Here is a 144179-nt window from a genome sequence, read left to right on the forward strand (position 1 = left end):
AATACAGCCAAAATAAACACGTAAGTGCATATATCTGTAATCTCTATCAAAAATATTCGGCAGTCATCTGTTTACTTCAGATCGATTTCTCTTTCTCTCTGTATAATATAAACGGCCAGAATATGCCTGTAGGTGCATGTAACTGCCAAATATTTCGTTGATGATTAGTTGCTCGCAAATTTTCATACTTACAAATATTTGGCAATCATTTCTTCAGCTCTGATGGATCTCTTTTTCCCTCTATACAATAAAAACGTCCAGAACGCGCTTGCAAAGGCATATATAACTGCCGGATATTTTGTTGCTTATTAGTTGCTCGCGAATTTTACAATAAAAAATATTCTATAATAATGGAAGCGTTACACAAGGTTCTTAAGGGGCTAACGAGTGCAGAAGCCGCTCTTTTGAGCATATTAACAGAAATACCGTATACTTCCGACGTTTTAGAAATGATACTAGCATAGTGGTTATTGAGTTGGTCCGCTGTGAAGAACTAGAAGGGTGAAGCCGTTACAGAAGAGGAGAATCCCATGCTTCTAACGACAGCCCATCTAGCTCTTAGATCCAGTACAGAATACAGTATCGAGCCGATTCCGCACTTTGCTGCGAATCAAGAAAAAGTTTTGAATTCGTCGATCGATCCGGTTTGACGAACCGATTTATAGGTTTTGTCGCGTTCTTTCATAAGATCACGAATGCTCTCGTCGACCCACGGTTTTCTTTTAGAGGTAAAAATAACTGTTTTGAGTGGCCCGAGTGAATCGTAGGAAGACACCGCCGCCGCGTTAAGGTCGCCCACAATAGCGTCGACATAGAGCATTGATTACAGAATTCTTCGGTCAGAGGAAAAATGCGCGACATGCTGGTATTAATCATGTCAGTCAGTTTTTTTAGTATTTTAGTTTTCTTTGATGTCGCAGCAGGCTGGTTGAATTTGTAAACAAGCTCGATGCAATCGTGTCTTGCTATAAATGGTGCTTCGGATTTAGAGTAGTTAAGTACTGCCATCTGTGACTTCTTGATGAAAATATCCAGCAAGTGCCCGCCGGGACAGTCTCAATGCGAGAATGGTGTATAGCGTCGGACGGTACTACATAAAGCGATCTGCTGTCTACTCACTCATGGAGAGATTTTGCACATTGGTGATGATGATGTTGTTATAGAAAGGAAGAAAATTGGAGAGTGTCAAAAAAGTGGTGTGAATAGGCTGGTCCGGACCGACAGTAAATAATGGAGAATAATAAAGAATTGCAGCGACTTTTTATTACAATGATCAAGAACTCGGAAGTGTTAGAGTACAGTGAGTCCGAACTTTCGAGAATGCGCACTTCATAACAGTCTCTAACATACACTCCGACGCCTCTACCTTGTTTTACAACTTTATCTAACCTGAAGAAAATATAACGGCGAATGTTCACTATTGAGTCAAGGTCAATAGTTTCAAGATCATCTTGAATGGGTAAGAAACGTTTCGGTGATCGCGATAAAGTCGTAGTAAGCAACTTCGCATTGATGCGTAATTACATTGAAGTACGTTTTGAGACGATTCGCATAATTATGTGATAAATTAAGATCGCGTCTGATACCTGTGGACGGTCCGTTAAGTGAACAGCCTGGCATCTGGTGCGATTTATAGGGCTAACAATAATAATCTGACAGAGCTGTGTAAGCACAGTCGCGTCGGAGATCAGGATTGACCGGAAATCACGCGCTTGCAGCATACACATATTATTATCGTAAACATACGCACTATAATAATTAATACAATGTTTAGCTGCGAGAGCTTTTCACCAAAGCTCGAAGACCAGTTCTGGCACAGCTCTTTGATGTAGATCGGGGCGTCGCCTCCCGCTCCAAACAGCTGCTGGCTCTTGAGTGACGATAGTTTATTTTTTTTTTTTTTGGAAATTACTAGGTCCCGTGTGGCCAGAGAAACCATCCTGGCAGCAACCGTGCGGTATTTACGCGGCGCTCCGTACGTTTGTAACAAATTTCCGCGTTTTTTAGACCTAAAAAGCGGCCCTAAAGTGGCCTTTTTTTTAATAGCCTGAAAAGAGCGAGCAAAAAATTCTTAAAAATGATTAAATCATGTAGTAACACGTATATAAATATAAGTATATGCATCATATATAGAACTAAATACTTTAAGGAACCTTGTCAAAAATAAGTCACCTTAGTTTAGCTTACAGGCACAAAAAACGCAGAAGTCAATACGTGCGTTACAAAAACTATGGTGTGCACCAAGGCCTATCTAGGCTTTTTGAGAGGTCAAAAAGCCTGCTTATGCACACGAGGGTGTGAATATTGCGGTACTCGTCTGCGGCTCGTGAACGCCTTTGCCTTAGGCTCGGGCTGCTCGCTTCGACTCGTACTGCAATCTCCACACTCAGTCTAAAAAAGTCTACTTTACGCTCTTGGTACACAATATACTATTTATCGGCTTTTTGGGAAAGCATTGGTTTTTATGTATTTGCATTATTAATTCACCTTTTATGATAAAATTGAAAAATTTTGTTTTTCTATGTCGTTTCAACAAGAGAGTGGTTACCGTGATAAAAAATTGTTGTAAGCTCCTGTTGACTCGTACAAATAAACACGAAAAAATAGGGTGTGCACGAAGGACTAAGTAGGTTTTTTCCCTAGTGTGGTTGCAGTACCCGTCTTCGGCTCGCAAACGCACTCACCTTCGGCTCGTGCTTGCTCGTCTCGTGTTGTACTGCAGAATACACTTGGTCTACAAAGCCCACTTCACGCCCTTAGTACACAATAGACTATTCTTACCTGCTCACAAAATTTGTTGTGAACTACAATTTTTGTGTCTTTGTGCCACATTATAGAAATTTAGAAAAATTCCGCATTCTAGTCGTGAAAAGTGTAAAAATCCATTCAGGGGTTATAAAAACTATGGTGTGCACCGACAACCAAGCACGCTTTTTAGTGTGCTTGGCTGTCGGTGCACACCAGTAAGTGTAGAATTTGCAGTACGAGTCGAAGGCGGGGTAGCACGAGCCGAAGGCCACTTTACGCTTATGGTACTTACCCCCACTATCTACGCTATCACTAACATCTACACGAACGAAATTACACTTGGTATTTACCCCGCCCCCTCGCCCGACTTATTTACACTCTTACAAACATCTATAATATTAAAATTAGAAATTAAACACTTGTAAACGCATATAAATAAAAAAAAACACTTACAACTTTAAAATATACACTATTTTTATTTTAAGGAGTGGCTAAGCTTGAAGCAAGTAAACACGTGTTTAATATTTCTCATCTTTTCTCAAAACCTTTCGAGCTACCGGCAACAATCTTAAGTCTGCGTTCGAAGACAAAAATTGTTAAGGTATTTTTGTTCGACGCGACTGTATTGAATGCAGACAGAGCAAATTTTTAAGTACTTTTTCCGTGACACTGTTTTTTTTTTGGTTTTGTTATGTTTCAACATTTTAAATCGACTACACGATATTCTCAAATGTGGTAGTTTGTGGCTTTTCATGAAAAATGGGGACTGGGTTACCTAATGTTAGAGTTTGAAAACAGAAGTGACAAATATATCTGAGATGTTTTTTTTATAAGGGTTTATAAGTATAAATTTTAAAAGTTTAAAGATGTGAAATGCAGAATTTTTTTAAAAAGCTATTCAATATTTTGATATAAAAAATTTAAGTAATTATTCTTTTAGTGATTCATCTGAGACTTGAGTAGTTTGAACATGGTCGTGTGCAGACCCTTTCTTTTTACTTCCGGAGACGATATCATCAATTCTTAGCAAAAGGACAGCTGTTTCTATGGCGGTTTTATAAGTTTGCAATTTAACCGCTACTGGTTCCCAGATACCGTGATCCTTCATATCAATTAGTTGTCCGGTTTCTCCATTTATTCCCCATGTAGTACCACCAGTAGCATGTTTAGCTCTTAAAGCAGTGAGAGTTCTCACTGTATTAGCACCACAATTTTGAGTTAAAGTTCTTGGAATGATTTCTAATGCTTGAGCCACTGCTTTATATGGCCATTGTTCAATTCCAGCTAAACCAGCAGCTTTTTCATTTAGAATACGAGATACAGCCATTTCAATAGCTCCGCCACCTGTAATCAAACATTTTAAAATTATAGTTACTGGGTAAATAATATAGATAGGTTATAGATATAATACTGTTAAACATAAAAACTGTGAAAAGATAATATCTCCATATATTAGATTAAATACTCCTAGCCAAAAACGCTAGCATCGCTGGCGGTTAACATGTGTTCGTTATTATATTTTGTTGTAAAGTATGTTGGGATGAATAAAATAGTCGAAAATTATGTTTATTCGTATGTTAATATAATATTTTATTATTTTCATACAGTCTATACTGAGTTTATATAAAAAATTTCTCTTTAATATAAACTATTAGCAAATATTTAAATTTATTTATTGCAATTGTTTAGTTTACTTGTACATAATTTTTAATAATTAATTTTATTTACAATTGGAAATGGTACATAAAAAAAAATATGTCAGAGACGATCCTAAAAAATATATATGAAGGTATATAAATATATGTACATCAATTGTGACAGTTAAATTTGAAATATGTTTTAATTTTTAAAAATTGTTAAAAATAATCACTAATTATTATCGAATAATAATTAATTTGATCATTTACATTAACTCGGGGCGCGTAATTGCACGGATTGTATGAAAACACGTACGCATAGTCAGACACATACCGGGATGAAGACTAATATCGAGCATGGATAATTTAACCGAGCAAGGAGAGAAAGCAGGAAAAGGAGCTCTCGAGATCTGGAATAAAATCCGGGATGCTAAGCGAGAACGAGAAAACACATGGAAGATGATCCGAGCTAGGCTAGACTCTATGGATAATGTTGTGTCAAACGCATACAACATCCATAAGTCTGTTAAAAGCAACCTATCGGCGATTATGATCCAGGTCAAGCCACTTGAAAGAGGAAAAGAGGCGCTCAAAAAGAGTAAAAAAAGCCTTAGATCGATGCTAAGTAAAGCGGAAATGTTACCGAGTCAGCATCATATCCAGAAGGAGAAAAAGGCATTACAGACGATAGAAGCATCAAACGTCACCAAATCAGGTAAAAGAGCGACAAGAAAACTACGCTAAGAGAACAAGGAACAATAAGGAAGTAGTCTCGGTGATAGGCACGTCAAAAATCCACGCATAGGAGTCTTCAGAAGAAAAAGCAGACCAACCCTAGCAGGAGGTTATGGCCAGAAAAAAAAGAAAGAAAAGAAAAAAAAATACACGAAGGCACCGGTGCCAATAACGAAAACAGCACTAAAAAACCACGAGAGAGACCTACCAGGCCTGATGCACTTGTTATAAAAACTACTGAGAGAAGTTCGTACGCTGATATTTTGAGCAAAATAAAAGCGAACCCCAATCTGACGGTGCTTGGTAACAGCATAAATAAGATACGCAAAACGGTGGCAAGAGATCTTCTTTTGAAGCTACTAGATGCTATAAATACGTAGGTTTTGGCCATATCGCAAAAAAGTGTACAGAGACGTACGACAGAAGTAAATGCTGTTTTAAGTGCGAAACGGAATGACATGCAGCGAAAAGTTGCAAGAACGAGCTGAGTTGTATTATCTGCTAGGAAAAGGATGGAAAATGCAGCTGGTAGCAATACATGCCCAGTCTACCGAGCCGAATTAGAAGAACTAAAGAACTGAGAAAAATCATGATAATGCAATTAAATCTAAACCATTGTGAAACAGCACAGGACCTACTCAAGCAGTATGTCCGCAGGAAAGAGGTAGACATAGCCATTGTGTGCGAACCATATAAGAACCTAGACAAATCATCGTGGGAATTGGTCATTACGGGTAAAACAGCGATCTGGGCATGTAAAGACGTTGCTTTTTGTGAAAAAATGAAGACCCGTAAAGAAGGGTCAATACGGGCTGAGGTAGCAGGTGTCACAGCTGCTACACTTCACCGAACGCTCAAATCGAGCAGTTCAAGCAACTGCTAGATCAACTCATGCAAGACGCAGTAGGAAGGAAACCGGTACTGATTGCAGGCGACTTCAATGCATGGGCTGTGGAGCGGGGTAGCATAAGGACTAACCACAGAGGTCGAGTACTCCCGGAAGCATTTGCTCTCCTGGATTTGGTCCTAGTTAACCAAGGATGCACCCAAACCTTTAAAAGAGGAGGAGACGCAGGGTCTATTGCCGACCTTACGTTTGTTAGCAGCAGCCTTATTGGCTCAGTTGTTTCATCGATAGTAAGTGAGAACTAAACACATAATGATCACCAGGCCATAATAATATAGCTAGTAATATCAAATCAGGGACCCTGCGCGAGTACGACGATCAATAGAGTTAGCTAGAAAACGAAGGACTATGATAAGAGGACGTTCCTGTTAGCACTAGACAAAATGCAACTGTCTGGAACGGCGAACGGCAAGGCGGGGCAGGTGACGGTAAACATTACCCGAGCATGTAACGCTGCTATGCCTCGAAGAGTGGCATACATTAGACGACCACCAGTATTCTGGTGGGACAAGGAGATTGCGAGTGCACGTTGCAAGTGCACATAGCGAGTGCCACTGGACCAGAAGACGATAACAACTGGCTAGGAAGAAATACTATAAAACTGGTAGAGGCCATTGCACTAAGAGTTGCGTCCGCTTACCGTACAGTATCGGACAATGCTGTCTGCATTATAGCAGGCATGCCGCTCATTGTATTCAAAGATAGGAGACAAACGAATGTCAAAAGCCAAAAGGAGATCTGGGATTTCGCAAGAAAGTAGACAATGGGTGAATGGCAAACAAGATGGGAAGCTAGTGGCAAATGGCGACGGATTTATCGCCTTATACCAAGGATAGAATACTGGATTGGAAGAAGACTTAGGGAAGTTAACTACTACCTCACGCAGTTTTTGACCAGGCACGGATGTTCCAGGCGTACCTGCACCAGTTCAAACTAGACGACTGTCCGAACTGCCCAATATGTTCGGATGCAACAGAGGATGTTGAGCACGTCTTTCGCGTGTGCTCACGATATCATTAGGAGCGAGAAAAACTGGAGTTATTTTTAGATCAGAGTAACTCCTGAGTCGATTATGACGACCATGCTGACTTCAGAGGATGGATGGTGCTCAGTCAGCAACTATGCAGCAGACATTCTCAAGAAAGTCAGAAAAGACGAAGAAGATAAAAAGGCTGAGTATGTACGCGTGTGTGTGACGCAGAAAATGAAGGATGATTATAGCGACCATATTAACCAGAAGCGGGCAAAAGCCTTACGCACACACACACACACACACACAAAGACACATCTACCTATATTATATATTTATTTAGCGCAATACTCACTTCTCAGAACGAATATACTTATTTTTTGAATAATAAAATTTTGATTCAAATGGAAGAAGAAACAAAAATATATTATAGCATTGATACTGCAACTTATAAAGGTATTGATAAATCTGACGATAATATTTACATAGATTTCTCTGTCGAAATATTAAATAGCGTTCGAGAAGGATTGCCACCTTACGAACTTAATTTGAAAATTGGGGCAATCGTTATGCTTATAAGAAACTTGAGCATAACAGACAGTTTGTGTAATGGCACACGATTAAAAGTTAGCAAATTATTTAAGTATAATATTGAAGCCAAAATTATAACTGGGGAAAAAATGGGAAAAAAAGTATTTATACCTAGAATTACCTTATATACTGAAAATTTAACAATTTCCTTTAGTCTTAGCGTTTGCAATGACTATTAATGAATCTCAAGGTCGAAATTTCGATAATGCAGGAATATACTTAAAAAAGCCGTTAATTTCTCATAACTATTTGTACGTATTATAATCCAGATGCAAAAATTTTAATCGCTTATTTATTCAACTTGAAAGTGAAAACAATTCAGAAATAGAAAATATAGTTTGGAATGAAATTTTTGATTAAAATTTTAGATTTCAATCCCACAAACATACATTACATAAATTTTAAAAATATTTTTGTTTTAATTATATTATTATACAGCTCTCTCCATATCTCATCGACGTCAGTCAGAGTTGACTGGTGTGAATGATAATAATTCAGTCGGGAATGGCTGGGAAGGCGGCACGTTGGACATGTGCTCGTTGGAGGTGTTGTCGGGTATCCACACACCGAGCAGACTGGTCTTTTTGTCGGTGGTTTTCTGCATTTTGGAATCATTACAATCTTTGGAATTGAAGGTAAGAAGTTTTGTTAAACGTTTAGTTTTCCCTAATTTCTCCAAAGTTTAAATTTCTTTTTCAAATTTCACCGACCCGCAATATGCCGAAGTAAAAGACACTCGTATTAGTGTTAACAGCAGTAAAGCCCAAATTAAAATTAGTATTCAAATCAAAACATGGAATTAGGTAATCAGAGCAACTACAAGGAATGCTTGTACTGAAACACCATACAAAAGCATAGACTCTCCACAGCCGATTCTTACCGTACATATCCTTTCACCCTGTTATTCTGAAACACACCCGCTTATAGACGAGCAAGTCAATGCAAGTTGTAGCCTGAAAACAGTGCGTTATGCACTGTCGGCGAAAACGTTAATTTACATCCCCACTATGCGAGGTTTGTTGATTGGGCAGTAAATTATCTTTAATCTCTATCTAATTAGGTTTACATGTCATATTGATAAATAAATCTGGTTTACCTGTTTTATGTACAATAGCCATAGAATCTTAGTAATTTTGCATCATATATTATGGCTAACTTATGAATGTTGATGTTAGTACAATCATTTTACCAATCTGACAATTGGCATTACTTGTCTTAGTATTTAAATGATCAATTAACTCTTGATTAGACTCTGCATGCAATTACTTTTGATTACCTTTACAATATTAAATTATATTTTTTTTTCAATTTTAACGTAATTATCCACTACTCACTGTTAGAATAATTTAAGACCTAATAAAAATGCATTAAATTCATTAAGTCAAATACCGATTCTGTATTTGACATAGGCGCATCTCGTAACACAACGACTACTTACTTTATAATCATCAAGGTTTTCATTGCTAAATCGTATTCTATTATTCAGTTGTTTCAAATTTGCGCTCTACTCTTCGGTTCTGTGCGAATAAATCAATGAATATACCATAGGTTCGCCCAATGGATTCATTGAGCTAATAGATCATAATTGCGTGCTTTTATTACAGATGGTTACATATGATTTTGGTATATCACCATCAGCGGTTGTAAGAAAAACACCAGTAACCTCATTGGCTCTTTGACAATTATATGTGTTTCTATATTGTTCGGCTTTTAAATTAAAGAGCAATTGTAATTCTGGTTCAGAATTATCGATAAATCTCGCTGATAAGCAATTTCTTGATTCGTCATTTAATACGATCGAGCAAGAATATTGTGTTCACTTAATATATTTTCTAGAGTATGAGAAATAGTTATATTTACACCATAATTGGAAGGAGCACGATGATCAATTGCTTTTTGTGGATCTACAATATAATGAAAGGTTGACCATAAGTTGGATTCCCATCTAATTCAGGATATAAAGCTTTATTAATTTAATAGTAAATTTGCCCTTGAATTTTAAAGCAAGATGGAGCACGTCCAGCAGATCTTAAATTAATTAAATTAGCATGAAATAATGCAAATGCGAATATATTGTTATAATTCCTAATACGATTAATAAATCTACTCGATTTTTTATAAAATAAAAATTGCAATTCATGTAGAAATTTTGGAATCGATTTTAATTCTAAGGCACCATGACTACAGCAGTCGTTAAATGATTTACCTTTATTTGATACATTCCCATCTGCAAAATTCATTGCCCCGCAATGTTCACAGCAAACGTTCATCGGTCCTAAGTAATGATCTTGAATTACGTTATATTGTTTTTCCTGATCGATTTTTTTCTCTTACAACTTACTTTCCTGACAGCAGTTTGTTCACTTTTGTTTACGCTTTAGTTGGTTTTTTTGCTTCTTCCTACGAGGAAGCTTTGTAATAGTAAAATTTTCAGTTTCGCTGAAACTTTGTAGAAACGCATTTGATGGTGTTTAGAGTTCGAATCATGCGTTTTTAGAAACTGTCCGTGCGGATGTGTGTGTGTATGTGTGTACGTATACCATCATAATTCTGGAACCACGATCGTAATAAAATTTGGCATGCATATATGTTTTCTGATTCTGAATTCGGGAAAATTTTCTTTTAGGATTCTGACCATTTTAAGGCTATCTTATAGCAATTTTTTTATTTTTGCAAAAAAAATTTTGCTTTTTTTGATAATATGATCTATAAACTTTGATCTTAGCCAATAGGCCGAGAAGCGATAACATATATTAGGTAGTCTATGGTAAGTCTAACATTATCAACAAGTCGCTCTGCCTGTTTAACATCTTTTTAATGTGTTTTCTCACTCGATTGAGTGATTTTTCGCAGCGAGAAGGATCCTCTAACCGGCTCGCACGCTAGCGCTAAAAAACCACGGCTTTTCGTGTGTTTTACGAGCCTGGAGGATTTTTTTTCGCAAGCTGGTGATAGCATAACCTCATCTCAACCACTGAACGACTGCTGACGGCGAAGATACTCATGGCTGTTCCATCAGGAGGACATAACATCAGTGTTCAACATCGCTAAAAAGGAAAAAAAAGGAAAATCACGTTTCTGTGATCATCATCTCCAAATTCCACCGAACCGAGGTCTTCTTCAGAAATGTTTTGAGGTTAGAAACATATAGCTCTATTTCTCTCTAAAGAGCGCGATATCAGTTGTCACCGTCGCTGCGCGTCTAGTACCAATTTTCGCCACCAGAGTGCAACACCATCGACTCTGGAAAAACGTTGACACCTATGACTGATCGGCCATGGTAATTTTGACGCGTGTCTCAAGAATCTGCTAGAGCGGGAGTTTTGAAAATTGAAAAAGGAAGGAAGGTTTCTTTCTTTTCTCTCGAAAATTTTGATAAGCATTACAAGCTGAAAAAATACATACGTCCTCACATGCCAAAATGGCGCCGGGCCGAAACAAGCCTCCTGACAAGTGTCGCAGTAATTTTGCATGTTGCAAACAAAAACCTGCAACAACAGCAGTGTGCGTGATCTGTGATGAGGCATATCACCTCAGCTGCCTTAAGAACAAGAATGAAAACTTTAAATTCATTGGTAATTACCTTATAGTACGCTCTGAACGCAGTGATCGGAACATAACCTCAAAAATTGATGAGGATGCCCTGAGTGAGTCAGCATCACTTTTAATTGCACAGATTAAACTAAAAAAATCAGAAGATGTGAGGAATGACCTTCTGGCAGAAACTAGTAACAAGACTCAAGACTTGCAAGAAACTGATTCCATAGATGAAAGTGATCTTGAACTGCTGAAAACGGAAAACATGCTGTTAAGGAGATTAGTTAGTGAATTAACTGAGAAAAATGACCTCCTAAAAGAAAAATTATAAAACACCAGAAGTAAAACTGACAACAATGTCCTTACATACTCAAATGCCATGAAGTACTCTAGACCAATCCATAAAAAAATTCCTAAAATATCCGTAAGAAAAAACAACAAAAGTAATATAGATGTTATGAAGTCAGTTATTGAATGTCTAACATCTGAAAAAAACATCCAAACAAAGAACATCTACGTAAATAAAAATGAAGAAGTCATTATAAGCTGTCTTAATGAGAATAGTGCGGTATTGACAGAGACAGTACTAAAGGAAAAACTAGAGGATCAATGTGATGTCATGAAAAATGAACTCAACAACCCGAAAATTAAGATAGTAGGTATAGATAATCACGCAAATATGGACATCAAGGATATTGAAAAGGACATAAACGAAAGGAACTTCAGTTGTTTTGAAAAGGGAGGACAAGTCCTACACATGTATAAGAATAATTATAATAGCTTGAGTACGGTCATAATGGAAGTCCCAGCTGACATCTACAAGCATATACGAGAAAATAATAACAAAGTTTTTGTTGGATATCAGCAATGCAAAGCCTATCATTTGGTTAACGTTTGCCCATGTTTCAAGTGCGGTAGATTTCGACACAGTGCCAGGAAATGCCAAAATGAGTTTCTGTGTTTGAAATGTTCCGGGAAGCATAATACGTGTAATTGTGATAAAGATTATGCTAAGTGCATTAACTGTCACTATAGTAACCCAAAATACAAGTCAAAGTTAAACACGAAACATCATACTTATGACTCTAACTTGTGCAGCATCTTGAAAAAGAAAATTGACAGATATATTGACTCTATTGATTACCCCATAAAACCTACTCTACCTGAAACTGAATCGATCTATCATAGCATAGAATTGGCAAACAGGCGTAAAGTATCCACAGAGGCTAATAATGTCGTAGATAGTGAACAACAGGAAAATGACACTCCACGCAACAAAACAAAGCCAGAAACTGAACACAACAGAAGACCAATCACAAGACGTGATCCACAAATTCCACTGAACCATCTAAAACCGCAATCCTCTGCATTGTCATCAGCCAACAAGAAATAGGTAAAAATGGATATTTTTGATTATTTGGATAGGTTTCAAAATGAATCGATGCAAAAAGAACGGACATGCGGTAATATTGAAAATTTTAACAAAGCTATAAACAATAAGAAGGACTTTATCATGCATGTAAACATTCGTAGTATGAATGCAAATTTTGATAAGCTGAAAATTTTAATAGAAAGTTTAGCTATCAAACCAGCGATTGTGATATGTTCAGTAGCTTTTGAGCAAGTTAATTATAATTTCTATCAACTGAATGGTTCAGATTATGAATATAAAACTTATTATAACGAAAGTAGGATAAACAGGAATGATGGAGTCTTTGTTTTTGTCAATAGCAATCTAGTCAAAAATACCAAAGTCATTGAAGCATGGAGAATTAAAATAATAAATACTAGAATAATCTTAAATGATAAAAGCGGTCTTGAAATATCAGCCATGTATAGGTCACATGGGATACCGAAAACAGAATTTATACTAGATCTGATAAGTACTTAATTTATAAAAAAAAATGTAAAGAATCACTTAGTCATAGGTGATTTTAATATTGACCTGCTAGACTGTGATCATTATAGCCAAGATTTTCTATGTAACTTCCTTGATAAGGGATTTATTCAGGGTTTTGTTGGTATTATAAAGCCAGCTATCGATAGAGCTAAAGGATCATGTATGGACAACATTTTCATTAAATCTCACAACATTAACACAGCCACATACAAGCTTAAGCATGATCTAACGGATCATTACCCGATTATCATAGCTGTAAATAAGCTAAAGACAGTAACTAAAGAACCGTATGTTTTCTTAAACTACAAAAAAATAATAAGTAACGCTAATTCAAGAAACTGAGATGAAATTAGTTCGATACCTGATCCAAACTTGGCTGTAGAAAAATTGTTAAATGAAATCAAGCAATGCGTAGAATTGTCAAAAACAACAAAAAAGACTAATAGACAAAATGGTAGAAAAAACTGGATTACCGACGCAATAATAAGATCATGTGAAACCAAAGAATTTTTGTATAAGTTGTGACAACTAGATGTGCAGAATAAACAGCTTAAAATACAGTATAAAACCTATTCTAAAATCTTGAATAAGGTAATTACCGATGCCAAAATGAAATATGAATTGAATCTAGTGCAGAATAATTACAACAACCCAAAAAAACTATGGGAAATAATAAATACAAAAATCGGTAAAGTTAAAAAATCTAATGATGCCATAAATTATATAAAGGTTAATGATAGGAAAATTACAGACAAAGTCGAAATAGCTCAAAACATGAATACTTTCTTCTGCGAAATTGGGAGAAAATTAAGTGCAAATATCGTGAAACCTGTCAACGCAGAACTTAGGCTACCTGACATGAATCCTATGTCGATTTTCTTAAAGCCAACCAGTATGGCTGAAATAATAAGTGTAATAAATACGCTAAAATTGAAAAATGGGGGATTTGATAAGATAAATGCCAAGACTTTAAAATTGCTATGTAATCATATAGCAGGTCCTCTGACCCATATTTTCAATAAGTGCATTGAAAAAGCGGTATGGCCTGATGCTCTAAAGAGTGCTGAAGTAGTGCCGATTTATAAATCAGGCGAAAAACATAAGATCACGAATTATCGACCTATCTCTCTTATATCTAATGTTGCAAAAATTCTTGAGCGAATTATGTATAATAGAATAAATGATTTTGTAGAAAAGAGTAATATAATTTCTAAGCAACAATTTGGTTTTATGAGAGGAATTGGTACGAAGGATGCTCTGAACTACCTAACCAATGTATTATATAATAATATCGATAAGAGTAAGCCTACGATAATAACCTTTCTTGACCTGGCGAAGGCTTTTGATACTGTGGCTGGCAGTAAACAAGTTATCCTTAAATGTAGGAAAAACAGTGTGCATGACTTTTGGAAGTAATATTGGAAGCGTACCAGCTCAGATAAATGTTAAAATTCTTGATAAAAGTATAACTAGGGTGGAGAAGTTTAAATATTTAGGAGTTGTCTTTGATAGTAATCTAAAGTGGGATAACCACATGCAATATATAGTTGAAAAAACTAAATACCTAGTCTATATTTTTTATAAAATCTCTAAATCAATGCCCATAGACTCTCAGAATGATTTACTACGCTTTTTTTCATAGTATTATAACTTATGGCATCATTGCTTGGGGCGGTGCATATAGGAATAGCCGAGACCAAGTTCAAAAATTACAAAACAAAATTTTAAAAATCATCAATAAAAATAACTTTTTGTTACAAGATAATCCATTAAATATAGGACAACTGTTTGCTTTCGAAGCTCTTAAACTACACTACTATGATCTCAAAGAAAAATTCTTAGCATCAGATAGTGTTACTAGGAATAGAAGTATTATTATACCAAAAACAAATAAGAGAATCAGCAATAAGAACAGCTATATGAAAGCAATTAATGTATATAATGAGCTTCCTAATCGACTAAAAGTATTAAATATAAATAAATACCCTCAAAAGAAAATCATAAAAGACTGGATACGATACAACTGTTAGAAAAATAATAAAAAAAAAAATTGTTTCTGTATGCAATACACAAATTTGTTATTAGAAGCTAATGCCAAATGTATATATCTTAGTTTTAAGTTTTAATTTTAAGTTTTGTTTATATTTTTCTTTTTCCTTTGTAACCAGACTGCGAACAGGTAATTTTATTTACCTCTGCAGGTTTCCAGGTATGAAATACATACCTTGTAAATTTCTTCTGGTAATAATAAATAATAAATAAATAATAAATAAATACAATATATTCAACAATAGTGTATCTAAGAGAGCATAAAATTGCCTACTTTTTCTCGCAAGATTTTCCAGATTGACCTTTCCGTTCAATTTGTATAATAAAAAAGGTAATTTAAAAAAAAAATTAATATCTCCAAAACTAAATCGTCAAACGTTTTAAAAAAATTCGCGTGGCGAGGGACGTTGTTCTTCGTTACAACGATTATAATGAATAGTTGAATTTCAGGTATCTTTAAGGAGATAGTAATTGGTGAATTGCAAAAGATATAGTAACAGTGGTATATAAATATAAGAAACAATTAATTTTTTAGTACCCTGGTAGAACATAACCCAACCAAAATGACTTGGTTACTAATTATTGGGCAACCCCGTAAGCCAACGATTGTCTTTGATATAAGCCAACCGTTAACAAACGGTTAGAATCTTTTTAAAATTATGTTTTACAAAATTTTTAAGCGTCAGGCAGTCAAGTGAACGCTAAGCGCTTCTATCCATCGTTGGAAAATCAAGAAATTTGCTAAATCGATAAAAAATTTGACACCACTACCACCCAGGCTCCGTAGATTTTTCCCAACCCCTCAACACAATTTCTATAACACTCTTAGTGTTTGAATAGAAACTTACAACCAGTTCCGATAGGTAGGGTGACGTTTAAAGATAGCTAGAGCATTTGGTCTGCTTTGCCCCGTATGCCGTCTTGCTCCAGTCTCCCTACCTTTTTCTCCAATCTCACTAAAAAAATTTCCGAACTACCATTGAACTTCTGATAACAAAACTTGGCCATTCTTGTTTTATTTAAACCAATTTTTAAATTAAATAAATTAAAACCAAGTTTCAAAAATTACTAATTAAAATATTATGTTCGCGCATATATCTAATAATAAACATATAATTTATATCTTCTACACCGTACTATAATACACTAATTTATTACGACATTTTGTACGTTCTCTAATGTCAGAAAAATATCATCACGCCTTAAGGGTTCCAGTCTGGGTTAAATCTTGCAAAAAAACAACAGAATATTCGTCTGATAAAATTTTTTACTTTTCAAGTAAATTAAAAAACAAAAAATATCTACTGAAAATATTTACAATATACATTATTTCTACCAAAAAATATCATATACATACCATACAAAATCACTGACAAAAATTCATGACATTTTACTATATAAATAAGTGTTTTTAGTCGTCACTTGCCACGGCTTTGTGAAAGATCCGGGCCGTCTTCTTTACTCTGCCCGGGCTTAAAATGTACCTTAAACATGATCCCTCATACCTATAGGAAGACATTTCTAAAAATTAATAATTAAATGTTGTTAGCAACAAGTACAGTGTGAAAAATATTAATTAAATTTATTAGCTACGTATACAACGTATGAATAATAATATTTAACGAATATTTTTTAGAAATGTCTTTTATTAGGTCTGAGGAGGCATGTTTAAGGTACACTTTAAGCTCGGGTAGAGTAAAGAAGACGGTCCGGATCTTTCACAAAGCCGTGGCAAGTGACGACTAAAAACACTTATTTATATAGTAAAATGTCATGAATTTTTGTCAGTGATTTTGTATGGTATGTATATGATATTTTTTGGTAGAAATAATGTATATTGTAAATATTTTCAGTAGATATTTTTTGTTTTTTAATTTACTTGAAAAGTAAAAAATTTTATCAGATGAATATTCTGTTGTTTTTTTGCAGGACTTAACCCAGACTGGACCCCTTAAACTGAAAAATCATACCAGCAAAATTTTCTAAATGTATGCAGCTTCTAAGGGTTCTATGGTAACAAATATTTCTTTATACAAACAACATCAACCCTTTAAGCAAATAAAAGTAATCGAATATAATAAAATGTGTAAAAAAATGTTGTCATTTTACTAAAAATAAAAAATTTTTAAGAAAATTAAGTTGTATGAAAATTGTTCTTAATCTATAGCTTCACTACATCATAACAAATTTTATATTTATTACAAAACTACATCTTAACTAAATGCGCAGCTTTGTAATAACTTATTTTAAAAAACATATTTGTATAAGATTAATAATAGATTAAATATACTTCAAAATAAATAAGCATTCAAGCTGTTTTTACGTTTTTTAAAGGCAATATAAATTTTAAAGACAATAAAGACAAGCAAAGATTTTGGAAAAACAAAAATAAAAAAAATAACTCTTTTTAACAATTTTTTGGGTACTGATTGGACCTATTATTTTTTCTTCAAATACTTACCTTTTTATGTTCTCAGGGATAATCAGAATTTGTAAATTACAATAAAAATAAAAGCACAATATGAATTCACCATCAGATCATATTTATCTTATTGGTAGCACAACATCACAAATTATGAGTGATAATTGGCTAAATAATCAGAACGTTTTGCAGGCTTTATTTTTTAATACTCCATATTTGAAAATTACTATTAAAAATGCTATCACTATTGTTATAAAAGAAGTAGAGGTTTTTTGGAATAAAGCTCAAATCAAAACTCTAAAACAACAACGTTGTTATTATAAATTGAATAAATTATATTTAGAATATCAAGTCATACAAAAACGAAAAAATAAAGACAGTAATAAATTTAAAGAGATCGAATTTTCCGACAAACTTGAGTTAGTATTTAATATTGCTGAATGTGATGTGTTGAAAACATTTGGCGCTAAGCAAAAAGAGTTTTTACTAAAGCAGTCATTAATTCATTTAGCTAATTACAATTTAAATTCGCAGATACAAGAAATATCAGGTATTAGAATACTAAAATTAATAAATATATGCATTTAACTAAAAGAAATAATCATATGTAGGTAATGTTATTTTGAATATTTTATTGAAAGGCCTTTCAGATAAAAGTATTAATGCAGCTGAAAACGCAAGATCATTATTAGAAAATAATACGCAACCTAAACCCAAAGTTATAAATCTGGAAGTAAAAAGTTTAAAACCTACATTTTAAACTTTATAGAAGATTAAAAGTGAAACTTTAACTGTTAAGAGATTAATTTATAGATTTTAAACTTTGCATGATTTAATTGCCTAATTTAAATCTTTTTATAAAGAGCATTATAAATAATTCTCTTGTTATTAATCTTTTGTAAAGTTTTAAACTTTCTACTTCCAGATTTTCAACTTTGGGTTTAGCGTGAAGAAGATTCTACATTGCAAGAGAAATATACTAATGATTTAGAGAATGAGAATTTTGAAGGGAAAAAGGACTGCGATCTTTTTATGGTGAATGAGCATAAAAATTACAAAATTTTATATAATTATTTAATTTTTGCAGTATGTTCGAATGGAGAAACGAATAGCATTAATTTACTAGACAGCGAAAAAACTAACATTTCTTCACAAAGAAGTAACGTTTCAAATTTCTCCTTATCAAGTCGCTATTATAATAATAAAAACGTAAGAGGGAATATTAATTTGCTCAATGAGAATATAGTGGCTGCCTTAGATAATTGTAGAGTTTCTTATAGGGATTCAGTTTATATAATTGGTATGATAGCTGATGCTTTAGGGCATGATATTAACAAATTAGTACTGAATATAAGTTCATTTAACAGATTACGAAAAAATATACGTAAAGAGAAATCAGAGAATATAACAAAATTATTTGAAGATCAGAAGATCACTGCTGCTGTGATTGATTGGGATGGAAAAATTATCCCTGATAGTATTTTGTGTAAACAAGTAGGCAGGTTACCAATCGTTGTCAGCAATGGCAAAACCGAAAAACTCCTAGACGTACCAGCATTAGAAGATGGAAAAGGCCTTAGCCTTAGATAATGTTCAAGCTCTATGTTGTGACCCAATAAACTCAAATTTAGGTTGTAAAGCTGGTGCAGCAGTCATTTTGGAGACACTTCTAGAAATAGATCTACTTTATTTGCCATGCCGACATCATATATTTGAAATAATTTTGGCTATTTCATTTGAAATGAACTACCTGGTACAAATGGACCGAATGTTCCCTTGTTTAAGAAGTTTCAGAGAGTTTAGTCAACTCTAGATAAAAAGAATTTCGTAGATGGATTAAAAAACGGAAAGATTGCATCACCGTTGCGACATAAGCATTGCATTAATAACCCAAATAGAAAATATAATCATTTTTGCAAAAAAAAAAAAAAAAAATACCTAAATGAACAATTGCCTTGAGACAATTACAAGGAATTATTTGAGTTGTGTTCAATTTTCTTGAGAGCAGTACCGTCTACTGAAGTAAAATTTCGAAAGCCTGGTGCGTTCCGTTGGATGGCCAAGGCCATCTACTCTAAAAATATATCTGTGCAGTACTTCTCGGTGCAGCCACTCCGACCGTCCGTAGACGTCGAGACCTGGACGGAACAGACGACGACAGACACGACGACCCAGACCGACGAGAAAGGGACGCAGTCGACAACGACGATCACAATCGACGCGGAGACGCAGACGACCCAGCCGACGGAATCTCGAGTCAAGATGGAGGCGGTATGGACCAGCGATACAGCAGAGCCCACGCCATCGGCACCACACCTGCGCCCCGAGAATTTCACGGGGTGGCAGACCATCAACGACAGGCAGGTCTTCGTGAATGCTCCTCGGCCAGGGTGCTGGGCCTGCGGAAGCTCCAGCCATCGAGCGCCACGCTGCCCTGGCCGCCAGCGCCACAGCTACCGCTACTGCTACCGGTGTGTCCTGGACAACGTCACCATCCGAGACTGCCCCGTCCACGGCGAGACTTGGCGAGCCCAAGGCCCATACATCCCCTCTCGGGGCACCAACATCCCTCGGGACCAACTGCCCCCACGGCGATAAGACCGACGCGACACGACGACTGACGAGACTCTTACTTGGCTATCGATCTTGACTCACTGCACGCTCTCGCCTACCCTTACGCACCTCATCACACACCCACGCTCTCGCTACACCTGTAATTTTTGTAATAATCTGACACTCTCACTTACGCACATGCTACCGCTCTCAGCTACCGTTATACACACCTACACGAATCACCTAAGCTACCGTCACACCTTACACCACACATAAAATTGTTATCGTTCTCTTTTATTTTGTCTTAACTGTGCCATGAGGGTCAGAATAAAGAATATAATCAACTAACCTAGACGCCTTTATTTTAAAATAAGCATTATTTCTTAACCTACCACCCCGTATTACCTTCTCACTCAACAAGCTTGCGTAGTAAGTTCAAGCGATTTAGGGCCAGCGAAGAAGCCACTACAACCGGACGACACCAACCATCCACCAACCAGGTTACCACCAGCGAGCAAAGGGTCTAACTACAGCGCAACCCCTCCACCCCAGGAAGAAGGGAGTTGTAACGTGGCAGTTCTACTGCACGTTACAAGTGGAAAATTTGCGCCGCGCAATAGAGAGGCGACGACAACCTCGCAACGTGGCAGGTCGAGCCGCGAGTAGGCGCACAGAAGGGGGAGTAGTTTGCGTGAGGAGCGCGCGCAGCGCTGGCCCCGCGGCCACGTGTTGCCGCGTCGCGAGAGCTCGGCCTCTTTCGCTCCGCAACGCTGCTACCGATAGGACGTCTGCGCTGCTCACCGAGGTTTTCGAGTAAAAGTGTACTTAGCGTGCGAATAAATTAGTGCGGCTGTGCCTCGGATGAACGCGTCGCGACATGGTTAGTGCGGCGCAATGCGCTTTGACGGTCGTGGCAAGGGCGGCGAGTCGAGTGCCGTGAGGTCTCGTCGCCTGTTGCGAATTTTGTAAGCTCTCGTATTTCCTCGTTATCGTTCCTTTCACGCTACCGTTACCCTCCGCTCAAGCTGCCGTTTGTCTTTTTCACGCTCTCGATCTCGCACAATTCCTCGCTATCGTTACCCATGTATTGTGCATATTTCCTCGCTATCGCTCTCCGCTCGTATTGTACCTCCCCGCTATCGTTTCCTCACCCCCTCTATTCCTATCAGCTACCGATTACTGCGTGTTACCGAGCTACCATTAGTAAGTAAGTTAGCGATTAAGTTAGGTTAGCTATTATTAGAGTTTCCGTAAGTAGCTGTTAGAATGCACGAGTGTGCGCGGAGAGGACGGGCAAGTGTGTGTGTGTCGTCGCGCGGTCGTGTCGAGGTCGTCACATCGTGAAGTGGTTTTCGGGGATTTATTATAATAGTACGGGTTTTTCACGACGCGGTATATGGAAAAATAAGCGTCTGATGGGCCGGGGAAATCGCATAACTCGCGAGAATACGCCGCGACGGACGCGCTGGTCGTCGGGGCCGGTAGACGATCAGAGAGGCGAGGCGGGTATTCGCCCGCACCGACAAGTCGGCGGACTGCGCGCTGACGAGCGTGGCGGTGGCGTCGATTGCTCGGTGGGCGCGGGTGATCTCCCCGGAAGGAGGTTAGAATTATTAAAATCGTTGCGGGGCCACGTGTATAAATTCGCTCTTACTCACGATGACCTCGATCGAGGGCGTGACGTGAAGAGGGAAAATGAAGAATAAATACGACATATCATATCAGCAGCAAGCCTTAATGAGTTTTATGACCCACGACCCTGTTCGATACTCCACCCATTCCTTAGAGCTAGCCGAGCTCATCTCCCACGCCGTAAGGTCCCAACACACGGTGGCGCTCACACGGAAAGGGGATCGCGGGATCCTTGGCATCTCGATGCCTGGCGCCCTGGGCCGAGGCGGCCCGCCACCGTGTATGCATTGGAGTGTGACGGCGCGCGAACATAGATTTAAGAACGCGGGGCTGCGCTAGCAGACCCCAGTGTTTTAAAGTATCTAAATCCACCTATAATGTTGATCTAGCATGAATAACCAAAACCATACTTAATGTGGGTTGAATAGCACAACAATATCTTCAATTGATTGGCCTGTTATTAGAAAGTAAGACAAAATAGTATCAAAAACTTAATACTAATTAACTTAACACGGTAAGCAAAATCGTTTCTAGTATGAGATTCAAGTTTTTGCAAGTTTCAATATTAAAAATTGAAACGAAAGGTTTCTAAACGTTACAAATAAAATTTTCTAAATAATTTTTAGCTTTTATAAGTTACGGTCTTGTGGTTTCAAAGTGGCCTAGTACTTGCGATAAATGTATTACTCCATAAATGAGATATTTTTCATATTTTAGCCAGTGCGCCATGCGTGGCCTAACAGCCGCGGTGGCTTATGTAAAATGCATAACAATTAATTATCACGGTAAATAACTGAATGTTTGCTTGAAAAATCAGCTAAAAAACGATTTTGTCTTCTTACTCAAGGTAAAAGCATTTTCACATTTAGGTGTCAAGAAAAAAACAAAGTATTTTTGAAGAACTACAATTTTTGTCTTGAACTTTTTTTCGTAAAATGCTTAGATATTGAGTTACAGCTTAAAAACTGTTTTAAGCGATTGCTGAAACTTATGATACACGGTGGCACGGTCTAAAATCATTTTTATTAGCTTAAAAAAAATTTTTCCAAGTTTTAGACTATAAACTAGGTTTTCAGGTGGCGTCACGATACAATTTTCAATTTGGATTTTCATAAATAAGGGACAATCTAATATGCAAGGACAAAGTAATCCGAATTATAGCGTTACATTTCTCATGTTATTACTTCACTTTATTGCTATAAAATATATTAATTATATCAATTAGGTTTTTTATCGTAATTAAATAGTATTTATATCGTTTTACGGAATTACCGTTTTCAAAACTTTAATGTACTATTGTAACGTGTTGAGCACCGCGGCTAACACGAAGCGGTATGAGTACCGCTGCGCCGCGACGAGTACGTAGAGTCGCGCGCGCGATAGAAAAACAAGTGCGAAATTCGAAGGCGCGAGAGGGACGGAAGGAGCGAGCGCGCGGGCTAGTCCAGCGAGGAGGACAGATAGCTTTCGGCTCCCGAATTGTAAACACGCGGCTTCGCTCGTATCGCGAAAGTGCGTCCATCGGTGTTTCGCGGTACGTGCGGCGTTGAGAAAGGAGTGTGTGTGAATGTGTGTTAGGCCGATCCAGGTCCTGTCGAGCGGTCCAGCGCTAGATCACGACAATTGGCGACGGCGTCATCGAGAAGACCAGCAGAAGGTTAGTGTGGATGCGCGCAGTGCTTGAGAGAGAGAGATTGTGCGCGAGGATACCACCTGCGTGGTGCGATACGCGCGACCTTCGCGGCGAAACACGCGTCGAGCGCAAATACTCCGGCTTCGCGACGAGTCGCGAAGTTGTTGCGACTCGTGCATTATTATTATTTTGTCTCTCGACGTATTGTAAATTCACGTTTATCTCGCGAACCTAAATATACCCTTAGTCTTTTTATTTTACGACTTTTTGTTATTATTTAACGACCGCCACCTTGCTAATTCCTTTCCCCGATTACCGCCGCCTACGCGGGCGTTGAACAAGCAACTTCAACGCACCTGAGTAGCCGAGCACGCACTAGAAGGTGCGGTATCCACGAGAAGAAGCAGCGGGATAAGCTGCATTGCAACACGGGTTAAGCGCTGGCGTTGAGGTGCTATCCGCCGCAACGTGGGATAGCGATCTCATTCAACGTCGTTTAGGCGAATAAAGTCTCACCCCGTTACACTATATATTTTTGACGCATGTGCAAAAACAAAGTCATCCGAATTATTGCGTTTCCATCACTTTTATTAGATAGCATTTCGGATTTGGATTACTTTCTGCTTTGCCGAGGTATTGGGAAAATAAATCCTTTTTTTATCCTCGCAGCTCGTGGGGCCAATGGGTTTAGAGGTTTTAATTCTGGATTTTATGTTTAAATTTAAGGCGCGTGTGTGTTGGAGCTTTAGATATCTTTAGCTCTTACTACTCTGACACCTTTGTACTGATGTATTATTGATAAAATAAATACTTTTAACTCAAGTTTGGAGTCTGTTGTGCATAATTTAATTACAAACGTGTTTTTCAAAAGAAAAATAGTACTCCATAAGTTACTTTCGTCTCGGAATTTGGATTTTAAATCAAACTTTATATTACGCACAACTTAGTAGCATTCAAGCAAATGTTTCATTTTCATTTTTTTATTATTAAACATTGATAAAAGCGAAACGCTTTGCTTTTTACATAAGGCACTCGCTGATATTTAAAGGTTCGCTGATGAACATACATGCACACACACAAAGTATGCAGATATTCAAATATTATTGATAAATTCATTTAACTGTAATGGGGTAAAACTTGACGATGAGAGGGGACATCGTCATTTTTCCTGTTCGGATTACCGGTTGTTATCGGACACTATATTCAATACACTGACAATGTTTTGTAGAAGAAATTTGTATTCTTATAAAATAGATGAATTTTTCAGATTCGCCAATGGCGTAATCTAAATAAAACTACTCAGTTTCATTTGAATACTTTTATTGATCTGCTGCAGCAAAAAATAATAATAAATTTTAATGGCAATTGATTTGTGTATAAAAGATTTTAGGGATTGTAATGATAATAACATAACATTTATAAGTTAATGATAGGATTAGAATAATCGACCAGACTTTTTTCGCAATCGCATTATTCCAGCTAAGAAAACAGACTAAACTGATAAATGTTGCACTACAGGATAATACTTATTTAACACGGTGGGTCAGTATTTATTTGTTTCTGTTCCTTCTTGTGTGTAACGGGCCTAATCTTCTATTACGACAGTGGCGACACTTCCATCCACAGCTATGCCGGAGCCAGAATGGCAGTATGACACTGCAGGAGGCGTACGACAGTCCCGCCACCTACGACATGTCGTATGACTCTTTTTTGTATGACGGTTTTCAACTTCTTGAGCGACAACAGCACCACTGTGTGCTCTCTCTTAAATAGATGTGTTCTTATCTAAATAGTTCTTAATTCTGTTAATAATGTTAAATAAGATATATATTTATAGAGCAAATATCATTCTGTGCGTTAAGTATAGTATTTTAGCAAATTAATAATTTTCAGATTTTCCGTAAAAGCCATGGAGACTTGCTAGCAAATTGTGTAAGGAGTGAAGTTGCCTTTGATTACTAATAGTGTTATTATAGTTATATTTATGTAGTTGATGATTCGGATCATTTGTCCAATTTTAATATTGAAGTTTACACTTCATATTAGTATTTTCGATTTTAACTTATCAATGTTACATTGTAAATTGTATTGCATATATTGTTGGTGCATAATAATACTGTTTAATAGTTAATATTTTTCACTTATCATTAGTGATATATGTGCGTGTGTGTATATAATTTGTTAAATTGCATATGTGTTCCATGCATGCGTGTCCTGCCTTTAATAAAATACTTCAATGGAATTATTAGATGTGATTTATTATAAATTAAAAACAAAAATTATTATTTAAAACTTTTTCTATTAAGCATTTACTTTGTGGAATTTATTTTATTGTCGCAGGTTCTTCAATGTTTATGATGATTGTAGCAGATGAATTCGATTGATTTGATGATCAGCCTCTTGACTAGTAAAGTATATTATTTTTAATTTATTAAAATTATTATTTATTCTTGTATACAAATGATTTTGTTGCAATTATTACAAAGTATAAGGTCACTTATTTATTTCATTGCAATAAAACATTGCATAAAAATTTGTTGTTTAAAATTATGATTAAAATATTGTTTTCATTTTAAGTTTTATTATTATTATTATTAATTTTTCAATGCAATAATGATTGTTATATATGATTGTTACAATTAAATCAATGTATACAATTCAGTAAAAGTACCTTGTTCAATGGTTGTTTAAGAAGCGGATTCTGTGATGCAGTAACCATATATCATTAAGCTACTAATTTACATTTGTATTTTTTATAATTATGAGGCATAATGTTACGTTTAATGCAAGCAAAATTAAAGTTTTATCATTTGAGAATTTGTGTTTCTATGCGGTAGTTGTATATGTATGTTATACATATCTATACATATATAAATGTTTTGTGGACGCATCATAAAAAAAGTTTATTAATTCATTATAATTTTAAGTAATATGTAAATATTAAATGTATAGTGATGATCCAAGTGACGCAATTTATTTCTATAAGCAAACATGTATTTAAATAATTTATGACTAAGCTTTTAGTTTTCAGTCAATGATGGACATTAAGGAACAGTTTTCTCCTACATTGACTTTCTTTATTTTGATGTTTCCTACCTCTGTGATTTTTTTTAGGAATGCTTCAAGCAATTCATAAACTTTGCCATAGGCTTTAAATATAAATTTTAATAATTTTAGCACAAATTTATGAATATTTTCATTTTTAGCCAAAGATACAGGGTCTCTGCCATTCTGGGACCCATACAGGAACTTTTGCACTATAAAAAGATATCTCCATGAATTTTTTGATGGTCGTAGTCCGGATTGAAATCATCCGATACCAACATGTGTTTGTATCGATAGACATGAAATTTACTAGGTTATAAGTGTCAAATTTGCATGTAAAACCACTTATTAGCCATTATATCATGTTTGTTTTCAACATAATTTCTAGTAGAAGGTCAGACTCATTCTGAAACTTTACAGCTACTTTTTAACTATAAAAAGGTATCTTTTTACTGTATTGAGGTTCTCGGAGTCCGGATCAAACATTCAGATTTTTATATTTTAAGGTTTGAAATACAAATAAGGTAGCCTTAATACACACACACACACACACACACACACACACACACACACACACATAGGGCTTTAAAAGTATTTTTATTAAAAAATTCAGAAAACTTCACAAAAAAGTATTTGGGTAGTTGCAGTTAAAAATGCATCCCTTATGAGCTACAAATCATTGAAAATAGTCAAAAATTGCTTGAAACCTCAACTTTGACCAGCTAGAACCCGAAGCCAAATGAAGAAATCGCGCTGAAATTTTTTTTGGAGTCAGATATAACATATATAACATCCTATAATTTGGGCGAAATTTAAAATTTTCGTATCTTCGATTTCACAGAGAACTACCCACACACACACACACACACATATATATATATATATATATATATATATATATCTATTTTTATTCAACCAAACACATTTACAGAGTATATATAAATATACTCGGAAATCCTACAGAAGTACACGGTGGTACCTGAGCGCAGGGCCGGAATATACAAAAGAAAAATATAATAGATTCGTAGAAAAACTTAAAAATACTTAAAAACTAAATAACGGGAAATATTTAATACATTTATGCAGAAAAACAAAACTGGATCACCAATTTTTTAATCCAGTTTTTAATTTTTTTAAATTGAGCGTATTTCGGAAAATAGACACATTTAGTTCATTTGGTAGAGCATTAAAGATAGGAATTGCTTTTTTTAGACTATTCTTGTCACTAACTCTTTTTCTGTTGTTTGGAATAGTAATACTCTTGTTCTTAGTGACACTGATCGAGGTTAGAAACTGCACTTTAAGGTCATCGTAGTGCAATTTCAGAGCCTCAAACAGAGAAGTTGTTCCAAACTACAAAATTATTTTTATTTACTATTTTTAGAATTTTTTTGCAATATGTCTATCATATTACTCCCATTTCGCTAAAGAATTTATTCCTGTTTTTAGCTATTAAAACTTTATCAGTAATCTTATTGTTGGCAATCATTATATGATTTATGGCATCATGAAAATTTGTTTTATTACCCATTTTGATATTTATAACTTCCCACAATTTTTTAGGATTGCTTAAGGTATTTTGTACTTGTTTACTTTCAAATTTTTGCGTCAATGATAATTTTGTCTAGAATTTTAGCGTAAGTTTTGTCCTGCAATTTGAGTTAATCATTATTTTTATCTAACTGCCATGTATCATACAATACCTTTTTTTCTCACATGATTTTATTATAGAGACTGTAATCCAGTTCTTTCTACCAATCTGTCTGTGATTTCTTTTTTATCTGTCTTTTTTTCTTTACCGAATCCTTTTGGATTATATCTAGAAAAACAAAAGTATCCATTTCTAAATCTTTACATTTTTGGTCGTTTTAGTATTTTTATCCTGAAGAGTGGCCAGAGTCTGTAGATTTAGATGGCCCTTGTTTCTTGTTACCCGAGTGTCTCGTGGTGTCGGTTGTCCAGTCAGCTGTCCGGGTGTGCTCGTTCCTTCGATTTTCTTCATTGGTGCAATTGGTGTAGTTATAGTTAGCAAAGCGTCAGAATTATTTACCCTCCGATGTAGGAAAACTATGTTCACAGTCGGTAGGGAAGGACTCGTAGGGTAATCAATCATATCAATATATCTGTTTATTTTCCTCTTCAGGATGTTACACAGGTTAGAATCCAGTGCATAGTGGTTTTTTTCAAATTTAATGTTATATTTATTGTTACTATATACACAATTAATGCACTTTTTTGTATCATTCACACAGTCACTGGTTTTAAGTGCATCAGCACAATACAGACAAATTACTGATTTCATACACTTTTTGAAAATGTGACCAGAGCGTCCACATTTGTTACAGGGCCTTTTATTAATCAGGTCATATACATTTTTGGAGTCCTACAAAAATTCTGAACTTGTTTGTACACGTGCAGTACTTTACCCCTACTCGTTAAATTACTAAAATTCCTTTCCTTGATGTCATCCTCTATGTCCTGAACAGTCATGTTGGTGTAGTTATCAATACCAACAATTTTGATTTTTGAATTATTTAACTCCTCTTTTACAATCTAAACAGTTTATAACTAGATCGTTCTTCTTGTTGACATATAAGTTTTTTTGTTTTTATGGTTTTATCTATAACTAGACATTCTATCACCTTTGCTTTTATGTCTATGTCACTTTCACTGGTACACTTAACAGTAATTTTCGGTGCTTTTTTTGCTGTGGTTTTGGCAGCTTAGTGACGTCTGAGTATGTTGCAGTTCTGCTGACACAAACGTTCTGATCCAGTTTTTCTTACAATAGTAGATTCTTTTCCTTTAACTCAGTTACAAGCTGTCTAAGAAGCAAATTCTCTGTTTGGATTTGGTGATAGCTATCTTCACTTGCAGTGTCTACATTACTTGTTTCATGTATCTTAGCCAAGGTTTCTTCGAGTAATTGATTCCTTAGATCTTTAGTTTTCCATCGTTTTACTTGTGCAATTATCATTCTTCCTGAGTCACTAAGTCTTGCCTCCTCGGATTTTGAGGTTAAGTTTAGACCTTCATGTTCCGGACAAATTATGAGGTTTTTGCTGAGAAAACTGAAGTTCGAATATTTCTGTGTCAGACAGCTATAGTGAAACGCTTCATCACACAACCGACAGATTGCTGTTGTTTGCTTTTGTTTATGGCAATAGAAATCACACACGGACTTGTCGGGAGGCCTCCATAGGTCCGCCATGTCGACACTTCTATACGTGTATATATATATATATATATGTGTGTGTGTATATATATAAAAAACAAGCTAGGAGATAGCGTAAATAAAATACACAGAACAGTAGCAGGAGATCTTCTTATAAAGCTTAAACGCACAAGATAAGTCAAAACCTTGGACTTCAAAGAAGCAGTTAAAGCAGTACTAGTAGAAGGCACCACAATAAAAGCACTCCAGGAAGAAAAAACCATTGATGTAATAGATCTGGACATGCTTACCTCAAAAAAGGAGGTACAAGAAGCACTACAGAAGGAAATTGGCGAAGAGAACATCATAGAAGACTCTACGATAAGATCTCTGCGAAAGACGAACGGTAACACGCAGATTGCAGTGATACGGGTACCAGCTCAGATAGCGGCTAAGATCACTAATCTACAGAAGATCAGAATAGGATGGGTCAACTGTAGGATCCGGGTGGCTAACCGCAAAAACGAGCCGCTTAGGTGTTATATATGCCTAGTTTTTGGCCATATCGGCAGCACAGTAACTGCAAAGAAACTGCACAGTAACTGAAAATAGGAGTAAGCTTTGCTTTAAATGTGGAAAAGACGGGCATAAAGCGAAAGAGTGTGAGAACCAACCCAACTGTGTACTCTGCAAAGGAGGCACAGGTGGGAAGAGTGACCACGCAGCTACGCATGCTCAGTTTACCGAGCTGTAGTAGAAGCCACTGACAGGCGAAGAAAATAAAAATAGTACAGTTGAATATAAATAACTGCGCGTCTACACAGGACCTACTGAGCCAGTATGTCCGTGAGACAGAGATCGACATAGCCATCGTCTGTGAACAATACAGAGACCTGGACGAACCACTGTGGGATATGGACAGTACTATGGACAGATAGAACAATTCAGACAACTGTTAGACCGACTAGTACAGGATGCCGTAGGGAGGAAACCGGTACTAATAGCAGGCAATTTCAAAGCCTGGGCAGTAGAGTGGGGCAGCCAAAGGACGAACGAAAGAGGACGAGCACTATTGGAAGAATTTGCCCTGCTTGACTGGGTCTTAGTTAACCAGGGATGTTCTTACACATTTTAAAGAGGAGACTCAGGATCCATCATAGATCTCACGTTTGTTAGCAGCTGCCTGATTGGCTTAGTTAGATCGTGGACGGTGAGCGATCATTACACAAAGAGTGACCACCAAGCGATAATAATAGAGATATGAATATCAAAATAGAGGTCCAACAGGAGTGCAACGACGAAAAGAGTCGGTTAGAAAACGAAGGATTATGATAAGGAGACATTTCTGCTGGCTCTTGAAGAAATATAGCTGTTTGTATCTGCGAATGATAAGGTAGAGCATGTAATAGGAAATATTACCCGAGCCTGCGACGCAACGGTGTCAAGGAGGGCTCCTAATAATAGACGACCGCCAGTATACTAGTGGGATAAAAAAATTGACGCTGCCCACAGCAAGTGTCATCGAACCAGAAGACAAGAACAGCGGGCTAGGAAGAAATACTACAAGACTGGTCGAAGTCAAGAAGTAGTAAAAGTCCGAAACAAAGAAATTAAGGGTGCTAAACGGATACAGGACGAGGTTGAGCTGGATCCCTAGGGGCGACCGTACCAAGTAGTAATGAATAAGATAAAGGGAGGTTATATTCCCCCTCCTAAAAGCCCCAAATTGCTTGACCAGTATTGTGACTACGCTGTTTCCCTTAGACTGGAAATAACAGCAATCCCCGAAGCAGAGGCAAATGACCAAGTCGTTAAAGAACCAGATAGACAAGCGGAATATCAATACGGCTTCAGGAAAAACCGCTTCTCTCTTGACGCCGTAAGCTTAGTAGTCGACGACGCTACAACTGCAATAAGAGAAAAGAGATGGAAAGAAGGAGCCAAGAAGTACTATGCTATTGTTACACTGGATGTTAAAAATGCGTTTAACTCAGACAGCTGGGGCAAAATACACGAGGCACTACGTAACAAAGAGATAGCCGCATATATAAGGATTATTTCTGACTATCTTCTAACGGCAAAAAAATCTATAAAGTAACCGGAGCTAATGAGGTTTGACAAGGCTCAGTTCTTGGCCCATTATTGTGAAACATCATGTACGATGGAGTACTTAGGCTAGAGCTACCCGAAAGGGCAAGTTATAGGAGTCGCAGATGACATTGCAGTAGTGGTAGTAGCAAAGCAAAAGGAAGAGGTGACGGAAATCACTAACAAGGCAGTAGGTATAATCTATGATTAGCTAAAGCAAACTAGACTTGAGCTAGATAGTAGACTAGATAGTAGGAACAAAATGGAGACAATAGCATTGACAATGGACGGACACGAAATACTCTTAGCCGACCATTTAGTACCTGGGAATCACTATGAACTCCAAACTAACGTTTAAGCAGCATCCCGAGAGGGTAAGCAATCAGGCAGCAAAAGTCGGTGGTGTACTATCGCGACTAATGCCAAATGTAGATGGACCAACGCAGGGTAGAAGGTTACTCCTAGCCAGTCTAACTACATCAATTATGTTATATGGTGCCCCAACATGAGCGGACGCTATGTTGGTGAAGTCCTATACACGAAAGCTGTCAACAGTTTATAGGAGAAGTGCATTAAGGATCGTCAAGGCATTTAAAGAATCCGGCATCAATGATCCAGATTACTTTGAGAAAGGTATATTAATTTGTAAATGATTCTTTCAACATTATATCGCGTCTGTGACAATTTTTATTAAGGGGATGTCGGCGCAAAAGCTTCGCAAATCCGCCACGGGGTATTTTGTATTTCTAAACTTTTAGAAGAACAGAAAGACCGATCAAATTTTTCTTTCGGTAGAACGATTCATTAAACTACAGACTCAGTTTTTCATTTGCAAACTTTATTCAAAAAGTTTTATGTAATAGAAAAATAGTGTTTTTGGGACGACATCCCCTTAAGTTTATCAATCATTTTTCATTATTTAATAAAAACACGAATTCTAACTCCAAACACTTCAAAACGTGTTTCTAATGTGTTTTTTATGAAGTCGAAAACTTTACTATAACAAAGCTTCCTCTAGGAGAAAGCAAAAAAAACGCAAAAATACTTTCGAGCCTTATATAAAATATTGTGTTTACTAAGGGCTAAGTGGGATTTTCCAGACCAAGTGTGGAGTTTGCATTACGAGTCGAGGCAAGTTAGCCCGAGACAAAATTTATATATGTAAAAAAAGAAGAGCTATTACAGGAATCAAAAAGTGGCTCTGATAAAGGAGGAATAGGGACCTGTGCGTTGTAGTTACGTAAATTGTAGTGTGTTCTAATTACGTAAATTTAAAAAGATTTTTGCCTATGAGGAAAGTCTTTCGAAAATATACAAGAAAGGGATAATCCTCTCTTTAAAAAATGATGGACTTGGTTGTGAAGCCTTTAATATGTGATTCTGATTGGTTGCTATGGTCGGTTGCCTAGGTAACAGATGAGAACCCGCACGCTTTAAATTCATAACCCTCATAACAGTCATAACCCTGGTAGAAATTTTTCAGGTGTTTAAAATAAAATGAAATGAGGTTAAATAGTATGAAATCTGAATAGCGGATTCAGAAAAAAATATATGCAATATTACCAACAAGAAATCTTGATAAATTAATCATTACCAAAAGTGTAGTATTGAAACATGTGTATTGAAAAGTGTCACCCTAACCCTATTTGAAGTAGGTAATAATGTGTGTGTGTGTGTATGTTATTTAGTTTTTTTTTAAATATAAGTGAGAAGTGCAATTAAAAGAATAAAAAGTATAAAGATATATTGTGTCTCCGTGCCCAAAGTCGCCCACGGTGAGGTTTAAGAAGTGAATTTAAAGAAAAGTTCAGTATCCGAGTCAGTGAATTTGAGTTTATCACTACAATGCCCTTTAAATTTAAAAATATGTAATCTAGATAATTGAACTGTTTTCATTCATATTTTCACACCAACGGCAATGTGAATTTTTTAATTTAGCGGCTCACATTTTGCTTATAGACAGTCACGCAGTAACTACTATCTCTAGCACATTGTATTTCCGGTTTCCAGTGTATTTTTACCTGGAGAAAATGATAAATATTTTGGCTTTTTTGTTAAGGCATTAATGAGAATATTTACTTTTAATAGTTGTGAGAGATTTTGAGATTTTTCCATTGCATTGCATTTGCTCTCATTTAAAAACTAATTTCTAGAGAGCTCATTTTTTGCATATATATTTCTGTTTTGGTTGTGAAAATATTTAAAGTTGAATTGACCTTAACTGAAATACTTTTGATTTCGACTTCAACACCCATGATAATTATTTAGTCGTATAAGTTCACATCAGTGTCGGAATCGAAATAAAAAGTATTTCAGTTAAGGTTAATTGAACTTTATATATTGTTTCATTGACACAAAATAAATCTATATGTAAAATATGCGCTCTCTAGACCCGTTAGTTTTCGAATGAGAGCAAATGCAAAAATAGAGAAATAGGCATCGATCTCAAAATCTCTCACAACTGTTAAGAGTTAAAATTCTTATTAATGTCTTGACAAGAAAGGCAAAATATTTATCACTTTCTTCATGTAAAAATACACTGAAAACCAAAAATACAATGTGCTAGAGATAGTATTTACTGCGTAATTGCCTATAAGCAAAATGTGACCCGCCAAATTAAAAAATTCACATGTGCCTCAATGTGAAAATATGGATGAAAACAGTTAAATTAAAATCATCTGGATTACATGTTTTTATAGGTAGCATATCAAGTATCTGTGTAAAATTTCAATTGCCTAGCTTTTTTACAATGCAAATGAATAGGGTTGTAATAATAGGCTTATACTCACTGACTCTTCTACTGAACTTTTCTTCAAATTCACTTCTCAGACCTTAACGACAACGACTTTGGGCGTTGTTAATATATTTATATTAAAAGTATTACAGAATATGGTAACATATGGTAGGTAATATGGTAAAAATATTAGCAGAAATTAGTGTACCCAAAACTTATGTTGTTTTTTCTACCAGCGTTATTAGACATAGATAGAATAAGGAGCGCGCGAAGCGCGCCTTCATTCCTAGTATATAAAATAGGAGATGTGCATAAATATATATTTACCTGGTACTAGTTTTGGTTCTAGCAATAAATTCTTTGCAACGTGTAAAGCATCGTGTATGTTACGTTCTGACTCATTTAAAATATCTTTACTTGCGCCTCTCAAAATAATGGTACATGCTTTTGGATCCATACAGTCAGTTATGTAACAAAAATAGTCATCACCAATTTTTTTTATCTCAAACAATCCAGCGCCTGTCCCAACATGATCATCCCGCAATTCTTCGGTACGATTTACTATCGTCGCATGGCAAGCTCGAGCAATTCTATTACAATCACTTTTTCTAACTCTTCGGATTGCTGATATTCCTGATTTTAATAGGTAATGTTGAGCTAAATCTGATATGCCCTTTTCAGTAAATACAACGTCTGGTTTCACAGCAATAATATCATTGCATATTTTTTTAATCGTTTCTTCTTCGAGTTCTAACATTCTTGTAAAATCAGTTTCTTTTAAAATTTCTACATTTGTTTGTGATTCGCCTTTCTTGTATTCCAAAGGGCAATCCAAAAGGACAATACGTGGATTCTGTATATAACGCTTCATTTTTGGATGGGTGACATCCTTGTTTAACATGACGCCTCTAAGTACGCTGCTATCTTCAATAGCTCCTCCTGGAAGTTTTTCTACCTACAAAAGACAATTATATTATATTTATCTTGCCTCATTGACATAAGACATATCATCTAACTATATTATATGATCGCAAATATATAACCTCCTATTCCTCCTCCTCATTTATACAAGAAATTCTTTGAAAAAATGTTAGTTGACTTCTTACAGTCCCTTCCTTACCCCCTCTTTAGAGTACCTCTCTAGTATGTAATACTGGCTAGTCTCAGGAAAAAAACAGTATAAAATAAGAGTTATTTTTGGGAAACTGATACTAAAAACGCTGACCAATATTAGTCAACTTGATTAAGTAGTCGGGAAATAATAGTAAACGTTTTTACCAGGGATCTATTTACTGTTTCTTGATTTTTGTAAAAGCATTTTTTTACTTGGCACAAAAATTAAAATTTTAATAACTTTCTATATCGTCATGTTCTGCATCAATGGAACCAGATAACAATGAATTTATTTTATTTGTATTATTTGTAACAAAATCTTGACCATTATAAATAGTATTTGTAGTAAAAATTTTGTGTGGACGCATGTGTGTGTGTGTGTATGTTTTTTATGTGGCGTAGGCAGAGCAAGCTCTGCACAAGTGGCCCTCCGCCACCGGATCCCCACAGGTACTATCGTTCAATAATACTTCCGTGGGGCCCGTTAGCTAGCTTATTTGGTTTCTCCTTCAGAGTTTGACATTTCCATACATCCCCCATCCACCAAGGTGATTAAAGGTTCAGGATCAAACTCGTCTTCTTCATTCTGCATCGTCCAGCCGTCTGCTTCCTGCAGCATCGTCCGATCGTCCACTACAAGCAGCATTGATCGGTCATCCTCTGGACACACTCACGTTCCTATACATCGGGTGCGGGAGTTTGGGCTCAACTCAGTTACCTACGTTCCACAGCTTCGGTCTGAAAAGCACTTAGAGGTACTCAACACTAGCGTGTGTGTGAGCGCACGTGCGCGCCTGTGTGTGGGAGCAATTCTAGCCAAGTTTTAAAAAAGGCTGCACAGAGGGGGGGTGTCTGCTAATGCTACCATCGAATTTTTCGGTAAAAGTACATTAGAAAATACAGCTGTTCCTAAACTTTAAGCCTTCTAGGTGACAACAGTGCCCCAGTAAAATTATTTGAATTATCAGAAATCGCTAACCAGAAGTGGCTAATTTGAAAAAAATTCTTTCAGCTTTGCATTTTGACAAAAAAATCCTTTGACAATCGATGTATAATAATTTGAGTAAAAAATACATTCGTGACATATACTTTTAAAAAGCGGAATTGGCTCGAACAGCAGTAAACGCCAAAATCAATGGCTTTTTGGTGATTTTTAATCGGTCGCCATTTCGTCAGTTTTTTTGACGATTTAGGTTCATCGCCTCTAAAAATGATTGTTTTGGACAAATATTTAATTCTACACCTCAATTGTTAAAAACCACAAATTAGAACTAAAATTAAATGACTTGGAAAGTAGCCTATTTTTCAAAAGTCGGTAAATTGGCATCTCTGTAGCATAATCCTATATGTACCAATCTTAACTTAACCAAGCCTGAAAGTTAGCTAAAACATATTAGAAAAACACTCAAAAGTTCCGTTCAGCCCCTAGGCCTTCTTTCGAAGCTGTGACTTTTTTTGACGTCAGTTTTGGCTCAAATCGAGCATAATTACATGCAATATGGTTCCGTTAACTGTACTTGCCGCTGCACCGACGACTTGTGCCTGGTCTACTTTATCTCGCATATTTCGAGAAACGAGACAGAAGTCTTAATTATATAGCGAGAAGCCATCTCAGCTGTTTTGCACGCGACTAACATTTTCTGAAAACAGTGATAGAGTAACGATTATTCTTATCGGCTCCTAACGACTTAATTTAGGGCGCACCGAAATAAAAGTAATTCGCGGCGTCTCCTGAAATTAGCCGATGAGGGCCCTAGCTCAAAGAAGCTATGTTCGAATTGTCGGTGACCGTGCCGTTCCATACGCAAAGAGTTGCAAACATAATACTTTAATTCGCCATGTTAAACGACTGAACGACACTTTAAAACGTGCCCCAGAACAAGCTCAAAACAAAGCTCGCAAAGGATGTATGTATGGTACCTATGCATGTAGGGTGCGAAGATTAGAAAAAATGACTTTTTTATTATTAGCTAATGAGTTAATAAGTTACATAGATGATGGTGTAAGGTGTTATGTGGAAGGAGAAAATGGTTTAAATGCAAATCATTTAATGTATTGTGGCAAAACCTCCCCATGTATGAAGTGGTTCCAATTAAGAAATTTTGTCACGCAACATCAAGTGGCGCGGTAGCGCCACGAAGGCGAGTTTGAGAAGCAGATGAAGCCGCAGCACCAGTGACACTATTAACTTCTATATTGGTGTTCGGAAAAAAATACTTACTATTACTGTTGGTAAGGTTTTTTGTCTCATTAGAATATTTTAGAGCTAAACTATGATTTCCAACAAAAATATTAGTAAAAAGGCTGCTTATTTTTATAATTATTTTGGTGTCTAGGTGTAAAAATCATTGAAAGGCGGTGTCTAGATGTACAAGGTGGCCGATGACGAGGTCTAGGTGGTGTGCTCCGTGGTTTTTGGTGTCTAGGTATAAAAATCATTAAAGGGCAGTGTCTAGGTGTACAAGGTGGCCGATGACGAGGTCTAGGTGGTGCGCTTCGTGGTTTTCGGTGTCTAGGTGTAAACATCATACAAGAACGGCGTCTAGGTGTACAGGGTGGCCGATGACGAGGTCTGAGTAGTTCGCACAGCACAGCAGTTCACAATCAGTGATTTGATGTTATCGATGAAAATGTTACAACAAGCTGTGGTCGACAGGAGCTAAAGATGCTTCTATTTTATTTTTAAGACGTTGAACATGAATTACTCAAAAAAATTTACTAAAAAGGATTGAAATCTCTAAAAAAATTAACTTTTAAAAAGTAACAGGTTAGGCGAGTTTGAAATATTCCTCATCGAAATTACAAATACAAAAGAACTAAGATCAATCAAACAAAGTCAATTTTATTATATTTAATCGTAATGAAGCAAGGAACAACTCTCAAGATAATTACTACGTAACTTTCCATGCCCGTTTCATTATACTTATGGTGTTTGTATGACGTTCTAATATATAAAAAGAACATTTTAGTTGTTCACCAATAATTAAAATGATACGGGAATATTTCAAACTCGCCTAACCTGTTACTTTTTTAAAAGTTAATTTTTTTTAGAGATTGTCTTTTTCTCTTTTTTGCAACTTTTTCAGCCATAATTGTGAATACTAATGTTCGACTGCAACCGGGAAACGACTCGAACCTACGCTTTGGCACGTTTCAAAGCTTTCTCCGCTAGAGGGTCATTCCAGTCGCTTGACATAGCGAATACTAATGTGCCTCGAGCCCCTAAACTAAAACACACGGGTTGGGTAGGATTTTAAGTGGTGCGGGAGCGCCACGAAGGTGAGTTTGAGAAGCAGACGAAGTTTTGGCGCCTGCAACACTATTCACTTCTATATTGGTTTCTTGAATTTTGGATATAAAAAAAAGTTACTTATTACTATTATATCTGCGTTATTCTGATATATTATGATAATGTGTATGCTTAACTACGATTTTGATCAGAAATATTGGCACGAAAGCCGCATTACACATATAATAACTGATGTAATATACACGATTTGCTAAAATCAGATCATTCTTCAGTTTGAAAGAAATGTTAGCACCGTGAAGTTAGCCGCGAACAAGCAGTGGCTATATCATGCGAAATAATAGTTTTTATAGTTTCTTTTCAGATTCTCTTATCTCTTATATTATTATATAAAAGCAATTCATGCAATCAAATCAATTATAGTATATGCATGCTGTGCAATGCCGCCACCCTAAGCGGGTCTTGAGCGTTGTCGTCCAGATCAGACGGGTGGGTGCCTATCACCACTACACAGCGCGTCCTCAGGTTGCGGATAGAGGAACAGCACCTGAGAAAGAGGTTAGCTGCGAATAAATCGAATAAGCAGCCGCGGACAGCCGATAGGAACAGGCGTGGGTGTGATGAGCCCACACTGTCGAACGCATTCATCTAGAAACAGTACGCAAGCATCCAACAAAAAACACTTCACATTATCTCTTATCTCTCAATCTATCTCTTTCATCACACATTACAAAAATGGTCAAAAATCCTGCTGCCGAGGAGGATGCGGGAGCGATGACAACTGCCCCGAAAGGAGATGTGTAGAATGATTCGTCACCTGGTCTTACGCGGTAACGATGCCAGCAAAGGAGCGCTACCTTGCAGGGGGGTGTTAGGATGCGAGAATGCAACCGTAGTGCATCTGATGACGAGTTGACACTGTCCACGTCAAAGTCGGAAAGCTCGCATACTTAGTTCTAGACAGGTATGGGGGTTATCACCTCTAGAACGGTAGACTCACCTGCGATCGGAACAGGATCCGCAGCACGCGGGTTTAACATACTACCATGGATCAAAAAAATCAAAACCAAACCAAAAGAGACTTGAGGGTCGAAACTTGGAATGTTCGCAGACTATACAGAGTAGGCGCGTTTAAAGAACTCATAAAGGAAGCTGATAGGTACAATCTAGATTTGGTAGCGACACAGGAATCGCGGTGACCAGATGGCGGAGTACTAGCATCGGGTAACTTCACGTACCTGTATGGGGCCGGGATCGGGGGATCCCTAGACACCGGATTTCTCGTAAGCAAAAGCATCATACATTCGGTTAAAAATTTCAAGTCCGTCAATGATAGGCTCTTGTACATCATCATCGAAGGTGAATGGTATAGATATGTATTTATTAATGTACACTGTCCTACAGAAGACAAACAAGAAGAAGCTAAGGATCTTTATTATGAAACTTTAGAGCAGGTAATCGACCAGTTCGCGTCTTACGACACAAGAATAGTATTAGGCGATTTCAATGCTAAAATAGGTAGGAAGGAAATGTTTAGGCCTACTACAGGGAAGGAAAGCTTGCACGAAGCCAGCAGTGATAACGGTATTAGGGTCATAAATTTCGCGGCAGCAAAAGATCTTATAATCAAAACTACGTATTTAAAGCACGAGGACATACACATCGCCGGACAGGGCCACACAGAACCAAATTGATCATTTTCTCATTGAAAAAAGACGTCATACTAATGTTCTCGACGCAAGGGCTTATAGAAGGACAGATAGCGACTCGGACCACTTCCTAGTAGTAGCCAAATTAAGAGCTAGATTAGTAGAGAATCAAAATAGTAAGCGAACAAACAAGGTAGAAAGCTTCGATATTGAAAAGCTACGAGATAGAACAGAGCGAATTAGGTACTAGATAGAAAGTAATAACAAGTTTCAGGCACTTGAAGAAGCAAACACATCGCCGGATGGGAATGACGAACCGAATAGCTTATGGGGGGACATCGAAAAAACGGTAAAAGAGGCCGCGAGCAAAGTACTGGGTAAAAAAAAAAGCCAAAGAGCAAACCATGGTTTGACGAAGAGTGCGAACTCTGGTTTGAGAGGCACAAGAAGGCTAAATTAGATAGCTTACCCAATAGAAGCGATAGGACCGTAGAGGAGTATTCTAACTACATAATCTATAGAAATAAGAAGCGGGAGTATCAAAAGAATCTTATTAGGAGAATAGAAACTAACAGAGAGACTCCATTCGGGTAATACTTGCTTCTACGCCGTGAGTAATTTACTTGAGTCGAGGCTATTGTCTAAAAACGTTAAAATAAGAATATACAGGACAATAATACTGCCGGTGGTTCTGTACGGGTGCGAAACGTGGGCTTTCACTAAACATGCGGACAACCGTTTTAGGGTATTTGAAAATAAAGTCCTGCGAAAACACATACATATATATATATATATATATATATATATATATATATATGAATAAAGATTATTTTAAAATTGGTACCGATGAAATCCGCTGCAATCAAATTTTTTCAAATATGCTGTTTTTTTAAAGCCATCTTTTTGCGAATATGAGATGACGAATGTTTTATGTATTCATGCATATCACAAAATGTTATCTGCAGATTCGATTAACATAAAAGGGATGCTGCAAACAATTACTCGTGCAGGTACACTCGTTTTTTTAAAGCTGTGTATTTGTGAATATGAAATGACGAATGCCGTATGGTTTCATGCATATCACAGAATGTAACCTGCAGTTTTGGTCGAGAACAAAAGAATGCTGCGAATAATTTTTTGTGCATGTATGTTATCTTTTTCAAAGCTATCTGTTTGTGAATATTAAATGACTAATGCTGAATGCATTCATGCATATCACAAGATGTAATCTGCAGATTTGATCCTGATGAAAGGGATGCTGCGAAGAATTCTTTCTGCAGATATGATCCTTTTTTCAAAGCTATGTGTTTGTGAATATGAAATGACAAAAATCATTATGTAATTATTTTCTTTATATAAAGAGCACTTACATGAGTTTATCAGTAGAGAAAGATAAATTAATATAAAACAATATAATTTTTTTTAAATAAACCGTAACTTATAATCAAATAAATGTGTTAAACAAACATTACCATCAATTATATACTTTCATTAATTTATTACATATGTTTACTATAATTTTCGAATATATTTTATACAAATTTACTGCTCACTCAACATTTTAACGTTTTTATTAATTAATTATCTATAGTCATATCTATTGATTAATTTCAAATGAGATCTCTACTATTATGTATACTGCTCTTTTACATTTACTTCTAAAATACTCTTAAGTTTGTAATAGTTAAAAATTATTTTTATATAGTAAAACCGTATTCAAAAATAGATGCATTGAAGCATTCTGCATACATTCCACTAATAAAGTGTCATTCTAATATTGACAACTAAATGTTATCTATTTATAACATTTTAAAAATCAACTTTTTGCATGTGCTTAAACGCACGCGGAGCGTGCTTAAACGCACGCGGAGCGTGCTTAATAGTGCATTTTACGCACACTATATCGTAATATATTTTAAATACTGTCTTATTTAATAATTGAGATAAGTATTAAATAAAATAAATTTATCTTCATATGGGGACAGCCGTAAAGAAACGGCCGTCTCTAACCAACGAACAGTTGAACAAAGAGTTCGACCGTAACCGTGAATTGAAGCGTCGAGCGAAAAACAGGCTGCCGACTTACACCGAAACTGGACCGCAATGCCCCATTTGCGGATACCGAGGTATTGCTCGATTGGACGAGTGCCCCAATTTCAACGTCCATGGAATGGACTTAACGTACGGCGAGAAGTACAAGAAGAAGTAGAAGAAGAAGCTCAGGCTAACGGCCGAACCACTTCATTTCCTCCTGTACCTTACCTCAATCCCGTGCAAGGAAGCATTTTGTTTTTACTTATTTCTCTTCTTTCTCTCGTAATGTTTTTTTTAGAAGCAAAAGACTGCCGTACTGACCAACGGCCGTATGTAAAAAGAGAGGCGAGAGACTAAAAATTCACTATTTTTTTTTACTTCTTTCATTATATGTATTATCTAATTAGTGATGATAATAAAAAGTTTTCCTTGTAAAAATTGATATTTATTACAAGTTCTTATTACCCAGTTAGACATGACTGAGTGCGAGCTGGTACACCTGGCAGGGTACACAGCGTCTGGGGGAGGGTGTTGTGACGGCCGAGTGCACGTCAAATGTCTAACGGCTAATCATGTACTAATTGTAATAAGATTATTGTTTCAGCAAGTTGCCAACGAGCGCCGAAACGAGCGAGAACGAGAAACGAGGCAAGATAGAGACAGAGAGAGTGAGAGCATAGGTAGCGCGGTTGCCGCCTGGCCGCACAGCGTTGGCGAGATATGACAACGATGTGCCGACGGCCGGGAGAACCGCGACTAGAGTTAGTCTCGCTGCGCTATCCACACGAGTAGCTCGCGCTACTATATACGCGGATTTGTTGTGAGTCCTGCGAGCATCTCGAGAGCGAACGATATTCGTCCGTGCGTTACTGACGAGTTGCTGCGACGCCCGTCCGAACTGTTACATCTCCACGTCCGAGACCGGACCACGTCCGTTGCGTCAAGTACTACTGCCACTACTGAGTTGTAAGTACCTGCACTCTCACTCTCTCACGTCGACAGGGTAATATCTCTCGTCTCTCTTTATCGTTCGTCGAAGCGTGCGGCGTTTGCACCTCTGTGTATAGTTACAATTGAATATACATTTCCTTATCTAAACTTCTCGTGTGTTATTTCCTACGACCCGACCTACGCCGCCTCCGCGGGCTCGTGTAAAAACACGTGCATGATCTGAGTCGGCCGAGCCGTGCCTTCTGCACGCCCGACGTTAATTTACAATAAACAGGGCCCCTCTGGCCCTGGTTATAACACGTCAGGAAAGTATTAACCGAGTGTTATAGGACATAAAATATGATTTTATATAAAATTACATAATTTTCCATACCTATATTGATCTTTAGCGGAAAAAAAAATTCTGCACATGAATGCATTTCTTTCTTGTCTCTTATATATTTTGCCTTTATCATGTTTTATTATGCCTAACTATGATTTTCAACAAAAATATTGATAAAAATTACTTTTGATATAATACACGAGTGTGTTATTCACAAAATGCTCCAAACAAATCAACGAATATTAGGACCGTTAAGTTAGTCGCAACAAGTGTTAGGACCGTGAAGCTGGCCGCACAGCTATACACAGATAGATATTGCTTTCTCATCGGTTTTCTGCATGCTCGCTCACATGAAGTTTTTAGTGTGTAGGTGTAGAAATAATTTGAAGGCGGTGTCTAGGTGTACGGGGTGGCCGATGACGAGGTCTAGGTGGTTTACAATGTGGATTTTTGTGTCTAGGTGTAAAAATCATTTAAACGCGGTGTCTAGGTGTACAGGGTGTCCGATGACGAGGTCTAGGTGGTGCGCTTTGTAGTTTTTTGTGTCTCCGTGTAAAAATAATTTGAGGGCGGTGTCTAGATGTATAATGTGGCCGATGACGAGGTCTAGGTGGTGCGCTCCGTGGTTTTTGGTGTCTAGGTAAATAAATCATACGGGGACGGCGTCTAAGTGTGCAGGGTGGCCGATGATGAAGTCTGGAAGGTGCGTTCGTGATTTTTTATGTCTACATAAATACATCATACGAAAACGGCGTCTAGGTGAACAGGGCGGCAGATGCCGAGGTCTACGTGGTGCGCTCCGTGGTTTTATATTTTTAGGTACATACATTATACGAGGACGGCGTCTAGGTGTACAGGGTGGCTGATGACGAGGTCTAGGTAGTTCGCACTTTGTTTTGGTGTCTAGGTGTAGAAATCATTCTAGGGTAGTGTATCAGAACAATCAGTGATTTCATGTTAGTGATAAAAATGTTACAAAAAAAAAACATGGTCAAAAGGTGCTAAAGATGCTTATATTTTATTTTTAGGAGAAATAAAAAATCCTTTAAAAAATTACTAATAAGGACTGAAATCTCAAAACATTAACTTTAAAAAAAGTAAAAGGTTAGGCGAGTTTGATATGTTCCGCAACAAAATAATAGATAAAAAAGAACTGAGATCAATCAACCAAAGTCAAGTTTATTATATGTAATTATAATGAAGCAACAAAATTATTTTTGGTCAATATAGGGCTTTCTTAACTTAAAGTTAAGTTATATACTGATCAATTAGGAAAATTCTCAAGATACTTACTACGTAACTTGCTATGACCGTTTCATTTTGTTTATTGGTGAACAACTAAAATTTTCCTTTTATGTATTAGAACGTCATAAAAACACCATAAGTACGATGAAACGGCCATAGCAAGTTACGTAGTAAGTATCTTGAGAGTTGTTCCTAATTGATCAGTATATAACTTAACTTTAAATTAAGTAAGCCCTTTATTGACCAAAAATAATATGTTGCTTCATTATAATTAAATATAATAAACTTGACTTTCGTTGATTGATCTCAGTTCTTTTTTATCTGTTATTTTGTCGCGGAACATATCAAACTCGCCTAACCTTTTACTTTTTTAAAAGTTAATTTTTTTGTTGTTATTAAAGGCGCGATTTTAAAAAGTTAAAAAAATGTGTAGAAATCCGAAGATAGCTGCTTTGATTGAGAACAAACTAGTGAACGTAGAAGACAGCAATTATAAAATGAAGAAAACTGTTTTGAACTATAAAAAAACTATTGTCTTCATTATTAATAGTTATTGTCAGTTGTATTCATTTTTTTTTTTATTAATTTTCTAAATTGTACAATTTAACACCTGAAAAAAACCCAACTGAAGAATCTAGCAAACTAAATAAAACTGAAAACAACAAAAGATTACTGTTATCTGTGTCCCAATTCCGAGATTTTTCTGCTATCATCTGCAGTTCATAACGGTTTTTTTTCAGTTGTTTTCATTTTTCTTTTTCGTTAGGGATTTAAGATATCGTTATCATTTAATATAAAAGTAAATATGGATTTGTGTATTACATTTTAGTACAGAGTATCAATGCTATGATTGTTATAACCTCACAATTTACATTATATTATAAATGTAAATAAAAAAAAATGTTTAATTAGTTTTATTTTATTGTTAGATTTTGTTAATATAATTAATATTATCATCAAATAATTACAAAGAGTTTAAAAACATTTTTTAATATTTAAAATGTATTACTATTCTGTTCAAAGCAAGAGACATAATATATTTACGATTTCTCGACTTCGGTAGGAATATTTGTAACAATAAAATCAAGTTCTATGATTTTTTTGGCGATGATCCAAGTGACGCAATTTATTTCTAGACCTCCAAGGTCTCCGCGCTACCACGCAGCTAGCCGGCGAGAACAAACCACATACGTGATTTACTCAAGAGAACTTGAATCGCGTTTTACTTCTCCCTCGTTAGCTAGACACAGAACACAACACGGGTGAGAGCCGGTCCTGGGACTGTACAAGCAGACACGGGCAAAATCGAAGGTAGAATGAAGTACATCGCAGACACGAGCGAAACTACAGCCCATCGCATCATCGCCAGTCATCGTTATATAGCGGTAGATATACGCGTTAATCGAACAGGGTCTCGGATCCTTGCGCATGCAAGTAACGAGAAGAGTTTATAACTCTCATTGCCTCGGGCTACTGTCCGCAATCGGATTAATCCGATCTCTTGGCCACCGGCATGACTGTGTCTTAAAACGGTCATTACTCTTCTTGGTCTTGTGCATGTATAAGATTTTAGTTTTTTGAGAAGAGCAATGATCATTTACTGATCTGCGTCTAAATTCTGACAGCAGATCACAAATAGAAATTCGATTCTATATATTAGTATATTTTATAATACGTTGTAGGTCCGGGATACCAGGTAGTGGAAAGTTATTTCAATAATAATAGTATGTTATTTCTTTTCAATAAACAAAATATATTCCATCAGTAGTCTCTTAAGATAGAATATTGCGTAAATTGCAAGTATTCTTTATAACATAGAATTTTGTATGTACAATACATACGTTTTAATTTTACAATATATTTATAAGTCAATACGCTTTATTTTGCGTATTGGCGTTGTATCACGATTTTCTAAGTATATAAACAATTCGAAATTCAAAAAGTTTTTCTACCTGATACACGTTAATTGCGTTATCAGATTTGACAAGCTAAATTTATAAGTCTTTTGGAAATATGAAAATTTTACAAGTCTAAGAAATATTCGAAAATATTTTAAGTCTTTTACCTGCTCAAGGCATAAGTTGCTCAAGAGCAGGGGCTAGGCACTTTAGTTGCGCTGGCGCTTAAGTTGCGCTTCGGAGAGAGCGGATATCGCGCCGCCGAAAACACTCTCACATTCATACCTGCACACATACATTCACACCTATATACATTTATCATTCATACAAGCGTATTCTAATGCGCGCGCCGCGCCACAACTCCTTCTCTCGCGCTGCAGCGCTCGCCGCTCGCTGGCTTGTGGCGCTGCTGGTGTTATGCTGCTGTGAGTTCAGCTGACCTGGAGCGTTTACATGAAGGGTGGGAAAGCGCGACATACTCGAGTAAAATCAAAAAAGTTATTTAGTAAATTTTAGTTTTTATTTTTCATAATTTTTTGCAATTTTCTGCGGAGCTTCTACGGGGTGTTACAGTCTTGCATACACCCGCCTATGGGGGTAAAGAGGAGGACAACGGCTACATTCAGGTCCATTCCACATTTATAGAGGATACGTGTCCGTAGTTCTAAGTCCGACCAAAAGTAAAATAGCGAACGCGCTCCGATTCCTTCCAACGGCTTCCGTTCGCCAAGCCTTAAATCACGATTAAACCAAGCACATGCTACTATATTTATTATGCCGTACTGATTCCTAATCCCTTCGTACATCTGGTCTCGTAAAATTAATATTATTGTCTCCCACCCTCCCGACTGGTGACAACATAACGATCGAGTTGAAAATTATGAAAATGTTACATATAGTAGGCGAATCGATATCTTCAACAATAATTAATAATAATAAAAATGACAAATCGTTTAAAGTCATAGCCAATCCCTGGTAAAAACGTTCACCAATATTTCACCATTGCTTGGCCAATTATTCCAACATTGGCCAATGATTTTGGTAACGGCTGGCCAGGTAACACTGACATTTTCTCACGGTTTTTTACAAACGCTGGTAAAACTTTTCAATTGCGAGAACAAGTCAGATAAACTTTACGGTGTAAACTGTGTTATTTATCAATCTGATTTTTGATTATTGACGATATAACATTATGAATGCATGATGTATGCTGCAAATAAAGTAAGTTACTTAAATACGCGTATTTTAGGTTAGGGTTCGGATTTAGATGAGCACATGGCTTGAGCGCTGTGCTGCGTCGATAACTTTTTACCGGCCAAGAGAGATGGTACTTTTTTTACCAGGGATGAAGTATATTCTTCTCTTCACAATTATAATAGAAACGTCATTGATTATCATAAGAGCTCTGAAAGTGAAAATGTTTCATGGAATAAAATCATTCATTCTGACATTCATTCGAATTCTATTAGGCGAAAAAGTTTGAAAAATAAAAATATTGCGAAATTCATAAGAAAGAGATACTAAGCAATAGAAAAAGACATTAAAAAACAAGAGATACTATATAAACGTATGTTGCAATATAACAAGAATAAACATAAAATTGCAATGGCAAACAGAATTAAAAAAAATACAATGCGATCAATGTAGTAAAGAATAATACGAATCAGTTGCTAAAGAATACTGAAAAATGTATACCTGGAATTATGTTAAAATTAGATTTTTCAGTTTCTTCGTCGCAACGCAGATTAGAAGCTGACAATTTAGTATCTACTTCTATCTATGTACGAGACAATTACATAAATAATACGAAGAAAATATTGAGAAGCTTTCAAAATAAAATTGAATTATCCTTAACTCAATTAGGTGATATATCTATTATGAATAATATAGACTGTGCATTAACTGTTTTATGCGGAATACCCAAACATACCTCTTCTTCAGAACCATATTTTACAAATAGTGAGTATGATTTTCGGCTTAGTTTATTTAACGATTTTAATATTGATAACAAAATTATGATGAATGAGAATGGACAAACTACTGATGTTTTACCACTTATCGAAGAAAACAGTAAAAACAGTAAAGTCTGGTAATGTAATGGTTATTGTAAGAGTATCGATGTTGATATATTCATTAAACTACAAGTTCTTTTTTTAGAAATTCTTAAAGTAAGTTTCAGAAGTTCTTACAATTTTCTATTATCTATTGATCTATGTTTGAGAGAGAGAGAGAGAGAGAGAGAGAGAGAGAGAGAGAGAGAGAGAGAGAGAGAGAGAGAGAGAGAGAGTAAATTCAGCTCCCGGATAATTTTGGTGCGGTTGAAGAAGCCAGCAATGACAGCCTACACTGCCGAAATAGTCTAAATTGGCTCCAGACGCCTTGAGATGTTTAAAGTAGCCAACAACGTCAAGCCACACAGCCCAGAGAATGCGAATCAACTCCAGGGTAGTGTGTGCATGGTTGAATTGGTAGCGATAGACAGTAAATTATCTCAGTCCCTGACAGCATTGCAACATATAGAGACATCAGAAATACAACACTGATTTAACTCTGAAAACAAATCACAGAAACACATAGTCACTGATATCACTGCACATAACACAATAAATGTCTCTTTAAAAAATAATAAACCCAAAAAAACAGCAATACCTTTTGTGAATCTTGTGTATTAGTAAATCGTCACCTATACAGCATCTAGCAACAAAATATATTAGCACAGCTATAAAAGCACCAGGATCAGCATCAGGAGTAGACACAAAAGCAAGAGATAACCTCCAAGCAAAAACTCAAATTTCTTGCTGGAGTTACGCATCTTTCCATATTGCAGTATTCCTCGATGGAGTGACACTCCCGCATCGCATCGTTGGTGCCATTCTAGGTGCATCACTTTTGAATATTTTTTGCACTGTCTTATATAAACAAGAACTGCTAGCAGCCGATCCGCAAGCGTGATCGCGATGAGCGGAGACTGCTTCAGACCACATAAAGGCGCCATAGCAGCATTTCTGATTTTCAAACTACTTATAATACTGTTTCACTTTCTCTCTCTCTCTCTCTCTCTCTCTCTCTCTCTCTCTCTCTCTCTCTCTCTCTCTCTCTCTCTCTCTCTCTCTCTCTCTCTCTCTCTCTCTCTCTCTCTCTCTCTCTCTCTCTCTCTCTCTCTCTCTCTCTCTCTCTCTCTCTCTCTCTCTCTCTCTCTCATCATGCAAGACTGAAAATTTTGTTTTGTATAAATGAATAAAAAGAAAAACAGAAAAACGAACCTGAGTGGATTAAAATTTATTTTATAGAAGCTGAAATAGAAATGATGCAGTTTTCAGTTAAACAGAGTATACAGGATGACTAACCAAATTTTTGAAATCAAAATCAAAATCTTCAAAATTAACTGGTATTGTAAATAGCCCAAAGAAAGGTCCCGTTGTGCTGTATAATCCTAATTAAATCCAAAATTTGAACTTGATTATTTCCTTTTTACTCCAGTTATTATTAGTTTAGAGAATAACTTTTTTCAGTTTTTGGTGTTTTTCTACGGATCTGCCTCATGAAATGGCTCAAAATTATAGTGGTGTATAGTTCTAATGACCTTCAATAATCAAGAGTTGTAGTCTACATTTTCATATATACACCCATCTGTAAATTTTTGTCTTCGGAGCCATTTTTGGTGTGAAACAACTAAGACAGTAAAGTGAAAATTGTTACACTAGCCTGTTTCTACATGATAAAACATGCATTAACGCCAAAAATTATACATCTTGCATTAATTTACTACCTATGTGCCACTATAATGATAGATACCGACTGGTAATCTTGAACACACAGATTGCATCTGATGTTTCTAATATTCACACCTACATATAAACATGCATGCCAGAATAGTGGGGGTATATATATATATATATATATATATATATATATATATATATTTAAGCTTACGCAATATTGTATTTATAGCACTTAGTGGCATTAATCCGCGCCTATCCGTTGCACAAGTAGTTTATTATTTTATTGTGTTCATCACCCTTGCGTGCTCACCGCGCGGTGTAAAATTGGACAGCTAATGCCATGGATACGCGTTAAAAGGGATTTATGCTGATCAGTGCAATAAAATAGTGTATGATACTCGTGTCATAAAAAGTCTTCATGAACTTTTTGTGACACTTATGTATTTATGACTATAATTATGAAAATGTATATAAATAATAAGACAACCGCCAAAAAGTTGCTAGAGTTACACAACTAATTTCTCATTCAATAACTCAAATTTGTAATATTACTAAAAAGTTATATTGTGCAGAAGTTTACCTTTATGTAGCGTTTAATATCTATTTCCTGGTGACCATTTTGATTAAGCATTATCGTGCGAACTGCATCTAATGCTATTTCACAGGCTAAATCAGACCAACGACCAATAAATTTTGTTCCAACGCAAGACTTCACTACTTCTGTAAGTTTGCTTTTGTCATTACAATCAAGAACCAAACTTAAATCTTCCTTTAAAACAGTAATCATATCCTCTAACGCCTGCTTGTACGCTTTAATAATAACGGTTGGATGCAATCCTTGCTCTAAAAATGGCTCTGCGTTAGCTAGCATTTCACCAGCTAATACAATTACTGATGTTGTTCCATCACCAACTTCTTCATCTTGCGTTCTAGCTATTTCTATCATAGATTTTCCAGCTGGATGTTGAACAGTTATTTCACGCAAAATTGCATTGCCATCATTTGTCATTACAATTCCTCCCATTGGATCCATCAACATTTTTAACATAGCCTGTGGCCCCAAACATGTTCTGATAACATCAGCGATTGTCTACAATATAAAGCATAGTATTAATTATTAAATAATTAAACTCATTTTAAATTGAGCTTATTAGTAAAAGAAGATAAATTAAAAAATGTATACCTATGAATTCATAAAATAATTGTTAGAAATAAAGTGTATTTTATTAACTTATTAATGCACTGAGGTAAACATTTTATTAAATCAACAAAAAAAAAATATATTGTTTGGAATTTACGGCGATCAATGCCGCCTTCATTTTCAACAAAAGAAAAATCAGAAAAAAATTTGAAACTGGAGTCAACAACATATTCAGTTGTTCGAATATTAACATTCAAATAAACTCAGTTTGAGTTTGAACAAAATAACTTGTATTACAAAAAAAAAAATTCAATCAAATAAAAATTACGTGAGTAGGTTGTTTTAAATATTTTTTATGATAAGTGCATGAAAAAGGTCACTTTTCATGCATGTAAAATGAATGAAAAATCCAGTTTTTCTTAGCAGCGGGAGGAAAAACTTTTTCCTTCCAAGGGAGTAATTTTTTCCGGGAGAGATTTTTTGTCGAATTTTGTATTCCTTTCAGATGCATGAAAAGTGGCCTATTCATGCACTTATCAAATATAGTACTCGTGCTCAAAACATCACCCTCGCTAGAAAAAGCCAATCTCCCCCCCCCCCTAGTTACACAATATACTATTTCCCAACACGCGCATGTAATGAGCCATTTTCATACCTAAAAGTAACGTAGAAAATCGTCCATTCCAAGCGTGTTAGAAAAAGTTTGAGCTCAAGCAGGGAGAAAATTATTTATAAGCAGAAGAAAGAATGTTTTGGGGAGAATGTTAAAAAATACTGGAAAAGATGGATAGATACATCAGTTTATTTGTAGTCTTTACTAGTCAAAAATATACATGTATAAAAATGTCACTTACAAACATGTATGTATCATATTTTTGTTAAATCGAAGTGCATTTGGCAGTCTTTGAAATCTATCACGTCCCAGAAATTATTTTACATAATAATAAATTAACGGTAAAAACAAGAAGGTTAATCACATCATCATTCAACTTGTCATTGCATACAAGATAAAATTTAAATACTTGTTGTCAGTGGTCGACACATTCATTGTCGTACTGTTAAATATGCCTGCGCATGACTGGTTTAAAGCTACTGAAGGTGGCTTATCATGACTAAGCTATTCAAAATTATTAAGCGAATAAAATTTACATTCCGTTGGTGCGTTTATTTCATGGCGATATTTCGTTTAACAACTATTAATCAATTATAGCTATGTGAGTGAAAGAAAGAGAATAATACAAATTGTAAGCGATTTTAAGTGATTTCATTAATTTGATCCCGAGAAATAGATCATATACAGAAAATAAACGCTTTTCTGTGTTACACAATAACTAAAAACCTCCGCTACAACGGGAGGGAATGGCTCTCACGCTCGAAATGAGAAGCTTGTCATTCACTTCAGATGCGTGAAAACGGTATTTTTACACAACACCTTTAAACTTCGAAAAAATCAATTTTTTATAGCTTCTTTTGACAGGAAATTTTCCGTAGAACACGCTCCTGAAACCCGTTTATAAAAAGTTATAAGCAAAATAATAAACAAAATTTTTATCGTTTTTTCGTAAAATTGCGTATTTTTCATTTTTTCTAATACGACTAATAATTTAAATTTTAAGTTTTATAAACTTAATCTGAATAAAATTTTTATTGTAAATGTTGAAAATACTATTTTTTTACCGTAGTATATATGTATATTATGCTCCACATTTTAGTAAATAAATTTGAGCGTATTGATAACATTTTTTGCGTTATTTTTGAGATAAATTTCTAGTTTCGCTTCTTACATAAGGCTCCGATTGAAACGTAGGGACATTTATTTGAATTCAAATATCGCGCGCCCGCGCGCCACCTGTGGGCAGGTTAGAATCAATTTGTCGAAGAAGGACAGAGCAACCGTTCTGCTGTTCTGCTAGCAGACAGCAAATATTTCAAAACACAGCTGATATAGTCCTGGGATGTGTTTTACACTGAGTAAACACAGCTAATGTTTTAATACATAGAAAAAGCTGATATTTTTTAAAAGTGTATTTAAATTAATCTTAGTAGTATTTGTAGTGTTTTTGGGGTTATAGCTTATATCCCTAAAAAGTAAAAAAAAAGAGAAGTGTTAGTCTAAAAGCAGAGCAGTGAAGTTATTTAAAAAAGTGTGAAGTGTAGTGATTTTAAAAATATGTGTGATAATCGAGATGCCAATGGAAGGTTTGCGAGTACCCATCCAGACAAGAAGTACTCTCGATGCAGAGGCAAGAAGAGGCCAAGAAGATTACTAGAAGTAACGTGTCAGGATGAACCTGCCAACAAGTCAAGACCTTCAAGATCAGCAAGAAAGATGCAAACTCCAGCAGCGGAAGGAACCTCTGAGGTTAGGAATAGATTGAATGATATCAACATTATATTTCTTTCGCTCGAGGAACTTGATTTTTAATCAATGCCATGAAAAAGTTTAACTTGGCGAATCAGAAGCTCAAGGATTAGGATTCAAGATTAAAGTAGTGCATTGAGTGTGGTCAGCTGGCAGCTATCAACTCATGCAGAAAAATTGGTGTCAAGAACCATGCTTGGAAGAATAACAGAAGAGCAGTGGTTACATTTCGTGCTCTTGAACTTGGACACGGTGGTCTATCAACATTTTGTGGGTTGATGGACTGCTTAAACCCATAGCTCAGTCTGCATGTGTTTCAATCAACAAACAATCCAGTAAAGTGCGTGAAGAAGTGGCCAAGGACACCATGAAGACTGCAGTGATAGAAGAAAAAACCGCTACAGAGACTGCAGCACTCGGATCAAACATTTGGAGGTTAGATTGGTAATTTTCTGCAGTTTCAACTTTAAGGTTCAGCACAGTAACCAAAAGAAAAGATAAGAATAAAGTGTTATCATTATCAAGGATAAAATAACCCTTTTTATAAAAATTCATGAAATGCCTTTTTTTGGTTGCAGGTAAGAAAAGCCGTACAGAACCCAGACGTATGAGTGAATACACCTCACAATTGCCGAGAGTCAAGGTCTATGTGTGTGGAACATAGGAAACTTGGTCCCAAAGGATTTGGTAAGCACTAATTTAAGTTACACTTTCAACAATTTTCATAAACTTTAAAGTTGATTTTCTCTAAATGTTGTTTTTACTGATTTCAGCTCACTGTCCGTAGGATTCCAAGTGAACAAATGGTTCTTTTGTGCTCGAATTCAAGTAGGATACTTTGTACACTTGTAGTTTTAGTATGATTGCAGGGATTTTAATTTGAATGTTCAGAAAATCTTTAATACACAAAAAGGTGGCATAATAAGCGAAATAAAAAGAAAAAATTTAGTATTTTCATCGCTAAACCATTTCTAAGCATTCAAATCAAAATCCCTGCAATCATACCAAAACTACAAGTGTACAAAGTATCCTACTTGAATTCGAGCACAAAAGATATTTATGCTAAATATACTAGAAAAAATTTTAAATGATTTACTTTAATTTTTTGATTTTTACTTATAAGTCTTTTTTCAGGGTTTAAAGGTGTTGTGTCCCCTTAACAAATTGTATATTGTGCAACTAGAGTGGGGGGAGGGCTATTTCTAACGAGGGTTAGATTTGATCACAAGTTGGTGTCGAGGGCGCCGGAGGCAAAGACGCTGTAGCGTCAGGGAATGTCTCTCACGCCCAAAATGAGAAGCTGGTGAATCACTTTAGATGCATGAAAACGGATCTTATTCATGCATGTCTTAGGAAAAATAATTTTATCCATCAAACAGAAAAGTACAAAAATTGTATAGAATTATGTAAGGAGTAGAAGCAATCTTCATATCTTACACTATATTAAAATTGTATACTTGGTCGATTTTGTAAAAGCCCTCCAAAACTCATAACAATGAAAAAATTTAATTTATTTTACAGTAGAATGTTCTCTAAACTTTAATCGTTCAGGTCAGCGAAAAAAAATTTGAATTGTATTTTGTTGTAGATTCTGCTGGATCATTATTAATTGTTAAATCGAATTCATCCGAAAGAAATTTTAATAATGGTTTTGACTTTTCATCTGAAAAGTTGATGTTGAAATCGTCAGCCAAAATGAGTGGAAGTGTATGTAAATTTTTGTTGTATCGGCTAAGCGTCCGAGATACACTTTTAGAATACTCTAAAAGTGCTCCATGAATAAATTCTTGAATATGATTGTTTATTAATAAGAACATAAGAAAAAATATGAAAAATAAGAAAAGAAAATAACGACGTGATAAACACGTAGAGGGATACAATAGACGCTCACGCCGCACTGTTTGTAGTTAAAGAGAGACAACGTGCGAGAGAGGCATAGTATAGCTATGGGAGAGAGAGCGAGAGAGAGAGGTATAGTATAGCTATATACTTACTAATGCGGCGTGACCCCTCTCCGAGCGCGAGAGAAAAAGAGTGAGAGAAAGAGGCATAGTATAGTCGTATGCTGGAAGAGAGAGAGAGAGAGCGCGCGGCGGCCTGCCCAACCCCGAGCGCTGATAGAGAGGGAGAGAGAGAGAGAGAGAGAGAGAGAGAGAGAGAGAGAGAGAGAGACAGAGAGAGAGAGCGCAGTATAGCAGGGAACGCGCACTATAGTAAAAAAGTGTCGGTTTTTGGTAACGCTCGAAGAATGTCGTTTTTCTCCGCGTAGCCCCCATCCGCCGATCGCGCGATAAGGAACTTCGTTCCTAAAAGAAAATTTTTCTCAAAGTTTTAGCCCTGGAAGTGCCAAGGGGAATCTGCAGCAGCCATTTGAGTGTTTAAGGTTGGCTTTTTTAAAAATCGGTTCACTATGAAATTCTATTCTCGAATAAATGCAAACATTGTCCGTAAGAATTTTGGTTTTAGTTGAAAAGGAGTGCGCAAGAGACCTTTGCAAGTAAGCCCAATTTTTAACTATTTTTTGAATAATTTGAGTAATATACTATATATACGGCTGAAAATTTACAAATCTTTCTCTTTTTTTGTACCGAATATGAGTACAAAATTTAAGAAAATGTGACTACGATATAAAAAGTTAGAAAATTCACTAGAACCCCACCTTAAAAATCAAAAACCGAAATTCAGCACAGTTTTTTAATTTTAGTACGTTCCCTGTTGAATTGGCTAACTTTTCGAATAAATCATGGTATTCCTTGTCAAAAAATACGTTTACACGAATTTTTTCAGATTTTTCCAGATGGTAGAACATAGTTAAAATATAAAAAAAAAACTGATTTTTTTTCAGTTTTCATTAGTTTTGCGCCGTTTTCGTTCATAAGTATTGTGTCTGTGTGCGTACACATTTGGTATACAACTTGCTATTGATGTGGTAGAAATATGTCTCAACATATAGGCAGTTAGTTCCATGACAAGCTTAATTCTTCTCTTGCTAATAGTTTTAATGATAAAAACATTTTGTATTAAAGTATTAAAGTATAAAAAACTTCTTCTATTTCACAGTGAACAAATGTCATATAAAGCTTTGCAACATTCTAATCTCTAACAATTCTTTGTATGATAAATAATCATCTAATTTGGATTAACTTTTTCGTATGAAAAGAGTTTTGATAACGTCAAATCAGGTTTTTGTAATATTTAATTTTGTCAAATTTTGACAAATGACAAATTATTGTATACAACTGCATATTTATTTGTACATTCTATACATCACTTGATTTTGTCAACTTTTTCTTAACAAATACTTTGCATATAACTACTATACATTTATTGTATGTATTCTCATTTTTTTAAGTAGTTTTACTTTGGAATGATATGTTTTACATAAAAAATAAAATAAAAAATAGATTCAAAACAAACAACACTAAATTGTATAGGAGTTAACTTCTATCTACCGGTATACATTATTGTATGCATTATTTATGCGCTAAAAGAATAAACATTAAACAAAAGTAAACTTTGAATAGCCAAACCTAGAACATTTTATCACAGTAGTAGAAAGTATGCTAGTTGCTTACTATGAATTTAATCTTACTGACTTTTCCTACCCAGCGATTTACACATTAAAAATGCTTTGGCTAATTGATCAATAATGATAAAAGTACTACATTAAATAATTATTAGAAAAAAATATCAATATACCTGAAGCATGTAAAGTTAGTGAATGTTTATTACAACTAATAGGAGTATCCTAATATATTTTAAAAATTTTGTTAGCTGATAGTAATTTTCCTGAGATAAATTGCATATCTTTACAGTGATTAATTGAATTGTTTTAATTAGAGATCGTAATATATCTTTTTCCAGTTTTTCAATTGCTGAAAATATTTTATAATTGTTTATATATACGAGGCATTATTTGTCAACCGGACACCCCCTGCTCTCCAGAGTTGTTTAAACTTTTAAGAATCAATCGAGGTTTCAAAATTTGTGTTTTTTCGTCTAGTTTTTGGAGCAGAGTGGCGTTTTTCGATTATCAAAATGGCTGAGACAATATGGCGGCTTAATTCAACGGCTTGATGTAGGACTTTAGCTTCATTACAGAAATTATTCAAAATGAATGAGCGCATCAGGCTAAAAATGTTTATGCAAAAGTAATTAATGACATAAAATATGGATCAAGTCTAAAAATGATGAAATTCAAGATGGCGGATCCAATATGTCAGCCGTATAGGTTCTTGCAATTGAAAATTGAAAATAACCGTTTGACTGTCTCCAAATTTGATACTCAGGGGTTTTTGGGTTCGATAATTACAATTCTGATATCCAAATTGCTAAATTCAAGATGGCGGGTCTAATATGGCATCCTTATAGTCCCTTGATATTCAAAATGGAGAATAAGCGTTCGATTGGCTCAAAAGTTGATACACAGGGGTTTTTAGAGTTCATAATTACAATTCTGATGTCAAAATGTAAAATTTAAAATGGCGGACGGATATGGTGGATCCAACATGATGGCGTACAGGTCGTTGCCATACTAAATGAGCATATTGCATAGTCGCATATACAATAATTGATAATAATAGTATACATTTTTCTTAATTCTTGAATAAGTTTATATCTATCAGAACTATTAGGATACTACTTTTCCATTAATGTTTTCCTCCCTTTTCAAATGAAAATTGTTTTTCTGACTTGAGTTGCATAATTGGATCTTTTTTTGAATCTTCCATTGAAACATCTCTACAACAGTATTGTTTTATTGGAATCGCGGCTACGGAAAAATTGGTGCTCGTGAGGTTTACAAATTGCCGAAATTTTGTCAGTCATATCCTTCTATTGTTTGCATTATTCGTTTTCAGAATAACTGAGACAATTTTCCATTCGTCGATGTCAACTGTGAGTGATCACCTGCCGACAATTTTTTTCAGGATAGTTGGTGAGTTCTTTCATTCGAGGCCGTCAATTGTGAGTGAACATCTGTCGACAGTCCTTTTCAGGATAGTTGGTGAGTTCTTTCATTCGAGGCCGTCAATTGTGAGTGAACATCTGCCGACAGTCCTTTTCAGGATAGTTGGTGAGTTCTTTCATTCGAGGCCGTCAATAGTGAGTGAACATCTGCCGACAGTCCTTTTCAGGATAGTTGGTGAGTTCTTTCATTCGAGGCCGTCAATAGTGAGTGAACATCTGCCGACAGTCCTTTTCAGGATAGTTGATGAGTTCTTTCATTCGAGGTCATTTCATTTGTGATTGTCAATGTGCAGGCGGTATATTATTTTCTTTTTCACAAATCATAAGATTTGCATCTTCGTCATGTCTTCTAAAAAATCTCAACATACTGATAGGTGCTGTAATCCTTATGCGAATTTGGGTAATCCACATCACAAGGGGAAAGATCTGAGAATGGTTTCTGAGTATCTGAGAAGCAAGTTTCCTTATTTGTCTGATAGTGATCGAATATGTTGGAACTGCAGGCACGAAAAATACAGCTGTTCAAACAATAGTATTGAGATATCTCTCAGTAATGCGTGTGATACAGATTCTGTTCATTGTGATTCATTCGACCAAAGGAACGTTTCATTATCTGCAGGTGATGAACAGAATTTATCATCGCAAAGTAATACATCAGTAGTAGAAGTTACTGATAACGATGTTCGATCCGAAAGAGAAATGCAATTGGAAGATATGTTGACTAAATTGAAGGAAAAATTTTCTTCATTACAAATAACGGACCCTATAAGGAAACGTATTCTCACTATTGCACCAGAAGTATGGAGTGTCAATAAAATTGCAAAAGAATTCAATTGTAGTAGGCGACTAGCTAAACAATCAAAGGAACTTAGAGCTTCAGGAGGTATATTGGCAAATACTACAGCAAAAGCTGGAAAGCCATTGACTGATGAGACTGTACGAAAAGTCAAAGATTTTTATATGAATGATATCAATAGTAGAGTTATGTCTGGCAAAAAAGATGTTGTTTCTGTTAAATCAGGAGAAGATCGTTGTTTAGAACAAAAACGTCTTCTTCTTTTAGATTTAAGAGAACTTCATAAATTGTACAAAGAAAGCGAACCTAAATTTCTTGTTAGTTTCAGTAAATTTGCACAATTGCGTCCGAAACAATGCGTTCTTGCAGGTTCTTCTGGCACTCATTCTGTCTGTGTGTGTACAATTCATCAGAATGTAAAGTTGATGCTCGATGCTATAAATATCAGGAAGCTTACGGAACATTCTGCGAAATGACTAAAAGATTATAAAGACTGCTTGAAGCAAATAACGTGTGAAATTTCTAAAACGAATTGTTTACTAGGTGAATGTGATCTATGTTCGAACACAGTAGACTTGTCTCGATTCTTACATCAATTATTAGATAGTAAAGGCATCGATAAAGTCCAATACAGTACCTGGGTTACAACTGACAGGTCAACTCTACAAACTCAACTCTTTTCATCGCACAATTTCGTTGAAGAGTTATGCGATAGATTAACAACTCTAAAGCCTCATTCTTTTATTTCTAAGCAACAATCACAGTTTTTCGAAGAAAAGAAAAATAATTTATGCAACGGTGAGATACTAGCTGTCTTCGACTTTTCTGAAAACTATAAATTTATTGTTCAAGATGCATCTCAGGCATTTCATTTTAATAATAAACAATGCACCCTTTTTCCTGTAGTATGCTACTATAAAGAAAACCAAGAATTGAAGCATAAGAGTATCATATTTTTATCAGATAGTTTACAAGCATGATACAGCAGCTGTATATACTGTGCAGATGAAGTTAATTCCCCATTTAAAAAAAGAACTCAGTGCAAAGAAAATCATTTACTTTAGCGATGGTGCAAAACAGCACTTTAAGAACAAATTTCAAATGATCAATTTGATACATCACGAGAGAGACTTTAGAATTAAGGCTGAGTGGCATATGCATGCAACTGCGCACGGTAAAGGCGCTTCAGACGGTATTGGAGCAACATTCAAAAGAGAAGCTTCGAGACAGAGTCTTTTGCGTAAATCAACTGAGCCTATTTTATCACCGCTTCAGTTCTTTCAATGGGGTAATCAATCCATGAAAAATATGATATTATTCTTTTATAGTAAACAAGAGCATACAAAATCTCAGAGATTTTTAAACGCAAGGTTCAAAAAAGCTCCTGCAGTACCTCAAATATCAAAACATCATTGTTTTATCGTGGAAAAAGGAAAGATTCTGTTATCAAAGAGATACTCTAATGCTTCAGATGGATTAAATCTTATTTATAAAACATGAAACTTTACGAATGAGGGATGAACGCATCAGCTCATAATATTTCTCCAATATAAAAATCCGCGATGTTCCAATTTTCACACTGCTTCACGGACTTTAAGCGAACTCGCATCAGTAAGACCCATATAACCTCGATATTGCTATCTCGAATGAAATAACTCTAACACCGAATTTATGAAAAAAAACGTCCCTGATAAGTGATTTCAAGACGTTTTCAGAATCTTTATGGAAATTACATTACTATTACTGACCATGAGTGCATACACCATGCCCCTTTTAATTTGCAAGGGCCTAATTTTGTAATATTGACATTAAAATAGAAATTGCCGAACTCACAAACCCCTCAGCATCAATTTTTGATCCAGTCAAACGATTGTTCACCAGTTTGTATTGCAAGGGCCTATGCGGCCGCCATATTGGATCCACCATATCTGTCCGCCATTTTAAATTTTACATTTTGACATCAGACTTGTAATTATACTCCAAAAACCCCTGAGTATCAAATTTAGAGCCAGTCAAAAGGTTATCTTCTATTTTCAATTGCAAGAGCCTATACGGCTGACATATTGGATCCGCCATCTTGAATTTCGTCATTTTTAGACTTGATCCATATTTTATGTCATTAATTACTTTTGCATAAACATTTTTAGCCTGATGCGCTCATTCATTTTGAATAATTTCTGTAATGAAGCTAAAGTCCTACATCAAGCCGTTGAATTAAGCCGCCATATCGTGTCAGCCATTTTGAAAATCGAAAAACGCCACTCGGCTCCAAAAACTAGACGAAAAAACACAAATTTTAAATCCTCGATTGACTCTTAAAAGTTTAAACAATTCTGGAGAGCAGGGGGTGTCCGGTTGACAAATAATGCCTCATATATACATATATTTTTTTTAAACACACTGTGCAGCTATCGTCATCCTCTAGCTGTCGTTTTCCCTCCTCTGCCCTCGTCATGCCAAGCTATCGTCATTTTCTTACAGTTCTTACCACCTCACTCACCAGTAGTATTGTTTTAATTCTCATTCTTGAAATATCTCTACTTAGCGAATTTATTACTAGAAACAACTGTAATTCTAAGTATCTATTTAATTGTTTCTATAATCGTTGGGAAGAAATTGAAGATACTCTTACTTCAGCCATGTATTACGTTTTTAGAAATAACGGGACAAGGAGATTTAAAAATTTCAGGATACTGAAAATTTATAAAATAAAAATTTAGCCTTTTTTTCTTTAGTAACGAGCCCTTTTGTCTTTAATATACCTATCTAACGGATTTTTCTTCCTTTTTTGCATTTTTGACTCGTTTTCTCTCTTAAGCATCCAACAAAAATCTGCCATCATAGTTACATCCCACCTTCCTTGATATCGACGGTTCATTTCGTTGATATCTCGATGTAACCTTTTACCTAGCTCTTCGCTGTAGTCTCCGAGGTTTCCTGGAAAGTAATCAAGATAAGAATGTAAATAATGCAACTTTATATTCATTAATCAATCCAACTCTTTGTAGTTTTCCAAAAAATCTTCAATCAAAGATTCGTGATCCTTACTCGTCTGATTTCCCAATTACTTCTGTGCGACTTTCTCTAAACTGAACCATACAGCTTTCTCCATAGGGTTCATTTTTGTGACAAAATTTTCATCTGTAAACAAAGTACGGATTTGAGGACCATCAAAAATGCCTTCTTTTAGTTTGGCATTGCTTATGCCCGGAAAATTCTCTTTTAAGTTTTCAAAACATGGACCTTTCTTGTTCAGAGCTTTCACGAACTGCTTCATGAGACCAAGTTTGATATAACGGGGTGGAAGCAAAATTTTTTAAGGATCTAGTAAATGTTGTCAGATGATGTTTTTGAGCCCCCGATAGAAAGCGGCTCTCCTTGGCCACTCTTTTTGCACATAGTAATTCATTATATCTCTACTATCCCAAAGACATAATAAACAGGGATGTTTTGTAAGCCCGACTGCTGTCCCAGAATCAGGGTTGAAATTTGAAGATCACCGCAAACTTGCCATTTGTGTTCCGTGTAATTAATTATATGCAGTACTATCTCTAAATGCTCGTACGTTTTTTTTAACTTCGTTGAATTAGCTATCGGAATAGGCGCAAACAAGTTTCCATTGTGCAGAAGAACAACTTCCAGGCTCCTTTCGGAAGAGTCGATAAATAGTCTCCACTTTTTATCCTTCTGACATTAGGTTTCAATTCATTCATTAATCCGCTCACATTTGTACAGAATGTCAACAAATTGTCTTCATCTTTATTGAAGAATTCTGTTCGGTACTCTGTTTCGGTAAATATAAGCTTTAGTACCCTTAGACAAGTTTTGAAGTGAATACTCCTATAGGCTCTTTGGGTACACATTTTACTGGGGAGTGAATCAGCGAACGGCGACCGCGACAGACCGATCGTCACAAAAGCAGCGGCAGCTCTCCCCCCCCCCCCCCCCTACCACGCACTCTTCGCCGCGCATGTGAGCATGCTCTCATTACTCGAGGAAATGAAGCAATGGACTGTCGATTTTTTGAGCAGTAAGGCGGATCGTAATGCGGTTTTTTGCATTCGATTCGTCAGAGCGTCAGGAAATTTTGTGACCTCGTGTGATTAATTACTTTTTTGAAAATGCATTATTGCATAAATAATATGCATTTAAGAATTGCATTCCGTGGAGACACTAAATATAGTACATTACGCAACTAGTGCGAGGGGAACGTGGTAGTTCGCGCCCGAGCGAAGCGAGTGTAATTATACTAAACTAAAATATTTTTGCAAATTTAAAAATGAATTATTTTTAATAGAAAATTATTACATCTTTTATCAAAAAATATTAAACTAAAACACAAATATAGTGTATCGTACATTGTAGTTAATTATGATGATTATGTACATTAATTGTAACATTAGAATTATTAAAATGAAAAGAAATATTTTTGTCGATGCTTTCAATAGTAAATGATTGTTCGCTTTTTTTATCACTGTTTTGTCTACGTTTTTTCAACGGTGAACCACATGTAGCTTGCTGTGTTTCGGTTAATCGATAAAATTCATCCTCAGCGTGTGGTTCATTATCATCATCTCGACCTTCTGAATCAAATCTGGTTCTTTTTAACGAAACTGTTACAGATTTTTTGGGTTGATCAACTGTAATTTCTGCTCCAGAAGTAGATGCTACTTGATTGTCACACTGCGGTATGCGATTTCGGGTGGAATTTCATTTCCATAATCGGATATATCGTCTGTATCACAAGAACTGTTATCACTCATGTTTACTTTTCAGTTAGATACCAATAGGTTATAAAAAAGACGTCTTGCACTAATGATATACAATTTCGCAATCATACATATAAAACAAATGACAGCGACAGGATAGGTATCTCCACGCACGCTTCAAATGTTCCCGCGCACGCTGTGAGAGAGCGTGCCTAAGTCGATGACTTTAGCGCCAAAACAAATGACTCTAAAGTCGAGCTCCGCGCACGCTGTTATGAAAAAAAATTTACAACTTTGTAAATATTAATGGAAATGAGTCCAGTTTTGCTACTAGGGGAGTTTTTGGGGTCGCTGAATACGAATATGGCAACGGCAACGACCTCTGAGGTACCTGGTGCCCAGGGTTCACAGCACGAACGTCGTCTCCGAGAGTTTCACGGGAAATTAACAACATATTTGGTCGAGTTTTACGGGAAATTATAACATAGTGACTAGAAACTTGTTACTCGGAGTTTTCTAGGTCACTGAACACAATTTTTTTTTCAAACGCATAGTAGACAGTAAGTAGAATTTTTGCATCCATAATCATCTCTTAAAACATAGATGACCGGATATTGTTAAGCCGTTAATAAAGCGATTTGATTAGTTAAAAAACGAATATCCGGTTTGAATGTAGTTGCGATTTTGAACTTTTAACCTCAAGAAAATTGCGCGCCGAAGCGCGCATAGAATTTAGCTAGTATTCTTAATTTTAGCTAATATGAAAATCAGGTATTTAGTTTTCTTGATGAAATATTCAATTTCTTTATCCTATTTTATTATATAATCGAAAATTACTCCTTATTATGATACTCGTGATTCGACCCCATTTAAAAAATTTTGAGTTGCTCAGATAACATCTTGTGATATGCATGAATACTAGGGTGTCCCAAAAAACACGAACTTTCGAGTAGCAAAAATCTTGAGGCAGTCTCATATTCCGGCATAGCAAAAAGTTAGCCTGTATTTTTGCCCAGAATTTTTAAATTATTTTTAGGCGGCGCTCAAGCTGCTCAAAAGTTGATGAAGGTTTGTGCACTTGAGCCCTCAGCTAGACAAGTGTTTTGAGGTGACGGCGATAATCACCTTCAGCTAATACAACCCTTGGGATGCGTTTTCGACTCTACCCTACACTGAGAGACTTTCGGTGTAGCTGCTACTCCTTAAAGTGTAGTAGTGCCTCAAAACGCGGTAGTAGGTGCTACTCTTGCAATCGGAGTAGCAGCTACTCCGATCGGCGCAGCCCGTGCGCCGAGTCGGTATTCCAGCAGCGCCACCCCGTCGGTACAACAGCTGTCTGAAGAATCGGAACAACCGTTACTCTCTACTCCGCGCCAATTTGCCTGACGCTGCTGGCTTTCCGAGCACGTTCACAATTGGATTTTGTACTGTGTTTTTGTATTGTTGTTGCGCTGTTTAATGCATATTACTGCATAGAAGAATGGAGGACTTTTTCGGAAAAGCTGGAGAACTTCATCGTTTCAGGGAATTATTTGTCACAGGTAAGTTTCCCTATAACTAACCTCACAATGGCTCCTCAACTCCAAGCTTAAGCGCATACATTATTTATTCTATAATTGAATTCATTATGATTTTGCTTGTTTTCTTAAGTTAAAAATTATCTGTTATCAAAGATAAAGAGATAGAGAAAGAGAAAGAAAGATAAAGAGACAATATATATTGTTGATCTGAAACTGCATATTTGTGATACAGTTGTTTATAACCGTGCAGACTAATTTTTGCTTCCTATTATATATAATAATCTCTCATGTCTCAGTTATCGTACACACATAGTTTATATATAATATATCAAACACTCGTGAATATACAAAATTTCTTTTTGAAAGTGTATAACTTTCTTACTACGGTGATACGAGTGAGATGAGTTAGACAATTTTTGTTTAAGAATAATTTGTTGGGTTTCACTCGTATCACCGTAGTAAGAAAGTTATACACTTTCAAAAAGAAATAGTTTATATATATATTCTAAAAAAAGTTGTTTGTACTTATGAGTCTGCTCGAGAACTATTGGTTCTAATTTAGAAAATATGTGAACGGAGGTCAGGTTTTTTGTAAATAATGTGTTTCTCTTTAAAATTTATAAAATCAAGATACAGGGAGCAAGTTTTAGTGTCTTTCTTCTAAAATTGAAAAAATAAGGATACAGAAAGAAGGTTTTATTGTGTTTGTCTTCAAAATTTGAAAAATCAGACTGTGGAGAGCTGGTTTTAGTGACTTTTATCTAAAATTGAGAAAATAAGTACGCGGAGTAGATCTACTTAGAAATAATGTGTTTCACTTTAAAATTTGAAAAATTAGGGTACAGAGAGCAAGTTTCAATGTGTACCTTCTGAATTTCATTAAAAAAATGGCTGATTTCATTCAAACAGTATTTTTATCTTCCAAATTTGGAAAATAAGTGTGCATAAAGTGTGCATTAGAAACATGAAGTAAAAATTGTGTGTTCAAGATTATTAATGATAAAGTGTAAAAGTGAAGATCTTGACAGCTATTCCCAACTTAGTGTTCGAGTCAGTCGCAGGCAGTATCTATCATTATAATGTCTTATATGCGGTGTATTTGTGCAAGATGTTAACTTTGTAGTGTAGATACTTGCTTTATTATGTAGAAACAAGCTAGCGCAACAAGTTTTACTTGTCTGTCTTTGCTAGCTGACCCACACCGAAACCCATGGCTCCGGAGGCAAAATTTACTCATGGGTGTTTATATGAAAATCTAAACTACAGCACTTGAGATAAAGACAAGTTGATATATTGTTTTAAAAGCCTCAAACAAATCACCATGCAAAATTTCAGCCCTCCAAGTATGATAGATTTTAATTGAGAGCAAAATCAAATTCTCAATGATTGTACGATTACTTTTTTCAATTTTTCCTTTTGCTCTCAATTAAAATCTATCATACTTGGAGGGCTGAAATTTTGCATGGTGATTTGTTTGAGGCTTTTAAAACAATATATCAACTTGTCTTTATCTCAAGTGCTGTAGTTTAGATTTTCATATAAACACCCATGTGTAAATTTTGCCTCCGAATCCATGGGTTTCGGTGTGGGTCAGCTAGCAAAGACAGACAAGCAAAAATTGTTACGCTAGCCTGATTCTGCATTATAAAATAATGCATTTACACCACAAAATAAACATCTTGCAAAAATACACTGTATATAAGGCATTATAATGATAGATATTGCCTGCGACTGAGTCAAACACTGAGATGGGAATATAGCTGTCAAGATATCCGAATTTTCGTAGCAATAGCGAATTTTCATAGCAATCTTTTCGACTACTTTTCAAAATTTAAGTGTCTGTGAATTTGTTTTTTTAATTTTTTATATTGGACATTATTTTATTGTAGTATAAGCTTTTGAGATGACAAATTTGTTAGTTAAAATTGTATGGCACCAACAGATCTCTAACAGTCGCAGAGGTTTATTTTGTTTTATAAAAATTTCATAACATGTTCTAAACTAGAATCTTCTTTATATTTGTAGCTCAAGTGAAAGATGAAGACTTTTTTAATCTCTCGATAGAAGCCATTGTAGGCATTCTCAAACAAAATATGAATGATGTTTCATTATTTCTACCGCTGTACAGAACAGAAAAAGAAAATTATCTTAAAGCTCAAAATGCTATTTTAAATAATGCTTCTATTGACTTGAATATGTCCTGGACTGAAGATAATACATTAAGCGAAATACCAATAGAGCTTGTTAGTACACTTCCATCTGATGCGAATGATGCAAGTATGAATGATGAAGATGAAATTGACTTTGGCGATATTTCTACGTCGAAAGAAGTTAAAATCTCTACTCATAACATTTCAGGTGTTTATCTAATCTAACGAAACTGTTCTTTTTAACTTCATGGTTTTTCTAACATTTTCAAAAGCACTGCATGACTTAAATCTACCAAGCCACCCTTAGCCGAGTCGTCAAATAATCCTTTCTGAAACCGTATAACTTATACATTATCCTCGCTCGCTCGTGTCTTGACGGATTCAAGTCAGGCACTGCTATAATACAATATTGTATGTTGTCTAAAAAAGTCTATTTTACATAATTCGTAACTGAACAGAAGTCATTTTTTCGTCTTTTGAATTTTGCAGATGAATTTCAATTTGTTGAAAATAGTTTGTATTTTTCATTGAAAGATACAATTGAAGGTCGCATTATTTTAGGAGCGTACAAACATTGTAAGACTTTATTACAAAAAAGATTAAAAATATTTGTAATTCAAAAATTGATCGTTGAAAATTCAGTTTCGTACAAGTGAGTTTCAATTAGATCGAATAAAGAGAGTGAAAAATGTGACGTCCGTGTGATTGCTTCTTATTCTATAGCTTTGCTTAATGCTTTATCGCTATTGCTATTTTCATTTGTTACAAAGATAACTCACAATCGACGTTACTGTTGCTCTGGAAGGTATAATAAATAATAAACTTAGGGTTTTGTGAGGTATCTTTATATTGTTGTAAGTTCTCCATTGATGCTGTTCTTCGCTATTATGCAAACACATTTTTTTCTGCTTCTGTATGTACACATGTTTGATTCGATATTGTTAAAATTTTTTTTTCAATTTATATGCATAAGTATATATGTTTTTATACCACTCTAACCTCAAAATGCAAACTTTAATTGCAATTTTCGGCTCTCGTGGTATAAAATATCGTATGAGACTGTTGTGGGAGGTATTTTTCTACCTTGCTCGATTTTCTCACTCGCTTCGCTCGTGCGAAAAACCTCGAGCAAGGTAGAAAAGCTGATCCTACAACAGTGTCATAATATACTATTTTAGTTTTCGTGTAGTTTTGACCGTAAAGAAATACGAAACTAAGAAATAATAAAATACATTATAAGTCTTAAGGACAAAACTTTTTTGCAGAATAACAAAAGCAAGGTTTCTGGAAATTAGAAATCAAATAGTAGAATTGTTTCCTACTACGACACCTGCAGATTGGTATCAAGAGCATCACGCCAATGTTCATGGCCAAAATGTATCAGCATCTGGTTGCTTAGTTAATTACTATAAAATTTATAGGCAAAATCTAGCATTAGCCGGAATTATTAAAGGAAAAGTCACATCTGACGCAAGCAATATCGGTATAGGTGGTGAAGGTAGAATTATTGAATAATTTTTGTCACTTTTGTGCATGTTATCGTACTTATCATTTATTTTATTCGTATATCGAAAATTATTTAATCAAAATTTACTATTTTAGTTGTAAGCGCTGAATCAGAGTTCAAAGCGCTTATAGATGTAAATCGTTCAGATTACACTGTTAGAACCGTTTTGGATACGTGGTCTGAAACTTTTGAAAAGAGACAGGAGATACTTGTAGTACGGAAAAACAAAAAGATAACTATACGATACGAGAGTTATATCAATACGTTTGTATGCTTGCAGTCTACGTTCGGGCTTGAGCTGGTATATATATTTTAATTTTTGTTGATTAGTCACTTTGAAATCACTGCCAATTTTTCAAAAATATATTGTGATGTTTATAAACATGTTATAGCTTCAATTCGACTGTTATTCGATAATAAAAGGATTATCAGAGACAAATGCTATTCCGAGAAGTGTAGCAGATAATTTTAAAAATCTTTTTAAAATACGCTGGGTTAGTTTGGCTCCATTAATTTGCCAACACGGGGATGCTTCACAAATAAATTGCATTAAAGAATTCAAGAAAACACACAAGGACTACATCGGTGAAAGTAATTTTTTGCCTATTTTTATGATCGATTGTTTAAAAATCTTTCCTATAGTACAGATTTACTTTGAATGGTTTTTTTATTTCAGTTCCTAAAACTATACTGGCATTATTTTATGCTGCTTATTTTTTAACGAAAACGTACTCGATTTCTTCAAAGGATAAAGGCACCTTCAGTTTTACGCGCGAGGAATGTGTAGAGCATTTTATCAAGGTGGTTGAGGTAAGAATGAATAATGATAATTATGTCGAGGTAGTTCACTCAAAAAATTGATATTTTTAGAAATTGCTGTAATTTTTTAAATATATCCTATTAAGTGTCCTCTATAACGTAAAAATTCGCGCAGTGTTTTTCACTTTTCTAAGTTTTTAGGATATTTGATGCTAAAAACACTTTTTATAAATATTTTAATATACAAAACTAAAAATGTTCTTGATAATACTGCATAATATTTAAAAAAATTAATTTATTAATACTATTGAATTTCTTAATTTTTATTTTTATTTTAGAATGAATCTGAGGTACCAAATCAGAAGGCAAAACTCAAAGCAGTTTTAAATACGCTCGGATTACCTGCTGCTCCCTATGTTGTCTTTTGTGGTCAACTTAACAATATAACAAACGCGTTTGTTGTCATTGACAACATACATTACGAAGTAAGGGATCCCCTTAGAGCTGTTGAACATTGTCTTCAAACAGCTGTAGCCCTGCATTCCTGGTCAACGACCACGGCTAATGTGTGGCTATACATACTAGAACACGTATACTCCATACGTCCGAATATTTCGTATTCATTCCCACCTGCAAAGGCTACGAAAACTATTTCAACTTTCATAAAAAAAATCGACCCTTCCTTCAGTACAGCAGGTATTTGTAATTAACAATTTCTTATACATTACAAAATTAGATTCTCATAAATTCTTACATTGTAAACTCCGTATGTTTCAGAAACGCAATAATACTGCTTAGTCTTCTCTGCGAAAATTCGTCATAACATTGAGATTCATCACTAGATTAATGATTCATAAAGACTGATATTTTATATTTATTTAATTTGATTGAAGTCTCAGATTGTAGCAAGTAAATAAATAATTAATTAGAAAAATGGATTATCTAGCCCTGTTCAATAGTATTTTATCGTTTATCATTGCGCTTTACGGAGAACCATCTTTTCCAAGAAAAATCGTTGACATAATATTCGAATTTATAAGCCGTTTTGTTGTTGATACATTTTGCAAGTCGTTGGAAAATTCAATTTTCAGGATAATCGATAATGCTGAGAGTAAGCAGGAATTAAAGTATAAAATTCGCGAATGCATCAATCTACACTGTAATGTTTTTGAGAATTTCTCAACTGAAAAAAAGCGCTTCCAACTATTGAAAAATAAAGGTTTACAAGAACCAGAGCCATTCGGAATTAGAAAAACATTCACTGAAATTATTCGTGAAAATAAAACTGTTTTTGTTGAATCGTCAGTTTTCGGTTACTGCTTACCTTTAACTCACTCACTTAAATATTTTTTAGAGATTCCAGGATTAGCTTTAATTATAATAAATAATGTAAAGAAATTGTCTGTAGAAAGTAATGTAATTTGTAATGTAATGCAGGGTAAGTTCTGGAAAAAAAATGTTATAAACGATGCGATAAACACTTACATACTACCATTGTTTGTTTACTACGATGATATTGAAGTTGGTAATGCCTTAGGTAGTCACAGTGGCACAAATAAGTTTGGAGTAACTTATGTGTCAATTGCTTGCTTGCCAGCAAATATTGCATCACTTTTGGATAGTATTATTTTTTCAACTATCGTACGAAGTGAAGATATGAAACAATGTACAAACGTGAGTATTTTTCGGAAACTTATCACAGAATTGAACTTTTTAAGAGATACGGGTATTACTATAACGGTTGATAATGTTTTGACTGTTTTTAAATTTCAAACTGTTCTTATTGTCGGCGATAACTTGGGACTGAATGCCATATATGGAATGGTAGAATCATTTAAAGCTAATTGTTATTGTAGAATATGTACAGCCGATTCATTCGAATGCTCGCAATTTTGCACTGAAAACAAAAAATTATTAAGGACTCAAGGAAACTATTGTTCAGATGTAATGAGAGGCAAAACAAATGAAACTGGCTTAAAAGAACAATGTGTGTTCAATCAACTGCGCAATTATCATTTTGTTGTAAACAAAAGTGTCGATTTCATGCATGATGTACTTGAAGGGGTCTGTATATATGTTATACGTGCTATTTTAAACGATTTGATCTTTGAGTCTAAATTATTTACTCTTGAATATCTTAACTTAAGAATTAAGGAATTCGTTTCGTACTCAGATGATACAAATCAGCCCCCTCCGATCGCATTGAATAGATTAAAAGGAAAATTAAATCTTAAATTTTCTGCTGCTGAAATGTTGTATTTAACGCGTTATCTAGGAGTAATTATAGGCGACAAAATTCCTCGTGACAATGAACACTGGAAAATGTATATTTATTTAAGAAAAATAGTGGATATTCTTATGTCTCCAAGAATTGTTGATGCGCACGTGACAACTTTAACGAAATTAATTGAGAAGTTAAATTCTTTGTATTTACATTTTTATAAGGCATTAAAGCCGAAATTTCACTTTTTGACACATTACCCTGCAATAATTGATTCTTTTGGACCATGTGTACATTATTGGACAATGCGGTATGAATCGCGTCATCGAGAAGTGAAAGCCAATGCTGTAACCTCTAACTCAAATATAAATCTTTTAAAAACGATTGCGCTCAAACAAGCATTAAAAATGTGTAAAACATTCGACACATTTGAAAATAAATGTCATGCTGTTTTATTTCAACCGAATGATTGTAGAAGTAATGATCTGTACAGCAAAGTTACTGTAAATGGAAGCGAATATAAAATCGGATCCTTTATAGTCGTTAGCGTAGAAGAACCAGACTTTCGATTTGGCGAAATCATTGAAATTAAAAAACTTTTGTCAACTTATGAAACTAAAGATGGTGTGGACAAAACTGAATCAAAAGTACAATTTACTGTTGTTATTTACGAAGAGACTTACTTTGATAACCATTTTATGGTCTACGTTGTTGAAAAAACTGGCGAAAATAAAATTGTCAACTGCGATAACATACCAAGCATGCCACCTGTCGTTGCCTTGAAAAAGAATCAGAATCACTGCATTATTCCACGGTACATATTGTAATTATAGAAACCGTTTCTTGTACATAATAAATATTTCATTACAGTAAAAAATATTGACTTAATAACTTTTCATTTAGTTGTTAAACATTTACCGTTGTCAATTATTTGTAATATTAACATAAATTATAATCATCTAATATAAAAAAAATATTTTTCATTAATATATAATGAATGAGTTTGCATGAATATGTATTATTTGTCTCTGTAAATCGAAGTTGACGTGTTTCTTTATATGTCTGTTTCATTCATTGAAAAAATAAATTACTTTTGTCCCACTGATTTTACTTTTGTCCCGCTGATTTTACTTTTGCCCCGCAAATAGGTTTACAACAAAAATATGCTACTTTCCCCTCGATTTTCAGGCACAAAAAGTGGCCATTTTGATCGGGTGTGAAATAAAAGAATTTTCAAAATTGCAATATTTTTTTAAAGAATAAAATAATATAAATTCTTATAAAGAGTAATTATAAATTTATCATTTGTTTCTTACAGCAATTAAATAATAAACATGCGCCGCGCTTCAGCGACTAACGCGCGCTAAAGCGTGAGATGTAGAGCCCCGAATTCACTCCGACAATCGGAGTAGCCACTACTCCGATCCGTCGGAGTAGAGAGAGCGCGTGCAATATGAGTAGGATTAGTTCATTTTCGGGACACGGGCTGCGCCAAACGTACGGCGCTTCCGTCGCCGCTGTTGCAGCGAATCAGCTGCACCGAAAGTCTCTCAGTGTATACAAAATTTATGGCCAGTGACTCCTTTTCCAAACTTTACCCTAGTCGACAAGACAAACTAAGATTTTTAGTTCTCGTATTTTATTTATTTTAAACTAAATAACAAAAATATTTTTACTCTTACTATTATAATTTTTATAGGTACAATAATTTTTTATTAGCTTCCAAAAATATGTTTTTTTTTAATAAAAAAAAACTGATTTTAAAGAATATTTGTAAACAATGATATTTTTTATTTAACTAATATCTGTCAAAAATATATAGAAAAATACATAGCTGAAAATCCCATAGAAATACCGGAAAGCATGATCGTGAAAATTTTGACCTGAGTGACCGCCCCGACCCAAACCCTAAAGCTTTTGCCTACGGATCCATTTCAGCTCTTAATTGCCCTGGGCAAGGTGCTAGCTCGAAATGTCGGTCAAACGAAAATATTTTTGGAATGAAAAAACGCCTATAAAATATTCCTAGGAGAACGACGCCTTGGTCAATTGTTGACAAAGAGTTAAACACAGTAAAGTGAAAATCTTAGTTCCGTAACTTAATATTTGTGGGCTGTATGAGGCTCTAAATATAGCAAAAATGGCTGTTTTTATCGTTGAATATCTCAGCTTTGAACAAGCCTATTTTAATGAAATTCAGTTCTATGATATTCTAAATTGATGGCAACGCGTACACAAAAAATAATTGACCTCACTACATTACATCATGCTTAAAAAAAATTCGAAGCATCAGACCGTTTTTTTTTGTATAGGTTTTACATTTAAAATCTTTGCGAGGCTTGAGCAGTGCGAAAAAATAATTTAAAAATTCTGAAAAAAATGCAGGCTAACTTTTTGCTATGCCGGAATATGAGACTGCATCAAGATTTTTTCTACTCGAAAGTTCGTGCTTTTTGGGACACCCTGATGAATACATACAGCATTCGTCAATTCACATTCACAAAGACATACATAACTAGAGTTTATGCTTGGAGGTTATCCCTTGTTCTTCTGGCTGTTATGACTACTGCGGCTGCTGTTCTTGCTAATTCTATTGATTCTTGCAAGATGCTGTCTGATTGAAGATTCATTATCGCATAAGATTTATGACTGGTTTCATTTTTTCTTGCGTTCATTATGTTTATACAACAGATATTTATTGTCTTATGTGCAGTGAAATCAGTGTGATTGTGTAATCTGTTTTTTTAATTTATTATTTATCGCTGCCAATTCCAGTATAGCTTGGAGTTGCTGGCTACTTCAAAAACCTGAAGCTGTCTCTGGTGCTGATTTACACCGCCAAAACAGTGTAGGCTTGCATTGCTGACTTCTTGAATTACATCAAGATGACAAAGGAGCTAGATTTACTCTGCCTGTGGTGGTGCTGATTGGCGTCTGTGGGTATTTCAATGTTAACTGGTTATGTTTACAACAGATATTTATTGTGTTATGTGCAGTGAAATCAATGACTATAAGACTGTGTGATCAGTTTTTAGAGTTTAATCAGTGTTTCGATCACGATATCTCCTACTTTTGTTCATGTGGCATTGGTGTCAGAGGACAGAGATAATTTATTGCTTATCACTACCAATTCGAATACCTGGACTACCATGGAGCTGATTCGCACTTTCGTGGCAATATTGTTTGGTGCTGCTGAATGTATTAAATAACTCAAGGGAACTCTAGAGCTAAATTAGAGCTGTTGGGTGGTGCTGATTGGCATAACTGACTTCTTTAACTGCTTCAAGCTCAAGATCAACGTGGGCTGGATTCACGTTCTCTGGTGGTGCTTGTTAGCATTTCTGGGTACTTTAATAGCTTCAATACGACCCTGGAGCTAGATTTATGGTATCTGATGGTGCTGCTTGGCATCTCTGGCTGATGTAATCAACCGGAGACAACTCTAGAACTATATTTGAACTTTCTGACAGCGCTGGTTAGCGTTTCTAGCTGCCTTAACTACCTGGGACTGACCCTGAAGCTCTATTTCCACTATCCAGCAGTCCTGGTTAGTGCTACCATCTGCTTGAATCACCTTGAGACGATCTTGCAACAAAATTGATGCTGTCTTGGAGTCTTGGTTGGTGTTCATGGATTTATATTGCGACGTGCAGCCTGTTCGGCTGCACGTGTACTTTATGCACCGACAAATGCGTAGCGGATATTGTTCCCTGCTGCAGTTTGTAATGCGGCAGAGGAACAATATCAAAGGTTATCGTAGCGCCGAGGGATATAACCTCACCTGCCAACCAAGCGGAGCAACGGTGGCTCCCCTGCAGGGTTGGCAGGCGACTATGCTGTACGATAGCGCCGCCGCTGTCCGTCAGGCTTGTCGAGTACCTCTGTACCGACACAGCCAGCCCACACCTGCTCCTGCGCACACCAGAAGTCGCGTCGCGACACGAATAAGCGGTTTCTGAATGCGTACGGTGCGCGGTACGAAGCGGACTGACGAGTGCGTATCACGGCCGCGCATCTGCAAGCACACCGCGGTAGCTCGGCGGGCCGAGCGATGGGGGGAGTGAGAGCCATCGGGACAGAGAGAACGCGCCGCGGAAGAGCGCGCGCAGAGAGAGGGATCGCGCGCGAGGCTTTCGGCCGCCGCGATTAGTGGGGGGAGCGCGCATACACCACTAGCGCGCACCACTAACTGAGCCATGTCGCAGCACTGGCGCGACCCAGTGCGCTAGTGGGAGTCCCGCGCACCGCGACTGCACGGTGACTTACCTATAACTTCAGCGCTAGATGACGCGTCAGGACGATACGACGTGTTCGCGCTGTCTCTCTCTTGCTCGTTCGACGCGGACGGAAGGGAGCGTCCGTGCGTTTGACGCCGGCGGTGTCGTACCGCCGTTAATTAATATAGAGGGCGCGGATTCGGGTTTTTCCGGGAACGCGCAGGACTCTGGAAGAACAAGACTTCCTTCTTGTACAATATCGTCTCGACTGCTGAATAGGCCAGACCTACTTGCGACCGTCAACCATTTTCCAGGTGGATTCTGAGGTGGAGATGGAGGAAGTCGCCGGGCAGTAGAAGGAAGTGGAGTCGAAGAAGAACAGTCTGTAAGTTGTTGTATATCTGACACGAGGTCCTCTAATTATTGTTCGGTGGGTGTATTGGTTGAGATACGCGACGCGGAACGAAGGTACGAGTGCCAAGAACGAGTGAATACTCGTATCGGTGCGTTGAGACGCGGTCGATCTAACGGGATCCCGCCATTTTAATAAACCGTTTGAGCCGCTGTCGATTGCTCTGCAATCCAGCAACGTACTAGGAGAATTACTCAAGCCTCTGTTGATCGTTAAATGATCCAGAAATCCTCGACTAATGGTGTAGCGCCGCTGTCGATCGCTAAACGATCCAGCCTCGAAGAAGGGGGATTATTGAGTCGCTGTAGAATTGATAAACAATCCAGCAATACCCTCTGATATTGTGGTGCGCCGCTGTTGATTGCTAAGCGATCCAGCTTCCTTAAAGACAATCGCCGAGCCGCTGTCGATCAAACAGATCCAGCAATTAGGAGAATATTAAGTAGATAGTACGCCGTCCATAGAACAGAATATACCTATCTATAATTATGCATTGTATAGAGGCTTGTTTTTCTTTAACAGTTAATTACATTATTTAATTTTTTTCTAGTTTTATTAATTTAATTCTATTTTTTGTAGATGAAAGAAAAAATTAAAATAAAAAGACTCAAGAAGATTTTAAAGGATTTTCAAAACAGAAAATTCATATGAGTCAAGGTTTGATTTAATAACAGGGTTTAATTTAGAAAATGGATTGTACTGGCATAGTTTAGAGGGAAGTGTCAGGCTTCTTCTCAGAGCCTTCCTTCAATCCGAGCGATTTTTATTATTATTATTTAGTAATGGTTTTTCTAGTTCAGTATAATATACTTGAATTTTAGAATGTGATTGTGCTGATTAATTTTAAAAAATATCTTGGCTTTGCCGATCCTCGTATGCATTTAGGCACTTACAAAATATACTATTGTGACCGTACTTTGATTACATGCATAGGATGGAATCCAAAATATAATTTAAAATTTTTAATTATAAGTGGGCATCTATAAAAAAATTTGGGCATGATTTTGCATGTCGCGCTGAGTTTGTTATCAAATTATGTGTAACAAACATAGTTTTTTAGACTGAGCCTTATGTTAAAACATTTAAAAAGTATATTTGCAACAGTAAAAAGTTGTGTTTTAGGAATATCTACAACTTTTGGAGCTAAAATTTGTATGTAAAACGTAAATCCGCAAAGTTTTATGGCCAATAATTGATTTTTTGTATGTAAAAGACCGATTTTGGACTGTTAACTCGAGTAATAAGTATTTTTATGATTTCATGTCAACGGGGAAAAGTTATATTTTTCAAAGATCTACAACTTTTCTATGTAACTTTTTTGTAGACTATTTAGAATTCGAGTTACAGTCAAAAAACCGTTTTTAGCGATTTTTGGAGGTGACCGCATTCTGCGTATACGTGTAGGATTAAGCCAAAAATAAATTTATCACCTTACTATTATGCGTGGAGTTCGCACACAAATTTTTAGCCCGATTGATTAAAGTATTTCAGAGATAATCGTGTAACACCAAAATTTTTATTTAAAAATACGCGTAAAAATCGAACAACGGATAGGCGTGGCTTAAACGCGAATTTAAGCCACACTGTGCTATAATATACTATCGTTTGAATTTATAATGAAAAAAAAATAATTATTATAATTCAATCTATGATTCAACTTATAGGAAACATCAATTTCTATTTCTCAAGATGTGACGATGGAGATTATACTTCAAGTAGTGACGCAGTTGGATAAAGATGTGCGCGTGATTAGTCGCACGATTAACCGCGGGATTAATCGCTCGATTCATCTAAAACAAATTTTCAAATAAAATAAAATTGTTTAAATGCAAAATTAGTTAACGGGGTGACCAGTATAGGTGTTACCATCCGGATGGTAACACCTAATAAATTGGCCAACCCGCTTAATAATTTTGCATTTTAAACAATTAAAAAAAAATATATAAGGAAAACAAAAGTTAAAGTCAAGCATTGTAAATAAAAAAACTCCAACAAATAGATATTTCACTGACGACTTATATTTTTTTGTTACCATGGAGAGCAAAAAGCATAATTGTTGTTAAACAATTTTATTTTATTAAAAAATTTATTTTAAATGAATCGCGCGATTAGTCACGCGATAAACGTTCGATAAATTAACGCGATTATTTCCGCGATTAATCACGCGAATAATCGGACGACTAATCGCCCGATTTTTTTCAGTAGGGATCGATGAAGAAAGCTCTGATCACGAAATATCTGACTTTTATGGAGTGATATTATTTAAACAGAAGAGGATGAATTCAAAAGTGATAAGATTTAATTTGATTAAAATTCCACTCCGATAGAAGTTTTTAATCATTACATTACATCTGATACTGATCTAATAAATAATATTGGAAAATAATAGGTATGCCGAACAATACATAAGAGACCAGGTCAGAAAATGGGTTGACACAGATGCACCAGAAATAAAGAATTCCTAGATATTCTTTTACTGATATGATTAGTGTGTCTCCCAGCATTAAAATACTTTACTGAAAAAAAGCAGATGACAATCAACTGATTATTAGCTGATAATCAGCTGATAATCTGCTGATAATCATGTCAAAACGTCAGCTGATTATCAGGTGATATCAGTTTAATATTTTTATTGAAACTGATGGTTACAAATATGCGTTTATATAAGAAAAAATGATAATGATAATCAGCTGATTATCAGGTGATAATCAACAAAAATTTTTTAACATTCAGTAATTTTTTCAAAGTTGTTTTAAATTAATAAAATTTATAAAATTCACATAATGAGGGCCAACGCGGTTTTACTATCCAGATGATAACACTGAAACACTGACTGTAAGCTACGAAATTTTTATTTTTCAATATTTAAAAAATTCGAGCATCGCTAAGCGTCACCAAAGCCTCATATTTTCCTTACTTATTAGTTTAAGGCACAAAAAAATTGAAAAAGGAAGGAGAAAAAGAGAGAAAGAGGAATAATGTAGGGTTAGGAGGAGAATGGGACAAGATGAAATTGGGCAACTGGGCAGAGGAAAGATTAGGAACCAAGATAGAATTCAAAAGAACGTGGTCTATCAGAGGAAAATTAAACAATAAAATAGGAGCGCAGTGTAGAGACGAGGAAAAAAAAATTGATGCAGAGCAAGAATAAGTTGAAAGGGACAGAAGTGTTCGTCGACCACGACACGACCTGGAGAGAGAAGGAGCAGAGAAAAACTGAACGGGCTAGCGAAGCAATGGAGAGAAGAGGGGCACAAGGTGAAAGTACCGAAGACTGGCCTGACGGTCGGAGACACGGAGTACGTCTGGTCTGAGAGGAAAGACCAACTTTTTCGAAGAAACAGAAAGAAGAAAAGAATAAAGAAAAGGAGAAGACAATGGGACAGATAGAGGGAAAGGAGAGCATTAAGGTGCTAAGCTGGAACGTGGCGGGGTTAAAAGGAATAGAAGAAGAGGGGTGGAAGTTCATAAAAGGCTTCGACGTCATCTGCCTACAAGAATCATGGACAGAAAGAGGAGAAGAAGACCGAATAAAAAAGAGGTTGCAAGGATACGAGACGGAAGTAAGAGAAGCTAGTAAGGGGGGAAGCAGGGGAAGGTTAAAAAGGGGTATGCTAATGGCTGTTAAGCTAGAGGGGAAAGGGGACAAGATAGAATGGCTTAGAGATAGATCAAAAGAATTCATAGGGTCGAAGATCCAGAGAAAAAGAGAAAAATGGTGGATAGGCTCGACATACATGATAGAGAAAAGGCAAAAAACTATGAGGAGGTGGAGAAGTTAGTAGAGAGGACAGGGGGGGGGGGGAGAAAATACTATGGTGCGGAGATTTAAAGGCAAGAACAGGTAAAGAGGGAGGAGGGCTTGATGGCAAAAACAAAGAGGGCGAAGAACTGCTGAACAGAATGAAAGAAACCGGGCTATGTATCCTAAACGGTAATGTAGAAGGCGATGAGGGAGGGGATTTTACGTATGTGGGGGGCATGGGATGCTCGGTGATAGATTACGGAATAACCAACGAGGAAGGCAGAAATAAGGTGAAATCCATGAAGGCGCAGGATAGGTACGAGTCAGACCACGGGGCGATAATGATAGAGCTGGGATCAGAGAAGAGAAGGGAAAGGGGTAAGTAGGAGAAAACAATGAGATCAAGCTGGACTGAGAAGGCGGTCGTGAAGTTCAGAAGATGGATAGTTAGGGGGGAGCAGCGAAGACATTGAGAGAGTTGAAAATAAAGGTAGGGAGCGTGCTGCAGTATAGGAGAGGGAGACGGAAAAAGAAAGAAGAGGAAAAGTGGTGGGATGAAGAATGCAAGAAGAAGAAAGCTGCAATGAAGAAGGCAAAAAGAGAGATAAAGAAGGGAAGAAGGTTTAAAGAAAGATACATGCAGGCTAAAAGGGAGCTGAGAAACTTGTGCAGAAAGAAAAAGGAAGAAGGGCTAAGGATGGAGATTCAAGAAGCAAAAGAGGACAGAACTGGCAGAAAGTTCTGGAGTCTGGTAAAAAAGAGAAGAAAAGGAAAAAGGGATCAGATAGACAGGGAAATAGAAGACGATAAATGGCTGGAACATTTTGAAGAACAACTGGGGGAAAAAGCAGAGCAGACAGGAGAAGAGAATGGATGTGAAAAGGAGACAGAAGGGAGAGAAGGAAGTGAAGAAGGAGGAATAGGAATTGACGAGGTGAGAGATAATTGGAAGGTTGAAGGAGAGAAAAGCTCCAGGAGGAGACGGCATACAGAACGAAGGATGGAAATTCGGCGAGGATATGCTACTGGGGGAGTTGAGGGGATGTGGGAGCTGAAAACACTGTTTTTCTGTTCCATATAACTTTTTTAATAAAGCTTGCAATGAAAAACCAAGACCAGAGCGCCATAGTGTTGAGTTTAGTGAATCATTCTACCGAAAAAAAAAAAAAATACCAATCGGACTTTTGGTTTTTGTAAAATTTGTGAAATACGAGCGGCTGTTTACGCGTGTTTATGCGATTACAGCGCCAACCTCAAACTCCAATTTTACTTATGACCTTGATTAAATTTGAAATTTCATCAATATAATGAGCAGAGCGCCATAGGTTTGAGATCAGTGAATCATTCTACTGAAAGAAAATGTCAATACGGTTTTTAGTTTTTTTTTTGGCATTTGAAATACTAAATACCCCGTGGCGGATTTGCGAAGCTGTAGCTCCCACCTCCCCTTAACGGAGATCCTTGGAAAGATATGGGGTGGAGGAGGCCTACCGGAGGAATGGAAGAAAGGGACAGTGACACCGATCTACAAAAAAGGGGAGAAGGGGTACTGCAGAAACTATAGAGGAATAACACTAATGGACTCAGGATACAAAATATATGCGGAACTCATAAGAGATAGGATGGAAAAGAAACTGGAAGAAGGGGGAAGACTAAGCGATACTCAAATGGGGTTCAGAAGAGGCAGAGGAACGACGGACGCGATTTACGTAGTGAGCAAGACAGTAGAGCAAGAATTAAAGAAAAAAGGGGGAAAGATATACGCCTGTTTTGCAGATATGAGAGCCGCGTTTGACAAGATTAAAAGGAAAGAAATCTGGAGAATGATAAAGAGCTTAGGAGTAAACGGAAAAATAATAGAAAGGGTAAAGGAGATCTACGACAAAACAGAATGTGAAGTGAAGATAGGCGAGAGGGGAGTTGGAAGTTTCGAGACGCAGAAAGGAATGAGACAAGGATGCCCGCTAAGTCCACTGCTATTAAATGTGTCAATGGCGGACCTGGAAGGAGAGATGAGCAAAATTCAGGAAGGAGTTATTCTAGGAAGAAAAAAAATATGGTCAATCTCATACGCGGATGATGTGGTGCTACTGGCAACAAATGCGATTGGTATGAAGCAAATGTTGAAAAGGTTTAAAAAGGTTATGGAAAGAAAGGGACTAGAGTTGAACACAGAAAAGACCAAAGTGATGATATTTAAAAACGGAGGTAGAAGAAGGAAAGAAGAGAAATTTGAGTGGAACGGATAAGAGATAGAAGTGGTGAAGAAATTCGAGTACCTGGGATACACAATGAAAGAAAATGGAAAAGAGGAGGAGCAGATAAAGAAACTGAAAGACAAGGCAATGGCGCTTTTAAGTACGGTATGGGAAATTGGGGAGGCTATATGCAAGGAAAACTGGAAGATTAGGATGAAGCTTTTCGATACACTCGTACAAAGTGTAATGGAGTATGGAGCGGAGATTTGGGGCTGGTAAAGTCATGAAGAGCTAGAAAAGGTACAGAGAAGGTATATGAAATGGGTATTAAGGCTAGAGATGACCACACCGTCGCATATTCTACACTGGGAGACGAAGAGGTTTAAGATAGAAACGAGAGCAAAAAAAAGGGCTATAAGATATGAGGGAAAACTGAGCAGGGTGAATGAAAACTCTATCCTAGGAGACTGCTGGAGGTTACTGAAGAAAGAGGAAGAAAGAGGAGGATCGAAGGGAAGAGGCAAGGACGTGAGAAGGAGCGAGCTGGAAAAATGCGGGATAGCAAAGGCAGAACACACAAGAAGGATAGAGGAACGGGAAAGAATAGAAGTGGAGATCGAAAGGATAAACAAAGATACGCAATGGCAAAAGTGGAGAGAGGAGATAAGGAACTCAAACTACGCAAGAGAAACCAGAGAACTGCTTAAAGAACAAGGAGAAACCTTGGAGCACCTAACTGACGAAGAAGGCATAGGAGAGGGTCGCTTGACATCATAACGAGGTTCAATCGAATGCATCGCCAACGGCCGAAGTTGATCGTTCAGTAGTCCGTTTCCACGTTCCAAGTTTCAAGTTAACCCCTCGGAATTCGCGCGGACGAGTCTCGGGGTGACCATTGGTCTCTACCACGGTCTTCACCATGGCACTCGCCGTGGCTTTACCGCGGTAAGCACCATGGCTCCTACTGTGGCTCTGCCATGGTAAAAAGTGGACTGAAGTTAGCCACGCATGGTCTAGGGACATTTCGAAATCATTCCGGGCTCCCGCTTGAATTCAAGTTTTTTAGATATAGAGAGTGATTATTAAGAAACGAATGGTTTTGATATCTATCTAATGCAATATTTACACTGGAGAATACAGTGAGGAGTTCCAACACGCAGAAATCCGCACAGCGAACTAAGAACCCACCGTATATTATCATACTATAAAGTATCGATTTTCGATCGAAGGTTATCGCCTCACTCAACTATTAATTCAACTATCCTGACTATTACACCAATAGTTATATAAATCGAATCTGTAAATAATTCCCTCGAAACATCCATACTTGCATCGTTGTATCGATAACTTTCAAAGCATCTTATCATGGTGCTTTGTCGTTTCGATTGATATCCCGACACAAGCCACGGTATTGCCCTTACTGTGAACGTACTGTCACACATTTTTCGATGACAAAACTATAAGGCACTTCCGTGTCGCGGTCGTGCCTAAAAAGAAAGAGGAGGAGACAGAATAGAGGCAAAAAAGGAGAAAGAAGAGCTGAAGAGATACAAGAGAAATTCAAATAGACCGCGCAAAAGCATCTAGGGGCTTTTTGTGAAAAGTCACTAGAGGCCGAAGAAGGAGAAACTAGGATAGTCGATAAGGCAGAACAGCACAAAAAGGAGGAACGGAACAGACAAGATGCGCGGAACGAGGAGGAATCCAGTTTAGCAGCACGTGGAGGCGCAGAGGTTAGAATACAGCGCATGCAGTGAAAGATAGATAGAGAGAGAGAGAGAGAGAGAGAGAGAGAGAGAGAGAGAGAGAGAGAGAGAGAGAGAGACAGACAGAGAGAGAGAGAGAGAGAGAGAGAGACAGAGAGAGAGAGAGAGAGAGAGAGAGAGAGTGATTAGATTAGATTAGATTAGATTAATTGGTTTTATTTTACGTACAATGTGTTGTACGATCAATTATATACAGCAGGAGTAGTAAGAGTACAGGCATAATAATAGTATAAGATGTCTGTTGTGGTAGATGTGTAGTGTGATGATAAGGTGAGAATGAGTTAAGCGAGAGTGTGTGAGTGTGTGCGTGTGCGTGAGTGTGAACATGATGTTCATGTGTTTTCGAGTTCGAAGAAGTGCTCTTTAGCTAGTTTCTTGAAACCTGAGATAGAAGCAGTATTACGAATGTGTGATGGTAGGTTGTTCCATAGGTATGAGGCGCTGATATGAAACGAGTTCCTCAGCGTCTCCGTCGCGAAGGTAGGAATATCCAGAGGTGTCACCTCCCCCCTAACAGGCCGGAGTGTCACGCGGAAGTCGAAGTATGCCAGTACATATGATGGTACGACTGTGTTAAACATCTTTCGTAAGAAATAAGCAGTGAAATACCTCCTGCGTCCTGCAGTGGTTAGCCACTGCAGCTCCCGCCTGTACGGGGAGATGCGCTCATCTCTTCTTACACCGTAGATGTAACGAATTCCTGTATTCACGAGCCTCTGTAGTTTTAAGTCGAGTTCCTGCGTCAGGTCACAGTATACAACAGAGCAATAGTCAATAAGGGGAAACAGGAGCGCTTGCACTAAGTGCTTGCGCAACCTGAGATTGGTACTCTTTCTGAAAAAGTAAAGCCTGTACATTAGTGAGTGAACACGCTTACACACTTGTGTAACGTGCTCCTTCCACGTAAGTTTAGAGTCGAGCACCAATCCCAGATTACGCACGGAAGATTCAAAGCTGACCTGGGCACCCCCAATGATAATATAGGTGTTAGCTGTTGAGGGTAAGTCGTTTATGTAGTAGGGAGAGCCCAGGACAATTGCTTTGGTTTTAGCAACATTAAGTTTTAACCTGTTCTGTGCAGCCCAGCCCATTATCCTCTCGGCATTAGCACTCATCTTGTTTGATAAAGAATCGAGCTCCTCAAGGTGGCATTGACTGTAAATTTGCAAGTCGTCCGCAAAGATGAGATGGGAAATATCGGCATCAAGGCAGAAACCGATGTCGTTGATGTACAATGCGAATAGCAAGGGACCCAGAACGGATCCCTGCGGGACGCCGATGTTAAGACGCCGAGGAGAAGAACGCTCACTATTGTCACCAACGACGGCCTGCTCTCTCCCAGAGAGGTAGGAGGCAAACCAGCGAATGACTTGCTTTGAGAAGCCGAAAGTGAATAGCTTTCTCAGGAGCCTGACGTGACACACAGTGTCAAACGCCTTGCTAAAGTCGAAGAGAAGGAGTAGTCTTACTTTCTTTTCGTAGAATTATCATTTTGTTATTGTAATAAACATTAAGAGAATAATTGACTTAAAATGTAATTATGCTTTGCTGACTTCAAAGCCATTTTGTAAGGTCAAAAGTGCAAAAATGCAATATCAAATGTTATGTGGAGTCCATATTTATATCCTAACTTTAGTGTTGTGAAAACATGCCAAGAGCTGTATTACTCAGAACAGTAGAACATTTTCAGCAGCGAATTGAATTGTGTATCCAACAAAATGGTGGTGTCTTTGATCACCTGCGTTGAATTTTGAGCAAAAGTGAGAGGCAAGGGGACTCACTCTAATCAAGCACCCCGAAAAGTGATAGGCAAGGGGACTCACTCTAATCAAGCACCCCAAAGGGAACACAATCCTATTACGTCCACGTCGTTGTTCCTGGGTAACGCTAAAGTTAGGATATAAATATGGACTTCACATAACATTTGATATTGCATTTTTGCACTTTTGACCTTACAAAATAGCTTTAAAGTCAGCAAAGCATAATCACATTTTAAGTCAATTATTCTCTTAATGTTTATTACAATAACAAAATGATAATTCTACGAAAAAATTGAAAGGAAAACAATCTTAGGCTGATACTTCTTATTTGACCTTGAATTGACCTTCTCAAGGTCACTAAGGCAAACTTGAAATGTCATTTCCGAAGTAATTTTTTCCGCTGCTCCGTATTCCAAGGACAAAAATAGGGGTTCCCGTTTAAAAAATACAATGACCTTCAAATGACCTTGAAAATCGAATTCAAGGTCAAAGATGTTGGTGTCATTAGATGGCTCCTTTTGCTCCCTTCAACTTTTGTCAAGGTCATCTTTCGACATCAGTAAAATAAAACCAGACAAACAGCTGTTTAGCAGATTTTTTGTTATTTGACCTTGAATTGACCTTCTCAAGGTCACCAAAGCAAACTTAAAATATCCTTTGCGACGTAATTTTTTCCGCTCTATCCGATTCCAAGGTCTAAAATAGAGGTTCCTATTTGAAAAAATCACAATTACCCTCAAATGACCTTGAAAATCGAGTTCAAGGTCATAGGTGTCGTGGTCGGATTAAAATGAAACACCCTGTATATATTAAAAAAGACAAAGTATCTAGTCTATATTTTTCACAAACTATCACACAATATGTCAACAGAAACTTTAAGAATGATATATTATGCTTTCTTCCACAGCATAATTAGCTATGGAATAGTAGCCTGGGGTGGTGCATATAGAAATAACCGTGATTTATTACAAAGTTTACAGAGAAAAATTCTCAAGATTATCAACAAAAATACTTCTAGTATACAAGATAGTCCATTAAACCTAGAGCAAGTATTTAATTTTGAATCCCTTAAAATCCATTATCAAGATCTCAAAACTCAATTCCAAATGTCTACAAGTATTACTCGAAAGAAAAGTTTAATTATACCTAAGAGCAAAAAAAGAGTCAGTGATAAAAACAGTTATAATAATGCTATTATAATTTACAATGCACTACCAAATGAGCTCAAGGAATTAGATATAAGCAAAACCGCGGCAAAACGTAAAATTAAGTATTGGATCAAAACCAATAGTTCAATTCCAGATAGTTTTAAATTGTTAAATTTGTTAAATTCTAAGAAAAGAAAATGTAATGAGTGTTTATTGTTGTTGAAATGATTTTGATAATGTAACTATCTTTAGTCGTAAGTACTAATTTTAAGTCTTTTATTCTTCTGTTATACATATACCAAGCTTGTACACAGGTAACTTAGTTTACCTCTACAAGGCTTGCTGGTATGCGTATTCTTAAGGTATACTATGTAAGCTATCATCTTGGTTTAATAAATAATAAATAATAATAAATAAGTGTTATGATGACACCAATATAAAAATAATATTTTTGCTGTAAATAAATAAAGTTCTTTTCAGGCCTGTTTTTAAATTTTTATAGCCCCAATAAAATACTTTGAGCTCATGCAGCTAGATACAACGAAGACCCGGTATTTTATTCGGCATGACGCCAGTCAGACAGCTTCTCCTTCGACACTTTTAGTCCAGGTTGAGTGTAAATGTGTCCGTGTAGTTTTTTTCATGAAAAAAGTTTAATTTTTGTTCATTCTTGCTTCAGATTGTAACAATAACATGATACGATTAAATTTTTGATTCGATATTATTTCATCGGCAAAAGGCATGGAATTGAGGATAATTATAATGAAAATTATAAAAGCCATGCGTACTGATAACAAACTGCTGATTGTGCGTGCAAAACAAATTAAAGCTAGGCAATGATTAATTTTTTTTTTGTCAAATATAATTATTTATTTCTTTAGATTCTTTTGTCGAGTTCAGATAAATACTGGTAAGTGAATAATTTTATTTTATATTTTAATAATTATGAATAACACAAACATTTAATTTTTCTTCTCTGAATATACCGCAATATAATATTAAATAGTTCAATCGCACTGCTAGCGACATCTATTGTCTGTCGATATGTACTATTCATTTTGCGCCTAGACACGCCAGATGGCGTCGTTCTACTCATTGCATTACTGCACCTGTGAAATGTGAATGCATTGAAAGTCTGCGTTATTGCTTATTTTATTTATTGCACATCAAGTATCAATATCAAACATAAATATTTTAGTAAAATATTGCTTTCATTTATCATCAATTTGGCTATAAATCTTTGATTATTGGGAAGAGGAAAAACACTACAAACAAATAATTTTATCGTTCTTTTTAGTTAACACAATACACTGCGATACATAAATATTGATATTAGATATTATTTTTCAATAAATACTTTCTATGCACCCATCAGATCATTATAAATAACTTATGAATGAGTGTACATAAAATTTTAAAATTTTAACTCGTTACTTATTTGTTCGAATTTTGATACATTGTAATCCACTTCATCCAGAAGAACTATGGAATCCCTATATAAAAAAGTCATGACCGGATGAAGTGAAGCCAAGAATGCGTCAATGTGATTGGCTCATGTAGTGCGCATGCGTCAAAAGTATCGTTAGAATTTTTTGATTTGTTTTTGATTTCTAAAATTGATTCTAATATTAAAAATGTAATATAATACTATAATACATATCAAATTATAATGTGTATTTATAATATTCTAGAGACATTCTACTCTCGAGATTATTCTATTCTCGAGACATAACCTTAAAATTTTAAAAGGAAGTTGGCGACGAAACCGCGGCAATTTTGAAATTTATATGAGCGCGAAATGAATCATATATTGTAAAGTTTGATATATTTCCGTGATAGAAAACAAATATTAAAAATATCAATCAAGTATTTATATTCCATTTAATAAGTTAATGAAATTATAGTCTACTACAGTGCGCGCAGCGCACTGCGCCAAGTCTAGTAAATATAAAAATGCTATGTCTGAAGACTTTTCGCGCGCACATTGCATTAATATTAGCCACGAACTTGCTTATGCTCATAATAATCCTTTATTATGTAATGAAGGTCGAAGTTTATCTGATTTCCCATCTATGGAGCAAACAATTATAGATATGAATATATTGCCCGAAACAAGCAACGTTCCGTTAGAGCAAATGTCAGAAATTGGTCAACGACAATATAGACAATTAAATGAACAACAAAAACAGATAGTTGATACTATTTTACAAGCTGCTGAAATTGATCATTACAGTAATAATAATTGCATATACATTAATGGCCCAAGAGGATCTGGTAAGACTTTCATTTACACTACTGTCTACAATTTATTGTCAGCCAAAAATATAAGAGTTTGCTCAATGGCATTCACAGGTATTGCTGCGACTTTACTTCCAAATGGTAGGACAGTACATTTGGTTACAAAACATTTGGTTTATCAGTTCCGTTATACACAGATTCATTGTCAAGTATTAAAATGCAGTCCAAAGAAGCTCTTTTTTTAAAAGAAACAAAAGTTTTTATTTGGGATGAAGCCCCTATGGCTCCCAAATATGCCTTAGAAACAGTCAATAGAACATTACAATCTATCATGAACAATGATTTACCTTTTGGTGGAAAAATAATTATTTTGGGTGGTGATTTTAGACAACTCATTCCTATTAAAGTTAGAGGAACAAGAAGTGAAACGCTAAGTCTTTCTATTAAATATAGCGACTTATGGAATCATTTCACAAAATATAATATTTCTACTAATATGAGACGTTGATGCAATTAATAAAAAAGTAACTAATCTTCTGGACATCAATTCAGAACACGTATATACTGGCATTGATAGTACTGAGAACTGCAATAACGGAGAATTAGATGAAATTATTTTACCGGAATATTTAAATACCTTAAATCCATCCAGTTTACCTCCATATAAATTACGCCTCCGAAAAAATTGCATCGTGATGCTCATCAGAAATATAAGTATTAATGAAGGATTGTGCAATGGTACTCGATTGCGAGTAATAGATTTTTCGAATCATTTACTGAAATGCAAAATTCTAACAGGCGATAAATCTAACAACATTGTATTTTTGAATCGAATCACATTATACTGTGAAAATGAATATCCTTTCTCTTTTAAAACAAGACAATTTCCAATAAAGTTAGCTTTTGCAATGACAATTAATAAATCACAAGGCCAAACATTTCAAAGAAATGTCATCGACCTTCGTAGAGATGTTTTTAATAATGGTCAATTATATGTAGCAATGTCTAGAGTGCGATCATGGGACTCACTTAAAATTTACTTAGGTGATCATCGTAGAGAAAACTTACAAGAACTTTGTTTATAAAGAATTATATTTGTAAAATATAATTTCTGGTAAAGATTATAGAAAAAAAAAACATTTTTTTTATTTTATACGCCATAATCTATAATATTCAAAAATAGTTACTAATTGAATTATTTTGGCTATTTATTTAAGTGATGTCTATTTGTCATATAGATCATAATGTCGCGCGCGCGTAGCGCGCTAACTGTCACTAATGTAATATGACTAGCAAGAAATTTTAGTAAAAATTAATCATTACCAAGAGTGTGTAGTATTACAACATGTGTATTGAAAAAGTTCTTGTTTCTAGCATATTTTTTACATGGAGAAAGTGATAAATGTTTATGCTTTGTTGTCAAGGTTTTAGGTAATTAGAATTTTGACTTTTAATAGTTGTGAGAGATTTTGAGACCGATACCTGTTTTTCCATTTTTGCATTTATTCTCATTCAAAAACTAACAGGTCTAGAGAGCTCATATTTTGCATATAGATTTTTTTTGTGATTGTGAAAAGATATTTAAAGTTGAATCGACCTTAACTGAAAAACTTCTGATTTCGACTCCGACACTGATGTGAATGCAAACTCATGCTATACGACTAAATAATTACCATGGGTGTTTTGGTCGAACACAAAAGTATTTCAGTTAACGTTGATTCAACTTTAAATATCTTTCCACAACCACAAAATAAATCTATATGCGAAATATGAGCTTTCTAGACCTGTTAGTTTTCGAATGAGAAAAAATGCAAAAATGGAGAAACAGGTACTGGTCTCAAAATCTCTCACAACTGTTAAAAGTCAAAATTCTAATTAATGCCTTGACAAAAAACCTAAAATACTTATCACTTTCTTCATGTAAAAATATACTGGAAACCAGAAATACAATGTGCTAGAGATGGTAGTTTCTGTGTAACTGTCAGCAAAATTTGATACGCTAAATTAAAAAATTCATATGGACCTCGATGTGAAAATATGAATGAAAACAGTCATAATCATGTAGGTTACATGTTTTCTAGGTAGCATAGTAAGTATCTGTGTAAAATTTCAGTTGTATAGCTTTTCTATAATGCAAATAAATGGCATTTTAATGGTAGACAAACCCACTGACTCTTTACTGAACTTTTCTTCAAATTCACTATTCAAACCAATGATGACGACATTGAACATTATTAATATATTTATTAAAAAATAGTTTTGAGGGATTTAGTAACATGTTACATGCTTATAAAATATTAGCAGACGTTAGCGTGCCGCCCAACACTTATGGTAGATTTTCTACCAGTGTTATTAGACAGGGTGTTATAAGGGTTAAAATGAAAGGAGAAGTATACGTCTGGAACGAGGAAGAGGGAAGGATTAGAAAGGCGAGAGCAGAGGTGAGAAGGGATGTAGAAGAGGAGAGAGTCTTGAGAAGGAAGGAGCATTGAAGTTTGAAAATATAACTAATAAACAAACTGTATACTATTAGTAGCTATGTTTATACGTAAAGGAAATGTAAATATTGTATATACTGAAGGTATAATCAATTAACTTCTAATAATCATAATATTTAAAAAAATTTTTGTTTAAATCAAATTATTAAAAAATAAAAATGTTGTAGCTCACAGTCAGTGTTTTGGCGTTATCACCTGGATGGTAAAAACGTATTGGCCCTCATTATGTGAATTTTATAAATTTTATTAATTTAAAACAACTTTGAAAAAATTATTGGAGGTTAAAAATTTTTGATGATTATCATCAGCATTTTTTCTTATATAAACGCATATTTCTAACTATCAGCTTAAATAAAAATATTAAGCTGATATCACCTGATAATCAACTGACGTTTTGGCATGATTATCAGCAGATTATCAGCTAATAATCAGTTGATTGTCATCTGCTTTTTTTCAGTAAGGTATTGGAGTATTTTCAGTAAAGGAGATTTTTTGTCGTGGAATTGATGAAAAATTGTATGGTAAGAGATAAGGTGAAAAATAATTCGCCATGTTAAGCAATTGGAATGCCCCTTAGCGGGAAAAGCTAGAAACTTTGAAACGTACCCCAAAACTAGCTCAAACCAAAGCGCGCAAAGGATGTATTTATGGTACCTATGCATGGAGGGTGCACAGTTTAGAAAAAATTACCTTTCTATTATTAGTTAGTGAGTTAATAAGTTACATAGGTGATGGTGTAAGGTGTTACGTGGAAGGAGAAAATGTTTCAATTTATTTTAAAATCATTTAATGTATTGTGGCATAACCTCCCAAAGTTCTAATGAAACAAGAATTATGGGTTTGTGTCTAAAGTCTTCAAACATCTTTGGAAAACCCCACGTATTACAGTGCTCCATTACATCTATAAATAACAGAAAGCAAATTAATTGCTTATGTTCTTGTAAAGCAGGAAAATCATTAAGATGCAAGCATTGCGTAGCTTTGTTACTGTACTTAACAAGGTAAAATTTATTTTAGTTAGTCAAGTTAAAGTTACACTTTAACTTAAAATATTGTTGTTCAGAACATATTTAACAAATATTGAGCTGGCTACGTGTACGGATGTTGCACAGAAATGGGGTAAATTGAAAGTAGAGGCACAGCCCTGTTGAAAATAATTACGTCATTGACTGACGTCATTTAAAGCTACAGATTGGAACCTTTTATGACGTCATTATTTTCAACAGGTTGTACTTCTAAATACTTATACTCTTAAATACTTCAAAATTGATAAAATAGTTGCCTATATAGGTGCTACCATCCGGATGGTAGTATGGAAAATACGGCAAACAAAATTATTGACATGCATGATAATACGCAAAACATCAAACGCGCCTAACCTTTTTACTTTGGTTAAGTTTTTTTTTAGAGATTCTATGTCTTTTTGAGCGAACTTATTGAAGTACCTATAAAACTTGTTCTAAAAATAAAATACATAATGATGGGGTTCAGGTAGTACATACTGGGCTTTTTATTACGGGAATATCGATATATCTTCTGCATTGTATCTAGGTGCATGAGGTTGCCGATAATAGTCTTGGTGATACGCTCCATAGCTTTTGGTTCCTAGAATCAGTTTTTACACTTAGACAATGAAAGCTACGGAGAGCCCTACCTCGATCGCGACATTGTCGACCACATGTACCTGGACAGTAAACATAACTAATTTGAACATTTTTGCACTATGTAGTACGGTGCGCTGCCTGACTTTGTTATCGGTCACCCAAGACCGCATTCATGGCTGATATTAATACATAAAATTAATAAAAAGGCGCAAAAGAAAGAAATTACTTATACATTGTTAGGGTTGAACCTGTTAAAAATAAGCGACTGTCTACGGCACTGTTGTCAGTCAACGGTAGACGGTGCAAAGTTTGTGCAAAGCACGAGAGCTTTTTGTATCGTTGACCATTGACGGTGCTGTCCCCAAGACAGTCCCTAAAATTAAACCTTTTTTATTCCATCATGGCTTATTATGATCTACTGCTCTTGAACAAATTGATAGCTAGCATAACTAATATAAATGACTTGTCAGATATTTTTACAGCAAGGGCTATAAATTAGAATTTAAGAATTGTAATTTATCGCACTATTTATCACAATGACACATCACACAAGAACCAAATTTTTTACTTAACGGTGCTTAGAATACCTCAATTATGGAAATCTTATTCTATCCATGTCAAAAAATTAAACGTTCTTTCATTGAAATGCTGAAAATTATTTTAGCTACACAGCTTTGCTGAATGGGATATTGTGCCATATTATGTTTGTAATTATATTTGTACAGGACATTTACATAATTTTTACTGATACACTAGTGTATCAAAGTACATCCTGTCTTGCACTGACATGCTTGCATAATAATGTCCTGCCATATCAATTCAACAATGCTTATTATAAAAATAATTACATTTTTGTAAGTTAAGCTAATAATAAATTTTTGTTGGATTTTGTTTTTAAACATTTTATCCTATACCATAATTATTAAATTATTATTCACGAATAACATTTTTCATAACAAAATAATATACAAAACAACAATACCTTTCCAGCCTGAATATTTTCTTTTTGAACTTTTTTGCCAGAATCTCGTTTAGTATTTTGACCTGAAAAGGTTATTAATAAGTTAGTTTATTTGTACATTTGTACATATAAATAAACTAATATTGAATTATTATTAGATTACTTTATTACACTCACTTAAAACTACGATAGGAGCTGCACCTGAGCTAAACATTTTGCACTACTTTTATACTTTACGAATTATACAAAACGAATTCGATAATTTTTTTGTATTGTTTCGATACAAATTAATGAATTGAATTTGGTACGCACGCTATTTTAATTCATACATCATCATACATAAGTATATTATTCTATTTTATATTTGCTTTTAAATTACTTCCTTATATAGACACGACGCTAACGACGAACAGTAAAATGAGCACGTGCAGACTATCACCATGGAGTATAAGCAACGAAGATGAACCTTAATAGAAGCACAAAATTTAATCATAAAGCCACAATCACATCCTAAAAAGTGACTAGAAAGAGTAACGATTCACGAACCAGCACTAGCGCTAGTATGCTTGTCGGCCGTGGGGGTCTCGACCACGGACCACCACAATATGGCGAGCGCGCCGCGTTGTTTATTTTAAAATAACTTAAGCACTTGCCAATTCTGCCACCAGATGTGCCACTTTTGCAGTCTGGTGCCACGCTTGCAGTGCGGGTTGGCGAGGGGATCCCTCTCAGTAATAATATATAAAGAAGCTATAGTACCCCGTAAAAAAGATCAACGTTGTATTATAATTCAACTTTTAATTATGTTTAATATATATATATATATATATATATATATATATATATATATATATATATATATATATATATATATATATATATATATATATATATATATATAATTGTCAGGATAAATAAACACACACACAGTCTAATCAACTTTTCATTAACCTTTAGAATAATAAATTTATTTTAAAATAATCCAAAATTAAATATAATAATAATAAGTTCGCAGCAAGCTGCCTAAAACAAGAATTATGCTTTTTCCCGATTCGAACTTAACGACGCCATGCGTCCACACTGCTCGGCAGTCAAACGTATTCTTCCTCTCGCAGCAGCACGCCTAGAGCAACTAACATGCCTACTATTCTTATAGCGCCATCTTTTAGATTTAAGTGAAACTAAATATATATATGTGTATTCTAATTTATGAACTATAACAATCGGCCATCCGAAACGTATGTTTGGCCCCAAACATTTACAAAATCATTAAATATAATAATAAAATAATTATACAATATAATCCCTTAAATAAGTCGGCGTTTTTCGTACACGTTTAGGTCTTTCAACCAATTCAAAGTTTTTACCAACAATACTATTATCTAAAGTGTTTTTGTTTACATTTTCTGTTTGATTGTCTACATTATCGGGCGTATCTATAATATTATTTTCTAAATCAAGATTATTATCATTACAATCGTTATTATATTCAATATCATTATCACTATTTTCTCCATCGTCACATAAATCATCAGAATGAATACTTTCAGAATTTTTCCAAATTTTTAATTGAGATACATTTGCAGTAGTTTCATAGCCACGATCTCCATAGTCGTTTAGTTTCTTAACTCTATATATATCATTAGGGTAAACTTCTGTAATAACTAAAGGTTCTCCATAAGGATTTTGAAGCTTAGTCGACTCCCCTGAAGCAATCGCATTTCTTTTCATAAATACTATATCGCCAATATTATATTTAACATTCTTATACCTATTTTTATCGTAATAATTTTTATATTTAGCTTGTTCAGCTATGATTCTGTCACGCAGTTTACATTGAATTTCGTTAGGCGGAGTGTAAGTTTCACAATGTTTTGTTAAATCTCTCAAATTACCATCATTAAATCTAGGTAAATATCCTAATAACGCTCTATATGGCTCTATACCAGTTGCAGTACTAATTGTGGAATTAATATTTCGTTCAACTATTGCTACATCGCGATCCCAATTATAATTTAAATTATTATGTTCACTAATTCTTAAAGCTGGTATTAATGTTTGATTCATTCTTTCAATTAGACCGTTTGCTTGTGGGTGTCTACTAGAATTAAGACTATGTTTAATTCCATGTCTTAAACAAAACTCTCGAAATAAATGTGATGTAAAACATGTACCGCGATCAGATACGATTCTATCCGGTGCTCCAAATCTATTTACAAATTCCTCCATCTTTTCAACAGTAACTTGCGTGGTTACATTTTTCACAGGTTCAGACTTAACATATTTAGTTAAATTGTCAATAATACCAAGTATATAAATATTTCCTCGAGAAGTAGTTGGAAATGGGCCAACATGATCAATATGAATAAGTTCAAATGGTCGTTTACCTGGCGGAATCGGATGCAATTCACCTTCACCTGGACCTGCTTTGCGCTTTGACATAATACACTCTAAACAATTTTTAATGTGTATTTTTACATATCGTCTCAATCGAGGAAAATAATAATATTCTTCAATACGCTTAACAGTCTTATCGACTCCAAAATGATTACAAAGATCGTGATATCGTATAACTAATGATTTTCGCATTGCATTAGGTACAACAAATAATTTAATTTCCTTATCGTTTCGAATTACCTTCTTATATAGCAAACCACCTCGCAGAATAAAATCCTTCATCTTACTCTTTTCTAATTTACTACGTTCTCCCTACTTTTTCGTAAAATGGATATTATTTCTAAAATAATTGGATCAGATCGTTGAAATACAAGGATTTCCTAGTCATTTGTTCTTACTTCAGTAATAGTATTAATAGAATTAATAATAGGGTCGATTAGAATTGGTGCTCTAGATAAAGCATCAACATGTTGCATTAACTCTCCACGTCTGTGCTTAATTTCTAAATTATACTCAGATAATTCCCTCATCCATCTAGAAATTTGCGCATTTTTAGTTTTCCATGCATTTAAATAAACAAGACTTTGACAATCAGTTACAACAGTAAATTTTAACGCAATAATAAAATTTCGTAATCGTTGCAAAGACCATGCAATGGCCATAAGCTCTAATCTGCTAGAGTGATACTTAGATTCTACCTCAGTGGTACACCTACTTACAGCATACACTAAACTTAAAGGTTCTCCTTCATTGTCAGATTGTAATAACATTCCAGCAATTCCAACTGAAGAAGCATCAGTATGTAATTCAGTTCTATAAGCATTCGGATTATACAATTTTAATACGGGTTTTGAAACTAATATTGATTTTACATTTATAAAACTCATTTCTTGTTCACGATTCCACTCAAATTTAGCATCTTTTCTCAATAATAGTAATAGTGGTTTTATTTTATCTGCAAATTTAGGTACAAAACGTCTGAAAAAGCTAGCCAACCCTACGAATCTTCGTACTTCGTGTTTATCACTTGGTCGTGGAAATTGTTCAATAGCTACAATTTTGCGATCACCCAGTTTAAGTTCACCGTCTCCCAATACATACCCTAAAAATTCTACTTTTCGCATTCCAAATCTACACTTCTTTAAATTTAAAGTTAATCCCGCATCTTTAAGGTTTTGTAATACTATTTTAAAATTTTTCATTAATTGATCCCAGTTCTCAGCATAAATAAATATATCGTCAAAGAAGTTAAAAGCGATTCCATGTCTTCTCGCATTACCAAGTACCTTTTCCATTAATTTAGCAAAATACATTGGAGCGCATTTTAGACCAAGCATAGCTCTCTCAAATTGCCCAGTCGTCGTTTCAGTAATAAAAGCAGTTAAAGGTTTGGCCCTTTCCGTTAAAGGCATTTGTAAATATCCACGATAGAGATCAACTGTTATGAAAATACGAGCATTACTTAATTTTTCAAGCAAATCGTCAAAATTAGGTATTGGAAAATGTACACCCTTAGTAATTCTATTAGCCTTTCGATAATCTATAACCATACTAGCTGAACCATCCTTTTTGCGAACAACAAACGCTGGACTAGCATGCTTCGAATCAGTTTCTGTTATAATTCCAGCCTTTTTGTACTCAATGACTAAATTATCTAAATCTCTTTTATCAGTAGCATTTAATTTGTATGGTTTTGAGCTAATTACTCTATCATCTTCAAATTCAATATCCATATCGTCCAATATCCATAGTCATTAAATTTGTTTTACCTATTTCACTTAAATTTTTCGCAATACAAGTTCTATTTGAATTCAAAATTTGTAACAACTCGTTCTTTTGTTCAAACGTTACGTTTTCATCCGTTACAATTTCGTCTGATTTTACTAATTCTTTACGCGGTTCCATCTCGTTTACCGGTTCAATTGATAAAATTGACTCACCGACCTTTTCATTAACGTTAATTCGATTAACCTTATCAGTATTATTTATTACAGGTATTACTAATTCATGAGAGCTTACATTAACATTTATAAACTTAACCTCACCAGATTCTAATTCAACATTATCTAAAGAATAAATTTTTACCGATGATGTATCATTAGTCTCAATTATGTTGGTATCAAAAAATTTTAATTTATTACCAGAACGAGTATAACTAATATCAAGCGCTTCCGTAAATGGTTGCCCAATTATGACATCTTCCTTTTGTGCTGTATCTGATACTATTCTAAAAGTAAGTTCACGTGGTTTTAAATCATCGATCTGTATAGATTCTACAACGACACCCGGAGATTCTACCTTTTGACCTCCAAAACCTTCTAAAACTGAGCGAACTCTATTTACTTTGTAACCTGCACACAAAACAGCTGTAGACTTTATAGTACACACCGTTGCGCCCATATCTATAAGTGCTGTAGTTTTCAATGAGCCTATTTTTACCTCACGTATGAATTTATTTCCTAAGTTAGACGTATTTACACTATTTACAAGGTTTACTGATTCTAATTTAGATGTATCAGTACTATTATTTGGCTTGAAAGTACATCGCGTCGCAATATGTCCGGGGCGTTTACATAAATAACACGTAATCTCTCGTTTCGGCTTTGTACATTCACGCGAAATATGTCCGATTTGATTACAATTGTAACACTTTACCGCAGCATCGCGTGTCTCCTTCGAATTCCCTTGAGTCTTGTCAGTGGCTCCATCTCTCGCTGTTGACGTGAAGCTCCCCGACGCTGAGACGCCGCCGCCGACGCCGTTGCTTGTTCTGTCCGCTCTCCAAGATTTCGTGGAATTATTGGTTCCTCCTCCGTACTTGGAATCCTGTGTTGTCGTTCGTTGTTCACGCTGCTCGTTGATTCTTTGAACTCGGCCGTTCTGAATTTTCTCAATGCGAAATAAGTCTCGTAGAATTTCATCACTCGTTAAATAACTTTTACCTAAAATATGTTGCGATAATTCTCTTGACCACAAGCCAGCTGCTACCTCATCACGTATATCATTCACTGTAAATTCTAGTCCTTCACATAACCACACTTTATCAAGAAAATAGTCTTGTATTGGTTCATTACGACTTTGCGTACGTGCCATCATAACTTTTAATTTTTCACTACGCGATCTTTTATACGTAAACGCTGCTGAAAAAGCCTCTAAGAAAGCTTCAAATGTTACGACTGTAGTTGATCTTGTCATCAGCCATTTCCAGGCTCCTTTCTTTAGACGCGATTTGGCAACACTCAAAACAATAGCGTCACTCCAATTATATAGAGTCTTAGTATTCTTAAGCTCGTTTAACCATACTTGCGCCTTTTCTGGACCTTCGTTTCCATAAAATTCACGAATAATACTCTGAGCACTAGCTGCAGATATAACTTGACCTTGATCAACCTGAGTAATATTTTTCAATATTCCTTGAAAACTTGAAAGAGTTTCTGACTGACTTTTCATTACATCACTGAGAGACGTAATAGCTGAGGCTAAAGAGTCAGTAGATGTGTCACTGGGATTATTAGAATTCTGTGAATCCTGTTGATTCCTTTGTTGCTGTAGTGCAGCTTGTAATTCCTTTAACTTCTTGTCGGCTTCAAGGCGTTCTTCTAATCTTCTTGCCTTTTGTCTCTCAATTTCAACTAAAGCTTCTTGTAACTGCTTGTCCGCCATATTGCCAGATAATATATGATGTAATTGTTTATCCTCTACAAAGGCTATAGCAGGGTTACTATGGTGAAATGGCCCCCTTGGAAAATGTATATATGTTATATACCATTCGATGGGGGATAAAAAAAAACTCCCATAGCCAAATTTTTAGCTCTCTGCCTAGTGCGCATGCGCAGTAACGTCGATAAACGTGTTTTTTTGATTTTATTTTTTTCTGAAGTCCCTATAGGATAAAAATTTTTTTAAAAATTCACATTGGTGTATTTTTATGTCATGAATAACTGCAATTTTTTTGGGATTACATAACCTCAAATATCGGATCTAAAAAAATTATTAAAGTTTTCAATCGATATTTTGACCCCCTTGTTTTTGAGGTGCAACTTTTTAAGTAGACTTTTTTTGTGTACTTTTTCCCGTTCTTTACGATGGCACTAACGTTTTTTCCTTAAAAATGGTGGCACAACTCGATTTGAGCCAAAAACTGATTTTTTTGCCATTTTTTCACGTTTTTAGCTGGTTATGTTACAATTTAGTTACTAAAGTGACTCCTTTTGAGTAGTTTTGCATATCTTCCCATGAAAACATAATCAAATGAAATATTTTGTTCGCTCCAAGCCGTATTTTTTATATTATCTTACGTTTTCAATTATGGTCTTATCAGAATTTGAGGTAATAAAGGGTTTCTCTCTATATATAAAAAGAATATCGCCGCTGTCAGTGTCTGCTTTTCTCTTTAACCTAAAAATGCCCTCATTTGAGTGATTTAACGCCGAAAAAGGCCATTTTTGGTACCATGTAACCCAAAACTAACCTAAAAATGTCATAATGCAAGGGTTTTCACGCAAAAAAGCCTGTTTTTAGCTAAACATAGCCTTGAAATCGATCGTTTGAGGGTACTTTTGGCGTCTTGTGGTCTTAAAAAGGCCATATTTGGCTTATCTGCCTCTACTTAATTGATTATTCAAAATCTATTGACAGTAATAATTATCAGGTAAAAAGGAATTGAAGTTAAGTATGTTCAATTCGTACAAAGTATAATTTATTATCTTCATAGGCTATTTAAAATAAATTATGGAACGTATACAAGTAGCTTTTTAAAAATAACGAATGTTCACAATAGAAAAAATGATTCACTCATCATTGTCACTATCTTCATCAATACACACTTCAATTTGATCATTAAGAAACATTTTAGACAGAATTTCAGCTGGTCGTATGATTTTTGATAAATATCTTCCATGTGAAAGATAATAGATTATGGCAGCAATATGCGCACAACATCCTATAGTACGGTTACCGTTAGCACAATCACAACAGTGTCTTAAGATGCTAGAATAACCAATACCATTTGGTTTATACTCAACGAAACATTTGTATTGTTTTCTGTTAATATGCCTGGATTGAACTTCAAGTTTGAGAATATTGTTAGTCTCTTTTGAATATCCAATCTTCAAATTATTATCTGCGTCAAGCATTTCCGCTAAGTAAGATATTGTCTGTTTAAGCTGATATGTTCCTGTAAACAGAATTTTCAAATCTTTTATTGTTAATTCAGGAAAGTCTGGTAAATCATCCGAAGTTATTATTTTAAATGGTAGTTTCCAACGACTCCATCTTTTGTCTGCTACTAAAACTGCTAATGTATTTTCAACATTTTTTCTAGATTGCATAGCACTAAATATTTCATCTTGCATGTCTTCATCAGAATCTAGGCGTTTGCCAAACAAGTTATTTAAGTAGCAAGAAATTTTACAATAAGATCCAGTATTTTTCACCATTTTATTATCAAGTTTGTGATCTAATAACCTATATTTTTTCTTTTGAACTCCGTGCACTGCTTCAACAACCCATCGCAGTTTTGTCGTGAATATTGTTTCATTTGATTCTTGCGTAGAAAGTTGAGATTTTGAACCTTTGAGTGCAGGCATCAAAACAATATAACCCATATTTTCTAATTTTTGTTTAATGTCCCTGAAACCTCCATCCAGTATAAAAATGTCCCCTTGGCAAAGAAGTTTCTGTAAAATATTCTGCTTCTCTTCCAATATTTCAATCAGTATTGTAGCATCATTTTTATTTGCAAGATATGGACCTAACTGGTCAACAACATAACCATTAGTAGTACATATAGTAAATGGTTTAGTCAGAGGAACTTTTTTTTGGCCTGAATAAGATTTTCTTTGGTACTCGTTATTAGAGCTTTTTTCATGCCTTATATAAGTACCATCAGCAATCAAAATAAGTTGTTTACCAGGATGTAATTTCTTTGCCATATTAGAAGTTTGATTTTCAATCAATTCATTTCTGTCTACATTTTCTAATCCAAAGTGTTTTGGTAGTAAATCTTTTTCGAAAGATAATAATACTGATTGACAAAAACGAGATACTTGTTGTTCGCTTTCAATGTCAAATATTGTAGAGATGAGCGAGTTAGAATTCCCAGAGCGCATTTTGAATAAAAATACGACAATGGCTTGTGTCGCTGTCCTTACACAGGAATTCTTCAGAGAAGTGAGTTGATCTTTAAGATAATTAATATTTTCCCACGTTAATCCCGTAAAAACTTTCAATTTTTTTTCAGGCATGGAAAATTCAGCTACTGTATCTAATAAAGTTTCGTCTGCTTTCATTGATAATTGACTCAAAAATTGTAGTAATTCATCAATATATACCGTACTTGTAGTGGAAAAAATATTAATTTTATTTAGTTCATCTTCATAAAATCTTTTTTTAATTAAATGTGTGCAACAGCATCTATTGCCATGTGGAATAAAAACATTCATTTTACTATAAACTTGAATTCGGGCCTCTAAAGGAACTAATATATTATTAGTCTGTTTTTGGTACCCACAAACAAAGCAATATTTATGTGCCGCAATCGTCCTTTGAATAAGTAATTCCGCGGTTGCTCGTACTTTTTGTTCCTTTATTGTGTATACAGATGATTGTGTACTTTCCTGAGATGATGAAGTGACAGTTAGCTGAGAAAATGATTCAGAAACATTTGAATCTTGAGACGAAGCAGTTGCTGGAACATTCACCTTTTTAGGTTTAGAGCTTGATATGTATTTGGCTAATCGCTTTCTACATGAATCACAAATTACATCATGGATGTAAATATCTTTATTTGATAATTGTTTAGCATATTCGATTTCAACTTCAGATTCGATTTCCTTTTCTCGACCAATTGATTTTCTAATATAAATATTACACATGGCACATCTTCGATCATCGCGTTTCCTGATGTTATCTGACTCTTCATTACTATTAGATGCCATATTTATTTAACCATTAGACAAGAAGATCACTTCTGAAATAATAAAATATAAATATTTTACAATACATTTAAAAATGCTGTTAGTTAGTTTTTAAAAATCTAAAAAAATTGTTTGCCTTTTTTTAAATTAAAAACTAGAATGAATAATAAATATTACAAAAATATTATAATCTAAGTTCTTGTATAATCCAGTTTTCTCAGTAGCTTTACATGAAAAGTAAAAAAATAATATTGCCTAGTAAAAGTGAAATAAGTTGTATTTCATTTATAAGTTTTTTAAGCAAATAATTTTTTTTTGTCATAAAAACTGTATTGAAGTGCTTGCACCTAGTGATTTTATAAAATCAACAAACCTATGAAATTATTATATTCAATTTGTTTTTTTGTAAAAATATGTTCTTGTATCTAGACATGAATAATAGTGTATTTTAAAATAAATAAATAATGTTGTTTTTAATGATGTTTCATATACGTATGTGTTTAAAGCATAGGTTAGCTTGTGTTTACTTTATTCATTTTACATTTTTTTAACTTAAAAGTTAATTGACAATTAATAAGTTCGCATCCTATTAGTTCTATTTTTCATTTTTATTATTTCTCATGTATTGTTTTTATGTAAAACCAAATATTTTTTCTCATCTCATAATAATTAACTATAGTAAAAATCACATCATATATAGTCATATGCAGATATTTATGTGCATTTTTTATTAATTTGACAGTATTTTATACATAAACAAATTAATTATTGTTCAAGACTTTCTATATTTTATCAATTTAATCATACTTGTATAATTAATATACCGCATTACATCAAAACATGCAACTCATCAATCGTCAAATCCGTTTCTAGCAAAAGTTTATTGTCATATTTTATTCAAATGTTTTTCCTTCTTAATTTTATTTAGTTAATAGTTTCAACAACTTTATGTTTAACTAATTTCTCATTTTACTTTATGTGATTAGCCTAAATTGGTTAAGTTAAATAGATAAAGACTCGTTCCCCTTACATGCATTGTACGTATATATATATCTATAGGATTGAAAATTCATTTTTATTAATTACTTTTTTGTTAGCTTATTGATTTAAAATCTGATTGCTATTTTTGTTTTAGGATAAGATCGGATCTTTATGCGAGTACTAAAACAGTTTATAATTTAATGTTGGTTTAAACTTTTGATTTTATGCAAGAATTTAATAACGTACACAACATGTTTTTCTTATTTAGCGTATAAAAAGGTCTAATAATTATCTGTTATTATTATTACATTATTATATTATTATATTATATTATTATATTATTATATCATATTATTATATTATTATATCATATTATTATATTACTATATTATCTGTCATTATTTTTGATACAATTACTCTTAATACTACAGAATTTATAATAAAAATTTTATTTTTCTACCCATTAATAAGTCTTACTCTGCATATACCGGTAAAATACAAGTGTATTTATTATAAATACATGGGAGATTTTTTATTTATCAGTAGGTTGGTTACAGTATTTTTTTCAAAACTCAAAGTGTCGGCATAAAAATAACATTTTAGATATTAATAATAGGTTTTGATTTTAAAGAAGTTATTTAACAAAATATTAATTTATTGTGTAATATGTATTAGAAATACATATAACCCTAATATCAAAGCATATAATCTGTGATGTCAAAACTTTTGAAAAACTTTGTTAAATCTTCATTTTTTTAAAAGATATGTAAAATATATAGTACTCACTTTAAATATACAAGATTGTTAGTTTTGAAGTAAACAGCAGAAAGATTTAAAGTAGCCGCGTCAGCCTTCGGTTCCAACTAACTCCAATGTATTTGAAAATAAATACTTAACTACTTTATTATTTTTTCTAGTATTGCTATCAATTATCAGTCAAATGCCGAAATAGTAAAAAGAAAAATCGAAACAATTTTTATTTGCTAGATTTTAATTTACTTTAAAAGTTATAAACTTATACTAACAGCGTTTTCACCATTCACTTGTATTAGTATATTATGGAGAAAGTACAATTGAGTCCGTCGTCCCGTACCGACCTCGGGACATACCGTCTGAAATAAGCTGTTTTTACGGGATTGGCTAATTCTGTACCGTCGATTGGGTTATCGAACAGAATTAGCCAATAATATAAAAGTGACTTATTTCAGACGGTATGTCCCGGGGTCGGTACGGGACGGGACGGGACGTATTGTACTTTCTCCCTTATATAGACAATTGTAAGAAAAAAAAAAATTAGTTTTGAAGAAAAGAATGTTGGCCATTGGTTTGCGCATCGTTTAATTAATTAAGAAATCAAAATACTTTATTTGTTTATGCTCCTGATAATTCTTAATTTTATGATTGACCATTCACTACGCAGATCGTCTGCATTGCAGCCGCCGCGTCAACCGCGCGGCCAAGCATAACCTTTTATTATAAATAAAAATAAACAATAAACAAAAAAGTGCGACAGAGACAATACTTTCGACCAATCACAGAACGTTTAAAAAGAACATAACATTAGCCATCAGTTTTATAATAAGGTGATATCACAATTCTGATAAGACCATCATTGAAAACGTAAGATAATATAAAAAATACGGCTTGGAGCGAACAAAATATTTCATTTGATTATGTTTTCATGGGAAGATATGCAAAACTACTCAAAAGGAGTCACTTTAGTAACTAAATTGTAACATAACCACCTAAAAACGTGAAAAAATGGTAAAAAAATCAGTTTTTGGCTCAAATCGAGTTGTGCCACCATTTTTAAGGAAAAAACGTTAGTGCCATCGTAAAGAACGGGAAAAAGTACACAAAAAAAGTCTACTTAAAAAGTTGCATCTCAAAAACAAGGGGGTCAAAATATCGATTGAAAACTTTAATAATTTTTTTAGATCCGATATTTGAGGTTATGTAATCCCAAAAAAATTGCAGTTATTCATGACATAAAAATACACCAATGTGAATTTTTAAAAAAATTTTTATCCTATAGGGACTTCAGAAAAAAATAAAATCAAAAAAACACGTTTATCGATGTTACTGCGCATGCGCACTAGGCAGAGAGCTAAAAATTTGGCTATGGGAGTTTTTTTTTATCCCCCATCGAATGGTATATAACATATATACATTTTCCAAGGGGGCCATTTCACCATAGTAACCCGGCTATAGCCTTTCTCAAAATCGTCGATATCCGACATCAACACAACATTCGACGAGCCACAATTCTCGGAACTCAAAATCCGTTGTCACAACCTTCACTGTTCGTTCAAATCTTGTCTTCCTTAAATTTTTGGAATATCCCACTTCTGAATTATTATAATTCAACTTTTAATTATGTTTAATATATATATATATATATATATATATATATAATTGTCAGGATAAATAAACACACACACACAGTCTAATCAACTTTTCATTAACCTTTAGAATAATAAATTTATTTTAAAATAATCCAAAATTAAATATAATAATAATAATAAGTTCGCAGCAAGCTGCCTAAAACAAGAATTATGCTTTTTCCCGATTCGAACTTAACGACGCCATGCGTCCACACTGCTCGGCAGTCAAACGTATTCTTCCTCTCGCAGCAGCACGCCTAGAGCAACGAACATGCCTACTATTCTTATAGCGCCATCTTTTAGATTTAAGTGAAACTAAATATATATATATATATATATATATATATATGTGTGTATTCTAATTTATGAACTATAACAGTTGATTCAATGCTGATTTCAATATTGATTTCAGCCTGAAATTCGTGTGGATTTCACTCTGATTCAATGCTACATCCACGTTGAATTAACGTTGATTTATTCCGAAATGCAACGCGTATTCACGTTAAATTCATACTGAATTCAGGATGAAATCAACGTGCAATCAATGCTGGATTTCAGGGTTCAATTGAACCCTATCAAAAATATTTACATCAAATTTTATGTAAAGATTGTAAACTCTTTTATGTATAATTTCTCATAAAATCAATAAAATTTTATATAAAATTGCACGTTAAGATCTATATGTAAAATTTCACATGGAATTTTACGTAAAGTTATTCGTGTATTTAAAATTTTAGATGTAAGAGTTCAAAATCTTTACGTAAAATTTGATGTAAAATTTTACGTGAATATTTTTGACAGGGAATCATAGTTGAAATAAGTAATTGTCAAAAAAAAATCGTCGAGAACTGGTCTCGAACCCTAGACCTTTTGATTAGTAGACGAATGACTTGACCACTTAGCCATTTCGACACTTACATAAATATCTCATAATGTAACATACATTAGTCATGTATGAGTGAAAATAGCTCAGGTAGTAGCATGGTAGACTACAACGTTGAGAATCCTGGTTCAAATCTCAGCCAGGCAAAATTTTTTATGTATTTTTTTGTTTAATGTTCTTTAAATTTTAAGTAAAAAACGTTACTGTAATACTTTTAGTTATGTACTCCCTGGTGAAAAAATCACGTGATTAATCATATGATTGATCGCGTGATAAATCACTTGATTACTCACGTGATATATCACGTGTAAAATCACGTCAGAAATCACTCGTAAAATTTAAGTATTTGTTTATATTGAAATAAATTGTTTATATTCCATCTAAATAATTATAAAATAATTGATGATATTGATAATTCAAATAAATGAATCGCAAAAAAATAGAAAAAAATTTCCCTGACCAAGACTTGAACCCCTGTCCTCCACTTGACAATCCAATGTCTGACTACCTGAGCTATTTGTGCTGTCGCAAGTTTCAAACACATAATCAAATCATACATAAAATACAATTATATTTAATACTTATTATAGTTTATATGGATACTGTAAGATAAATAATGGAAATTTCAAAAGTGTTATTATTATTATTATTATAAATATATGCAGTATGCGTTTGAAACTTGCAACAGCACAAATAGCTTAGGTAGTAAGACATTGGATTGTCAAGTGGAGGGCAGGGGTTCAAGTCTTGGTCAGGAAAATTTTTTTTTCTATTTTTTTGCGATTTATTTATTTGAATTATCAATATCATCAACTATTTTATAATTATTTAGAAGGAAAATAAACAATTTATTTCAATATAAACAAATACTTAAAATTTACGAGTGATTTCTGACGTGATTGTACACGTGATATATCATAATGCTATGTCATAATGATATATCACGTGCGTAATCAAGCGATTTATCACACGATCAATCATATTATTAATCACGTGATTTTTTTTCGCTAGGGATAACATTAATTTCTATTAGTTAGGTTATATACAGAAATTTGATGAGTGATTTATCGAGTGATTTCATCAAGTGATAAATAGTACTAAAACGTCACGTGATAAATCACTTGATAAATTACATGATAAATCAAGTGATTTTTTGCACCGGGGATCCCTCCTAAAAATGACCAGTTAGATACGATTATAACCTTGATTTTTATTCAACACGGAATCGCAATCGAATTTTTCAAAAAAGCCATTAATTGACTAAAAATGGTTTGAAACGCGTAGAAAACAAAAAATTGGTTAGATAAGATTTTGGCGTGAGATCTCATCGGAGATCTCACCTGAGATTTTTCAATAGGGTGCTACATGGTTTGATACGGATTTAAAGAAACGAAACGTTATAATCCGTTACATTCAACTTTTATTCGTTTCGATCCTTTTTTTAACGAGCGTTACATATATTGAAAGGGAAAGAGGGCTCAAAACCCTTAAGATTTTATTTTTAAGTAAGCTTACGATGATATAATTTAAATCGAATCTAACCTAAAACGACTATTTCAAATTTAACCACCCGTTTACCAACTGAACCGCTTGTAATGTGACGAAATAAGCAGTGTTTAAGGGTAACTGTTGGTTAAACCGTTGGCCAAATCGTTCGGATTTTTCCAAACAAAGAAAAAGTAGAAAATCCAAAAGTAAAAGTAGTTCGAATTAATAATTCTGAAAACCTAGATGATAAAAAATTGGAGGAAGATATAAACAAAAGAAACTTTAGTTAATTTTCAAAAAAATGTATAGTTCTAGATGCATATAAGAACAACAAGACTAACTTGCAAACAGCGATAATTGAAATGCCAGCAGCATTATATCAAAGTGTCAGAGAAAGCAATAATAAACTATTTGTAGGATATCAAAACTGCAGAGTTTATGATTTTTGCAATATTAAACCATGCTTCAACTGTGGCAGATTTGGACATAATGATCTGAAATGCAATAACAAGCCTATCTGTTTTAAGTGTACGGGCAACCATAAAACTAGAGAGTGTGAAATACAAGGAAACATAATGAAATGTCCGAATTGTATTTACAGCAATAGTAAATACAAGACAGAATACAAGACAGAACATATGGTAACAGACAGCCACGAATGCAAAATTTTGCAAGCCAAGATAAGAGAGTTTATTGACTTTACCGACTATACAATACAACCTATATTACCAAGATATGTCGGCATAGCAGGGGCCACGACAGTTAAAGCAGCGGGATGGAGAAATATTGGGATGTCAAAAGCCTCGATTAACAAACTCATCGATAATATATCAAATAAAGGAAGAAACAAAAATTAACCATGGATCAGGATATTAACATTGAAGAAGTAAGTTAGGCAGAGTGTGGAGTAGAAAACATCAGAGAACTCAACAGGAAGATCGTGAAGAAGAAAAATTTAATTTTGCAGAAACTATAAATTTATAAGTGATCGCCTTATAATCTGTCCTGAACACAGCCAACTGAACATAACCTCTAAAATCAGTGATAAAAAACTAAGTGACTCAGCAAGATTGTTAGTTGCACAAATCAAGTTCCAAAATTCAGAAGAAATTAGAAGGGAATTATTAGCTGAAACTATAAACAAAACACAAGATATACTAGACACAGATAAGTATGATATGGAGAGTGATTTTAAACTTATCAAAACAGAAAATTTGCTGCTGAAACAATTAGCCAATGAATTAAAAGAAAATAATGACTTACTGAATGACTTACTGACGAAGGAAAAACTTCAATTAAATCAAAAAGAAAGTGAAACTAAAAAACCGCTGTACACTGATGTGATTAATTTGTCAAAGCCTCAACAAAAAAATACACCTACAATAAAAGTAACAAATAATAGTGATAGTGACATTGATATTAAAAAGAAGGCAATTAAATGTTTAACTTCTGAAAAGAAAATTCAAACTAAAAGTATTTTCCTGAATAGAAAAGAAGAACTAATAATCACCTGTCCAAACAACGATAGTGTTGAACTAACTGAAAGTGTACTGAGGGAAAAAATGAAACGGCTGTGCAGCATTAAAAAAGAGGAATTGAATAATCTATATAGAAGAAGATATTACTGTAAATGTAGTGTATTTCAATTAACATTCTTTTGAATTCTGTTGTTTTTCATGCAACTTCATATTATTGATTGTAAATATTAACTGTCATTCTAAATAAACCTATGTTTGAGTACACATCTTTACACTTTCTCTAAGTTTACTCTATACATACACAATATTTTGGTGTCAGAATTGGTTTCGAAAATACGCCAATTACTTGATTTCCTATATTCTACTACAATAACACGCAGAGAGAAATAGTGAAAAGTGCATATTTTCATTACAAGTCATCATAACCATGTCAACGTAGAGGAACCTTCTACCGCATTGATTGCTGCTGTGACGAAGGCGTTGGCGGATACTCTGAGGATTGCTATTCCACAAGTAATAAGAATCTTTAAAATAAAACCTTCCTCAAAAGGTAAAAGGTAGGCAAGTATAAACTGATTTTTAGTTACTATTAATTTTTTATTTGATGATGATATAATTCATTGGAACAATTATTTATATAAGTGACAAACTATGATAAAAAAATATATGAAATCAAATACTGAAATGGCAAATTCTCGATGCAACTTACAAATGCAATTTACAAATCGCTCGATACAATTTACAAATCAACAATACAAGGAAGATATAATTTATAAGTATCGAATAGAGGTAGAATAATTATTTATTTTTATGAAAATTTACGATATATCATACGACACTCATATGTTTCTCATATGAGGATTCGGTCGGAAGTATCATATGATTATCATGTGAGCACTCATATGATTGCTCACATGATTATCATATGAGCACTCATATGATTGCTCACATGATAATCATATGAGCACTCATATGATTATCATATTATTATTTTCAGCCGGGACTTGCTCTGTTAATGCATCATATGGTTCTACATCTCGTCAACTTCCAGTCTACGTTATTCAAGGCTCTTACGATTCCTTATTTGGTCATGAATAGATCGCACAATTCAGTCATGAAATTCATTGGTCCGAACTCTTTTCTCCAATCGAGGTTAATGCACTTTCTACTCGTCCACCTTCATTAACTCGTGATCAACAAGCACAGTTGGATCAACTTTTGACAAGGTAAGCTGAAATTTTCAGTGAAATAGCTAGAAAACTTACTGGACCTCCAGTTATGGTACATTTTAAATCTGGAACTTCTCCTGTTTTTGCTCGTGCTCAAGATATAGCATATTCGTTGCGTGACAAGTTGTTGAATTTCTGTATTCGTAGCGTTTCTATTTTACCGACTTCTGCTATATGCGGCCGTTCCTTGGAGTATCTGAAAGAGTAGGAGAACTAACGCGCATGAAAGTCCTTTGCGAGACGGCGCGCTGCCCTTCCCGCTCAGACTTGTATTGCCCCTCGAGCTGGAAGCACGCTCTCCTTTATTTTACACAATAAACATTTTCCATTCACCTATTGTGCCTACCGTTATTCTCTTAACAGGCTATGGGCCCAAGCACGTAGTGATCCAGGAAACGATAGTCAAGAGCCTCAAGGCTAGTGTGAACTCGTGTTCTTTTGTGCAAAATTTTCAAGAAGAAGTTTTTTTGTGTGTGTGAGCGTGCTTTATTTGTTTGTTTGACTCGAGAATTCTCCATTGGTACACATTATTCTGCGCATCTATCACAATGGATTCAGCAGATTTACGCAACGTGACCAAGTTTTATGATCAGAATATTCAACTTTGGAAGTTCCAAATGAAGACGATTTTTGTGTCTCAAGGCCTGATCGAAATAATAGAAGGCAGAGAAGAAAAATCGGACGATACAGAAGCCAATAAAAAGAAGCTCGAAGAATGGATAAAAAGGGATGCCAAGGCGATGTTTATCCTAACTTCATCAATGGATTATAATCAATTAGATTAACTAATTACGTGCACACCATCGCATCATATGTTGGAGAAACTTTTGAGGATTCATGAGCAGAAAAGTGCCGCCAATAAGTTAAGTCTAACAACGAAATTCCATGAATATCGAATGGCGCCAGGAGACTCAGAAGCACAACACATGGCGAAGATAGAAAACCTCGCCAACCAGCTAAAAGACGTCGGCGAGAATATCTCAGATGTTATGATTATGGCAAAGATTATTGGAACTCTGCTGCACAAATACAGCGCTTTCATCTCCGCATGGGACAGCGTAGCCGAAGGGGATCAAACTCTGACCAAGTTGCGCGAAAGGATTTTCGAGAAGAATCCCGACTATCTAATATGGACTACGTAACCAGTGCACTTGCAGCGGCGAGTATTTCTAAGAATCAGGCTAAGAAGAGTTCTCTACCCAACGACGATGATGCGACTAAGTTTAAGAAAAATATGTAACGAAAGAAAGAAAAAGAAAATTTCATGTAACGAGCCTAGCGAGAGCAAAAATTCACCCGGAAACGGTAATTCATCGAACTTCAGCGCGTTTGTAATTCCGTCGGACGATAAACAAACCGAATAGACTGGAACTGGCTCCTTATATGCCGAAACAAAACGGGCGAGCAGAACGCGAGATGCTGTCTATAGTAGAATATGCTCGCACGATGTTGTTAGCGCATAATTTACCGCAATGTCTATGGGCCGAGGCGGTAAACACGTCCGTATATATATTCTAAATCGGAAACTCGGGGCAAGATCACGTGAAGAGACACCATTTGAACTTTGGTATAAAAAGCAACCAGATTTATCGCACATGCGAATTTTTGGTAGCGACACTTATGCACTTGTTTCTGATGTTTCTCAAAAAAGAATGGGACGTGAAATCCGATAAACTCACGTTCGTTGGTTATTAAAAAGATTCGCAAAACTATAGACTGTTGAATCTTAGCACCGGACGCATTACGATTTCACGAAATGTGATATTTAACGAAATCTTGTCTAAAGCTCTAAAGAAAGACTCAGCTTCGTTTCCGATTGGAAACATTTTTGAGGAATAGCAAACGATCAACCGCTTGATACTCAACCAGAACCGCATGCCGATGGACGAAACGACGTTATTGATATACCGAAAAACGATCATAACGAAATTCGAGACGGCGATGAGCATGTAATTAACGAAGACAGAATACGCGACGCTGACGCGAACGACGCTATAGATGAAAATGCAGAGATTTGCGACGGTCGACTGTAAGCTGACCAGAACGAATACAACTTAAGATCTCGTAATAGCATACGCGCTCCGCAACGTCTTATTTGTGAAATAGCATACGATAAGCTTAGCGATACACTCAATAGCTACGAAGATGCTTTGAATTGCAGTGATGCTTCCTACCGGAAGAATGCAATCACAGAAGAGTTAAATGCTCACCGGAAAAACGTATGGGTTTTTTTATATTAAACAAACTAAATCTGACAAAGAAATTCGATATAGAGCGCGATTATGCGGTCAGGGTTGCTCGCAAAAAGAAGGTATAGAATACCCTGCTAAAAAAAGTCCATAGAAACATAATGCGAAAATGACGATTAAGACTTACCATTCAATTCAATAAGATGTCTTATCGATTTCAATGTACTTCTATAGACTATTTTTAGAAGGATAAAGCGAAACATTTTCTCCTGTAGCTCGTTACGAGTCTACTCGGATTTTATTGTCGATTGGGGTAGAAAAAAATTTGCATTCATTACACTTCGATGTTAGCACAGCGTATTTGAATAGCGAATTAAACGAAGACATACATATACGAATTCCAAAAGGTCTGAATGTAGACGGTAAACATTCTGCATTAAAACTAAAAAAAGCGATATATGGCTTAAAGTAAGCCAGGTGCTGTTAGAACGAGAGATTGCACCGTTTCATCAAAAGCTCGAATTTTATACAAAGTAGCGCAGATCAAGTGGTGCGGTAGCGCCACGAAGGCGAGTTTGGGAAGCAGACAAAGCTTTGGCGCCCGCGACACTATTTACTTCTATACTGGTATCCGAGATTTTACTTTTAAGAAAAACGATACTTTCCATAATTGTTTCTAAGTGATTTTTATCTATTATCACATTCGTGTGCTAATCAGTGATTTTTAATCGAAGTTTAAATAGAAGTTGTCAAAAAAAAAAAAAAAAAAAACGCTGTCATATACATAATATAAACAATCTTGTATATGATTTGCTCAAATCATTATATTTTTCTCCAGTATGAAAGAACGGTGAAGTTAGCCGCCTCCAGTGTGAAAGAACGGTGAAGTTAGCTGTGCATATATGCGAATTTTAGAAGGTTTGAATGTAGACGGTAAAAATTTTGCATTAAAACTCAAAAAGGCGATATATGGTTTAAAACATCCGGGCGTTGTTGGAACGGGAGATTCGACCGTTTTATCAAAAGCTTGAATTTCATACAAAGTAGCTCAGATAAATAAATGCGTATAGATGGGTTTTTTCAAAGAATGTAAAATATACTTAGCGCTCTACGTAGATGACGGTTTGTTGTTATGTCGCAAGCGCGACGTTCTCAATGAGTTAGTAAAAATCTTTAAAAAGGAATTCGAGATCACTGTAGATGATTTGAACTACTTCGTTGGGATGGAAATTCTACATGAGCCTAACTATATTTCTATAAGCAATGAGACTTATATCGAAAAACTAATTAAAAACTTTGAAATTTCAAAGGCGAACGTGTTGAAAATACCTGCCGATTCCAATGAATAACTAACGAATCCGACCAACAAGAATCAAGCGAGACTTTCGTATCGTGAACTTGTAGGTTCACTCTTATATTTATCAGTCATTTCACGATCCGATATCGCTTATGCGGTAGGCATTGTCAGCAGATATCTCGACAATTAGAACGAGACGCACTGGCGCGCAGCTAAACGCATCCTGCGATATTTAAAGGGAACTCGTTCGTACGGTTTATTATTCCGTAATGATCATACAAATAATGGACTTAAAGGATATTCTGATGCCGACTATGCTGGTGATATAGGGAATCGTCGTTCTACTAGTGGTTATACTTTCCTTATGAATGGAAACTGCGTTGTTTGGTCCTCAAAGCGACAAAGTACTGTAAGTCTTAGCACGACCGAGGCGGAATTTATCGCCGCAAGCGAAGCGACTAAAGAAGTGGTTTGGCTACGTAAGTTACTGTTAGATATCGGACGTGAATGCGTTGGACCTACACCATTATACTTTGACAATCAGAGCGCTATTAAGCTAACTCATTATCCCGAATTCTATAGAAGGTCCAAACACATTGACGTGCGTTATCAATTTATTTGTGAGAAGTTGCGAGAAGATGTAATAAATAATATATATGTAAACACGAAAAATCAGTATGCCGATATGTTTACAAAAACATTAAACTACGATAAATTCAATTTTATGCGTTCTGCGATTACTGTAACTAAACTTTCACCAATATATTGTTTTATCTAGAATTTAAGTACATCGAAAACACTTAAATAGTGGGGGTGTTGAATTTCTGTATTCGTAGCGTTTTATATTTTACCGACCTCTGCTATATGAGGCGTTTCGTCGGAGTATCTGAAAGAGTAGGGAAACTAACGCCCGGTTGAAAAAAATCATATATTTTAATCAATATGTTAAAAATATGTACTTTTATCATATGTTTTTGTGGTTTCAACAAAAGCACATACTAATAACTTTTCTAATTGTTAATCAATAATAAATCTTAAAAACGACACATGTATTATATTTGATGACCATAAATGGTAGTACCATGCGGATGATAACACCAAAAATAGGTCATATGTCTATGTTATATGCAACATGACTTGTTTTGTTTAAACTTTCAAAAGTTAAGTGGCAGATAACATAGACATATGACCTATTTTTGGTGTTATCATCCGCATGGTACTACCATTTATGGTCACCAAATGTAATAAATATGTCGCTTTTAAGTTTTATTTTTGATTAAAAATCAGGAAAGTTAGTATGTGTTTTTATTACATGATTTTATCGTGTGATTTTATCATATGTTAAATTGAAACCACAAAAACATATGATAAAAACATGTGATTTTTTTTAACCGGGCGCGCATGTAAGTCCTCCGCGTGACGGCGCGCTGCTCTTCCCGCTCAGACTTGTATTGACCCTCGAGCTGGAAACAGGCTATTGTTCATTTTACAGAATAAACATTTTGCATTGAACTTTTATTCACCTTTTTATGCCTACCGTTATCCTCTCAACACAAGTATTCTAAAGCAGTTGACGCTATACTTGCGTCTGGATTTCACAAAAAAGTCGATTTTTCCGAGTAGACTTCGCCTACACACGTCGTTATTAAAAAAAAGGTGATATTCGTATAACTGGCAATTATAAACCTACGTTGAATCCACGTATAATAATAGATGAATGTCCTGTTCCAAAACCTAGTGACATTTTCAACAAAGTAAAAGGAGCCAAAATTTACGCACATCTTGATATTACAGATGCTTATACTCATCTTCCTGCTGACGACGAATACACCCATGCTTTAATCCACAATACTCCTACACATGGGTTAGTTCGTCCTACACGAGCTGTTTACGGCGCAGCTAACGTTCCTGCATTTTGGCAACGTCGATTAAAAGAAATCTTACAAGGTCTAAAAAACGTTGAAAATTTTTTCGACATCATTGTATGGGTTGAAAGTTTCGAAGAATTGTTGATTATTCTGGAAACATGTTTGATCCGTCTTCTTGAAAATGGTGTTCATCTCAATCGACGTAAATATGTTTTCGCTATAAATTCTGTAGAATTTTTGGGTCATAAACTAGATACACAAGGTATTCATAAATCTGATTCTCACATCAAGGTAATTCGTGATGCACCTAAACCTTCTACACCTCAAGAATTAGAATTGTTTATTGGTAAAGCTACGATTCATTCATTCCTTATTTAGCTACAAAAGCTCGACCTTTTCGGGACATGCTTCTTACATCATCTTTTCAATGGTCGACAACTGCTGATAAAGCATACGAAGAGCTTAAAAATATTCTCATTTCTCCTCAAGTCTTTATGCCATACGACCCATCCTCACCTCTCATACTCGCCACTGATGCAAGCAAAGTAAGATTCGGAGCTGTTTCATCACATAAACTTAGCAACGGAATCGAAAGGCCAATTGCTTATGCGAGCCGTACATTAACTGCTACTGAACAACGCTATCCTCAAATCGACAAGGAAGCTTTAGCTATTGTATGGGCTTGTCAAAAATTTTTCAATTATTTATACGCTCGTCATTTTACGCTGTTCACAGATCACAAGCCATTGACACAGATTTTTCATCCTGAAAAATCACTTCCTATTCTTTGTATCAGTCGAATGGCTAATTATGCTGATTACTTAGCTCATTTCAACTACGATATTAAGTTCAAGCCAACTAAAGCTAATGCAAATGCAGATTATTGTTCACATCCTCCACTTCCTTCAATGGTTGACGCTATTGAAGAAATTACAGAACTTGATTCTTTTGACACATTTATTATCAAGCAGATTAATCCATTGTCTATACGAGCAGAGCAGATTGCGAAGGAAACTCGTAAAGATTCTAACCTAGGTAAAATTATTCAACTACTCGAAGCTGGTCAAGATCTATCTCGTCATGGATACAAAGAGCCAGCGTCTTCTTATGGTTTATCTTCAAATTGCTTGATTTTTGAACATCGAGTTGTGATTCCATCGTCTCTTTGTCAAGCAATTTTAAACGAAATTCATTCGGCGCATTTGAGCATTGTCAAAATAGAAGGTTTGGCACGATCATTTGTTTACTGGCCAGGAATTGATGCAGATATTGAACTTATTGCTAAATCTTGTGCTGAGTGTGACAAGCATGCTCATGCTCCTCCTAAATTCAACACACATCATTGGGAATATCCTAAAGGCCCATGGGAACGTATCCATATAGACTACGCTGGACCAGTAGCTGGTAAGATGCTTCTAGTTATCACTGATGCTTATAGTAAATGGCTTGAAGTAAAGGTCACAAGTTCCAGTACTAGCACTGCTACAATCAATATTCTCGATCATCGCTACTTATGGTGTACCTAGCATTGATGTTTCAGATAATGGCCGTCAATTTGTTCTCAAGAACAGTCATTTTTCATTCCAAACACACCGCCGATTCGACGATCATCTCGGATATGCAAATCATAAACTATTTACTCTCTACCATGATAATTCAAGAAATCTTTATAAAGGAAGGAGGAAATGTATTATATTTCAATTAACGTTCTTTATGTTCTATTGTTTTTCATGCAACTTCATATTATTGATTGTAAATATTAACTGTCATTTTAAATAAACCTATCTTTGAGTTAACATCTTTACACTTTCTCTAAGTTTACTCTATGTATACATACACAATAGTATGGAACTTTAGCAATTTCTCAAGTAAAAGTACAGTTCTATACATGTACAATAATAGATACAATAACACGAGTGCTGTCCTAATGGAAGTTCCGGCTGAACTATACAAACATATAAAAGAAAACAAAAGTAAAATTTTTGTAGGTTATCAAAACTACAAAGCCTACGATCTGATTAACATTAGACCACGTAACAACTGTGCTAGATATGTGCACAGTGAAAAAAAGTGTACCAATGTAACTGTGTGTCTTAACTGCTCTGAAGCACACAAGACCAATGATTGTGTATACAGAAAATACAATCTCAACAGGCATCACAGCAACAACTTTCTACTTCGCAGATAGAGAATACCAAATAACAAACTAAAAGCAATAGAAAAAACCGCTGCCAATTTATTGGCACGTAGCTTCCTCCAACGAAATTTATTGTTCCCATAAATAAAATATTGTTTTAAAATACAGTATGTGAATGCTATTTTAAATATTTCAAAGCTTAATTATTTTGCTGTAGGAGCAATTTTCTTATAGCAAAAGATGTATAATAATCAGAAAAATCTGATCAAAATCTCTCAAAATCGCGAAAAAGAAGAGATTGATGAAAGGATAACTCTGTAAAAATAAAGTTATCGTATTAAGAGCGAGTCGCTGCCGGCATCGGTCGGCAGTTCGCGGAAGCGGCCATTGTCGTCGAGCGGGCTACGGCCTCGTGCGTTATTTTCGCGTTTCAGCTTCGCGCCGTAGACTTGCGGCGTAAATACAGCGATTCTGGGAATCTTGTCGTGAGTAGCACACTCATACAGCGCATTCTCAATTATTATTGCGAATTTCACTCTCATTGTTGCATTGATAATTCCTCTCGAGTTCGTTTGTCAATTATATTTCGGTGTTTTCTTTTCTTGTTCGAAATTTGATTTTGTTCTCTCGTTTGAGTATTTCAAGTCCAGTCTACCATGGCTCCACCGCTGAGGAAGTTGGTAGCTTCGCAGGCAAGACGCTTGACGGAAATCAGTGGCTTGTGTAGTCGTTTGCTCGCTAAGCCCTCTGCGTCGCTCAACAAAAACATCCTCCAGGCTCGAGTCGACGCTTTGAAGGAGGTCTGGGATGAGGCTCGGAGGACTCACTCGGAGATCGTCGCCAGAGATGATGCTGAGGCGGATGCGTACGTCACCGAAGATAACTTCGGGGATCTCCAGGGGGCTTATGAGGAGGCTCTCGATGAATTCTTGACGTTGCTGTCGCAGTTTGAGGTCGCTGATCAGTCAACACTTCCTGGCGGATTGCTGAATTCTACTGCGTCAGATGCTGGGTTCACGAAACTTCCCAAAATTAACCTTCTTTCGTTTTCAGGCAACTACGAAGATTAGGCGAGTTTTAGGGATAATTTTAGGAACATGGTGCATGATTTTCCTCGGATTTCTGATGCTACTCGGTTACAGTACCTGAAAATGTTCTTGACCGGTAGCGCGGCTGATTTCGTGAAGGAAATTCCAACTACTAACGCTAACTATGCAAGCACATGGAAGGCGTTGGAGCTTCGTTACCATAATCCAAGGCTCATCATCACCAAGTACTTGACGGCCTTTATAGCTCTTCCTCATCTTAAGAAGGAATCAGGTGATGAGTTATGCTTTTTAATTGATGAGGCTACGCGTATCGTTCGTGCTCTGGAGAATTTGAAGATGCCGATAGACCAGTGGGATGTATGGTTCGTTTTACTCTTGTCTGAGCGCTTAGATCCGGAGTCTCGTAGTCGATGGGAGTCCTTACTTAGCGAGAAGGAGCGAAAGAAGATAGAGCCAGGAGCAGGTGTAGGGCAGGAGGTCACTGAGTCATCGTACACTCCGGCAACATTCCACGAGTTTATCGAATTCCTTGAAACTCGAGCTCAAACTCTTGGCGTGCTGGCTCCTGATCGACGTGGCGAGAAACGATCGGCTGCTCCGCTTAAATCGATTCATCCTCGTAAGGTGTTCCACGCGAACTCTTCGCAGTGTCCTCTCTGTGCTGGTCCACACGCGCTGATGCGATGCTCTCAGTACAAGGAGAAGAAGTTCCAGGATCGCCAGAAGGAGGTTAAGCGGCTCCGGCTCTGTTTCAACTGTCTGGGACATCATCGAGCGAATTCTTGTTCCTCTTCGGGTCGTTGTTCGGAATGTAAACAAAAGCATCATTCCTCTCTTCATGATCCGAGTAGGAGCAGTCAAGGATCATCGTCTACTGCGCCGAAGAAGGACCAAGGGAACTCCAGTAGCGGCTAAGCAGTGGTTTTGGATGCTGCTAATTCCTTGGTGTCTTCGAGGAAGATTCTTCTTGCTACTGCGCGTGTGTTAGTGGTAGGCCCTAAGAACAAGGGCACGTATGTACGGGCGCTTTTAGATCAAGGCTCAGAAGCGTCGTTTGTGTCCGAAGCCATTGTGCAGTTACTTGGACTGCCTAAGCGACGTACACACGTGCCACTGTCTGGCTTGGGAGCTAGTGCAGCTGGCACTGCTCGGTCGATCGTTCCACTCACTCTTCGTTTAGCGATAGATCCAGGATTCCAGGTTGAAACTGAGATGCTAGTTCTCCCTAAGCTTACGTCACTTCTTCCTTCTTATGAAGTCAGTGATGAGTTGGCGAGAGAGCAGTTTTTAGGCGTCACTTTAGCTGATCCGGAGTTTGCGATCTCAAAGAAGGTCGACATGATTTTGGGTGTTGATCTTTATGGTCAGTTGCTTCGCTCTGGGGTTAAAAAATCCTCAACATCGCAGCTTGTCGCTCAGAACACCGTCCTCGGTTGGATCGTTTCCGGGCCGATGGACTTAGGGATGACACGGCGAGCGGCAGGTGCTGCTACCTAAGCTCCAGTTCAGGCGTTTCACTGCGCTCCTCAGGATGACTTGGAGAATTTACTGCAGAGGTTTTGGACTCTCGAGGAGTTTTTGTCGCCATCTTTTAAGATAAAGCCGGAGGATGAGAGATGCGAGAGAATCTTCCAGGACACTCATCGTAGGGACGCACAGGGGCGGTACGTGGTGAAGCTGCCGTTGAAGCCTGATCTTCCGTCAGTGGGAGCAGAAGCTCGACGTATGGCTCTTCGTTCTCTCTCGAATTTGCATCGTCGGTTTTCACGTGATTCGAGGATTGCCAATTCGTACCGCGAATTCATGGAGATGTACGAGAAGTTAGGGCATACGACGCACGTTCCACCGTCGGAAGTCCACAAGGCTGACGCCTGGTATCTGCCTCACCACCCAGTCGTGCAAATGCTTCTGTTGATATGGAAGTTGAGAGTTGTGTTCGATGCTTCTCGGCGTACGAAGGACGGGCACTCGCTCAATGCCTTTTTGTTGACAGGACCTCCATTGCAGAGTGACCTTTCTTTGATTCTTTTAAATTGGCGTAGGTATCGCTTCGTATTTACTGCCGATATAATCAAGATGTTTCGGCAGATTCAGGTGGAACCAGAGCATCAGGACTATCAGAGGATCGTCCGGTCACCCGATGCAGCATCGGAACCAGTTGATTTTCGTCTGACTACGGTCATCTATGGGACGGCTTGTGCTCCTTATTTAGCGATTCGCACTCTGTCTCAGTTAGTTAAGGATGAAGGTCATCGGTTTCCTCTCGGGGCTCGTTGTCTAGAATCGGAGACGTACGTTGATGATACCTTCGCAGGAGCTGATGTTAGCGAATTGTTAGCTTCAGCTGGAATAGAGTTGGCCAAGTGATTGACAACGATCAGGAACTGCTTCCAGATTCAGTACAGCAGGTATCGGAGAAGCAGATCGGTGAAGATGAGTCGGTCAAGGCTTTAGGCGTTCACTGGGTTCCATCGCAGGATAATTTCAAGTTCAACGCTGTTAACCTCGAGAACGTGGCTGCAGCTTATACGAAAAGGTCTGTCCTCTCGAACATCGCTCGTTTATTCGACTCGTTAGGTTGGCTCGCTCCAGTCACGGTCATGGCGAAGATTTTGATGCAGGATATGTGGATTCTGAAGTGCGATTGGGATTCACCCTTACCAACTGAGATTCGTGAGCGCTGGTATGATTATTGCAAGAGTTTATCCGCATTACCATCTTTGTCCATCGAGCGTTGGTCAGGTGGTACGGTGAATTGCTCTTACCAGATCCATGGGTTTTCGGATGCTTCTTTTCGAGCGTATGCTGCTGTGGTGTATCTGCGAATCGACGAGGGTAATGGACGTTTTCGGGTTTCGTTATTAGCGGCTAAGTCAAAGGTAGCTCCGGTGAAAATGGTGAGCATTCCCAATTTGGAGTTTTGTGGTGCAGCTCTTTTGGTCAAGCTCATCCTGCACGTGATAAAGCTGGAGTTTCTACGAGGGTTACCAATATTCGCTTGGTCCGATAGTCAGATCGTGCTTACGTGACTTCGTAAGCATCCGTGTTACTGGAAGACCTTCGTAGCTAATCGAGTTTCGTTGATCCAAACTGAGTTGCCGTCGGCAACGTGTGTTCATGTGTTTTGCGTTGATTTATTCACCCAAGCTTCCCTCACTCATTCCACCATTTTAATTTAATATCTATATATATATATATATATATATATATATATATATATATATAATTGGAATTCACTAGCTTTTGTTCAAAGAGAATAAGATTGTAATCTAAAAAAACTTACGTATAATTTTACTATAAAAAAACAAATATATATTGTGCCGTATATTTCTACTCTCAAAACATGATGCATAGGGACAATTTATAGGGAGGGACTTTAACGACTTGCAACGACACCCCTATAAGAGGAAGAAAAATTTTTGAGAAAAATCAGTTTTTGCATTTTAGCTATTTACTTGAGAACCGCTCGACGAAAAAAGCTTTTTTACGGTGAATCAGCAAATAAAATTTTGAAGCATTTGACTGCATTGTTTTAGAGATAAATGGGATATAGTGTGACACGTGATCCATCGACATGATTTTTTCCGCGAGGTTATGATGTTTAGTTTCAGAGATATGAATTTTTTTTTAAAATCACCTTTTTCATTTTATCTGCCGAACAAAGCGGTCGATCCCGAGGACCAAACGGGGAAAAGTAGATAATTTTATTCTCTTTCAAATGCATATTAGCTGAATTGTTTGTAACGATGGGATGATTAAAAAAAAATTGGCCATAAAAAAATAGTTAGAAAAATAAAAAATAAATGTTTTTCCCGAATTCAGAATCCAAAAATATACATGCATGTCAAATTTTAATGATATTGACGGAGTAGTTCCAGAAATATTACGGTATACATATACACACACACACACACATCCATACGGACATTTTCTAAAAACACGTGATTTGAACTTCTAACACACCAAAAAGTATTTTCTAGAAGTTTTGACGAAACCCAAAATTTTACTATTACAAAGCTGCCTCTAGGAGGAAGCAAAACAAAATAAAAATGGATACTTTCGATTTTTTAGACATTATAGAAAAAGATTCTGTCCAGAAAGAAAAAGTATGTAGCGATATTGAGAATTTTAACAAAATAATTAACAAAAACGTGAACGCAAATTTTGACAAAATAAAAATACTAATTAAAAGTTTAACTATTAAACCACCTGTTATTGTTTTTACCGAAACTTTTGAGCAATATAATCATAATATATACGAGTTAAAAGGACAAAACTATGAATATAATAGTTACTATAATAATAGTAGAATAAATAGGAATGATGGAGTCATTGTTTTTGTAAATAACAATTTAGTACAAAGTACAGAAGTAGTTGACGTGGGAAGAATTAAAATAATAAATACATGTATAAAATTAAATAATAATAGTAATCTTGAAATTTCGGCTTTGTATAGGTCGCATGGGATAACAAAGAATGTTTTCATACTAGATTTAAATAACTATTCAATTAAAAAGAAAAATGTAAAAAATCACCTTGTAATAGGTGATTTTAACATCGATTTGTTGGATTGTGATCACTTAAGTCAAGAATTCCTATGCAACTTTTATGAACAAGGATATATACCTGGTATTGTAGGCATAATTAGGCCTCCCTTAGGTGCATCTAAAGGAACATGTATCGATAATATTTTCATAAAAACCAATGACCTAAATATAATCACATATAAAGTCAAACTTTCTATAACGGACCATTACCCTCTTTTTATTGCTGTGAAAAAGATGAAAACGGAGAATCATAAACGAACAATTTTTTTAATCTACAAAAAATTAATAAACATTGCTAAAACTAGGAACTGGAGAGAAATTATTACGATACAAGATCCTAATCTTGCTACGGATAACTTGTTGAGCGAAATTCAACTATGTATGGAATTAGCTAAGACAAAAAAAAAAAGAAAACTAGGCAGATTGGTAGAAAAATTGAATCACAGATGCTATAATAAAATCCTGTAAAACAAAATAATTCTTGAATAATTTATGGCAATTAGATATTCAAAATAATCAACTCAAATCTCAGTACAAAACCTATACTAAAATCTTAGACAAAGTAATAATAGATGCTAAAACCAAATATGACCAAGACCTAGTTCAAAATAATGCAAACAACCAAAAATACTATAGGAAATAATAAATACTAAAATAGGAAAAAAACAAAATCTAATGATACCATAAATTATATAAGGGTTGACAATAGCAAGATAAGCGACAAAACCAACATAGCGAATAATATGAATAAATTTTTCTGTGAAATAAGGGGAAAGCTTAGTGATCAAATTGTTAAACCTACAAATGTTGAAATCAAACTACCTAATATGAATGCAATAGTATATTGTGCAACTAGGGGGGAAACGGGCTATTTCTAACGAGGGTGATTTGAGCACGAGTTGGAGTCAAGGGCGCCGTAGTCGTAAGAAATAGTTCGTTTCCCCCGCTAGTTGCACCATATACTATTTCTTAAGCCTATAAACACGACTGAAATAATTAACGTAATAAATTCAATGAAACTGAAAAATGGTGGGGTTGACAGAATCAATTAAACTTTAAAAGCAATCTGCAACTATATTGCAGAACCTCTGACACATATTTTTAACAATTGTATTGAGAAATCTGTATGGCCGGATGCACTAAAAAAAGCAGAAGTTGTACCAATTTACAAATTAGGTGAAAAACATAATATCACAAACTATCGACCTATTTCACTAATATCTAATGTTGCGAAAATTTTGGAAAGAATTATTTATAATAGAATATACGATTTTGTTGAACAGGAAAAAATAATATCGTAATGCTTTAAATTTTATAACGAATATACTGTATAACAATATAGATCGGAGTAAACCGACGATTGTAACTTTCCTCGATTTAGCAAAAGCGTTCGATACGGTTGATCATAGGATATTGTTAGATAAACAATATTGCGTGGGAATTAGGGGACAGGCGTTGGATTTACTTACAAGTTATCTTAGTAACAGATATCAAACAGTTAAAATAAATGGCAAAGAGAGTGATGAATTTTTAATAAATACAGGTGTACCGCAAGGTACAATCCTAGGAACACTACTGTTTCTACTGTATATTAACGATGTCTTGAAGGAAATCCCCCTGGAGGCAATAATGTCGTATGCTGACGACACTGCAATAATATCGAATGGTTATAATTGGAGTGAAACTCAACAAATTATGAATAAATATTTACTAGTGATGCCTAAGTGGTTAGCAGTGAATAAGTTATCGTTAAATATAGATAAGACTGTTTGCATAACTTTCGGTAGCTATAGGGATAGTGTACCAGTGCAAGTTGATATTAGGATTCAGGGTAAAAACATAACTAGAATTGAAGTTTAGTAATAGTTTTTGACTACAATCTAAAGTGGGACAAACACATCCAATTTATATAGTTAAGAAAACGAAATATTTAGTATATATTTTTTACAAAATTGCTAAGTCAATGTCAACGGAGACATTAAGGATGATATAATATGCTTTTTTTCACAGTATAATAAGCTATGGTATCATCGCTTGGGGAGGAGCATACCGTAATAACCGAAACCTTGTACAAAAATTGCAGAAAAAAATTATAAAAATAAACAACAAAAATAATTTTGTCATGCAAAAGAATCCCATGAATCTAGAGCAATTGTTTACCTATGAAGCTTTAAGACTGTACTATAATGATCTCAAAGAACAATATCAAAGATCAGAAAAAGTCACTAGGAATAAAAGTATTATTATACCTAAAAACGAAAAGAGAATTAGCGATAAAAATAGTTACGTTAAGGCCATATAACAACTTTCAATCATTTACCAAATGAAATGAAAGTTCTGAATCTTGAGAAAACCTCTCAAAATAAAGCGTTAAAAAATTGGATAAAAGCCAACTGTTAAATAGTTTTTAAGATGTTCTGTACTGAATAATAAAGAAATTGTTACTTTTTTTAGTTTTAAGTTTAGTAATTAAGTAATCTATTGTATAAGTTTTGTTATATGAGACCAGACCTGCGAACAGATAACCATGTTTTTATCTGCGGGGTTATGTAGTGTTCTAAATACTATGAAAATTTATCTGGTTTAGATAAATAAATAAATAAATAAAATGGTGTCCTTGTGTATATTAAAAATAATATTTATGAAAAAAATAAAGTAGAAATAATTGATAGATTGAGTGTGGTTAGCTCAAATCTTAAGCTTCAATCATGTGAATGATTAAGAGTTTCGGCTATATACAGGTGCCACGATGTTCCCAAAACAGAATTTCTAAAAAGTGTAAAAAAAATGTCTATCAAAATACACATTAGAACTAAAAATCACTGTATAATAGGAGATTTTAATATAGATATAATAGAAAATAATGTACAAAATAATAATATAGATGCAATATCAATAAGTCAGGAATTCTTAAATAATTTCTTTGAACAAGAATTCATTCCGTACTATAGAGGTGTAACCCTCTCTAGATAACGGTAATCGGGTTCTTATATCGATAATTGTTTTGCAAAGACTAGAGACGTCGTATGCAGATGATACTGTAATAATATCTACAGGCGCAAAAATGTGGATATAGGCGCAAAAAAATATGAATGAGTTTCTTACTGTGATATACAATTGGTTGGCGGTAAATAAGTTATCTCTAAACGTGGATAAAATAGTTTGTATGGTATTTGGAAGCTATTGCGACAGTGTACCTAAGCATATAAACGTAAAAATTGAGACTAGAAAAGATAGCTAGAGTTGAGGATTACAAATAACTTGGGTATTGTCATTAACTTCAATCTGAAATGGGATAAACACTTGCAATACAATATTGTAACATTAATTAATTTTCTGACCTATAGTCATATTCATTAAATAGTTGAAAAATTTGAAAATTAAGGTCAAAAACTTAATCAATGTTACAATTAATTATTATTTTAATAACAATAATTCACGAGAATCATTTTTTACTAGTAACCTCGAAAAAAAATTATAGCTTTATATATGTGGATAGCTATTATAAATTAACCTTCGAAGAAAGCAAATAGCTCAGATGTTAGAGCAATGGATTTCCACGCCAAGATTCTGGGTTCAAATTTCGATCAGAGAACATTTTCTTTTAATTAGGTCTTTATTTATTGTTAATTATCCATTTTATAATTTATAAATATCATTTTAACATTTTTAATAATATTTTTATATTTTATTATAAACCACGCGATATTCACGCGATTTTCACGTGATAATCACGTGAGAAATTGGTCGAAAATCTCACGTGATTTTCACGTGACTTTTTCAATAGGGTATCACACACTATGTCATCAGAATCACTAAAAATGATCTACTATCCATCCTTTATAGTATAATCAGCTATGGTATAGTAAGTATAGCCTGGGGTAGTGCCTGCAGAAATAACCGTGATTTATTGCAAAGTTTACAGAGGAAAATTCTCAAGATTATCAATAAAAATAATTTCAGTATACAAGATAGTCAATTAAACCTAGAGCAACTATTTAATTTTGAATCTCTTAAAATTCATCAGCATAATCTCAAAACTCAATTCCAAATGTCTACAAGTGTGACTAGGAAAAAAAAGCTCAATTGTAACAAAGAGCAAAAACGAGTAAGTGATAAAAACAATTATAATAATGCTATTATAACGTATAATTCACTACCATAATGAGCTCAAGGAATATGACATAAGTAAAACCGCAGCAAAAATTAAATTGAGAATTGGATCAAAACCAAAACTTTTCCATACAGTTTAAATTTGTTAAATTTGTTAAATTTTCAAGAAAATAAGACATAAATAATGTTGTTGTAATGTTTTGATAATGTAATTATCTTGGTTTTTAAGTACTAGTTTTAAGTTTTAGTATTAAGTTCTCAGCTTTTTTTTTTTGTAATATACCAAGCTTGTACACAGGTAACTTAGTTTACCTCTACAAGGCTAGCAAGTATGTTTACTGCAAATGTATACTATGTAAGCTATTTTCTTGGTTTGTGTTGAGAGGATGACGGTAGGCACAAAAAGGTGAATAAAAGTTCAATGTAAAATGTTTATTGTGTAAAATAAAAGAGAGCGTGCTTCCAGCTTGAGGGACAATACAAGTCTGAGCGGGAAGGGCAGCGCGGAGGATTTATATGCGCGTTAGTTCTCCCACTCTTTCAGATACGCCGAGGAACAGCCGCACATAACAGAGGTCGGTAAGGTAGAAAACGCTACAAATACAGAAATTCATCACCCCCACTATTTGAGTGTTTTTGATGTACTTAAAATCTAGATTTAACAATATATTGGTTAAAGTTTAGTTACATTGATCGCAAAACGCATAAAATTGAATTTATCATAGTTTAATGCTTTTGTAAACATATCGGCATACTGATTTTTCGTGTTTATATATATATATATATATATATATATATATATATATATATATATATATGTATATATATATTTATTACGCCTTCTCGCAACTTCTCACAAATAAATTGATAACGCACGTCAATGTGTTTGGACCTTACGGATTACGAGTCAGCTTAATAGCGCTCTGATTGTCAACGTATAATGGTATGGGTCCCAACGCATTCACGTCCGATATCTAACAGTAACTTACGTAGTTACTTCTTTAGTCGCTTCGCTTGCGGCGATGAATTCCGCCTTGGTCGTGCTAAGACTTACAGTACTTTGTCGCTTTAATGACCAAACTACACAGTTTCCATTCATAAGGAAAATATAACCACTAGTAGAGCGACGAGTCGCTATATCACCAGCATAGTCGGCATCAGAATATCCTTTAAGTCCATTATTTGTATGATCATTACGGAATAATAAACCGTACGAGCGAGTTCCCTTTAAATATCGCAGGATGCATATAGCTGCGCGCCAGTGCGTCTCATTATAATTGTCAAGATATTTGCCGACTATGCCTACCGCATAAGCGATATCAGGTTGCGAAATGACTGATAAATATAAGAGTGAACCTATAAGTTCACGATACGGAAGTCTCGCTTGATTTTTATCGGTCGAATTCCATAGTGAAAATAAAAATGTTATTTTTCGAGTGAGAAAAATATATGCTTTTGATGCTCGACATAAGCACACAAAGATTTGAACAATGGATGGTAAGAAATACTCGGCTTTTTTCAATAATCCAATAATACCTGTGGAAAATACTACGATTAATTCAGAAGATTCTGAATTTTTATTTAGAACAGAAAAATGTAAATTTTTTGTTATAGAGTAGCATGAATAATCTATAATTTAAGAACATGCATCATTTTCTAGATAGGCATAATGTATTTTTATAAAATTTTGTAGCATTTCAGTCTCTCCATAGCACAGGTTTAGAAAAATTATCCAAACAATTAGATTCCGTAGATATACCTTATCCAGAAGATAATGAATTGTCGCGCGGGAAGCCCCTTAGGCGTGGATTCCCGCTTGTTCGTGTTTTGTAATTCGAATAGGAAGAGGTATGGGAAAAAAATAAAGAAGTTGATTTGAGCGAAAACGAGAGTGATTTAATATGCTCAGAATGAGAGGGGAAAACCGTCCGGCATAAAACCCCTTTCGAAGATATCACAAGCTACGGAACAAAGAAGTGTGGACTGTGAGTGTGTGTGTATTGTGTACTTGATCGACTCTCAAAGAGAGTTTTCACTTTGGGTCAGCGGCGCAGTTCCGCTGCCTCAAGTCGGTAGCGCAGTTCTACCGACTTGCACGATTCGACGCGAGCGTAACCACGTTCGGGGAACCGGTCGCGAGTCAAGCACGGCGTGCAAGCTGCGATAGAGCGAAAGAGAGAGAGAATGAGAGACGCCGAACACCAAGATATCCAGAGAGAAAGAGAGAGAGAGAGAGAGAGAGAGAGAGAGAGAGAGAGAGAGAGAGAGAGAGAGAGAGATAGACAGAGAGAGAGAGATCAGCGGAAGCACCAGCACCACAACACTTCGGCGGACGTTTTCGTACGAGCAAAATTCGCAAGGTCGAAATCGATTCGTCGCTTAGCTAGACAGCGTGAGCTGTCAACGGCTTGGCGTCTTATCGAGAACTGAACTCGGCGTTCGTCCGACCGCGCGCGACACGAGGCCGGCGGCGCTGTCGGCGAGCGCAGCAAGTCGCGAAGTCGCTTACTCAACTCGAGCACGGGAGATGGCGCCACGGGTTCTACGTCGACCTCGCGGAGTTCGCTCGACGCCGTTTTCACGGCGGAACTCTTCTCCTCGGGTCTTGACGGAACAGATAGTCTCTCTAGTTTTACTAATGCTTTTGAGCAAAAATGTAAGTTTTCAAATTTTAATTCAATCAGTCATTCGCTATTTTAGGAAGTAAAATTAAAATAATATTTAAAATGCTAAAATTATCAAGGCATTAATTCTTTTTAGCTGTTATTAGAGGTACTGAAACATATCACCCGACAAACTCTCACACTACGGATGCAACGCAGTCTGCTTTAGTATATCATTTCAGTATTATTAACAAATTAGCACAGCAATCAGGTGAGTTATTTTATTAATTATTAGCCACTGAACATTAACAGTATTATATTCCTGTAATAGACTTTGGTAATTTACCAAGATACCAATCAACGAGTACAAGCTTCAGTCATCCTGAATTTTTTACACCGGAAAACAGCAGTACTTTTTAAGTAAAGCAAACATCAGGTATGTTTCTTATTGATTTGAATATTAACTTTTTTCAGACTAGATAAATTAACCCAATAATAAAATCTGATTATGATTTTTCATTTGAAGAAGATTCTAGTCAGGAGTACGATAATTATGACAATGGAAATGAAAATGAAGATGCTCATGATGATGAAGATGGAGATGCTCATGATAATAAATATGAAGATGCTGATGACGATGAACATAAAGCTGCTCATGATAATGAATATGAAGATACTGATGACAATGATGATGATGATGAAGATGACGATGCACATGATGATGAAGAGGAAGAGGCATCTGATGACAGTGAAGAAGTTCGCAATCATTCTACACCATCTACTTCATCATATGAAATAGGGGACTCGCAAAAATTTCCTAAAAGAGTGACTGTAGATGTCGATTTTCTTGTCAGAAGAAAATAACAGCTTAGCAGCGAAAACAGATTTTTGTAGATTTCTGAGCTATAACAGATCGTACCCGGCAGTGGGACTATCTTGCTCCATTTACAGAATTGAAAAGTCTGTCAGCTAAAAATGAAACGGAGAGGATAAAAATTAATAATGTGTATTTTTTGAAAGTTTTATACAAAACAATTAAAGTCTGTAAAACAATGTTTTTACAAACTTTTGGTAATCTTTTTTTTCAATTTTATAAATTAAAAATTCTATAAAATAATACAAAAATTATACATTTGAAATTGCAGGAATCTCACATAATTGGATTACAACCGTAAGCAAAAAGCTGAAGAAACATAATGCTTATATTGAGAACGATCAACGTGGAAAACACACAAACAGACCAAACAGAACGTCTTTTTCTGTTAAACAAAGTGCGAGTGATCACGTTGAATCTTTCGCTACAGTTGACTCTCATTATTGTCGCAAAACCACGAATAAATTGTACATAGAAGAAGAAGGTCTCTCAGTACAAAAAATGTATGAGAAATACAAATTGTCAAGAAGCCAAGAGAACCAAACAGCTGCATCGGAGTATATAGATACATTTTTAACCATGAATATAATATTGGTTTTCACTTACCGAAAAAGTATCTGTGTGAACAATGTGCAGCATATGGAAATTTAGATCAGGTTGCGAGATGTATGCACCCTACTGAAAAAAATCAACTGATAATCAGATGATAATCAGCTGATAATCATGCCAAAACGTCAGCTGATTATCAGGTGATTTCGGCTCAGTATTTTTAATAAAGCTGTTAGTTATAAATATGCGTTTATGTCAGATAAAATGTTGATGATAATCAGGTGATAATCATTCAAAATTTGTAACCTTCATATTTATTATAAGTTGTTTAAAATAAGTAAAAATTTATAAATTTCAAATAATGGTGTTACCATCAGGATGACAACACGAAAACTCTGGCTGTGAGCTCCAATATTTTTGTTTTTCAATAATTTAATTTAAACACATTTTTGTTTATAGCTAGAGTTTTTATGTTATCATCCTGATGGTAACACCAGTACTGGCCCTCATTATGTGAAATTATAAATTTTACTTATTTTAAACAACTTATAATAAATATATTAAAGGTTACAAATTTTGAATGATTATCACCTGATTATCACCCTATTATCATCAACATTTTATCTCACATAAACGCATATTTATAACTATCAGCTTTATTAAAAATACTGATCCGAAATTACCTGATAATCAGCTGACGTTTTGGCATGATTATCAACTGATTATCAGCTGATTATCATCTGATTATCAGTTGATTGTCATCTGATTTTTTTCAGTAGGGCATGTTGTAGATTACGACATTCACCTACAAAATAAAAATACAATTAGACAATTAATGGCTGAGGACAAAGAGGAAGCTAAAGCAAATGTTGATATTTGTGCCGCTTGTTTTGATCTACAGCATACCTTGACAATCCCTCGACCAAATGTCTCAGTAATAATACTACAAGAGAAAATTAAATATTCATAATTTTACAATATTTTAGCTGGGCAATTGTCAAGGATCATGCTATGTATGGAACGAGACCATTGGAGGAAAAGGTGCTAACGAAACAAGCAGTTGTTTATGGGAGTTTATCGGTAGGAAGGCTTCATCTGGAACTAAAGAATTTAGATTTTACAGCGATGGAGCACAAAATAGAAACAAATTTTTATATTCCATGTACGTGAGGGCTTCAAAGCTGCACATTGTTACGTAAATATTATAGAGTAAACATTTTTTAACAGAAATAAATATTAAAAGAAAAATGAAATCAATTACTTTGAATGTTTTTTAGATATCTAGAAAAAAATCATCCGTACAACGAAGGTGACTCGATGCACGCGTGAATCGAAAATTCATGCAAAGGTTTGTCAGTGTACACACAAGAGCAATGGTGTGACATAATGCTGAAAGCTAAGAAAGAAGAGCCCTTTTACAATGTCAAACAGCTTTCTCAAGACGATATTGTTAATTTCCGGACATTGGCTATGCACCAGAACTGGAAAGCAATTAAATTTCACATGTGAGAGAAATAGCTGTATTTCGAAATGAGAAAAATTGTTTCATAAAATATGAATACAAGGAACAACCACAACGTATTTTAATAGATACCAAAAAGTGCATTGGTAAACTGTATCCATTATATACATTTTATGACAGGAAGATAACGTTAGGTAAAAAAAAGAAGAAGATTTACTAGATTCGTACTCTACTAACATTATACCAGCAAAATATCATGCATTTTATTAACAAATATTGAAATAATTTAGATGTTTAAAAGTTTTTATTTAAAAAAGAGACTAATTTATTTATCTATTAACAAATTAAAAAATATTACCAGAAATAATCATACTGCTTTATATTTTAACATTTTTCCTTCATGGTCATAAATTTCATATTGTGTTTTAATCGCTAGTATTACAGAATTTTGGAAAATATTTGCCATTACCTTTACAACTGTTGCCCTGGTTGGTCGAATCGTGGACGTTGGCCTTGGCGTCGAGCAGAGCTCGGATCACCCACGGGTTGCCCCGGTCTAGGGCCAAGTACAGCAGCGATTTGCCCTCGGCGTCGCGGAAGTTGACGTCAGTGCGCTCGGCCAGGAGCCAGCAGATCACCTCCTCGTCTTCGTTTCTGATGGCAATGCGCACGAGGTTCTCCAAGTTGTCGCCGTTTTTGTCGAGGCAGCCGATGCGACGCAGCTCATCCGCGATGCCGCGGATTGCCCTGTCGTAGTTCTTGATCTTGTGGTTGTTGCGGCCGAGAGCCGCGGCCGTCTTGTCGCAGTACTCGCAATAGATACGAAGCGCTATGTGGTACTTGCCCTGCTGCAGCTACATGAGGGCCATGTTTTGCCGAGTCTGCATACAGTCCGGATGGGTAGCGCCGATCACGGTCTTCTCGCTCTCATGGCGCTCCTCGAGCATAGCCATGTCCAGAGCGAACTTGCGGTCGCGTATCAGCGCCTACACGAGAATGTTGGAGGCGCGCTGTGTCTCAGGGTGGACCGAGCCGTAGGCTTGGCGCTTGCGCTCGTAAATGCGCTCGTGGGTGCGCAGCGACTCCTCGCACCTGCCCTGCCGGCTGGACGATGTTGCACTTGGTACCCATGGTCTGGGCCTGCTGCATGCGAGTTATGCCAAAGCTGCTTCAGCTGGTCGACTCTAGAGAAGTTGCAGTGCATCGCGTGCGTCACGAGGGTGCGATGCTCCCAGTTGGCCGCCCCGGCTATGGCCCGCATGTTGCCGATGTTCTTGATCTCCTTGATGATGTCGAAGTTGTTGTTGGCGATGCTCTGGAAAGACTCGTCGATCATCTTGAGCAGATTAGAACTTCCTGTATTGCTCCAATCCTTGTAATTATCGCACCTCTTGGAGTCCTATATTATGAATGTCCGAAGGTACCTCTTCTCAAAACCTATAATAACATTATTATTATTGAAACAATTTGAATAATCTATTACCTCAAAATATTAAGACCATTGAGATTAGTCTGTTTAATTACTCATTTTATTTCAGAATAAAATTTTAAAATATAATATAATGTGATAATCAGATTTTGGAATACCTGATTCAAGTAAAGCAGAGGTATACAGGCATTCAAGTAGGGTGTGTTTCTCACGAGCTTGAAAAATCTACAGTAATTGTCCATAGCGATAGACAAGTGCACTTCCAGTGCAAATTTTACTTCAGGCGATTGCTGAACTTTTTAACATCGTAGTTTAAAGTCATGGATTGAAGCTGATTCTATATATACATCAACTAAAAATCAATCAAAGGGATAATAGTCGACAATTATAAAAATTAGATTATTTATATTTCTATGATTTTCTCACCTATGATATATTTACCAATCTTTGTCTCTTTGGTTGATGTGTACATAGAATCAGCTTCAATCCATGTAATTAAAATACAATTTGTATTTAAAAATTACTCTTGATATAAAACCTTTATATTATATCTGTTATGATTAAAAATATAAACCTCTATTTACCAAGGCATTTTAATGACAATTAAGAAAAATACAGTTTGTTCTTGAAATCCTTATATAATACAGTGCATAAAAACAGAAGTAAAATTATCTAAACAATACACTGTAATAAACGTTTCAGTCATGTACCCAAGGCAATCAAACTAAATGAACACCGATAAAAGTTTGAGGAACTTCTAGTTTTTTAAAATATTCAATTCTTAGGGTTATTTAGAGGATAGTTTGAACCATTTGGTTCCTTTCTTATCATGTTTCATCTAGTTTTGACTATCAGTTCATTGACTGCTGGATCGGTTAAATTAGATTTTATATCTCGCTTGAGTTCAGATCTACCTGCATAATAAACAATAGCACATGGAACTAGATCTAGATCGATCAAACAATCCTCAGCATTCAAATGGTGTTGTTGTATAAAGTTGATTTGGTGTTGCTGTATAAAGTGAAAAGTCAGTTTTTTGATATTCAAGATAGCTTTTAACAAAATCTTTGACAGTTTGTACTGTTTCAATAGGATTGGAGAGACCTTAGAGAACAAAAGTGAATGACATACCCCCTTTATTTACTTGACTTAAATACGGTCAATCAGGGCCCTAATACTGAGTACTTATACTTTCTGATACTCTGGTGGCGTTTCATTTGAAGATACATAAAAGAAATAAATTGCGAATTAACAATCACCAGGATGCACAGCCTAAGGCACATAAGTAGATTCCATTGCTACATTCCAGCTGTGAGTGCCTGGACAACTTTTATCTTCCAAGTAATGTGCATATTTAGGAAGAACCTTTATTAAATCTTGCTTTGATCGAAGCTCCAAGCCTGCTGAATCCGTATTTCCACCTGTAAGAAGAATCCACGATAAACAGTCTTCTCTTATTTATTCTGGAAGGCCTTTTGTCACTTCCTTGACTACCTTGGTAAATCCATACTAACATACATCAGCTCTGGATTTTTTTACAGCTTTGAACCCAAAGAAATTCTCTAAAATATATATAAAATTAAAATAGAATATTTTTAAAAAACCTGTTCTTTATTAAAAATTTACAACCTACTATAGAACTTACCCAATTCTTGTTACAATTTACATTAGTATCAACTCTGATATCTATATCGACCTTTTCATCTTTGCTCTGACTGTTTTTATAAAGCCTATCAGATTTGCTACTGAACTCTTCTTTTCTAATGTCAGGACTAAGTCTACGCGATTCTGTGACTGTAGGGTAATCCAGGTCAGAAATTTGAATCTCGTGGAATTCTTTTGGCTGCCAGTTCACGAAAAGATCAATGCTGTTTTTCAAGATACTTGACTCAAATGCTCAGACTCTGTTATTAAATAATCTCTTGTCAATAACCAAGGTACATCTTTTGCTGCACTTTTCACTTGTTCTTTATTCTTGTTTTGTGTAAGCATTATCCGTAATATACACAAAATAGCTTATGTCTGAGGAACACATTTTTTCATACTTGCTAGCTGTAAACATCCGGCAGCCTTTTTCCTGTAATAAGTCTAAGGTCCTGTGAGAATCGATCAATATTGGCAATGGTGAGATACAGTGTCTCCTGCATTAGATAAATCTTCCACAATATTGTGTCCTCTCAGCAGTACTGGTTTCTCAGACGCATCCCTTTTTCTTTGGTTAAACAATCATCTATTTTTCTTACCACCAGCCTTCTTAACCATTTTGCGAGCACCTTTTAAAGCAGAAAGAATAACTTTATTAGCATATTTGCTTAGTACAACTGATTTTGAAGCAGCCTTCACTACTCTTCTAAGTGTAGTGCGAGACTTCATTTCCATTCCAAGGTTTGATTTTAATTTCATAGTGTTAGTTATGGCGTACGCAGCTACTTTTTCACCAATTTTTGAATCATTTGCCAAAACTCTTTGCCAAGCTTGTTAGCCAATACTTTATCAGAAACCTGCCTAGCTTCAACGTTTTCGCGATTTTGCGAATAGAATATATCGTGCTGCTTACAAGCCTTAATCAACGGATTAATTCCTGAATCACCTCGAGCAAGACGTTTAGCTAACTTGGTACCTGGTCCACAGTATTGATATCCTGGTATATGAAGTTCAATGGGAACTTTGTTGATAAGTTTATTAAGAAATCCACGACCACGTCGTTGTTGTGTATATGTAATCATCACACCATGAAGGTCAAATGATAAGTTACCGAGAGTATATAAGCGCGCTTTATTTATACTTTTACACTTAGTTACAAATTAGACCTCTAAGAATGAACTTACAAGAGCAACCAGTCAAACTTTCCATAGTGAATTTTGACACTGTCGTTTAGTCTGAGAAAAAAATGAGGCGTCATGGAGATCTGCTTCCGGACACCATTCGAGCTGTGTTCCAAGCATCAGACGTCAGCGAGCAATCAGAACGCTAACACGGCAAAATATACAATTCTTAAAAGGTCTCGGTCTAAGAGTCAAAAGCCCTGGTGGAAAGTAACGTGTATATTCCTCTGCTGTCTTCAAAAAAATGGACGAGATTCTAAATATTAGAATAACTAAGAGTGATGGTACGCTTGTACAAAATACTAAGTTAGTCAATAATGCTATCTGTCACGTGTTTGAGGAAATCAGATATGAGATTAATGTTATCGAGATCGATAAATGTAAGAACGTTGGTTTATCTAATCTCATGAAAGGATGGGCCTCGATCAATCCTAGTCAAAGTCTTATTATACAAAATTCCGGCTGGCTTGATGTTGAGGAGAAAGAAAATTTAATGAATAGCGATGGCTACTTTGATATTTCTATACCACTAAGTATGATTCTAGGTTTCGCTGAAGACTATCATAAAATAGTAGTCAATGTAAAGCATGAACTTATACACCAGCTACATATGAAGATTTCAAAATTACTTTGATGAAAATCGAGTGGCTCATGCCCTATGTAGTACTCTCTAACATGCATAAGATTCGACTGATTAGTTATATTCAAAAGAATAAATCGATTGAAATGAGTTTTCGTAGTTGGGAGCTGTATGAATATCCACTGCTCCCCTCTACACCAAGACATGTTTGGGCAGTCAAAACGTCTAATCAGTTCGAAAAGCCACGCTTTATCATCCTCGGCTTTCAAACAAATCGAAAAGGAATGAGAGATGTGAATGCTAGTCGCTTTGATCACTGCAACATCAGTAATGTAAAACTCTTCCTGAATTCACAGTACTATCCTTATTGAAATCTTAATTTAGATATTGATCGCAATCAGTATGCCATGCTCTACGATATGTATGCAAACTTTCAAAATGCATACTATGACAAAAGTGTGGAGCCTATGCTGAAAAAGCAACACTATATCACCTACCTACCTCTCATCGTAATTGATTGTTCAATGCAAAATGAGTCTTTAAAAAACGCATCAGTCGATGTACGATTGGAATTTGAGTCGAGAGAGAATTTTCCTCTTGGAATATCTGCTTATTGCTTGATTCTACATGATCGTGTTGTTTAGTATAATCCTGCCAATGGTGATCTGAGGAAACTTGTTTGAATGGGGAGAGTGCTATAAAGGAGAGAGAGCATCGTTGATTCAACTCATTCGAGATGGAGTACTTGGTGGATATGCAAGGCTTCAAGCAGCCAGGCAATGATTTTATTCTCAAAGAGCTCACTGTTATTCCTCTACGTGAGAATGCTAAGCCGCTAGTGTTACTCTTCAAAGCACCTTTTAAATGGCGGAAACTCACAGAAAAATATAAAAATAAAAATATGTGGCTAGAACAACACTACCACGGTATATCTTGGTTATCAGGTGACATTGAGTATACAAAAATTGGAAATATTCTTCGAGAACTTTTCCGAGATGCAACTCGTATACTAGTCATGGGTTCCATTAAGAAAAAGTGGCTAGAACATTTTAAGCTAAAATGTTCACGATATAGCTGAGGAGGGGTATCCGCCATTGGATAAGTTGAAAGTTGTTACTGTTTGCCCTCATCATAATGGCGCTTATAGAGCCAGCTGTGCTCTCCATAATGTACAACTTATGCATAAATATTTGAAGGAGCGAAGTATACCATTAAATCACTTAAAAATGGAATCAATTAAAAGGACACTATGGAATCAATTAAAAGCAGAAAATCCTTGTATTTGTTAAGTTCTCGTTTAAATCAAGATAAAATTGAAAACTTTTTCGGTTCTATGAGATCTCGATCAGGACATAACGATAGCCCAACTGTCATGCAATTTCGTAGAAATTTTCAGTACGCGTTAATGATAACTATACTAGTACCATCCGTCGGAACAAACTGCGAACCAAATGACGCGCGATTACTGATTTCACGACGATTCATCGACGACCGTAGCGGCCTCATGGGTGATTCGAGGCTCGGTGACGTGGGTGAGCGCATGACTTCGGTGAGCCCGTACCCTTCTGTCCCCGTTGTAGAGGACTCGCCCTGTCCCCGTACCGGCCTGTCCTCGTACCGGCCTGTCCCCGTACCGGTATGTACCCGTACCGGCCTAGCCTACCTACTTGTTTGGATTAATGTGTCGATCAGTTAATTTAGGTACTGCTTTGCAAACTTTTAAACGCTCGTTTTCTCTTAAATCGCGAACGGCACTCCAAAAAACTCTTTGATCTTTAATTGCGAGGTCGCTTTTCATTAAATTATTTCTAATACATTTAAAAATGTGTGGGCTATCAAATCCAGACGTGACTTTACGGTTTCATCACAGACCATTCGTCGAACTTTGAAACCTACATCTTTCGTAATTTGCAATACGTCGCTAATCATTTTCTGCAATTTATCTCCCGAGACTGGGCCGGATGTTGGAGAATACATCAAAAGCTGCTTCCAATAATAGGTTAATCCCGCTACTAAAAATACTAACACCGATTTTGCCATGTGCAGTTCGCGTTCGCCATGTTCGCCTAAATCGTGATATCCATCAACATATTCTTCTTTAAGATTATATTCGAGTCCAGGTTGTACGCTCATTTCGTCCCACATTAGTACCGCATCTTTTTCAAAATCAGATTTACCCTTTAATTTGTAACGGTTCAACTTTCCCCAGGATGTTGGACAGTCAGTAGGTTCCAGGATCTGGATTGGGGAAAGGGGCAATAAAAGAGTCTGTTCTTATGTTTTTAATGTTAACAAAATATATTTCCTTAATTAGATAATAGTAATTGGGAATCAGTTGTTAAATCCCGTCTGAAACAGAAATCAATTATGCGCTTGGTTAAGAATATTTCGCCTTTACAAATGGAATTGTTTAAGCTAGCGCTGTTAACAATTTACGAAAATATCTACGCGACTTCACTAGAACAATGCGTCGGTGGTTATGGCTACGGTGTTTCGGTACGGTGACGGTATGACGGATCTGGGATGGGTTTTAAGGTTAGGATTTCATTCGGTACGGTAGAGTCGTGTGCGCACGGCTACACCGATCCGGGTGACTTGCGTAATAACAATCTCGACCGCCCTGTGTGCGCACAGTAGCGGCCAGGATAGTGTAACGGGATTTTAAAAGCCTAATAAGAAGTTGCTTAAATTAGATTCTTATTCTTGTATTCATTTTAATTTGTTAACATATTTTTTATTTCTTTCAGGCTATGATTTATATGTTTTTTTGCTTATTTTATTATTTAAATAAATATAATTGTAATTTATTTAAGCGGTGACCTCGCAATATAATTGTTTTTTTTTTCAGGCCTGGTTCCACAGCAGCTTTAACAAAACTACTTAGAACGAGGTCACGGTACTTGTCAGACGCCGATGTGGGGCTAGGTAGCCAAAGGCAGGAATTATATTCCTTCCTCATTGTACGTGGACTATATGTTTGATAATCGGAAAATTTATCAGGCATATGTCTCCGTAAATGATTGGTCGATGATGGTGCGCGCGTAATAAGTCGCATAGTTACTTACTTTGTTTTGTATTTTTTCAGCTGCAGTACCGGGACGAAGCTGAATCGTTTAGAGACAGCAGCTAATATACTAATATACTTATTTTACGTACATTTCAGATTTTTTCTCGCCTTATTTTATTAAATAGATGCAGATTCAATCAAACTAGGCGAGGATTTCCGTGGTTTACGTAGAGCTATAGGCGAAGGACTCCATGGTTTTATTTTGAATAATTATGTAAAAAGATTTTTTTCAATTTCCGCATTTTATCTAATTATTTATTTATTAGTCAATTCAAATTATATATATTAGTTATTCCAATCTTGTTATATAATCAATTCCAAATAAATAAATAAAAATGTCCAGCGCACTAACAACAGTACCTCAAAGGTAGTGTGGAAATCTGTTGAAGCAATAAAAAAATCATTAAAATGTTTTATATATAATAATAAATTATAATATATTTTATTTCAACGCATTTTAGAAATATAAAATAATTCGAATATTTAATGATGATAATAATAATGATAACAATTATAATAATCATATGCTGGCTTGTATGTGTACGAATTAAAATAAAAAAATGCACCCTATTTGAACTCGGATCAAAAGGGTTGAGAGTCGAGTACGTTTTCCATTGGACTAACGCTATCGACAACT

The 144179-nt window shown here is 35.5% G+C and overlaps 5 protein-coding genes across 5 annotated transcripts; 3 read left to right on the forward strand and 2 right to left on the reverse strand.

The window, feature by feature from the left end:
• Positions 1 to 3556: 3556 nt before the first annotated feature.
• Positions 3557 to 95597, reverse strand: Cctgamma (T-complex protein 1 subunit gamma). Its single transcript, NM_001190930.1, is given in 5 exon segments — positions 3557 to 4092; positions 34663 to 35290; positions 51097 to 51606; positions 95218 to 95279; positions 95374 to 95597. Coding segments are annotated over 5 exon segments (1653 nt in total). The 5' UTR covers positions 95411 to 95597; the 3' UTR covers positions 3557 to 3676.
• Positions 65669 to 73526, forward strand: LOC116738689. The gene is made up of 7 exons (XM_032602115.1): positions 65669 to 66033; positions 69428 to 69660; positions 69765 to 69970; positions 70062 to 70260; positions 70346 to 70479; positions 70767 to 71124; positions 71206 to 73526. The coding sequence occupies exon 7, from the start codon at positions 71362 to 71364 to the stop codon at positions 73474 to 73476; it is 2115 nt and encodes a 704-aa protein (XP_032458006.1). The 5' UTR covers positions 65669 to 66033; positions 69428 to 69660; positions 69765 to 69970; positions 70062 to 70260; positions 70346 to 70479; positions 70767 to 71124; positions 71206 to 71361; the 3' UTR covers positions 73477 to 73526.
• LOC100678310 lies at positions 88745 to 91247 on the forward strand. Its single transcript, XM_003427808.5, has 2 exons — positions 88745 to 90169; positions 90248 to 91247. The coding sequence occupies exons 1-2, from the start codon at positions 89854 to 89856 to the stop codon at positions 90376 to 90378; spliced, it is 447 nt and encodes a 148-aa protein (XP_003427856.3). The 5' UTR covers positions 88745 to 89853; the 3' UTR covers positions 90379 to 91247.
• On the reverse strand, positions 93402 to 95140 carry LOC116417395. Its single transcript, XM_031930204.1, has 4 exons — positions 94484 to 95140; positions 94316 to 94411; positions 94134 to 94236; positions 93402 to 93532 (listed from the first exon to the last, which is right to left on the reverse strand). The coding sequence occupies exons 2-4, from the start codon at positions 94403 to 94405 to the stop codon at positions 93414 to 93416; spliced, it is 312 nt and encodes a 103-aa protein (XP_031786064.1). The 5' UTR covers positions 94406 to 94411; positions 94484 to 95140; the 3' UTR covers positions 93402 to 93413.
• A 25944-nt stretch (positions 95598 to 121541) lies between the features above and the next one.
• LOC116417387 lies at positions 121542 to 122408 on the forward strand. The gene has a single exon (XM_031930186.1). The coding sequence runs from the start codon at positions 121542 to 121544 to the stop codon at positions 122406 to 122408; it is 867 nt and encodes a 288-aa protein (XP_031786046.1).
• Positions 122409 to 144179: the final 21771 nt, after the last annotated feature.

This window comes from Nasonia vitripennis, assembly GCF_009193385.2.
Source record: "Nasonia vitripennis strain AsymCx chromosome 4 unlocalized genomic scaffold, Nvit_psr_1.1 chr4_random0010, whole genome shotgun sequence".
Lineage (NCBI taxonomy): Eukaryota > Metazoa > Arthropoda > Insecta > Hymenoptera > Pteromalidae > Nasonia > Nasonia vitripennis.

Coding starts and splice junctions, on each gene's coding strand:
- LOC116738689 (XM_032602115.1), top strand. CDS start 71,362: ATGGATTATCTAGCCCTGTTCAATAGTATTTTATCGTTTATCATTGCG.
- LOC100678310 (XM_003427808.5), top strand. CDS start 89,854: ATGTCTGAAGACTTTTCGCGCGCACATTGCATTAATATTAGCCACGAA. Junction 90,170..90,247: donor TAATGGCCCAAGAGGATCTG/GTAAGACTTTCA, acceptor TGGCATTCACAG/GTATTGCTGCGACTTTACTT.
- LOC116417395 (XM_031930204.1), bottom strand. CDS start 94,405: ATGCGGTCTTGGGTGACCGATAACAAAGTCAGGCAGCGCACCGTACTA. Junction 94,237..94,315: donor TAGTTATGTTTACTGTCCAG/GTACATGTGGTC, acceptor AACTGATTCTAG/GAACCAAAAGCTATGGAGCG. Junction 93,533..94,133: donor TTCCCGTAATAAAAAGCCCA/GTATGTACTACC, acceptor TGTTATTTATAG/ATGTAATGGAGCACTGTAAT.
- LOC116417387 (XM_031930186.1), top strand. CDS start 121,542: ATGGTGCATGATTTTCCTCGGATTTCTGATGCTACTCGGTTACAGTAC.